The sequence below is a fragment of the Eumetopias jubatus genome, unplaced genomic scaffold, assembly GCF_037043125.1.
Source record: "Eumetopias jubatus isolate StellerSeaLion01/CBP00866 unplaced genomic scaffold, mEumJub1_p1.0 scaffold_7, whole genome shotgun sequence".
Classification (NCBI taxonomy): Eukaryota; Metazoa; Chordata; class Mammalia; order Carnivora; family Otariidae; genus Eumetopias; species Eumetopias jubatus.
In genome coordinates this window covers 146,054,708-146,198,886 of record NW_028274813.1, presented here as the reverse complement: position 1 = coordinate 146,198,886, position 144,179 = coordinate 146,054,708, and the positions used below count along the sequence as shown (strand labels likewise).

Genomic DNA, 144,179 nt, shown 5'->3' with positions numbered 1-144,179 from the left:
GAAACAGGCCGTTGCGGAAGGCACCTCTCGGCTCAGCTCTTGCTACCTGGAGCTGCTAACTCTACACTGCTCCCCGTGGCTCTGGAACTCTCGGTGCTCAACCCTGACTTGGAGGAAAGAAGCCTGGAATCAAGCACAGCTTTAGCTCCCGTCCCCACTCCACAGGGTGCGGCCACATGTTCCACCGTGCTTGTGTGCCCACCTGGTGTTTGTCCCATCAGGATTCCAGGGAGAAAAAAGCAGGGGCCCAAGGCGCCAATCGACTCAACACCTCTTCCTGAAGCTACGTCCTCTGTCCCCTGTGTGCCTTCATGCCTAACTGCCATCCACCTAGCACAAAGGAAGAAAATGCTAGAGGCCGCGTACATCAGCCAAGAACGCCCTTCTTCAGAACAGACTTCAGCTGTGGTGTGTTTGTGTGAAAGCATGATCAATGGGACCTACAGGTTACTCTGCCCGAGACACAGGCCTGTAAGGAAGGCTGCTCTCTCGGCTAATATCTTGTTTGAGGCAGTTAGCACTGTTGTACCCCGTGGGCCTAACTTTAGGCCTTGTTCCCTGGCCACTCTCTCAAAGAATCCAGGCGAATCCTGCCTGAACTTTACCTAAGAGCAGTGGAGAGGAACCGTGATGTAGACAGCATCACGGTTCCGGAGGGTGGAAACACTTTCAGGGTTTCTATGTGGGAGCCTAGGAAACGACTCCCTTAAATCACAGGGCGAGAGAAACAGCTTCGCGCAGAGGCACGTCTCGCACCAGCTCTAGTGTCACGAAGCTGCCTGGACCCCTGAGTTCCAGGCACCATCTTCGAAGGCAGAAATCTGGGCAGATACCGTGCCTTAAGTTCCCTCCGGTCACTGGGTTAGAGGACGCGGTGTACTGTGTACTGTGGCTGAGAGCTCTGGCAACGGCCTCCTTAAAGTCAACGCCAGCGAGAAGAAGGCCGGTGCCGAAGACACATCTCTTGGCTCAGCTCTTCTTTCTGGGCCTAGTCCCGTTGCCCCGTGTGTGAGTGCAGGCCGCAAAACAACCACCTAACTCGCAGGCACCGCACTGTACAGCATCCGTGCTTCAGCCAGGATAGCCGTTGCTGAGAGTGGAAGCATTTCGCTGTGTGCTGCGGGCGTGCGCTGCCAGCGAGCAAAAAACCATTTTCGGAGTGAGAATCAGGCGGCGGCAGAAGGCAGAACATGAGTTCCCACTTGTTTCATGAAGCCAGGCCTGGGCCCCGCTTTGCTATGCAAGTCTCATTGCTAGCGTACGAACGCGAAGCCCTAACAGTGTAGAGAACCCGTCCTTTAGCTACCGCCGACCTCTCTCTGGGAGGAAGCAGTGTACGGTGTCCGGGCGCGAGTGCCTGGGGAACGGCTTCCATATGCCAAAGCGAGGTTAGAAACAGGCCGTTGCGGAAGGCACCTCTTGGCTCAGCTCTTGCTACCTGGAGCTGCTAACCCTACACCGTTCCCCGTGGCTCTGGAACTCTCGGTGCTCAACCCTGACTCGGAGGAAAGAAGCCTGGAAACAAGCACAGCCCTAGCTCTCATCCCCTCTCCGCAGGGTGGGGCCACATGTTCCACTGTGCTTGTGTGCCCACCTGGGGAGGGGGTCCCACCAGAATTCCAAGGGAGAAAGAAGCAGGGGCCCAAGGCGCCTCTCGACTCAACACCTCTTGCCTGAAGCTAGGTCGCCAGGCCCAGTGTGCGTTGAGTCCGAACTGCCATCCGCCTAACGCAAAGTAAGCAAACGCTAGAGGCCCCGAGCCTCAGCCAAGAATGCCCGACTTGAGCGCGCACTTCACCTGTGGGGTGTTTGTGTGAAAGTATGAGCAATGGAACCTAAACGTTACTCTGACCGAGAAACAGGCCTGTAAGGTAGTCCGCTCTCTCGACTCATCTCTTGTTTGAGGCGGTTAGCACTGCTCTACCCTGTGGGCCTGCCTGGAGGCCTACGTCCCTGGCCACTCTCACGAAGAATCCAGGCGAAGCGTGCCCGAACTTTACCTAGGAGCAGTGGAGAGGAACCCTGATATAGACAGAATCACGATTCCGGAGGGTGGCAACACTTTCAGGGTGTCTGTGTGAGAGCCTAGGAAACGATTCCCCTACGCCACAGGGCGAGAGAAACGGCTTCACGCAGTGGCACCTCTCACACCACTTCTAATGTCACGAAGCTAGTACTCCTCCAGCATGGATGCGTGGATCCCTGAGTTCCAGGCACCTCCTTCGAAGGCAGAAATCTGTGCAGATACCGTGCCTTAAGCTCCCGCCGGTCACTGGATTAGAGGACGGGGTATACTGTGTACTGTGGCTGAGAGCTCTGGGAACGGCCGCCCTATAGTCAACCCCAGCGAGAAAAAGGCCGGTGCTGAAGACACACCTCTTGGCTCAGCTCTTCTTTGTGGGCCTATTACCGTTGCCCCGTGTGTGAGTGCAGGCTGCAAAACAACCACCTAACTCGCAGGCACCACACTGAAGAGCATCCGTGCTTCAGCCAGGAGAGCTGCTGCTGAGAGTGGAAGCATTTCGCTGTGTGCCTGCAGGCATGCGCTGCCAGCGAGTAAAAAACCATTTGCCGAGTGACACACAGGCGGCGGCAGAAGGCAGAACACGAGTCCCCACTTGTTTCATGAAGCCAGGCCTGCGGCCCCGCTTTGGTATACAACTCTCACTGCTAGCGTACAAAGGCGAAGCCAAAACAGGGTAGAGAACCCGTGCTTTAGCTACGGCCGACCTCTCTGCGGGAGGAAGCAGTGTACGGTGTCCGGGCGCGAGTGCCTGGAGAACGGCTTCCATACGCCATAGCGAGGTTAGAAACAGGCCGTTGCGGAAGGCACCTCTCGGCTCAGCTCTTGCTACCTGGAGCTGCTAACTCTACACTGCTCCCCGTGGCTCTGGAACTCTCGGTGCTCAACCCTGACTTGGAGGAAAGAAGCCTGGAATCAAGCACAGCTTTAGCTCCCGTCCCCACTCCACAGGGTGCGGCCACATGTTCCACCGTGCTTGTGTGCCCACCTGGTGTTTGTCCCATCAGGATTCCAGGGAGAAAAAAGCAGGGGCCCAAGGCGCCAATCGACTCAACACCTCTTCCTGAAGCTACGTCCTCTGTCCCCTGTGTGCCTTCATGCCTAACTGCCATCCACCTAGCACAAAGGAAGAAAATGCTAGAGGCCGCGTACATCAGCCAAGAACGCCCTTCTTCAGAACAGACTTCAGCTGTGGTGTGTTTGTGTGAAAGCATGATCAATGGGACCTACAGGTTACTCTGCCCGAGACACAGGCCTGTAAGGAAGGCTGCTCTCTCGGCTAATATCTTGTTTGAGGCAGTTAGCACTGTTGTACCCCGTGGGCCTAACTTTAGGCCTTGTTCCCTGGCCACTCTCTCAAAGAATCCAGGCGAATCCTGCCTGAACTTTACCTAAGAGCAGTGGAGAGGAACCGTGATGTAGACAGCATCACGGTTCCGGAGGGTGGAAACACTTTCAGGGTTTCTATGTGGGAGCCTAGGAAACGACTCCCTTAAATCACAGGGCGAGAGAAACAGCTTCGCGCAGAGGCACGTCTCGCACCAGCTCTAGTGTCACGAAGCTGCCTGGACCCCTGAGTTCCAGGCACCATCTTCGAAGGCAGAAATCTGGGCAGATACCGTGCCTTAAGTTCCCTCCGGTCACTGGGTTAGAGGACGCGGTGTACTGTGTACTGTGGCTGAGAGCTCTGGCAACGGCCTCCTTAAAGTCAACGCCAGCGAGAAGAAGGCCGGTGCCGAAGACACATCTCTTGGCTCAGCTCTTCTTTCTGGGCCTAGTCCCGTTGCCCCGTGTGTGAGTGCAGGCCGCAAAACAACCACCTAACTCGCAGGCACCGCACTGTACAGCATCCGTGCTTCAGCCAGGATAGCCGTTGCTGAGAGTGGAAGCATTTCGCTGTGTGCCTGCGGGCGTGCGCTGCCAGCGAGCAAAAAACCATTTTCGGAGTGAGAATCAGGCGGCGGCAGAAGGCAGAACATGAGTTCCCACTTGTTTCATGAAGCCAGGCCTGGGCCCCGCTTTGCTATGCAAGTCTCATTGCTAGCGTACGAACGCGAAGCCCTAACAGTGTAGAGAACCCGTCCTTTAGCTACCGCCGACCTCTCTCTGGGAGGAAGCAGTGTACGGTGTCCGGGCGCGAGTGCCTGGGGAACGGCTTCCATATGCCAAAGCGAGGTTAGAAACAGGCCGTTGCGGAAGGCACCTCTCGGCTCAGCTCTTGCTACCTGGAGCTGCTAACCCTACACCGTTTCCCGTGGCTCTGGAACTCTCGGTGCTCAACCCTGACTCGGAGGAAAGAAGCCTGGAAACAAGCACAGCCCTAGCTCTCATCCCCTCTCCGCAGGGTGGGGCCACATGTTCCACCGTGCTTGTGTGCCCACCTGGGGAGGGGGTCCCACCAGAATTCCAAGGGAGAAAGAAGCAGGGGCCCAAGGCGCCTCTCGACTCAACACCTCTTGCCTGAAGCTAGGTCGCCAGGCCCAGTGTGCGTTGAGTCCGAACTGCCTTCCGCCTAACGCAAAGTAAGCAAACGCTAGAGGCCCCGAGCCTCAGCCAAGAATGCCCGACTTGAGCGCGCACTTCACCTGTGGGGTGTTTGTGTGAAAGTATGAGCAATGGAACCTAAACGTTACTCTGACCGAGAAACAGGCCTGTAAGGTAGTCCGCTCTCTCGACTCATCTCTTGTTTGAGGCGGTTAGCACTGCTCTACCCTGTGGGCCTGCCTGGAGGCCTACGTCCCTGGCCACTCTCACGAAGAATCCAGGCGAAGCGTGCCCGAACTTTACCTAGGAGCAGTGGAGAGGAACCCTGATATAGACAGAATCACGATTCCGGAGGGTGGCAACACTTTCAGGGTGTCTGTGTGAGAGCCTAGGAAACGATTCCCCTACGCCACAGGGCGAGAGAAACGGCTTCACGCAGTGGCACCTCTCACACCACTTCTAATGTCACGAAGCTAGTACTCCTCCAGCATGGATGCGTGGATCCCTGAGTTCCAGGCACCTCCTTCGAAGGCAGAAATCTGTGCAGATACCGTGCCTTAAGCTCCCGCCGGTCACTGGATTAGAGGACGGGGTATACTGTGTACTGTGGCTGAGAGCTCTGGGAACGGCCGCCCTATAGTCAACCCCAGCGAGAAAAAGGCCGGTGCTGAAGACACACCTCTTGGCTCAGCTCTTCTTTGTGGGCCTATTACCGTTGCCCCGTGTGTGAGTGCAGGCTGCAAAACAACCACCTAACTCGCAGGCACCACACTGAAGAGCATCCGTGCTTCAGCCAGGAGAGCTGCTGCTGAGAGTGGAAGCATTTCGCTGTGTGCCTGCAGGCATGCGCTGCCAGCGAGTAAAAAACCATTTGCCGAGTGACACACAGGCGGCGGCAGAAGGCAGAACACGAGTCCCCACTTGTTTCATGAAGCCAGGCCTGCGGCCCCGCTTTGGTATACAACTCTCACTGCTAGCGTACAAAGGCGAAGCCAAAACAGGGTAGAGAACCCGTGCTTTAGCTACGGCCGACCTCTCTGCGGGAGGAAGCAGTGTACGGTGTCCGGGCGCGAGTGCCTGGAGAACGGCTTCCATACGCCATAGCGAGGTTAGAAACAGGCCGTTGCGGAAGGCACCTCTCGGCTCAGCTCTTGCTACCTGGAGCTGCTAACTCTACACTGCTCCCCGTGGCTCTGGAACTCTCGGTGCTCAACCCTGACTTGGAGGAAAGAAGCCTGGAATCAAGCACAGCTTTAGCTCCCGTCCCCACTCCACAGGGTGCGGCCACATGTTCCACCGTGCTTGTGTGCCCACCTGGTGTTTGTCCCATCAGGATTCCAGGGAGAAAAAAGCAGGGGCCCAAGGCGCCAATCGACTCAACACCTCTTCCTGAAGCTACGTCCTCTGTCCCCTGTGTGCCTTCATGCCTAACTGCCATCCACCTAGCACAAAGGAAGAAAATGCTAGAGGCCGCGTACATCAGCCAAGAACGCCCTTCTTCAGAACAGACTTCAGCTGTGGTGTGTTTGTGTGAAAGCATGATCAATGGGACCTACAGGTTACTCTGCCCGAGACACAGGCCTGTAAGGAAGGCTGCTCTCTCGGCTAATATCTTGTTTGAGGCAGTTAGCACTGTTGTACCCCGTGGGCCTAACTTTAGGCCTTGTTCCCTGGCCACTCTCTCAAAGAATCCAGGCGAATCCTGCCTGAACTTTACCTAAGAGCAGTGGAGAGGAACCGTGATGTAGACAGCATCACGGTTCCGGAGGGTGGAAACACTTTCAGGGTTTCTATGTGGGAGCCTAGGAAACGACTCCCTTAAATCACAGGGCGAGAGAAACAGCTTCGCGCAGAGGCACGTCTCGCACCAGCTCTAGTGTCACGAAGCTGCCTGGACCCCTGAGTTCCAGGCACCATCTTCGAAGGCAGAAATCTGGGCAGATACCGTGCCTTAAGTTCCCTCCGGTCACTGGGTTAGAGGACGCGGTGTACTGTGTACTGTGGCTGAGAGCTCTGGCAACGGCCTCCTTAAAGTCAACGCCAGCGAGAAGAAGGCCGGTGCCGAAGACACATCTCTTGGCTCAGCTCTTCTTTCTGGGCCTAGTCCCGTTGCCCCGTGTGTGAGTGCAGGCCGCAAAACAACCACCTAACTCGCAGGCACCGCACTGTACAGCATCCGTGCTTCAGCCAGGATAGCCGTTGCTGAGAGTGGAAGCATTTCGCTGTGTGCCTGCGGGCGTGCGCTGCCAGCGAGCAAAAAACCATTTTCGGAGTGAGAATCAGGTGGCGGCAGAAGGCAGAACATGAGTTCCCACTTGTTTCATGAAGCCAGGCCTGGGCCCCGCTTTGCTATGCAAGTCTCATTGCTAGCGTACGAACGCGAAGCCCTAACAGTGTAGAGAACCCGTCCTTTAGCTACCGCCGACCTCTCTCTGGGAGGAAGCAGTGTACGGTGTCCGGGCGCGAGTGCCTGGGGAACGGCTTCCATATGCCAAAGCGAGGTTAGAAACAGGCCGTTGCGGAAGGCACCTCTCGGCTCAGCTCTTGCTACCTGGAGCTGCTAACCCTACACCGTTCCCCGTGGCTCTGGAACTCTCGGTGCTCAACCCTGACTCGGAGGAAAGAAGCCTGGAAACAAGCACAGCCCTAGCTCTCATCCCCTCTCCGCAGGGTGGGGCCACATGTTCCACCGTGCTTGTGTGCCCACCTGGGGAGGGGGTCCCACCAGAATTCCAAGGGAGAAAGAAGCAGGGGCCCAAGGCGCCTCTCGACTCAACACCTCTTGCCTGAAGCTAGGTCGCCAGGCCCAGTGTGCGTTGAGTCCGAACTGCCATCCGCCTAACGCAAAGTAAGCAAACGCTAGAGGCCCCGAGCCTCAGCCAAGAATGCCCGACTTGAGCGCGCACTTCACCTGTGGGGTGTTTGTGTGAAAGTATGAGCAATGGAACCTAAACGTTACTCTGACCGAGAAACAGGCCTGTAAGGTAGTCCGCTCTCTCGACTCATCTCTTGTTTGAGGCGGTTAGCACTGCTCTACCCTGTGGGCCTGCCTGGAGGCCTACGTCCCTGGCCACTCTCACGAAGAATCCAGGCGAAGCGTGCCCGAACTTTACCTAGGAGCAGTGGAGAGGAACCCTGATATAGACAGAATCACGATTCCGGAGGGTGGCAACACTTTCAGGGTGTCTGTGTGAGAGCCTAGGAAACGATTCCCCTACGCCACAGGGCGAGAGAAACGGCTTCACGCAGTGGCACCTCTCACACCACTTCTAATGTCACGAAGCTAGTACTCCTCCAGCATGGATGCGTGGATCCCTGAGTTCCAGGCACCTCCTTCGAAGGCAGAAATCTGTGCAGATACCGTGCCTTAAGCTCCCGCCGGTCACTGGATTAGAGGACGGGGTATACTGTGTACTGTGGCTGAGAGCTCTGGGAACGGCCGCCCTATAGTCAACCCCAGCGAGAAAAAGGCCGGTGCTGAAGACACACCTCTTGGCTCAGCTCTTCTTTGTGGGCCTATTACCGTTGCCCCGTGTGTGAGTGCAGGCTGCAAAACAACCACCTAACTCGCAGGCACCACACTGAAGAGCATCCGTGCTTCAGCCAGGAGAGCTGCTGCTGAGAGTGGAAGCATTTCGCTGTGTGCCTGCAGGCATGCGCTGCCAGCGAGTAAAAAACCATTTGCCGAGTGACACACAGGCGGCGGCAGAAGGCAGAACACGAGTCCCCACTTGTTTCATGAAGCCAGGCCTGCGGCCCCGCTTTGGTATACAACTCTCACTGCTAGCGTACAAAGGCGAAGCCAAAACAGGGTAGAGAACCCGTGCTTTAGCTACGGCCGACCTCTCTGCGGGAGGAAGCAGTGTACGGTGTCCGGGCGCGAGTGCCTGGAGAACGGCTTCCATACGCCATAGCGAGGTTAGAAACAGGCCGTTGCGGAAGGCACCTCTCGGCTCAGCTCTTGCTACCTGGAGCTGCTAACTCTACACTGCTCCCCGTGGCTCTGGAACTCTCGGTGCTCAACCCTGACTTGGAGGAAAGAAGCCTGGAATCAAGCACAGCTTTAGCTCCCGTCCCCACTCCACAGGGTGCGGCCACATGTTCCACCGTGCTTGTGTGCCCACCTGGTGTTTGTCCCATCAGGATTCCAGGGAGAAAAAAGCAGGGGCCCAAGGCGCCAATCGACTCAACACCTCTTCGTGAAGCTACGTCCTCTGTCCCCTGTGTGCCTTCATGCCTAACTGCCATCCACCTAGCACAAAGGAAGAAAATGCTAGAGGCCGCGTACATCAGCCAAGAACGCCCTTCTTCAGAACAGACTTCAGCTGTGGTGTGTTTGTGTGAAAGCATGATCAATGGGACCTACAGGTTACTCTGCCCGAGACACAGGCCTGTAAGGAAGGCTGCTCTCTCGGCTAATATCTTGTTTGAGGCAGTTAGCACTGTTGTACCCCGTGGGCCTAACTTTAGGCCTTGTTCCCTGGCCACTCTCTCAAAGAATCCAGGCGAATCCTGCCTGAACTTTACCTAAGAGCAGTGGAGAGGAACCGTGATGTAGACAGCATCACGGTTCCGGAGGGTGGAAACACTTTCAGGGTTTCTATGTGGGAGCCTAGGAAACGACTCCCTTAAATCACAGGGCGAGAGAAACAGCTTCGCGCAGAGGCACGTCTCGCACCAGCTCTAGTGTCACGAAGCTGCCTGGACCCCTGAGTTCCAGGCACCATCTTCGAAGGCAGAAATCTGGGCAGATACCGTGCCTTAAGTTCCCTCCGGTCACTGGGTTAGAGGACGCGGTGTACTGTGTACTGTGGCTGAGAGCTCTGGCAACGGCCTCCTTAAAGTCAACGCCAGCGAGAAGAAGGCCGGTGCCGAAGACACATCTCTTGGCTCAGCTCTTCTTTCTGGGCCTAGTCCCGTTGCCCCGTGTGTGAGTGCAGGCCGCAAAACAACCACCTAACTCGCAGGCACCGCACTGTACAGCATCCGTGCTTCAGCCAGGATAGCCGTTGCTGAGAGTGGAAGCATTTCGCTGTGTGCCTGCGGGTGTGCGCTGCCAGCGAGCAAAAAACCATTTTCGGAGTGAGAATCAGGCGGCGGCAGAAGGCAGAACATGAGTTCCCACTTGTTTCATGAAGCCAGGCCTGGGCCCCGCTTTGCTATGCAAGTCTCATTGCTAGCGTACGAACGCGAAGCCCTAACAGTGTAGAGAACCCGTCCTTTAGCTACCGCCGACCTCTCTCTGGGAGGAAGCAGTGTACGGTGTCCGGGCGCGAGTGCCTGGGGAACGGCTTCCATATGCCAAAGCGAGGTTAGAAACAGGCCGTTGCGGAAGGCACCTCTCGGCTCAGCTCTTGCTACCTGGAGCTGCTAACCCTACACCGTTCCCCGTGGCTCTGGAACTCTCGGTGCTCAACCCTGACTCGGAGGAAAGAAGCCTGGAAACAAGCACAGCCCTAGCTCTCATCCCCTCTCCGCAGGGTGGGGCCACATGTTCCACCGTGCTTGTGTGCCCAGCTGGGGAGGGGGTCCCACCAGAATTCCAAGGGAGAAAGAAGCAGGGGCCCAAGGCGCCTCTCGACTCAACACCTCTTGCCTGAAGCTAGGTCGCCAGGCCCAGTGTGCGTTGAGTCCGAACTGCCATCCGCCTAACGCAAAGTAAGCAAACGCTAGAGGCCCCGAGCCTCAGCCAAGAATGCCCGACTTGAGCGCGCACTTCACCTGTGGGGTGTTTGTGTGAAAGTATGAGCAATGGAACCTAAACGTTACTCTGACCGAGAAACAGGCCTGTAAGGTAGTCCGCTCTCTCGACTCATCTCTTGTTTGAGGCGGTTAGCACTGCTCTACCCTGTGGGCCTGCCTGGAGGCCTACGTCCCTGGCCACTCTCACGAAGAATCCAGGCGAAGCGTGCCCGAACTTTACCTAGGAGCAGTGGAGAGGAACCCTGATATAGACAGAATCACGATTCCGGAGGGTGGCAACACTTTCAGGGTGTCTGTGTGAGAGCCTAGGAAACGATTCCCCTACGCCACAGGGCGAGAGAAACGGCTTCACGCAGTGGCACCTCTCACACCACTTCTAATGTCACGAAGCTAGTACTCCTCCAGCATGGATGCGTGGATCCCTGAGTTCCAGGCACCTCCTTCGAAGGCAGAAATCTGTGCAGATACCGTGCCTTAAGCTCCCGCCGGTCACTGGATTAGAGGACGGGGTATACTGTGTACTGTGGCTGAGAGCTCTGGGAACGGCCGCCCTATAGTCAACCCCAGCGAGAAAAAGGCCGGTGCTGAAGACACACCTCTTGGCTCAGCTCTTCTTTGTGGGCCTATTACCGTTGCCCCGTGTGTGCGTGCAGGCGTCAAGCCAGCCACCTCACTCGAAAAGACAGCATGTGCAGAGGAGCCGTTCTTCCGCTTTGACTAGCCTTTCCTGAGAGTGGGGGGCATTCGACCGCGAGCGTGCATGAGAGCGCTCCGAGGGCTTCTGAAACCCTATTCTGAGGGAGACTCAGGATGGGGCGGAAGGCAGAACCCGACTGCCCACTTGTTTCACGAAGCCAGCACTGCGGCCCTACCTTGGCATGCAAGTCGAATTGCTAGCGTCCTAAGGTGGAGAAACAGCAGTGTCGGGGGACCGGGTTGTAGAGAGCATCACTGTTCCGGAGGGCAGAAGCACTCGGAGGGTGTGCGCGTGAGAGCCTGGGACACGGTTCCCCCACATCACTGGGCGAGAGAAACGGCTAGCACTCCTCCGGCAGGTGTGCGTGGAGGCCCGAGTTCCAGGCACCTCCCTCGAAGGCACAGCACTGTGGAGAAACCGTGCTTTAGCTCCCGCCGGTCACTGGGTGGGAGGACGCTCTATACTGCGCGCTGTGGCTGAGAGCCTGGGCAACGGCTGCCCTACATCAACACGAGGCAGAAAAAGTCCACTGCTGAAGACACCTCTCGGCTCAGCTCTCGTTCCTTGGGGGCTAGTACCGTGGCCCCGGGTGTGCGTGCAGGCCGAAAGCCAAACCACCTAACTCGAAGGCACCGCATGGTAGCGAATCCGTGCTTCCGCCGGGAGTCGCCGTTCCTGAGGGTGGAAGCATTTTGCTGTGTGCATGTGTGTGAGCACCGCCAGCGAGTCCAGAACCACTTCCCGAGTGAGACTCAGGCCGCGGCAGAAGGCAGAACACGACTCCCCGCTTGTTTCATGAAGCCAGCCCCGCGGCCCCACTTTGGCAGGCAAGCCGAACTGCTAGCGTCCTGACTCGAAGCAGCAACCGTGTAGAGAAACCGTGCTCTAGCGACCGCCGACCTCTCTGAGGAGGAAGCAGTGTACGGGGTACCGTGGGTGAGAGCCTGGGGAACGGGTTCCATACGTCAAAGCGAGGGAGAAACAGGCCGGTGCGGAAGGCACCTCTCAGCTCACCCCTTGCTGCCTGACGCTACGAACACTCCACTGCTCCAACCTGTGCTTGGAACGCTCTGTGCGCAGCACTGGCTTGGCAGAAACTAGCCCTCCGCCACAAGCCTAGCCTTCAACTCCCGTCGCCTCTCCACAGGGTGGCCATATTTTCAGCTGTGCTTGTGCGCCCACCTGGGGAGTGGGTCCCAGCCGAATTCCAAGGGGGAGAGAAGCATGGGCCCAAGGCGCCTCTTGACACAAAACTCCTCTTTTGTGAAGCTACGGCGTCTGCCCCCTGTGTGCGTTTAGTCCCAAGTGCCATCCACCTAGCGCAGAGGAACAAGACGGTAGAGACCCCGAGCCTCAGCCAAGAACGCCCTTCCTTGAGCGCCAACTTCATCGGCCGTGTGTCTCTGGGCAAGCATGAGAAGTGGGACCTGAACGTGACTGGCACCGAGAAAGAGGCCGGGAAGGAAGGCTGCTCTCGACTCCCCTCTTGTTTCAGGAGGTTAGCACTGTTGTACCCTATGTGCCTGCCTGGAGGCCTAGGTACCCCCCCCACCGCCGGCCACTAGTTTTGGGGAATGTATCTTGAAAGACGTTGCTGTGGGCGATGTCAAAGTGGTTACTGCCTATGTTCTCCTCTAGGATTTGGATGGATTCCTGTCTCATACTGAGGTCTTTCATCCATTTTGAGTTTTTCTTTGTGTATGCTGTAAGAGTTCCAGTTTCCCTCTTCTGCATGTAGCTGTCCAATTTTCCCAGCACCATTTATCAAGAGACTGTGTTTTTTCCACTGGATATTTTTTCCTGTTGTCCAAGATGGGTTGGCCATAGAGTTGAGGGTCCCTTTCTGGGGTCTTTATTCTATTCCATTGATCTATGTGTCTGTTTTTGTGCCAATAGCGTGCTGTCTGGGTGATCACAGCTTTGTAATATAGCATGGAGTCAGGCCACGTGATGTTCCCAGCTTTGTTTTTCTTTTTCAAAAATCCCCTGGTGATTCAGGGTCTTTTCTGGTTCCATACAAATTTTAGGATTGTTTGTTGCAGCTCTTTGAAAAATGTCGATGGTATTTTGATAGGGATTACATTGAAAGTGTAGATCGCTCTGGGCAGCATAGACATTTTCACAATGTTTATTCTTCCAATCCATGAGCCTGGAACGTTTTTCCATCTCTTTGTGTCTTCCTCAATTTCTTTCATAAGTATTGTGTAGTTTCTAGACTACAGATCCTTTACCTCTTTGGTTAGGTTTATTCCTAGGTATGTTGTGGGGTTTGGTGTTGTTGTAATTGGAATAGATTCCTTAATTTCTCTTTCTTCCATAACATTGTTAGTGTATAGAAATGCAACTGATTTCTGTGCATTGATTTTGTATCCTGCCACATTGCTGAATTGCTGTATAAGTTCTAGTAATTTGGGGGTGGAGTCTTTTGGGTTTTCCACATAAAGTATCAGGTCATCTGTGAAGAGAGAGAGTTTGACTTCTTTGCCAGTTTGAATACCTTTTATATTTCTCAATGAACTGCTGATGATGCACCTGACAATGGAAGATTATCTGGAGGTGGGTGAGCCTGGGGACTGAGCAGGGAACCATGACTGAGGCTTGGGAGCAGAGATCCCCTGTGCTGAGCCCTGAGCTGTCAGAACTTGGCAAAGCTCTTCTCCTGAGAACCTCACAGCCACTCCTGTGAGCTGGTAAAACATGCCCATCTTAAAGGTCAGTGAAGGGATACTCTGCATAAGACATTGTTCTGGGTTCCCCAGGCTGGTAAAGCAGCAGACATGCCTGACTGCAAAGTGCACAAGGTTCTGACAGAGCTGGAATCAGCCTTTTACTCATATGATGGCCCTTGGAAGAGAGCGAAGTCTGGCCCCTCCACGTCAGGAAGCACATAAGTGAATGAGCAGTCCCTTCCTGCCTGAGGCCTCAGCCTCCTTGTATTATCATCAGAAAGGGCCGGGCTATAAGTTTCCTGAGCCTCTGTCCCCATGTCCCCCCCTTTTTGGGCCCAGAACCTGGCTAGAGCCTTGTCCTGTTTTCTGTATGTTCCTGGCCCCCTTGTGGGACCCAGCGATAGTGCAACATGAGTGGGCATAGATGGGCTAGTAATGGCTAGTGGGCTCTTTCTGATGGATTTTGATTGTCTGCCTTCCAGGGGGGCAGAGATCAATCTCAGGAAAAGGAGTAAGGTGAGCAGCTGTGGCACTTCCTGCGGGAGAGGTTGGGGAGTGGAAATCAGAGACACCCCCCTCACCCCCACCCCACCCCCCAGATTGCTCCCTGGCTCCATCCCATGTTTTATGTTTATTGAGCGGGTTTGATAGCAGAGAAGTAGAAGATCCAGCCAACTGACGTTTGGGGGTGGGAGTGGGGTTGGGGTTGGGGGTAGAATCAAGGCAAACTTTCTTGAGGACGAGCTATTTCTACCTACCTCTGAGAACAGATATGGCCTGAATGGAACCGAGGGGAGGAGGGTTCCCGTGTATGCAAAGACCCAGGACCTATCCCCTGTCCCACTCCTCATACCGCACGAGGCCTTCCAGCATCCCCCATGAGCCCTTGTCTGTATCCTGTCCTCCTCTCTGGCCCCAGGATTATGAAATAAGGAGGGAGATCCTGCTGCTCCAGGTGGCTGCAAATAATTACAACCTCAACCCCGAGGAGCAATTTGGGGCCTGGTTCCGAGACATGGGGAGGCTCAGTGAGAATGAGAGGTGAGATGAGGCCAGGCAGGAGACGGGGGAGGGCAGTGGTAGACTCTCCCTGGTGGCCAGTCCAGAGAACCTGTGTCCATGGCTCCCTGGACAGCCCGAGACCTTGCTGCACTGTGACCCCTGGTGTACCTGGACTTTAGCTGCTGGTCAGACACTGGGAAGGACAGCTTAACTGGCTCCTGGCCGGCTCATAGGTGTCACTCTGTCCTGTAGCTCCATCCTGTCCTGCCAGCTGGAGCCCTAGTCCTAGTCAGCCAGCAGAACTGGGAAGGCCCAGAAGAGCCAGCCATCATCAGGCTCAGGGGCGAGTGAGTTTGCAGGCTGGCCGTGCCACCTCTTCCTCGGCTGTGGGGACACAGCTGGGATGCGTGGGGGTTCCAGGACCCCACTCTGAGAGGAAGGAGACCACTGGGAGGCTCTTCCTGTGGTCCCCTGAAGGCCAGGGGAAGAGACAATGATCCCACCCATCTCCCTGACTTCTCTTCTGCAAGACCTATATATGTACCTATTTGGAAGGGCGATATTTAGTAAATGCTAGATTTAAATATTATATTAAAGTCCTGTTGCTTTAACAGCCTGAGAGTTGTGATTTGATTCTTTTACTTCCTATGCTAATTAAATGATGAACAGATGCTCACATTCCTTCTTGAATAAAGAAATCTTGCAGTCATTAGCTTACTGTATGTGTGAGAGAGAATATCCATGCCATACTCTTACTAGTGAAGGGGCCCCCAATTCCCCTCCCTCAGAGGATCTGTTCACTTCAGTGTTGCTCACCTGTAAGGAGCAGTGACAGTCCTCCAACCTCCCAGGGTTTAGAGGTTGAGGCTACTCTCACAGATATAGCAACAGTCACTGAAATTGGTAGTCTAACACGTGCCAAGACCACTTCCTGCCCCAGGACAGTGGCTACCTTTTCACACTTTGGAGAAAGAGGAAACATTTGTGGCTTCTTTTGTTGAGGTTTCTTTCAACAAAATATTTAAAACTTGCAGTTCTCTAGCTCAACATCTGGAATTGCATGAGCACTAAGTAGGGAAAACCATGAAAAGAGACCAAAGGGCACACGTGTAAAGGACAAGGCCAGAAGATGATAATTTGTGAAAAGCCTAAGGACAGGCAGGACTTTCCATCCTCAGTCTCCCTCTAGGGGCTCCCTCCTCCCTCTACCTATATTTGAACCCTCCTGGGATATTTGTCCATGACTCCTGAATTCCTTTTCCTACTTGTCTCTTACTTGTCTTATATCTAGGGTAAAGATTATGATGTGTGTTTTAAAGCTATAGCTGGGCCTCCTCCCATAAACATGTATACTATCTTTGAATATGATTTTCAGGATCCCTGCAGTTCTTATATAATTCTTCTTAAGGCAGAAATCGTTGCCACTCCCTCTTGTTTGGGACTTGCTGGATGTGGGGTGGTTTCTTATTTGCCAAAATCAGGTCTATATACGTGCGCAATGAAAATTCCCCAATTCTCCCTTACTGGCCAAGATGACATCTCTGGACAAATTTCATGAGGTCTCATCCAAACCTTGCCAGATCTCCATCCAAATCTTTGAGATATTTTCCAAATCTTGTGAGAACTCAGTCCAAATCTCATGAGATCTCATCCAAATCTCACCAGACCTCAGTCCAAATCTCATGAGATATCATCCAAGTCTCGCCAGCCATCAATCCAATCTAGTGAGATCTCACATATATCTCACGAGATTAAATCTCCTGAGACCTTAGTCCACACTCACCAGATCTCAATCAGAATGTCGTCAGAACTCATCCAAATCTCATGAGATCTCATTGAAATCTCTCTAGACCTCAGGCAATCTCATGAGACCTCACACACATCTCACAAGACTTCCACCCAAATCTTGTGAAATCTTAGTCTAGAGCTCACTAGATCTCAGCCCAAATCTCGTGAGAAATCAGTCCAAATCTCATGAGATCTCACCCAAATCTCATCAGATCTCAATCCAAATCTCATGATATCTCAAGCATATCTTGTGAGATTTCTAGCTAAATCTCGTGAGAACTCAGTCCACATCTTGAGAGATCTCAGTCCAAATATCATGAGATATCCCACATATCTCACGAGATTTCTACCCAAATTTCATGAGATCTTATTCCAAATCTCATGAGATGTCAGTCCAAATATCATGAGACCTCAGTCCAAATCTCGTGATATCTCATTCAGATATTGCCAGATCACAATCCCAATCTCATGATATATCATGCATATCTTGTAAGATTTTTAGCTAAATCTCTTGACATCAGTCCAAACCTCAAGAGATCTCAGTCCAAATCTTGCCGCATTTCAGTACAAGTCTCATGAAATCTCACGCACGTCTCCTGAGAATTACACACATCTATCATGAGATCTCTTCCAAGTGTCGTCAGATCTCATTCCAAATATTGTGAGAACTCGGTCCAAATACTGTATGATCTCATTCAAATCTTGCCAATCTCTGTCCAAATCTCAGGACAACTCATCCAAACCTTGTGAGATGTCATACAAATCTCTCCAGACCTCAGTCAAAAATCTCATAAGAATTCACACACATCTCACAAGATTTCTAGCTAAATCTCGTGAGATCTCTTCCAAATCTCGCCAGATGTCAGTCCAAATCTCGTGTGATCTGACTCAGATTTTGTGAGCTTTCTTGCCAAATCTCATGGGAACTCATTCCAAATCTTGTGAGAACTCAGTCCAAATATTGTGATATCTACTTCCAAATTTCATGAGACCTAATGCAAATCTTGCAAGATTTCTACCCAAATCTCATGAGATCTTAGTCCAAATCTCATGAGATCTCATCAAATCTTGCCACATCTCAGTCCAAATCTCATGAAATCTCATGTACGTCTCACAAGAATTCTACGCATCTCTCTCATGAAATCTCTTCCAAATCTCGTCAGATCTCATTCCAAATCTCGTGAGAAATCAGTCCAAATCTTCTACGATCTCATTCAAATATCGTCAATCTCTGTCCAAACCTCTAAAGAACTCATCCAAATCTCGAGAGATCTCATCCAAAACTCACCAGACCTCAGTCCAAATCTCGTGACATTTCAGCCCAAATCTCATGAGATATCATCCAAATCTCGCCACACCTCAGTCCAAATTTCATGATAGCTCACACACACCTTGCAAGATTTCTAGCTAAATCTCTGATATCAGTCCAAATGTGGTGAGAACTCAATCCAAATCCCAAGAGAATCCAGTTCAAATCTTGTGAGACCTCATGCACATCTCATGACACTTCCGAAACCTCATGAGATCTTAGACCAAATCTCATGAGAAGTCAGTCCGTCCATATCTCTTTAGATCTCATCCAAATCTTGCCAGATCTCAATCCAAATCTCATGATATCTCACCCACATCTCACAAGATTTATAGCTAAATCTCATGAGATCTCAGTCCAAATTCGTTAGAACTCAGTGCAAATCTTGTGAGACCTCGTGCACATCTCAGGAGATTTCTACCCAAATCTCATGAGATCTTAGTCCAAATCTCATGAGATCTCTTCCACATCTCTCCAGATCTCATTCCAAATCTTGTGAGATCTCACAAACATCTCACAAGATTTCGACAAAAATCTCCTGAGATCTCTTCCAAATCTCGCCAGATCTCAGTCCAAATCTTGTGAGATCTACTTCTGAATCTCATGAGACCTCATGCACAACTCAAGAGATTTCTACCCATATCTCGTGGGATCTTAGTCCAAATCTCATGAGCTCTCAGTCCAAAACTCATGAGAACTCAGTCCAAGTCTCAAGAGATCTCATCCAAATCTCGCCACATCTCAGTCCAAAGCTCATGAGATCTAATGAACATCTTACAAGAATTCTAGCCAAATCTGGTGAGATCTCGGTCCATACCTCATGAGACTTCAGTCCAAATCTCATGAGATCTACTTCCAAAATCCACTGAGACCTCACACACAACTCGAGAGTTTTCTACCCATATCTCTTGAGATTTTAGTCCATATCTCTTGAGTTCTCAGTCCAAAACTTGTGAAAACTCAGTCCATGTCTCAAGAGATCTCATCCAAATCTTGCCAGACCTCAACCAATCCTCGTGATATCTCATGCACATCTCACAAAACTTCTACACAAATCTTGTGAGATTTTAGCCCAAACCACATTAGATCTCAATGCAAATCTCCTGGGAACTCACTCTAAATCTCCTGAGATCTCTTCCAAGTCTCCCCAGATCTCAGTCAAAATCTCTTTAGATCTCACCCACATCTTGGGTGATTTCTAGCCAAATCTCATGATATCTCATCCAAATCTTAACAATCGTTGTCTAATTCTCATGAGAACTCAGGTCAAATCTCACAAGATCTCTTCCAAATCTCTGCAGATCTCAGTCTAAATCTCATGAGAACTCATGCATCTCTTGTGAGATTTATAACCAAATCTTGTGAGATCAAAGGCCAAATCTCATTAGAACTCGGTCTAAATCTCAATGGATTTCTTCCAAATCTCTCCAGATCTCTGTCCAAATCTTGGGAGATCTCACGCACATCTCACGAGTTTTCTAGCTGAATCTCATGAGATCTCAGTCCAAATTTCATGAAAACTCAGTCCAAATCTCATGAGATCTCATCCAAATCTTGCTACAAGGTATCTCCCTGAAGTTTCAGCATCCTGGTGAAGAGCAGTTATGATGGGAGCATTGAATTCAGGAAGAATGTGCCATGCATATTCTTAATCACCCTCAACCAGAGGTGATAGAAACAGGAGAGCACCACTGGAATGAAGAAGCAATGTCCCCCTGACCCCCACAGCCCCCTGAGCATGAGAAGTGAGCACACAGGCAGCCTCCCTGAGGTGTTCCCAGGCTTTGAAAATATCAAGGCTGTATGTCTTCACCTCACAACCCCTCAGCAAAAAAGAATAGTTACCTCTTTCCTTCCTGGGCCTCAGGTGATCTTGGGGGAAAATCTTGGGAAATCTCAGTTCAAATTTCATGAGCTCTCCAAATCTCAGGAGATCTCGGGGCCAGACATTGAGGTCTAGGGCCAAAACCTGTTGGATCTGTGGCCAATCTACTGGGCCTTTGGGAGTATCTGGAACTCTTTAGCAGAGCCTAAATTGCGACCCTTATGTCGGTAAGGATGGCTCATGCCATGCTGTGGCAGAACTTGAATAGTTCTGGTACCCTAATAGTTCCGGTACCCTAAGACATGAGCTGCAGGGAAGACACGAGGTGTCTCACCCCAAATCCATGGCGTTTCAGTGTCCTGGGTGAAGAGTATGCACCAAGGGAGCATTGAAGTCAGATGAATGGGTTTGGTGGATTCTTATTCATGATCACCCAGAGGTGATAGAAACAGGGGAGCAGGAGTGGAAGGAAGAAGAAAGCGGACCCCAAGCAGGACAAGTGATTGCAAAGGCATGCTCTCTGGGGCTTTCCCAGGCTCTCAAATTGTTAAGGCTGTCTATATTAGCATCACAACACCCCAGAAATGAAAGAAAATATACCTCTTTCTAGAGCCAGACCTCATGCCATCTTGGGGAAAATCTCGTGAGGTCTGGGTCCAAATCTCAGGAGATCTCATCCAAATCTAATGAGATCTCATGCCCAGCCATTTAAATCTAGAGCTAAACTGTGGCCAAACTTCAAGGCCCTTGGGAGGATCTGGCACTCCCTAGCAGAGCCTGATTGGAGCTCTTTTTGTCAGTAGGGGATGCACGTGCCAGGATTGGGCAGAACTTCCAATTTGACCGGTTTCCCAATGGGTCTCCAACAGGACCTGCAAGAAGACCAGGGGTATCTCACACCTAAATCCCTGGTGTTTCAGCATCGTAGGTGAAGAGCAGTTAAGAAGGCAGCATTGAATTCAGCATGAATTGTCTTTGTGAACACTTGTTCACACTCAACCGGAGGAGATAGAAACGGGGATAAGAGGAGAAGGCAGAAGAAATGTGCCCTGGAGAAGGACGTGTGAACACACAGGCGGGTTCCCTGGGGGCATTCCAAGTCTTTGAACATGTTAAACTCTCTGCTTACCTCACAACACCCCAGGATAAAAAGAAAAGATAACTCTTTCTTTAGCGGGATCTCAGGTCATCTGGGGCCAATCTCAGAATTCTCTGGCTGTCTCTCAGGAATCTTCATCCTAAAACTCAGGAGTACTCTGAAAAATCTGGTGAGATCAATGTCCACTCCATGAAAAGGGGCCAAAATCCCCTGAGACGTTAGGGCATGTCTCTCGAGATCTACAACTAAATCCCATGAAGTCTGGGGAGAAGTCTCTCAGGAACTCAGCAGGGGTGGGAAATGCCTAACCTTGATGCTTGTGCAGCATAAAAGCCAGCCTTTGGACATTACTGTCTGGGGGACCATGGGAACACCTGGCATTCCAAAAAGCCCACAGATGCCATTCAGATGTTGGGGTCCAAACCCAGCACTGAAATAGGGATGAATGGGCTTGAGGTCCATGGGCTTGAGGTCCCTTACTGACATTACTTGAGAAGGGAGAGACATGGGAAGACATTAGTTATAGGAAGAGGCCAGGAGCCTGGGAGCTGGCTCATCTGGACACACAGGAAGGCTCCCTGGGTGCTCTCCCAGGCTATTGACTTTTAAGTACTGTGTGCAGGAACAAGCCAACTCCTGATTTTGCCAGATCTCATGTGCTCTTGGGGCCAATCTTGGGTGATCTCAGTACAAATCTCATGAGATCTCACCCAAATATCATGAGATGTCAGGCCCAGCCAGTGGGATCTAGGGTCAAAATTCATAGGATCTCTGGGCAAAGCTTCCAGGCCCTTGGGAGGAACTGGGAGTCCCCAGCAGAGCTTGCTTTGTGCTCCTTATGTCGTTAGGGGTGGCACATGCCAGGATTGGACACATCTTCCAATATTCCCAGTTTCAGAAGTGCTCCCAGACACCCCTAAATTCCTGGTGTTTCTGTACATTGGGTGAAGTGGGAATATTAAGGGAGTACTGAATTCAGGTTGAATGGGCCCTGCGGACTCTTCACACACAATCAGAAGTGATAGAAACAGGATGGCAGGAGGAGAAGGAAGAAGCACTGTGCCCCAGAGCAGGAAGTGTGAGCACACAGGAAGTCTCCCTGGGGGCTTTCCCAAGCTTTCTACAGGTTAAGGTTGTCTGTGTTTGCCTCACAGCCTCCCAGGAAAAAAAAGAAAGAAAGAAAGAAAGATACATTTTTCCTGAGCTGGATCTCATGTATTCTTGGTGTGAATCTGGCAAATTCTCTGGCTTCTTCTCAGGAGTGCTCAGACTAAACCTTAGGATAACTGTGACAAATCTCATGAGCTCAAAGTCCACTCCATATTGGTCCAAAATCCCCTGAGAGGTTAGGCCAACTCTCTTGAAATCTGTAACCAAATCTCGTGAGACCTGGGGAGAAATCTCAGGGGAACTCGGGAGGTGTGGGAACTCCCTAGTCTTGATGCCTGTGCAGCATAATAGTTAGCACTTGAAACTTCCTTTTTGGGGAAACCTGGGAACACCTGGCATTCTACAAAGCCCACAGATGCAATTGTGATGTTGGGGACACAACGGAGCATGGAAGTAGTGATAATTGGCCTCTGAGCTCCTTACTGATATTACATGAGAGGCGATAGACACAGGAAGGCATTAGGTATGGGAATAGGCAACGAGCCTGGGAATTGGCTCATTTGTACACCCAGGAAGGCTCCCTGGGTGCTTTCCCAGGCTTTCAACTTTTCAGGACAGTTTGTGTGAGAGTCGCCACCTGCAGACAGAAGCCACCTCTTTCTTTTGGTTGAGCTCAGGAAATCATGGGGAAATCCGTGCTGGATCTCAGGCCACAGCTCATGACACCTCGACCCAAATCTTATGAGTTCTCAGGGCTAATCTCACATGATATATGGACAAAAATCACAAAGTTTCAGGAAAACCAGCCCAAAAGCTGGACGTATGAAAACACAGGCAAGCTTCCAGGGGCACTTTTCGAGGCATTCAACAAGTTAAGGCTGTGTGTGTGTGTGTGTGTGTGTGTGTGTGTGTGTGTGTGTGTCAGCAGGATAAGCCACCTCTTGCTTTTGCCAGATCTCATGTAATCTTGGGCTACATCTTATGATTTCATGAAGTTTGATGTGCTTACTGATGTATGTGTGGATGTATAAGGAAAGTGCCATATACTGACTCATTCAAACAGCACTGTGTAGAAAGCATCTTCCAACTAACGTCTCCTTTCATTATGATACAAGTGTTTTCAAATGTATCTGTGGAAGCATAAGGAAGTCTCAGTATACACTGATGAAACAACACTGTATAGAAAGCATCTTTCAGCTAACAGGTTCTATCTGACTATAGAAGCATTGTCAAATGTCTGTGTGGAGCATAAAGAAACTTCCACATGTCTTCTCCCATGTTTAACTCATTGAAACCAAAGAGGGTGTAAGGCACCCTTCATTCACATCGTCTTTCATTAAGATATAAATGTTTTCCAATGTCTGTGTGGATGCATAAGGAAAGTCTCAAATAATTATCTCCTTGAAACAACACTGTGGGGAATGCGTCCTTCAACTAACATCTTCTTTCATGAAATTAGAAGTGTTTTCAAATGTATGAGTGGAAATATAAGGAAACTGCTATATACTTGACTCCTTCAAACAACATTGTGTGGGAAGCATCTTTCAAAGGACATCAGGGTTTGTGCAGATAGAAGTATTTTCACATGTATCTGTGGAAGCCTAAGGAAAGTGCAAAATACTAAACTCAATGAAATGGAACAGTGTCGAAAGTATCTTGCAAATAACATCTTCTTTCGTGAAGATAATAGCGTTTTCAAATATACAGGTTGAGGCATAAGGAAAGTGCCATATACTTGACTCATGGGAACAACACTATATAGAAACCATCTTTCTTTTTTTTTTAAGATTTTATTTATTTATTTGACAGAGAGAGACACAGCGAGAGAGGGAACAGAAGCAGGGGGAGCAGGAGAGGGAGAAGCAGGCTTCCCACGGAGCAGGGAGCCTGACATGGGACTCGATCCTAGCACCGTAGGATCACAACCCGAGCCAAAGGCAAACGCTTAATGACTGAGCCACCCAGGCGCCCCTAGAAAGCATCTTTCAACTAACATCTTCCTTCATGAAGATAAGAGTGTTTTCAAATGTATGTGTGGAAACATAAGGAAAGTGCCATAATACACTTAAGTCAATGAAACAGCACCCTATGTATTATACCTTGGTTAAATGAATAATTAAAAAAAAGAAAAGAAAAAGAAAGAGCACCCTGTAGAAAACATCTTTCAACTAACATCCTCATTCATGAAGATGGAAGCATTTTTCAGTTTATCTGTGGAAACATAATGTGCCATTATTTCCCTCATCCAAACATCACTGTGTAGAAAAGCGTCTTACAACTAACATCTACCATGAAGGTAGTAGCCTTATCAAATGTATGTGTGGTAGCGTAGGGAATGTGCCTTATACCTAACTCATTGAAACAACACTGTGTAGAGAGCATCTTTCAAATAACATCTTTGTGCACAAAGGTTTAAGCCTATTGTGGCTCACAGCAAAAAGGGGTGGCAAAGTTATCTGCAATCTTCCCAGTCTCTATGCTCTGCTCAGTTCACCCTAGATAAATGGCCAGTGGGTGAGCACACAGAACTGTGAGCCTACTGTGGCTCACACTGAAACGTTAAGAGGTTTCCTGCCCTCTGAACACCCCCTCTGACCCTGCTGCTGAGCTCTGTTCAATGACTCCCAGGTTGGCATTTTGTCTTGGGTGACACTTCCAAATGCCCTCCAGGAAGGGCAACAATCTCTCCCTGAGTGACCCAAAGGATCTCCTCACCTCAGCTTATTGTGTGGTCACAACCCGCTGCACTCTTTCCAACTTGCTCCCTCTTCCTGACTGTTCTGGGAACCGAGCTTCCTCCCCATCTGGTCTACATGGCTTCCCAATCCCCCAACTCAGGGCTCTGAACATCTCCTCTGCCTCTAACAGGGCAGATTGTTTCCTTCCCTCCCTCCAACTATGCAGATTGTTTCCTTACTCCTCCAATCCTCTTCCTAATTGTTCAAAAGAGTTGAATGTCGATATAGTTGTATTCGAGGGACACTGCAAGTTCTGGGTCCCCCTACTACTCTGCCGTCTTGGAAACGTAACACACACAAAAACTTGTGTATTAATGAAAAAAAGATGTTACTTTAGGGACATTTTAAACACAATGTAGTTTCAAGGAGTTTCCCTACAATGTAATACACATAACTTTAAAAAACACTGAAAAAGGAGGAAAGATGGTGGAGGAGTAGGGGACCGTATTCCAACTGGTCCCCAGAATTGAGCTGAATATCTACCAGACCACTCTGAGCACCCATGAAATCAGCCTGAGATATAAGAAAAGAGATCTGGATCTCTACAAACAGAATATCACGGGCAATTGGTTTCGAGGTATGAAGTGGGGAGCGGGCAGATATTGGAGGATAAACAGCGGCAGGAGGGAACCTGGCCATGGGGATCCTACACTGCCAGTGAGCGACAGCCTCACGTGCTGGGAATGGGGCACAGACTCGCAGACCTGTAGCGGGGGGGGGGGGGAATGGACTTTAGGGCAGCCCGCCGGGGTGGAAACCAGGAGTGGTGGGGTCGTGCATGTGAACTGGGAGCGGCTGGAGGTTTTAGAAGCACAAAGGGCAGAGATGTGCCCTGGAGGCAGGACTGGGAGTGCTGGGAGGGGTGCACAACCCGGTACGCTGCAGTTTATAGCAGCACAGACAGAAACTGAGATAGTGTGGCCTGGAGAGCTCACTGAAGAACAGACTGCAATCTCTCTGCTCTGAGGCAGAGGGTTGGAAATATCTTTTCTGCTCTGACTCTTGGAAGAGAGGCGGAAAGCCCCCAGGGAAAGCCACCAGAGAAAAAAAAGCCCCCAAAAACAGTTCCCATGGAGCCCATCCCCCACCACAGGGGGGCAGGGCAACTCTGCCCAAACAGAGTTGCCTGAGTAACAGTGCAGCAGGTCCCTCACCCAGAAAACAGGCTGGGGAAACAAGAAGCCAGCAACCCTAAGGTCCCTAGAAAACAGGTGCACCTTGCTTGGGTTCTGGTCAATAATTTCGACTCTAAACATTACCTCAACCGCCTATCAGTAGAATGACTAGGAGGAGGAATCCCCCAAGTAGAAAAGACTCGGATATTATGACTTATGCCACAGATTTACAAATGGATGCAGATATAACCAAGATGTCGGAGATGGAATTCAGGCTAGCAATTGTGAAGACAATAGCTAGAGTGGAGAAATCAATTACTGGCAACATAGAGTCTCTAAGGACAGAAATGAAAGCTGAATTGGCAGAACTTAAAAATGCTATCAACGAGATCCAATCTAATCTAGATACTCTAACAGCTAGGGTAAGTGAGGCAGAAGAACGAATCAGTGACCTGGAAGACAATTTAATAGATAAAAAGGGAAAAGAGGAGGCCAGGGAAAAATAACTCAGAATCCATGAAAATAGAATCAGAGAAATAAGTGACACCATGAAGCATTCCAATGTCAGAATTATTGGAAGCCTAGAGGGAGTGGAGAGATGAGGAGAGAGAGGGGAATGAAACAAACATTCAGGGCGCCTGGGTGGCTCAGTTGGTTAAGCGACTGCCTTTGGCTCAGGTCATGATCCTGGAGTCCGAGGATCAAGTCCCACATCGGGCTCCCTGCTTGGCAGGGAGTCTGCTTCTCCCTCTGACCCTGTACCCTCTGATGTGCTCTCTCTCTCTCGTTCTCTCTCTCAAATAAATAAAATCTTAAAAAAAAAAAGAAAGAAACAAACATTCATGTGCCAGAGGCAGAGAGGACCCCTCCCAAGATCAAGGAAAACAGGCCAACACCCCGGCATGAAATAGTAAAACTCGCAAATCTTAGAACTAAGGAAACCATCTTAAGGGCAGTTAGGGGGAACAGATTCCTTACGTACAGAGGGAGGAACATCAGAATAACATCAGACCTATCCGCAGAGACCTGGCAAGCCAGAAAGGCCTGGCAAGACATATTCAGGGTACTAAACGAGAAGAACATGCAGCCAGGAATACTTTATCCAGCAAGGCTGTCATTTAGAATGGATGGAGAGGTGCAGAGCTTCCAAGACCGGCAGAACCTGAAAGAATATGTGACCACTAAGCCAGCCCTGCAAGAAATATGGGGGGTTCTATAAAAGGAGAAAGACCCCAAGAGTGATATACAACAGAAATCTACAGGGACAATCTATAAAAACAAGGTCTTCACAAGCAACATGATGACAATTAATTCATATCTTTCAATAATCACTCTCAACGTGAACGGCCTAAATGCTCCCAAAAAACAGCCTAGGGTTGCAGATTGGATAAAAAGACAGGACCCATCCATACGCTGTCTACAAGAGACTCATTTTGAACCTAAAGATACATCCAGACTGAAAGTGAAGGGATGGAGATCCGTCTTCCATGCCAGTGGACCTCAAAAGAAAGCTGGGGTAGCAATTCTTATATCAGACAAATTAGATTTTCAACTAAAGTCTGTAGTTAGAGACACAGAAGGACACCATATCATTCTTAAAGGGTCTATCCAACAAGAAGATCTAACAATTGTAAATATCTATGCCCCCAACAGGGAGGCAGCCATCTACCTAAGCTAACTGTTAACCAAAATAAAGAGTCATATTGATAACAATACGTTAATTGAAGGAGACCTCAATACTCCCCTCTCAGCCATAGACAGATCATCTAAGCAGAAAATCAACAAGGAAACAAGAACTTTGAATGACACACTGGACCAGAAGGACCTCATAGATAGATACAGAACATTCCACCCTAAAACAACAGAATACTCATTCTTCTCGAGTGCACATGGAACGTTCTCCAGAATAGACCACATACTGGGTCACAAATCAGGTCTCAACCGGTACCAAAAGATTGATATTATTCCCTGCATCTTCTCAGATCACAATGTTTTTAAAATTGGAACTCCATCACAAGAAGAAATTTGGCAGAAATTCAAACACTTGGAGGCTAAAGACCACTCTGCTCAAGAATGTTTGGGTCAGGGGCGCCTGGGTGGCTCAGTCGTTAAGTAACTGCCTTTGGCTCAGGACATGATCCCAGGGTGCTGGGATCGAGACCCACATTGGGCTCTCTGCTCAGCGGGAAGCCTGCTTCTCCCTCTCCCACTCCCCCTGGTTATGTTCCCTCTCTCGCTGTGTCTCTCTCTGTCAAATAAATAAATAAAATCTTTTTAAAAAAATGCTGCAGAAAAGAATGTTTGGGTCAACCAAGAAATCAAAGAAGAACTTAAACAATTCATGGAAAGCAATGAGAATGAAAACACATCGGTCCAAAACCTATGGGATACTGCAAAGGCGGTCCGAAGGGGGAAATACATAGCCATCCAAGCCTCACTCAAAAAAACAGAAAAATCCCGAATTCACCAACTAACTCTACACCTTAAAGAACTAGAGAAAAAGCAACAAACGATGCCCAGTAGAGAATTAATTAATTCTCTTCTTTTTTAAATTAATAAATAATTAATTGTTAATTAATAAATAATTAATTAAAATGCATTAGAAGAGAAATAATTAAGATTAGAGCAGAGATCAATGAATTAGAAACCAGAAATACAGTAGATCAGATCAAGGAAACTAGAAGTTGGTTCTTTGAAAGAATTAATAAGATTGATAAACCACTGGCCAGACTTATCCAAAAGAAAACAGAAAGGACCCAAATTAATAAAATTATGAATGATGGGGGAGAGATCATGACTAACACCAAGGAAATAGAAACAATTTTTAGAAATTATTATCAACAACTATAGGCCAATAAACTGAGCAATCTGGATGAAATGGAGGCCTTCCTGGAAACCTATAAGCTGCCTAGACGAAACAGGAAGAAATTGACAACCTGAATAGGCCAATAACCAGGAACGAGATTGAAGGAGTGATCAAAAAACCTCCCAAAAAACAAGAGTCCAGGGCCTGATGGATTCCCTGGGGAATTCTACCAAACATTCAAAGAAGAAATAATACCTATTCTACTGACGCTGTTTCAAAAAATAGAAACAGAAGGAAAACTTCTAAACTCATTCTATGAGGTCAGCATTACCTTAATCCCCAAACCAGGCAAAGGCCCCATCGAAAAGGAGAATTGCAGACTGATATCCCTGATGAATATGGATTCCAAAATCCTCAACAAAATCCTAGCTAATAGGATCCAACAATACATTAAAAGTATCATCCACCACGACCAAGTGGGATTTATCCCCGGGATGCAAGGGTGGTTCAACATTCGCCAATCAATCAATGTGATAGAACACATTAATAAGAGGAGAGAGAAGAACCATATGGTCCTCTCAATTGATGCAGAAAAAGCATTTGACAAAATACAACATCCTTTCCTGATTAAAACTCTTCAGAGTATAAGGATAGAGGGAACATTCCTCAAGTTCATAAAATCCATCTCTGAAAAACCCACAGCAAATATCCTCCTCAATGGGAAAAAGCTGAGAGCCTTTCCCTTAGGATGAGGAACACGTCAAGGATGCTCACTCTTGCCACTATTGTTCAACATACTACTAGGAGTCCTGGCAACAGCAATCAGACAACAAAAAGAAATAAAAGGTATGCAAATTGGCAAAAAAATAAGTCAAACTCTCTTTTCGCAGATGACATGATACTTCATGTGGAAAACCTAAAAGAGTCTGCCCCCAAATCACTAGAACTCATACAGCAATTCAGTGATGTGGCAGGATACAAAATCAATGTGCAGAAATCAGTTGCTTTCTTATACACTAACCAACGCAACTGTAGAAAGAGAAATTAGAGAAACAATTCCATTTACAATAGCACCAAAAACCGTAAGATACCTCAGAATAAACCTAACCAAAGAGGTAAAGGATCTATACTCTAGGAACTACTCATGAAAGAAATTGAAGAAGCCACAAAAAGATGGAAAAATATTCCATGCTCATGGATTGGAAGAATAAACATTGTTAAAATGTCTATGCAACCCAGAGCAATCTATACCTTCAATGCCATCCTGATCAAAATTCCAATGACATTTATCCCTCAAAGTGCTGGAACAAACAATCCTAAAATTTGTATGGAATCAGAAAAGACCCTGAAGAGCCAAGGAAATGTTGAAAAAGAAAAACGAAGCTGGGGGCATCACGTTGTCCGATTTCAAGCTATATTACAAAGCTGTGATCACCAAGACAGCATGGTACTGGCACAAAAACGGACATATAGACAAACGGAACAGAAGAGAGAACCCAGATATGGACCCTCAACTCTATGGTCAAATAATCTTTGACAAAGCAGGAAAAAACATGCAATGGGAAAAAGACAGTCTCTTCAATAAAAAGTGCTGGGAGAACAGCCACATGCAGAAGTATGAAACTCGACCATTCTCTAACACCATTCACAAAGATAAACTCAAGGTGGATGAAAGACCTCAATGTGAGATAGGAATCCATCCAAATCCTAGAGGAGAACATAGGCAGTAACCTCTTTGACATCGCCCATAGCGACTTTGTTCAAGATACATCTCCAAAAGTTAGTGAAACAAAAGCAAAATGATCTTTTGGGACTTCATCAAGATAAAAAGCCCCTGGACAGCAAAGGAAACAGTCAACAAAAGAGGCAACCCACAAATTGGGAGAAGATATTTGCAAATGACACTACAGATAAAGGGCTGGTACCCAAGATCTATAAAGAACTTCTCAAACTCAACACCCAAAAAACAAATAATCAAGTCAAAAAATGGGTAGAAGTCACTTCTCTGAAGACATACAAATGGCTAACAGACACATGAAAAAATGTTCATCATCATTAGCCATCAGGGAAATTCAAATCAAAACCACATTGAGATACCACTGTACATCAGTTAGAATGGCAAAAAATTGACAAGGCAAGAAATGACAAATGTTGGAGAGATTGTGGAGAAAGGGAAACCCTTCTACACTGTTGGTGGAATGCAAGCTGGTGCAGCCACTCTGGAAAACAGTATGGAGGTTCCTCAAAAAGTTGAAAATAGAGCTACCATATGACCCAGCAATTGCACTACTGGGTATCTACCCCAAAGATACAAATGTAGTGATCCAAAGGGGTACATGCACCCCGATGTTTATAGCAGCAATGTCCACAATAGCCAAACTATGGAATAGCTAAGACGTCCATCGACAGATGAATGGATAAAGAAGATGTGGTATATATATATTATGGAATATTATGCAGCCATCAAAATGAATGAAATCTTGTCATTTGCAACGCTGTGGATGGAACTGGGAGGTATTATGCTGACAGAAATAAGTCAGTCTGAGAAAGACATGTATCATATGACCTCACTGATATGAGGAATTCTTACTCTCAGGAAACAAACTGAGGGTTGCTGGAGTAGAGTGGGGTGGGAGGGATGGGGTGGCTGGATGATAGACATTGGGGAGGGTGTGTGTTATGGTGAGTGCTGGGAACTGTGTAAGACTGGTGAATCACAGACCTGTACCTCTGAAACAAATAATACATTATATGTTAAAAAGAAGAAGAAGAAGAAGATAGTAGGGAGGGAAAAATGAAGGGGGGGAATCGGAGGGGAAGATGAACCGTGAGAGACTATGGACTCTGAGAAACAAACTGAGGATTCTAGAGGGATGGGGGGGGTGGGATGGGTTAGCCTGGTGATGGGTATTAAAGAGGGCATGTATTGAATGGAGCACTGGGTGTTATACGCAAACAATGAATCATGGGACACTATCTCAAAAAAATAAATTAATTAATTTAAAAAAACTTTTCCGTAAGTTTCTCTTCCCCAAGTTGGAGATGCCTTGTCTTTGAGTTATTTCAAATCACAAATTCAGAGACTTGTAAACATGGTGCTTCAAGGGAAAGGATATTCTGTTATTTATGGTTCAAAAAAAGTTGTAATATTGTGGCTAGAACACAGAGAACCGATTATTAACTTCTTGCTACTATTATAAGTAATAATAGTTCTATCCAGGTTACTGAGACCTCTGACAGATCAAGGAAGCCAGTTATTTTCTCCTCTTGTGATTATAGCACATTGACAGACAACTTTTTGCCTTTTAATAAATGTCCTGGTACTTTGAGCTCCCTTTCAACTCATTTAATTTCAACAATCTGTCAAAAAAGAGCCAATATACAAATATTGAGTTACATTTTGTTGGGTTTTTTTAAACTCTCAAACTGCAGACTATAAAAACACCTTGTGACAAATGTAATGATCCAACAGGGCACATGCACCCCAATGTTTATAGCAGCAATGTCCACAATAGCCAAACTATGGAAAGAGCTGAGATGTCCATCGACAGATGAATGGATAAAGATGTGGTATATATATATACAATGGAATATTACTCAGCCATCAGAAAGGATGAATATTTGCCATTTACATCAACATGGATGGAACTCGATGATATTATGCTGAGTGAAGTAAGTCAATCAGAGAGAGACAATTATATATTTTCACTTATATGTGGAATATAAGAAACAGCACAGAGGATCAGAGGGTAAGGGAGGGAAAACTGAATGGGAAGTCATCAGAGAGGGAGACAAACCATGAGAGACTCTTAACTACAGGAAACAAATTAAGGATTGCTGGAGGGGCGGTGGGAGGGGGCTGAGGTAATTGGATTATGGGCATTAAGGAGGGCATGTGATGTGATGAGCACTGGGTGTTATATGCAACTGATGAATTATTGAACTCTACATCTGAAACTAATGGTGTTAATAATACGTTGGCTAACTGAGTTTAAATTTAAAAAAATAATTAAAAAATAAAAACAGCTTGTGTGTCTCTCACCCTGAGCACCGTGCTACTTTTCCATATACCACAGGCCACAAATAATTACAAATCCAAGGGGGCAAAGCTGACATGGCCCATTTGGAGCCAGTAGACAGGGGGGCAATGAGCCCTGATGAAACAGTTATGGACAAAATATAGTCCACTGTGGGGTTGAAGTTTGTCAATATAAAGAAGGAAGCAACAATGACCAAGACCAGGAATAGGATGTTGTTATAAAGGATGGAAAATGTCGTAGCTTTGTAACTGACAACTTTGTTCTTCTTCCACAAGATTCTTTCATCTTTTTTCTTTTGAGACATCTTTCTTTTACCAGCTTCAGAAAGTTTTTGAGTCACTTCTTTGGAAACAGCATCCTCCCTCTTCTGTGCTACTTTGTGTTTGAGAACAAATTTCACAATTTTGTATGCAAAGGCTACCAAATAAGTGCTTACTAGGATCATCACACTATAGAGAACAGCAGACTGAATAAGATCCATATGCCATATTTGCCAAGATAACTGGCTGGGGATGATGGACATGATGAAGGTATTCCCAAAGAACACGAAGGACTTGGCCAAATCCTGCAGGAGCAGGTCCTCCTTGGACTGCTGCTTGGAATCGCCTTTGGAAACCATGGTGGAGTTGAGCCACAAGTCTGGAAGCTCTTATGATTTTAATAACATTTTCTTTTCTTTACTTATTGTAGAATACAGTATATAATACATATAACATACAAAATATGTTAATCTACTATTTATGTTATTTCATAAGGCTACTGATCAATAGCTATTAGTAGTTGTTAGGGAATCAAAATTTATATTGGGATTTTCAACTGTGTGGGAGCCAGGAACCCTGAGCCAAGTTGTTCAAGGGTCAACTGTATATGCTATTGGCATAATTTTATAGTATAGTTTTGCTGGGCAATACATATATGTTGAATAGCATTAGAGAAAATGGAACCCACTGGATGTGCAAGGAGTCAAGTTTAATGGTACATGTTGGGCATGCAAGGAGTGGCCCCTGAATGATACAGAGTGTTTCTGCATAGAGTGGTTGAATCACAAACAAGTTTGAGGGGCATGGTGTTTAGCTGGGAAATTGCTGATGAACAGGAATTGGAAGTCAATGGCACAGCCTGGCTGAATATAAGTTGAATAGCACAGAGGTGGGCATCAAAGGGAAATTGCAGTGAGTACAATGGGTGCACAAGGAAAAGAAGGTTGAATGGCACCAACATGGGTGTGCATGAAGTGTATGTTGGATGGTGCAGATGAATGAACAAGAAGTGACTATTGAATCACACACAGTGGGAATGCAAGACTATCTGAATGGCAGCAGGTGTGCAAGATGCAGACATTGATTGCACAATTGATATTCAGACAGTGGTTTTGAATCAACATAGCACAGGTGCTGAAAGTGAAAGTTGATGTCCAAGAAGCGGAAGTGGATCTTCAAACAGCTAAAAGACAGCGTACAATGGCTGGAAATGTGATGGTTCACAATGGGTGTGAGGCATATAAACTGGATAACACAACTGGTGTGCAAATTATTAGGTGCATGGAACATCTAGATGTGAAAGGAGTCAAGTTAGGATAATGTAGAATTTGTGAACAAGGAGTTGTTATTTCTCTATAAATTATAATTGAAAGGCACATTGTGTATGCAAAGTATGGAAATGGAGAAAACAGCCTGGTTGTGCTACAGGTGTAAGATGAGTTCTACAGAGGGGGCTCCAGCAGGTGGGTTTTGGGGTGGTGGGGTTGGGGAGCCATCCTAGGGACATAGCCTTATGCTGTGAAAAGCCATGCTAGAGTTTGGTCAAGTCTCTTAGTGCAGGGGTTTAGAGGGAATTGTTTTGTACTAAGAGTTCTGCAGTCCTCACCCCAGGGCCTCCCAGGATACTCTGTTTCTACCAACACAGGAGTGGGTGGGCCCCATGCAGGGGTGTGAGTGGGCTTGGACAAATTCCATGGTCACTCCTCTCTAGCCAGATCATTCCAGCCCTCTAGGAAATGTTTTTTGAGATGCTGCCAACCCTGGAAGTGGGAAGCCAGTCCCAGGCACGCCTTCCAGGCCTCCCTGTCTGGTCCAGAAATGGACCTGGAAACATTTTCTAGAGGGGCATGTGATGATAGGAGTCCATGCAGGACTAGGGCCAGACTACTGACTCTCCACAGATGTCTCTGGCTGGCCACTCCAGAGATCTGAAAAATATTTAAAAGGCACATTGGACCACTTAACCACACCAGGACTGTGGCCAAGACCATGGTATGACTGGGCCTCCTTGTCCATCCCAGGCTTATCTCTACTTCCAAATGGGACTAAGAAAAAATTTCAAGAGGCCTATCTGGTAGCCAGACACCTCATAGGACTGTGTTTGAGTCCCGGCACCATCCCATGGCATCCCTTTCCAGTGCCACAGACAGGACTCAGAAACGTTTTCCACAGGCACATCAGATGATGAGTACCCACACTTGACCATGGTCAGGACACTTCCACAAGGCTCTCTACCCACCCAAGCCAGGCTCTGTCACCAAAGAGAGCTTAAGAAATTTGTTGGGGGGTACTTCCAATGACTGGCCCTACACAAGATCTCAATGAGCCTGGAGTGCAATTTCAAAGTGTATCTGACCTGCCTGTAGTGCTCCCTTCTCTGGTGAGGGACATGAAAATATGTGGGGGGCTGCATGTGGTAAGCAGCCCTACATGGGAAACTATCAGGCCTAGGCATCCCCTTTTTGGTTCTTACTGGCTCCCCATTTTGGAGTGGGACTTAGGAATGTTTGGGGAGTGCCTCATATGACTGGGTCCCATGCAGGGCCACAGCTGGGTCATAGGCACCCACTTAAGTCCTCTCTGGCCAGCTTGGATCAATCCCTGTTTGCAAGGGGCACCTGGCAACCATGGCCAGGACCAAGATGCCCTGATGTGGCCCCCATGTCAGTCACAGGCTGAAGTCCACCTCCAGAGAGGGACATAGAAAAAATTTCTGGGGGCACAACCTAAACCTCATGAGGCACCCTCTCTGGGCAGCCCTTACTGGCCCAGCCAGTGCCCACATCCTCCAGAGAGGGATATCCAGAGGCCATCCAATGATCACATAGGACTAGGGCGTGAACCTTAGTGCCCTCTCAGGCCTCCCTGGCAGGCTGTTTCCATCTCAGCCACTGGAAGTGGGTTGAGAAACATTCTTGGGAGGCACCTCTTTACTTTACAGGTATCGGCTCAAGCAGCTTTACAGGTTAACAGGGAGGCCCAAGAGGTCACTCTAGTTCTAGTGTGATCCCACTTGGGAGACTAGAAGCTGAATGCACATTCTGAAAATGTTTATGCCTCCCTCCAAAGGGGGCAATCACCAGGGCAGGCCTGGGGGTCTTAGAAGGGTACCATGGGCCTGGCTGTGGCCCTGCGTGGGAACTGTTCTTTGGAGTTACCCCAAAAACATTTCTAAGTTTCTCTCTGGCATGGAAAAGCCTGGGAAGGCCACCAAGTCCTTGAGAAGGAGCTTTGATGGGTCCTGGTACTAGGAGCTCTACCCAAAAAGTTTCTAATTCCCCCTTCAAAGACCAGGACCAGCCTGCTTAGTACAGGCAGGCCTGGGGAGTACACTCTGCTGGCCACAAGTCCAATATGAGTCCTGACCATTGACTCTGTCTCCCCAAAACATTTCCAATTTCTTTTCCAGAGTTAGGCACTGAGTCAGGCTGGCCATGGATGAAGAGAAGGGCATTGCATCTCCTCCAAATTTTTAAGTCCCCTTCAGAAGCCAGTACAGACTTGGGTAGGCATGCAGGTCTGTGATAAGAATTCCCAGACTGGCATAGTCCCATGTGTGGCACATTTGACAGAAACACACTTTAAATATTTCTAAGACCCTCCAAGCAAGCATGTGGGGGGAGTACTGGGACAGGGTGGACAAGTAGAGTGAGGATGGTGTTTTTGGCCAGACTGCAGTCATGCATGGAGCCCAGCCTTTGCATGCACTTCCAGAAAATTTATCTAAGTGCCATTCTGGAGGACAGCTCTGATCCAGGTCAGCAAGGGACAAGTGGCAGTGTGCCTGGCTTGTTTGCTGTCTTATCTTCATATGTACTTCCCAAAAATGTTTCCATGTCCACTACATTAGGGGTGACCAGCAAGAGCCAGCCTTAGAGGTCTACAGAAGATATCTAGAGCCCTGTGGTATTTTGAATGGGGCTCAGTCATCCAGGGCACCTCTGAAAATTTTTTCCAACTCCCTTTCCAGAAAGGAGACATTGGCCCAGGACAACCAGAAAAGCCTAGGAGAGGGGCTCGGTCTTTAAGAGGTCCAAGTCACTGGGAGCAACCTGTGTAAAGTTTTCTAAGCCTCCCTCCAAGAGCCAAGGCCAACTGTCTGGACAAGGAAATGGAGGTACATGCATGTGTGTGTGCATATTTTGATTTTTAGAGATGTATGGTAAGCAACTGGATTACAGATTTGGGATGCTAAGAAAAATGCAAAGTTCTTACACAGATGTGAGAGTTATAAATATAGAAATGGAGTAGAAAAGATTCCCCAGGAAGAGTAAAAATCCCCTTCCATTGAACCATTTATAATACTAAGATTCTCTCCTTGTGAGATTTGTGCGGTCATCGCAGTTTATGTTTCAGGTAGTTGCTATGGTGTCTGAATGGTCCCTCCCAAATTTATATGTTGAAATCTTAATGACCAATGTATTAGCAGGTTGGGTCTTTGGGAGGTGATCAGGTCATAAGGATGGAGCCCTCACGAATGGGATTAGTGCCCTTATAAAAGAGGCCCCAGTGAGCTCCCTTGCCCCTTTCACCACGTTGAGGACACAACCATAAGTCAGCTCCAAGAAGAGGGCCCTCACCAACCCCATGCTGGCACACTCATCTTGAATTCCAGCCTTCAGAACTGTGAGAAATAAATTTCTGTTGTTTATAAGCCACCCTAGTTTGTGGTATTTTGTTTCAATAGCCTAAATGGACTGTCAGTGGTGTATCAGCTATCTACTACTACAGTAATGCAATGTAATAAACGACATGAAAACCCAGCAGATCACTAAAAGAAAAAAATAGAGGTGTATGTAACAGGTTTCTGGAATGGTTATACACAATATTGAACAGAAAGTCAGTTCAAAGGTACAGTTTTAATTAAGAACGACAAAGACAATACTCCATCTTTGATCAACAGGGATTATAAAATCGCCTTTGGCTGCTCCCAATCACAGTGAAGCAGCGCTCAGCCTGCCTCTTGCCAGACAAGCCTCTTTGCTGACACCTGCTGTAATGTGGACCATGTAGTGTGACCTGAGTAGACAAAGTGAAACTGAGAGATCATTAGAGATCACCCTAGAAGAAGAAACTAAAGCTGGGATAAGAATGGACAACTAACTGGTCATGGTACCTGAAAAGGCAGGTGCAAATAGGTACACTGAATGAAAACTAACTGGCTGCTCTCAAAATATCATGTTAAACCACCAACCAAGGTAAGCCAGAGATTATTATTATTAATTATATTATTTTTTTAAAGATTTTTATTTTTTTTAAAGATTCCATTTATTTATTTGAGAGAGAGAGAAAATGAGAGATAGCACGAGAGGGAAGAGGGTCAGAGGGAGAAGCAGACTCCCTGCTGAGCAGGGAGCCCGATGTGGGACTCGATCCCGGGACTCCAAGATCATGACCTGAGCCGAAGGCAGTCGCTTAACCAACTGAGCCACCGGGGCGCCCTATTAATTATATTATTATTGTTGTTGTTGTTGTTAATAATCTAACGCCTAATTCTTTGAAGACGGTCCTAAACGTATGGAGCTGACAATGGAAAAACGCAGCCCGGAACCGCCAGCAAAGACCAGCACGGACACTCAACGCAGCAGGAGCGCGAACTCTCGCGACAGCGTCCTGAGCCTCTCGGAGGCGCAAAGCGTCGGGAGCGTGAACTCTCGCGAGAGTGGGCACAACTTCGCGCAGGCGCGTTGCCTTTGGAGTGTCCGCAAAATGTCTCGGCCGGCGCTTCCTTGGGGCCTCTTGGACCCGCAGCAGGAGCGTGACGTTCGCGAGCTCGTTCGCCATGTGGCGGGCCTTCAGGACGAGGCGGACCCCAACTTCCAGCTCGCCCTGCACTTTGCTTGGTCCAACTTCAGGTGTGGGGCGCGGCTCCCTGGCCGAGGCTAGGGACGGGAAGGGGTCAAGCGGTATCCGGGGCGCGCGGCCGGGTTTCCCCACCCCCAGCAAAGATCTCGCGCGCACTGCTGCTCCTGCACCAGCTTGGTGACCTAATGCCCCCTGGATCCCTGTCGCGTGTAACAAACGCATACTGAAATAGTGGGTTGTGGGTTGTTGAGGGTCGGCCTTATTCTTAGAAGCGCGCTTCTAGAGAACGGGTCTGTGTCTGTTGTGTTCCTTGTCCCACCCACTGCGCTTAACACGGTACGCTGCAGATCATTTTTTGAATGGATAGGTAAGTGAAATTTTAGAGCAGAATAATGGTCACACTCAACACTGTATTCTTACTGATTCCCTATCTCTTCTCGGGCCACTCCAGATTTCTCTTAGCTTGGTCTTTTTTTTCTTTTTCCAAAACACACAGCATAATAAATTGGATAACTTACATGTTGTTTACTGTTTGTCTCCTCCACCCCTATCTCCAGCTAGAATCTAAGTTCCACGAGGTTAGGGTTCTTGGTCTCTTTTGTTCGTTTCTTATCCCAACACCTAGAACAGTTCCTGGCACATAGTCCTCAGCCACCCAATAATACAACTTCTAATACAGTTTCTCATGTAATTTTTCAAGATTTATCTGGTTTAGATACTTAGGTGAAGTAAGAGCTTTTATTTTTATTTATGGAAGATGTAAATTAGTACTGTTATGATCATTATCTGTAATGGAATTATCACTAAGAGAATGGTCATCAGTGTTAATATTCTCCCTATTTGATTTCAGTAGAAATCCTTTTTAATAAAGATTTTATTTATTTATTTGTCAGAGAGAGAGCACAAGCAGGGAGAGTGGCAGGCAGAGGGAGAAGCAGGCTTCCCCCTGAGCATGGAGCACAATGACGGACTTCATCCCAGAACCCTGGGATCATGACCTGAGCCAAAGGCAGATGCTTAATGACTGAGCCACCCAAGCGTCACTTCAGTAGAAATCTTGAATAGTAAACAGTTTCTCAGTATCTGTAATCTTGAATATCAGCCTTAACAATCATACATATAGCGACTACTTGGTTTATAATGAGAACAGTGAGTCTAAAAGCTCACCAAGTTTCTGAAATAATAAACTCAATTCTTAAGTGTAACTTAAATATAACTGTCTGAATAGGTCATATAAGATGGAAATTTAAGTGCTGTATCCCAAATAATTTCTCAATGGCATTAAGTAGATGGACATCATTTCAGACTTGGGAGAAACATTAGAATTTACTATCTCCTTTTACACATTAAGAAACTAAAGGATAAAGAGAAACTAAATGATAGGTTAAAGTAGTAGTCTCCTCAGCCATTTACTGGATAGAATTAGATATATTATTTAGTAGTGTAAATTCTTTTAAATACAGGTTGTTGTCTCTGACACTAAAAAAAAAAAGGAAAACGAGTTGGTTGAGCTATACTACAATTTTATAATTCTTTAATCCATCAGAAAAATGAACTATTCATGTTTGCTTTTTTAAAAATTGTGGCCATGTTTTAGGCCCTAGAAATTCAGATAAGTGAGATATAGCTACTATCCTAAAGGGAGACAGAGACAAAAGTTAATTACATGTGATGTAGAATAGGAGTTTTTAACCTGAGAGCCTGAAGATAGAATTCAGGTGTTATGAATTTGGACAAGAAAAAAATTACACTAACCTCTAACTAAAAAGTAGCATTTTCTTAAATTATGAACAAAAGCAACAAGCAATAGTGGTTTACCCATGACTGTGTCAAAGGTAGAAATCACATAGTTCACATCATAAAGCTGTGGCAGATATTTCTAAATATTTTTTACTGTTACTTTAATGATAGTTATGGATCCACTGCTAGAACTTGTTTTTTAATGCTTTAAAATAAATATGTCTCTTACTATATCAGCAAACTTTAAAAAATATTTCACAACTATATTTCAGTATACTTGGTTTTCTTTGTATCTCATTTTATGATTTAAAAACATTATTTTGAGAAGGGATCCCTGAACTTCACTGGGCTTCACTATGGCATAAAAAGATTAGAAACCCCTGCTATAGAATGTGCTATGCTGGACTTAGTTGCAGGGCATTATGGGAAGATGAAGAAATCAGAGGTCAAAGGCTGAGGATGACCTGTGCTTTAGCAGTCTCCAAAACCGCTGAGTGGCTGTTTGCCTGGATGGTAGAGGTGATATGAGGAGAGAAGTGCACTCCTGGGAATATTATTGCTGAATATAGGGTATCTGTAGGGATATGGAGGGCTCTGTGAATAGTCCATTTAGCTATATGACAAGATTCATAAGAGAATTGCATTTTATCTTTTAGATTTCATCGTTTCTTGGATGTTAACAGCCACAAAGTAGAAAAGACAATAGAAGGGTAAGTTAGTTTTATATATATGTATGTGTGTATATGTTCAGAAATATATGTATTTACTTGTAAATCTTTTTATTAATGTAAGTTTATAACTATCAGTTTGTTTTTAAATATGTTTTAGAATTTATGAAAAATTCATCATTCATTCTGATCTCAGCAAAGCTGCTAGTTGGAAGAGATTAACTGAGGAATTTCTAAATGCATCACTTCTGAGCATAAAGGAAATAAAGGTATGCATTATATTGTGACGACTGTGTATTTTACTGTTTCCAATCTATTATCATCAACCTTTTTGTTACTATTTAAACATTCATTCTATTTTATAATTATCTGCTAATTGGAGCAGAACCTTCTGGAAATTGACTTAAACATTGTCATCAAACCCAGTGTGCCTCAGGCTTGTGATCAATGAAAAAGCATGTTCTTGTTTAATTGTCTTCTTAGCCGAACCTACTGTGGAAATTGAGATCAGAGATTGGCACAAATACTAGCACTGTCTGGCTATCTTAAAACTTTTTAATGGCTTTTCAGCACTTGGTAATAACTACTTAAGTAATGCTAACCAATGCCCTATACTATCCTCAACACATTCATACTCAGTTGTGGGTCTCCAAGATTACCCCTAGACTTGAAGATTCACTAGAAGGATTCACAGAACTTTACAACACTGCTATCCTCACTTTTAGGTTTATTATAGTAAAAGGATACAGATTTAAAATGAACAAAGGGAAAAGATACATAGGATAAAGTTCAGGAGAAGCCAGGTATAAGCTTCCAGGTGTGCCTTCCCAGTGGAGTTGTATGAGGATGCACTTAATTCTCCCAGTGATAATGTATGACAACATGTGCAAAGTGTTGCAAACCAAGGAAGTTCACCTGAGGCTTGGTGTCTAGCATTTTGGTTGGGGGTCAGTCACATGGATGTGCAGTGTCATGTGGCTGACCATAGCTCTTCAGTCTCCAACCCCTCAGAAGTCAAACCAAGGACCTCAGGCATAAGCAAATGCATTCATTGTAAGTCATATTGTTAGCATAAGCTAACTAGTCAAACTGATATGCATGACCCAAAGCCTCTAGCATACAGAAACTCTTCTCAGCAGGATATTTCAAGGGCTCAGAGGTTACCTCAGGAGCTAGTCAAGGGCCAATCCTAAAGACCTTTGAGATGTTCAGAGTTTGGGCAGTTCAGGCTTCCTGAGTAAACCCTTTATTGTGCACATATGTTAACTCATCCTCACAATAAACACTGTGAGGTATTGTGTAATTGTTAGGCTTTCCCTTTGTCTACACTGTGGGAAGTGGTAAGGAAGAGCGCTTACTATCAGTAAATTGTCAATTTAAGGAAAGGCTATAAAAATATTTCTGCAAGAGAGCTGCGTAGAGCTCTGAATCCATGCCCTAATGATTAGTAACACATTTCTGTGTATTATTCCTGTAAGGACCATTTTGAAAGAGAAGGAGGTAAATCTTTTTTAGATCTTTTCTTGATTTATTTTATATAGCTTCTTGGATAGACTTTAGACTTTAGAATTTAATAATTTAGACCCTATGACACCATAATATTAATTTTTAAAAACTGGCAGGGCACCTGGGTGACTCAGTCGATTAAGCATCCAACTCTTGATCTCAGCTCAGGTTTTGATCTCAGGGTCCCCTGAGGGTCTCAAGCCCCAGTTGGGCTCCACACTAGCATGGATTTTTTTAAGATTTTATTTATTTGAGAGAGAGAGACAGAGCACAAGTAGGGTTAGGGGAAGGGGGAGGGGGACAGGCAGACTGGGATCATGACCCGAGCTGAAGTTAAATGCTTAACTGACAGCCACCCAGACACCTCTGGGCTTGGAGCCTTCCTTAAAAAACAAACAAACAAACAAAACTCATGCAGCTACTCTGGAAAACAGTGTGGAGGTTCCTAAAAAAAGTTAAAAATAGAACTACCCTATGACCCAGCAATTGCACAACTATGTGTTTATCCAGAGGATACAAACATAGTGATTTGAAGGGGCACATGCACCCCAATGTTTATAGCAGCGATGTCCACAATACCCAAACTATGGAAAGACCCCAGATGTTCATTGCTAGATGGATAAAGAAAATATGGTATATATACGCAATGGAATATTAGTCATCAAAAAAAATGAAATCTTGCCATTTGTAACAACATGGTTGGAACTAGAGGGTGCTATGCCAAATGAAATGTCAGTAAAAGACAAATACCATATGAGTTCACTCATGTGGAATTTAAGAAACAAAACAGATGAACGTAGGGGAAGAGAAGGAAAAATAAAGTAAGATAAAAACAGAGGGAGACAAATCATAAGAAACTCTTAATTATAGGGAACAAACTGAGGGTTGCTGGAGGGGAGCTGGGTGGGGGGATGGGGTAATTGGGTGATGGCCATGAAGGAGGGGCACTTGATGTAAGGAGCACTGGGTGTTATATGCAACTGATGATTCACTAAATTCTACCCCTGAAACTAATAGTACACTGTATGTTAACTGAATTTAAATAAAAAACTTAAATACATAAAAATAAATAAATAATAATGGCAAGCATTTATTTTATTTTATTTTACTTTTTTTTTATTTTATTATGTTACGTTAGTCACCATACCATACATCATTAGTTTTTGATGTGGTGATCCACGATCCGTTGTTTTCGTATTAACACCCAGTGCTCCATGCAGTACGTGCCCTTCTTAATACCCATCACTGGGGTAACCAGCCCCCCTCCCCCCTGCCCTATAAAACCCTGTTTGTTTCTCAGAGTCCATAGTCTCTCATGGTTCATCTCTTCCTCCAGTTTCCCCCCCTTCATTTTTCCCTTTCTTCTCCTAATGTCCTCTATGCTATTCCTTATGTTCCAAAAATAAGTGAAAACATAGGATAATTGACTTTCTCTGCTTGACTTATTTCACTTAGCATAATCTCCAGTCCCATCCATGTTGATGTGAAAGTTGGGTATTCATCCTTTCTGATGGCTGAGTAATACTCCATTGTAGATATAGACCACATCTTCTTTATCCATTCATCTGTTGAAGGGTATCTCGGCTCTTTCCACAGTTTGGCTATTGTGGACATTGCTGCTATGAACATTGGGGTGCATATGGCCCTTCTTTTCACTACATCTGTGTCTTTGGGGTAAATACCCAGGAGTGCAATTGCTGGGTCATACGGTAACTCTATTTTTAAATTTTTTTTTTAAAGATTTTATTTATTTATCTGACAGAGAGATATAGCGAGAGAGGGAACACAAGCAGGGGGAGTGGGAGAGGGAGAAGCAGACTTCCCGCGGAGCAGGGAGCCCGATGTGGGGCTCAATTCCAGGACCCTGCGATCATGACCTGAGCCGAAGGCAGACGCTTAACAGCTGAGCCAGCCAGGCGCCCCATCTATTTTTAAATTTTTGAGGAACCTCCACACTGTTTTCCAAAGTGGCTATACCAACTTGGATTCCCACCAATAGTGTAAGAGGGTTCCCCTTTCTCCACAATCTCTCCAACATTTGTTGTTTCTTGCCCTGTCCATTTTTGCCATTCTAACTGGTGTAAGGTGGTATCTCAATGTGGTTTTGATTTGAATTTCCCTGTGACTAATGAAGATGAACATTTTTTCATGTGTCTGTTAGCAATTTGTATGTCTTCTTCAGAGAAGTGTCTTTTCATTATATCTTCTGAAATGGCAAGCATTTTTAGAGCACTTGATGCATGTAAGGCTCTTTTAGTCCCATAAAGACTATATTCAGTAGGTATTATTACTATACTTGTTTTGGCAAGGCGTGCCTTAATCTCAGTGTCATTTGTACCAATGAAAATACTTGTATTATACAGAATAATTAAATGAAAGAAACCGTGAGTATCACTTCTGATTCCTACTTTGACCTTTTCATTACCATCCCTGGTCATTTTTCTGTACATTCCCTGAACACGGGAACCACATTCCCTTGCTTTGCTGTGGCACATCTTATATCCTATACTTGGACTGCTCTTCCCCTTCTCTCCTGCCTGAGAAATCTCATCTTTTAATATTAAATTTGAGTGTTGTCTATATAGATACTGTGTATTTCAGTTGTTTATTATGTTTGTTATTGTTTATTTCCTGATGATGAACATTTTTTCATGTGTCTGTTAGCCATTTGTATGTCTTCTTCAGAGAAGTGCCTGTTCATGCCTTCTGCCCATTTTTTGACTTACTTGTTTTTTGGGTGTTGAGTTTGAGAAGTTCTCTATAGATTTTGCATACCAGCCCTTTATCTGTAGTGTCATTTGCAAATATCTTCTCCCATTCTGTGGGTTGCCTCTTTGTTTTGTTGACTGTTTCCTTTGCTGTCCAGAAGCTTATCTTGATGACGTCCCAAAAGTTCATTTTTGCTTTTGTTTCACTAGCTTTTGGAGATGTATCTTGAAAGATGTTGCTGTGGGCGATGTCAAAGTGGTTCCTGCCTATGTTCTCCTCTAGGATTTGGATGGATTCCTATCTCACATTGAGGTCTTTCATCCATTTTGAGTTTATCTTTGTATATGCTGTTAGAGAATGGTCAAGTTTCATTCTTTTGCATGTGGCTGTCCAGTTTTCCAAGCACCATTTATTGAAGAGACTGTCTTTTTTCCATTGCATGTTTTTTCCTGCTTTGTCAAAGATTATTTGACCATAGAGTTGAGAGTCCATATCTTGGTTCTCTCTTCTGTTCCTTTGGTCTATATGTCCGTTTTTGAGCCAGTACCATGCTGTCTTGGTGATCACAGCTTTGTAATATAGCTTGAAATCGGGCAACGTGATACCCCCAGCTTCGTTTTTCTTTTTCAACATTTCCTTGGCTCTTCAGGGTCTTTTCTGATTCCATACAAAATTTAGGATTGTTTGTTCCAGCATTTTGAGGGATAAATGTCATTGGAATTTTGATCAGGATGGCATTGAAGGTATAGATTACTCTGGGTCGCATAGACATTTTAACAATGTTTATTCTTCCAATCCATGAGCATGGAATATTTTTCCATCTTTTTGTGTCTTCTTCAATTTCTTTCATGAGTGTTCTGTAGTTCCTAGAGTATAGATCCTTTACCTCTTTGGTTAGGTTTATTCGGAGGTATCTATGGTTTTTGGTGCTATTGTAAATGGAATCGTTTCTCTAATTTCTCTTTCTACAGTTGCGTTGTTAGTGTATAAGAAAGCAACTGATTTCTGCGCATTGATTTTGTATCCTGCCACATTACTGAATTGCTGTATGAGTTCTAGTGATTTGGAGGTGGAGCCTTGGGTTTCCCACATAAAGTATCATGTCATCTGTGAAAAGAGAGTTTGACTCTTCTTTGACAATTTGAATACCTTTTATTTCTTTTTGTTGTCTGATTGCTGTTGCTAGGTCTTCTAGTACTATGTTGAACAATAGTGGTGAGAGTGGGCATCCTTGATGTGTTCCTGATCCTAAGGGAAAGGTTCTCAGCTTTTTCCCATTGAGGAGGATATTCGCTGTGGGCTTTTCAGAGAAGGATTTTATGAACTTGAGGAATGTTCCCTCTATCCTTATACTCTGAAGAGTTTTAATCAGGAAACGATGCTGTATTTTGTCAAATGCTTTTTCTGCATCAACTGAGAGGACCATATGGTTCTTCTCCTTCCTCTTATTAATGTGTTCTATCACATTGATTGATTGGCGAATGTTGAACCACCCTCCTTGCATCCTGGGTATAAATCCTACTTGGTTGTGGTGGATGATCCTTTTAATGTATTGTTGGATCCTATTAGCTAGGATTTTGTTGAGGATTTTGAAATCTGTATTCATCAGGGATATCGGTCTGAAATTCTCCTTTTGATGGGGTCTTTGCCTGGTTTGGGGATTAAGGTAATGCTGGCCTCATAGAATGAGTTTGGAAGTTTTCCTTCTGTTTCTATTTTTTGAAACAGCTTCAAGAGAATAGGTATTATTTCTTTGAATGTTTGGTAGAATTCCCCAGGGAATCCGTCAGGCCCTGGACTCTTGTTTTTTGGGAGGTTTTTGATCACTGCTTCAATCTCGTTCCTGGTTATTGGCCTATTCAGGTTGTCAATTTCTTCCTGTTTCAGTCTTGGCAGCTTACAGGTTTCTAGGAAGGCATCCATTTCATCCAGCTTATTGGCCTGTAGTTGTTGATAATAATTTCTAGTATTTGTTTCTATTTCCTTGGTGTTAGTCATGATCTCTCCCCTTTCATTCATAATTTTATTAATTTGGGTCCTTTCTCTTTTGGATAACCTGGCCAGTGGTTTATCGATCTTATTAATTCTTTGAAAGAACCAGCTTCTAGTTTTCCTTGATCTGATCTACTGTTGTCTGGTTTCTAATTCATTGATCTCTGCTCTAATCTTAATTATTTATCTTCTAATACGTGGCTTAGGCATCATTTGTTGCTTTTTCTCTAGTTCTTTAAGGTGAAGAGTTGGTGAATTTGGGATTTTTCTGTTTTTTTGAGTGAGGCTTGGATGGCTATGTATTTCCCCCTTCAGCCTGCCTTTGCAGTATCCCATAGGTTTTGGACCGATGTGTTTTCGTTCTCATTGGTTTCCATGAATTGTTTAAGTTCTTCTTTGATTTCCTGTTGACCCAAACATTCTTGAGCAGAGTGGTCTTTAGCTTCCAAGTGTTTGAATTTCTGCCAAATTTCTTCTTGTGATGGAGTTCCAGTTTTAAAGCATTGTGGTCTGAGAAGATGCAGGGAATAATCTCAGTCTTTTGGTACCGGTTGAGACCTGATTTGTGACCCAGTATGTGGTCTATTCTGGAGAACGTTCCATGTGCACTCGAGAAGAATGAGTATTCTGTTGTTTTAGGGTGGAATGTTCTGTATCTATCTATGAGGTCCTTCTGGTCCAGTGTGTCATTCAAAGTTCTTGTTTCCTTGTTGATTTTCTGCTTAGATGATCTGTCTATGGCTGAGAGGGGAGTATTGAGGTCTCCTTCAATTAACGTATTGTTATCAATATGACTCTTTATTTTGGTTAACAGTTAGCTTAGGTAGATGGCTGCCTCCCTGTTGGGGGCATAGATATTTACAATTGTTAGATCTTCTTGTTGGATAGACCCTTTAAGAATGATATGGTGTCCTTCTGTGTCTCTAACTACAGACTTTAGTTGAAAATCTAATTTGTCTGATATAAGAATTGCTACCCCAGCTTTCTTTTGAGGTCCACTGGCATGGAAGACGGATCTCCATCCCTTCACTTTCAGTCTGGATGTATCTTTAGGTTCAAAATGAGTCTCTTGTAGACAGCGTATGGATGGGTCCTGTCTTTTTATCCAATCTGCAACCCTAGGCTGTTTTTTGGGAGCATTTAGGCCGTTCACGTTGAGAGTGATTATTGAAAGATATGAATTAATTGTCATCATGTTGCTTGTGAAGACCTTGTTTTTATAGATTGTCCCTGTAGATTTCTGTTGTATATCACTCTTGGGGTCTTTCTCCTTTTATAGAACCCCCCATATTTCTTGCAGGGCTGGCTTAGTGGTCACATATTCTTTCAGGTTCTGCCGGTCTTGGAAGCTCTGCACCTCTCCATCCATTCTAAATGACAGCCTTGCTGGATAAAGTATTCCTGGCTGCATGTTCTTCTCGTTTAGTACCCTGAATATGTCTTGCCAGGCCTTTCTGGCTTGCCAGGTCTCTGCGGATAGGTCTGATGTTATTCTGATGTTCCTCCCTCTGTACGTAAGGAATCTGTTCCCCCTAACTGCCCTTAAGATGGTTTCCTTAGTTCTAAGATTTGCGAGTTTTACTATTTCATGCCGGGGTGTTGGCCTGTTTTCCTTGATCTTGGGAGGGGTCCTCTCTGCCTCTGGCACATGAATGTTTGTTTCTTTCTTTTTTTTTTTAAGATTTTATTTATTTGAGAGAGAGAACGAGAGAGAGAGAGCACATCAGAGGGTACAGGGTCAGAGGGAGAAGCAGACTCCCTGCCAAGCAGGGAGCCCGATGTGGGACTTGATCCTCGGACTCCAGGATCATGACCTGAGCCAAAGGCAGTCGCTTAACCAACTGAGCCACCCAGGCGCCCTGAATGTTTGTTTCATTCCCCTCTCTCTCCTCATCTCTCCACTCCCTCTAGGCTTCCAATAATTCTGACATTGGAATGCTTCATGGTGTCACTTATTTCTCTGATTCTATTTTCATGGATTCTGAGTTATTTTTCCCTGGCCTCCTCTTTTCCCTTTTTATCTATTAAATTGTCTTCCAGGTCACTGATTCGTTCTTCTGCCTCACTTACCCTAGCTGTTAGAGTATCTAGATTAGATTGGATCTCGTTGATAGCATTTTTAAGTTCTGCCAATTCAGCTTTCATTTCTGTCCTTAGAGACTCTATGTTGCCAGTAATTGATTTCTCCACTCTAGCTATTGTCTTCACAATTGCTAGCCTGAATTCCATCTCCGACATCTTGGTTATATCTGCATCCATTTGTAAATCTGTGGCATAAGTCATAATATCCGAGTCTTTTCTACTTGGGGGATTCCTCCTCCTAGTCATTCTACTGATAGGCGGTTGAGGTAATGTTTAGAGTCGAAATTATTGACCAGAACCCAAGCAAGGTGCACCTGTTTTCTAGGGACCTTAGGGTTGCTGGCTTCTTGTTTCCCCAGCCTGTTTTCTGGGTGAGGGACCTGCTGCACTGTTACTCAGGCAACCCTGTTTGGGCAGAGTTGCCCTGTCCCCCTGTGGTGGGGGATGGACTCAATGGGAACCGGTTTTGGGGGCTTTTTTTCTCTGGCAGCTTTCTCTGGCGGCTTTCCGCCTCTCTTCAAGAGTCAGAGCAGAAGAGACGTTTCCAACCCTCTGCCTCAGAGCAGAGAGATTGCAGTCTGTTCTTCAGTGAGCTCTCCAGGCCACACTATCTCAGTTTCTGTCTGTGTTGCTATAAACTGCAGCATCCTGGGTTGTGCGCCCCTTGCAGCGCTCCCAGTCCTGCTACCAGGTGGGGGCACGTCTCTGCCCTTTGTGCTTTTTAAACCCCCAGCCGCTCCCAGTTCGCATGCGCGACCCCACCGCTCCGGGTTTCTGTCCCGCAGGCTGCCCTAAAGTCCATTCCCTGCCACTACAGGTCTGTGAGTCTGTGCTCCATTCCCAGCATGCAAGGCTGTCGCTCACCGGCAGTGTAGGATCCCCATGGCCAGGATCCCTCCCCCTGCTGTTTATCCTCCGATATCTGCCTGCCAGCGGAATCACGGCTCCCCACTTTGTACCTCAAAACCAATCGCCCATGGTACTCTGTTTGTAGAGAGCCAGATCTGTCTTCTTACATCTTAGGCTGATTTCGTGGGTGCTCAGAATGGTCTGGTATATACCCAGCTCAATTCCGGGGACCAGTTGAAATAGGGTCCCCTACTCCTCCGCCATCTTTTCCGAAATCAACTTGCTATTAACATTCTTGTAGAAACTTTGTGTGAACCTAAGTGTTCACTCTTTTTTGGACAGATTTCTAGGAGTGTAATTGCTGGTTTATATGGTAAGCATAGGTTCAACCTTTTGAAAAACTGCCAAATTATTTCCCAAAGTGACTATATCATTTTATATTCCCCCAAGCAATATATAAGGGTTCCAGTTTCTCTACATCCTGCCAACACTTGTTTTTAATCTATCTTTTATATTATAGACATCTTAGAGAATATGTGGTAATCATTTTGGTTTTGATTTACATTTCCCTAATGACTAAAGATGTTGAGCATTTTTTCATGTGCTTTTTAGCCATTTATATGTCTTCAGTAATGTCTTTTAAAGTCTTTTCCCATTTTGAAATTGGACTGCTTGTCTTCTTACTGAGTCATTAGAGTTGTTTGTTCCTCATACAAGTACTTCATCAGAAGAATGATTTACAAATATTTTCTTCCAGTCTCTAGCTTGTCTTTTCATTTCCTTAGTGGTGTTTTTTTGAAGTTCAAAAGTTTTTCATTTTAATGAAGTTCATTTATCTATTTCTTTCTTTTATGACTTGTGCTTTTGGGGTCATATCTTAAGAACTCTTTGCCTAATCCAAAGCTAAAAGACTTTTCTCCTGTCTTTTCTTCTAGCAGTTTTAGCACTTGCATTTCTATCTATGTTTTATTATGAGTTAATTGTTGTAAATGTTGTGAGGAAAGGATCTAAATTAAATTTTTTTTTACCTTCAGCTATTCAATTGTCCCATCACCATTTGTTGAAAAAACTATTCTTTACCTATTGAATTGTCTTGGCATCTTTGTCAAAAACAAATTGGACAGAAATATAAGGATTTATTTCTGGACTCTGAATTGTGTCACTAATTTATATGCCTATTCTTTACACAAATACCACACTGCATTTATTAATGTAGCTTTGCAGTGAGTTTTAGAATCAGGTGATATAAGTACTACAACTTTTTTCAAAACCATTTTGTGTATTCTAGACCCTCTGAATTTCCTTGCACATTAGGATTAGCTAAATTTCTACAAAAAGCCTTTTGTCAGGGATTGCATTGAATCAGTAGATCATTTGGGAAGTACTGCTCTGATTGGTTGAATTGTATCCCCAGAAAATTTATCTTCTCAAGTCCTATCCCCTGATATCTGTGACTATGACTTTATTATAGGGTCTTTGTCAATGTAAGGAAGTTGAAATGAAGTCAAACTGGCTAATCCAGTGATTGGTATCCTTATAAGACAGTAGAAATTTGAACACAGATACACAGGGCGAACATGCTATAATGGAGGCAGAGATTGCAGCCATGCAGCTGCAAATCAAGGAACCCTAAGGATTTGTGGCAACCACAGAAGCTGGAAGAGGCAAGGAAGGATTCTTCCCTCAAGCTTTCAGATTGAGCGTGGCCCTGCTGACGGCTTGATCGCAGACTTCTAGCCCCAAGAACTGAAAAAGATTAAATTCCTTTTGTTTTAAGCCACGCAGTTTGTAGAATTTTGTTATGGCAGCCCAAGGAAACTGCTACACAGTCTTAACAATATTAAATCTAAATATTAAATAATTAAATCCGTGAGTGGGAACTCTCCATTTATTTAGATATCTTTATTTTTCTCAGCAATTTCATTTTTCCAGGTACAGATCTTTCATTTCTGTTTACTCCTAAATATTTTATTCTATTTGGTGCTATTATGAATGGAATTGTCTTCTTAATTTCATTTGCAGTTTGCTTTTTGCTAACATTTTCTTCTGGATTCCTTAGTATTTTCTACACTGAGGGTCATGTTATCTCCAAAAATAGTTTGACCTCTTCCTTTCCAGTGTGAAGTGTTTTGGGACTTTTTGCACTGGCCAGAAGCTTCAATACAGTGCTGAACAGGAGAGTGGACATTTTTTCCTTGTTCCTAGTCTTAGAGGAAAAGCTTCAGTTTTACTCTTAATTATGATATTAATTATAGATTTTTCATAGATGCCCTTTATCAGTTTGAAGATGTTCTCTTTTATTCCTAGTCTATTGAGAGTTTTTATCATGATTAAGTGTTGTGTATTGTCAAATCTCTTTCTGTACCTTTGAGATAATCATAGGTTTTTTTGTTTTGTATTCTCTGAGGTCTTAGCTTGAGCTGCCATTACAAAATACCACAGACTGGGTGGCTTAAAAATACAAATTTATTTTCTCATGGTAGTGGAGTCTGGGAGGACTAAGATTAAGGTGCTGGCTGATTCAGTTGCTGGTTATGACTGTCTGGCTCATAGATGGCCACCTTCTCTGTTTTCACATGGCAGAGCTCTCTGGTATCTCTTCTTATCCCATTGGACCAGGGCTTCACCCTTATGAATTAATAACCTCCTGAAAGCCCCATCTGCAAATACCGTCACACTGGGGGTTAGAGTTTCAACACAGGAATTTGAGAGGAACACAAACACTTAGTTCATAACATATGATGTATTATATTAAGTGAGCTTTGGGTGTTAATCTAATTTGTGTGTGGACTGAGAAGTACATTCATACTTAAGGCCATTTTCAAGACTGTCCTGGCTTATATTTTGTGTTGGTTGCATGAACTCATGTTCCATCAGTCAAGCATGTATGGCTGGTTTGGTCCACTCCAGTTTCTACTGTGTACATCACAGCCTAGTCAACCCAAGACATATGGAGAGCTGAAGCAAGCCCTGTGTGGCTGTTGTGCCTCCAGGAATTCCCTGATAAACCCTCAACTATTCTGCTGTCCTGCTGCTCAACACACACAGGACCGCAACCACTGACTCCCCACTTCACTTGCCACTGCGTTTGCTACTTTAACTGACAGCTCTTTGAGTCAAGTGAGACTCTTCCATCAACAGAAGCAAAGCGGCTAGTTTTCATTCCCTGTCTAGTCTGGTTGAACTACAACTGTGATAAAGCTAGAAGGAGGAGGAAAATAGCTCTGGGCAAATATGCCACAAACTCACACAGTTCCACCCTGAGATCATTTTCGTGAATAAATGCTTCTCTCCATTTGTATGCCCTTGCTCCATTGAGAGCACTGAAATGGTTGTCTGGCAATTTTGTCCAGCTTTTAGTTACTTTTAGGGGAGAGGCTTTGAAGACCACTTCCTTCCATCATGCCAGAAGTGTATCTCTAACCGCACTATCTATTATAAATAGTTAGGGATTTATATTATCCATGGGAGTTACTCAGTAAATGACAGTTCACTATTTCCAGGCTCTGAATGATATTTGGCAAAAAAGATTTGGGGTGGTTTGTTATTCTTGGAAAAATAAGCAAAGACTGACATATTTATAAAACCCCACTGAAACTATGAATTCTAGTTCTTTGTAGCTTTGAGTTTCAAAGAATTTGAGAGTGGAGTATAAGTTATCCTTAAATATCCTTTGAGTCTCAAGACCACCTCTGATATAATATACAGCACATGGGATTGCTACTTTCATCATATATATACATGTGTGTGTTCATTGACTTTCTACAGAGTAGCAGGGACCATGCAGGGCCTCAGAAGACAGAGACTAGGGGCATGTGGCTGATGTGTAGCCAGAGTTCAACTCTTTACCTTTATCTCTTACGTAAAGAGATGGCATAAAAAACAAGTTAACTTGTATTTTTTTTTTACAAGTTAACTTGTATTTTTAAAGTTAAGTATAATAGTTCATATCTTCTATATGTAAGTGCCAGAGTCCTAACTCTAAGCAGTTTTCTTTTTCTTCACTACAATTAGTAATTTTGGTCAAAGCATGATATATAGCTGGTTGATAGGCTGTGTTTTGACCATTAGTGCTAATTTGTAGTTCAGTGATAACCCAATTAATGAGTTCTCTCAGGGTCAAGCTCCTTTATAGATGTTACTCAAAAATAAACAATGTATAGGAGTACGGAAATGGCATCATTTAGGTCCTCCTCCCATGACCAAGAGTTGCTTTTGTGCATCCCTACACTGCTACAGGGCAATAGTTCTAATACTTGGCAAAGTAGGGAGGTTTGCAAGGGTGCAATATGTGCCCTTTCACTGTACACACTTCCTTCCTCTGTCATTGGTAATTTTCACCTTACTCAGGTGCACAAAATAAAAAAAAAAAATTGATGCTAGCAATTCTTACTAAATAATAGATTTCTATAGTGGGAGGTGTTTAAGTACTTATATTTTAGACTTTTTATTCCACTTTTCTCTGTGGAATAAAAATTCTTTTCTTTGTTAAAGGAATTTCAGGCGTTTCTAAGCAGGTGAGAAATTATCAGAGAAAGGCCAGCTCCTTGAAGTCTTATTAGTGATATATTTTCTTCTTTTTTAATTTTTTTGTTGTTACATTAATCACCATACGTTACATTATTAGTTTTTGATGTAGTGTTCCATGATTCATTGTTTGTGCATAACACCCCGTGCTCCATGCAGAATGTGCCCTCTTTAATACCCATCACCAGGCTAACCCATCCTCCCCCTCCCCTCTAGAACCCTCAGTTTGCTTTTCAGAGTCCATTGTCTCTCATGGTTCATCTCCCCCTCTGATTTCCCCCCCTTTATTCTTCCCCTCCTGCTATCTTTTTTTTTTTTTTAACATATATTGCATTATTTGTTTCAGAGGTACAGATCTGTGATTCAACAGTCTTGGCACAATTCACAGTGCTCACCATAGCACATACCCTCCCCAATGTCTATCACCCAGCCACCCCATCCCTCCCACCCCACCCCCACTCCAGCAACCCTCAGTTTGTTTCCTGAGATTAAGAATTCCTCATATCAGTGAGGTCATATGGTACATGTCTTTCTCTGATTGACTTATTTAGTGATATATTTTCTAAACATTCCTAGGAAAGTTTAGCAAGTATTTTCTGTGTCCCTGGCATTTTACTAGGTGGTAGGAATACAGAATAAACAATACATGATCATCACTGCCCAGATTTTTAATAGTATTTAATTATGATAAACATTGTGAAGACATATATAAGGTACTACAGATGGTCCCTGACTTACAGTGGTACAAAAGCAATTCATATTCAGTGGAAATTCAGATTTTGAACTTTGATCTTTTCTCAGGTTAGTGATATGCAGTATGATACTCTCTGGATGATGCTGGCAGCAAGCCACAGCTCCCAGTCAGCCAGGTGTTCATGAGGGTGAACAACCAGTACACTTAACAGCCATTTTGTACCCATACAACCATTCTGTTTTTCACCTGCAATACAGTATTCAGTAAATTGCATGAGATATTCAGCACTTTATTATTAAATAGGCTTTGCCTTAGATGATTTTGCCCAACTATAGGCTAATATGGGTGTTCTGAGCATGTTTAACATAGGGTAGGCCAGGGGTGCCTGACTGGCTCGGTCGCTAGAGCATGAGACTCTGGATCTTGGGGTCCTGAGTCCTTATGTTGGGTGTAGAGATTACTTTAAAAAAAAAAAAAGGGTAAGCCAAGCTATGATGTTCAGTAGGTTAGGTGCATTAAATGCATTTTTGAGTTATATTTTCAACTTACAATGGCTTTCTTGGCATGTAACCCCATTGTAAGTTGTGGAAGACTTGTATAGAACATACAGTAGGAAGAACTCACCTGGTTTTTAGGCATTAGAGAGTTACCTTCCTTGAATTTAACCCATCTCTTCTTTCCAGTATAGTTTATGACTTTAGCCCATTTGGGGTATTTTTATTTTTTGGTAACTTTTAAACATGTTTTTTTTTTTTTTTAAGATTTTATTTTTATTTATTTATTTTAGAGATAGTGCAAGTAGGGGGAGGAGCAGAGCAAGAGGGACAAGCAGACTCTGCAGCGAGTGCGGAGCCGGACGCCGGTCCCGATCCAACGATACTGAGATCATGACCTGAGCCGAAATCAAGAGTCGAATGCTTAACCAACTAAGCCACCCAGGCACCCCAAATATGGTTTTTTAAATATAATTTTTTTGCATGTTTTTTTTTTAACTTAAAGAAAAGTTGAAGAATAGTAAATGAACTCCAGTGTATCCTTTGCTCAGGTTCACTAATCAGTGTTTTTTAATCTGGAATAGTTCCTCAGGCTTTCTTTTTCTTGACCTTGACATTTTTTTTTTTTAAAGATTTTTATATTTATCTGACAGAGACACAGAGAGAGAGGGAACACAAGCAGGGGGAGTGGAAGAGGGAGAAAGCAGGCTTCCCACTGAGCAGAGAGTCCGATGCTGGGCTCGATCCCAGGACCCTGGGATCATTACCTGAGCCAAAGGCAGATGCTTATGATTGAGCCACCCAGACACCCCTTAACCTTGACATTTTTTAAGAGCACAGGCCAGTTATTTGGTAGCTTGTCCTCAGTTTTGGTATTTCTGACGATTCCTCCTTATGATTCAGGTAATGCATTTTTGACATGTTCCTTACATGTATGCATTTGAACTCTAAAAAAGGTTTAGAGATTAGGATTTACTTAGGTATGATTCATGTTTTCTCAAACTAGAAAAAATATTGGGGACATAACTGACATGGGGTTATCTTTTCTTAAACTAGTTTTGAAAGCTTTCACCAACCTCAGTGATTCATATCTTCATTTTTTGTTTTAAAGACAGATGCACATTATTCCATACTGTCACTTCTTCTGTGTCTATCTGATTCTCCTTCAAACAGCAATTATGTGGAAACACCAAGAGATGAAGTGGGTACGTTGCCAAATGTTTAATATATAACAAAAGTGAAATTGGTTTTATTGCTTAATATCAGACATTTTATAAAAAGTTGTAAAAATCTATGAAACTAAAATATTTCTGTTGCTTTGGATACTATTGCAATTACAAATCATTTAAAATTTAAGTTCTGACTTTAAGTTAAACTACTTTCAATTATATAAAGAGAAAAAATTACTTTTGAAGCTAAGTTAAATTTTAAAATGTATTAGAATATCAGTTTATTGAGTTTCAGTATTTTTGAACTTTGTCATCCCCTGAGTGCGTTTTATTTTGAGTTTTGTTAGACTTTTTTCCTATAGTTTTGGGTTTTTTTTTCCCCCACATATTTTTGATAAAGCTGATGAAATTCTTCTGTTATATTTCAGAAAAGAAAGATGATTTTGACTGGGGAAAATACTTGATGGAAGGTGAAGAAATTGACCTTGGTCCAAATGTAAACACACCAGTAAGTGGCAATAGTTTTGCTATTGAAAATATAAATATATGCCAAGTGATACATTATTTTTGTGGTTCCTTTCACCCTAGAGCAACTTAACTAAAACAAGAATACTTTTCACTAAATTACAGTAGTTTGTCATTAAAGATTTATTAAGATTTTGCACTGAATCAGTAGTACTAGGGAGTTGAATGAAAATAAGTATCCTTTAAGGAGTATCCTTTCATCTTGGGGGTTTTGCCACCAAAAATAATTCCAGGTTATCATAGTAACTTTCAAGACATTTAGAAAAAAGTGTCATTAGGTATAGTTTTTGCTTTTTTTTTTGAAATATTCTTAATCTTTTCATCTAAATAGCTCCAGTCACCATACACTCTTAAGGATAAGATGTATTTCCCTTTTTAATCAGAATTGGTCTGAAGACAGTGAAGATGAAGATGATCAACAGCCCTTAAGTAGAGAAGACTCTGGGATTCAGGTGGACAGGACACCATTAGAAGAACAAGATCCAAACAGAAAACTGGGGCCTCGTGTCAGCTGGAAAGGTACTGTGTATTCTCAGATGCATCATTTTCTTGTAGTAGGACAGGCATGCTTTGGGAATCAGTTCTATATGATTTAAGATACTGGTAAGTTCTGCCATCTTTGTAAATCTTTTTAAACCATTAGTAGATCTATAGTGTCTAAGAAGTGGCACTACAAAATTAATGTTGAAAAGAGATTTATAGTGAAATTCTGTGTTTTGTTTTGTTTTTATAGTTCTGAGAACTTTACTAGTCCTAAATATTTCAATTTGTTTTTTATTGGAGAAGGGTTGACTTTGCCTAAGTTAGTAACGAAATAAAAGGAAAAAAGATCTGTACAATTTAATTTTAAATTGGAATGTTTGAATTTTAGTGAAGAACTGTGAATGGGTAGACTCTAGAAAGAACTGGAAGCAACCTCAGAGATTAGATTATCTAGTCCTACTCCTCATTTTGTAGATAAGGAAACAAAGTCCTGGTTACATTGGCTTTTCTATGGTCATGTAGCTGTGAAACTAACCCCCAGAAGATGGGATATGTAACCAGACCCTATTCACTGTACTTGAACCTTGCTAAATGGACAAAGTATTTAAAGCTGATTTAGCATCCTAATGATTTTCTAGCTTATTTTTTCTTTCCTTTTCTTTTTAATTTTTGTGTCAGACCTTTAGGGCAGAGTGTGGTCATTACTAGTCCATGCAGGAACGTTTAATTTGATTTATATCATCTGTTCTGCTATTTCTGATTCTCACTCCCCATTCTTTTTCTCTGCCAGCCCAGTTCTAGGCACCTGTTGTAATGTATTTGATACCTGTGTTCTCACACAGATCAAGTTCTTATAAAGTACATTCTATTGGTTGGTGTATTCTGTTTTAAAAATTATGTACTGGTATTATTCCATGTGCAGACTTTGTTCTATTCCTCTTTCATCTATCTCTGTTTTAAATCTGTCTCTGTCAACTCTGTGTACATCTCTTCTGTTACCCCTAACTGCTGTGTAGGTTTCTGCAGCTTGCAGTACCACATTTAAATTATCACTTTCCTGTGGACAGTCCCTGAGCTGCTTTTGCTCCCTCTACCTAGTGCCATGCCCGTTATGGACCTGGCCCACAGTCTCCTCTCTACTTGATAAAATCCACCCCTCTGATTTGGGCTGCTTTTGTTTTAATTTGCATTTGTCTGGCTGTTCAGGATAAGTGCTTGTGACTCCTCAGGTCCTTTAGCCTTGCCCCTTCTGTGAAGTACCCATTGATAACCTCTGCTTGTTTTCTTTTGGGTTTCATGATTTCCTTCGAGTTCCTTGTATGTCTAGATATTAATTCCTAGGTTTTAGACATGAAGTTATCTTGTAGTCACCTTACTATTAACATTTTTCATGAGATAATTTCAAACAGAATCTGTGATTTTTTTTCCACTATTTTGTTGTACTCAGACCTATAAATTTTTTCATGATATGGTTAGCATTTGGGTCTTGATATTTTTCTCTACAAAAACATTCCCTTGTATTTTCCTTCTGTTTGCTTTTTTAAAGCTTACGTTTAGGTCTTTAGTGACCACCAGGTCCACTTTTATATATGAACTGAGGTTAAAGGATCTAACTTACCTTTCTCCAATGTCATGAGCCAGTTTTCCCAGAAGCATCTACTAAATAACCCATTCTATCCACATCGTTCTGTGATTCTAGCATTATTATATATCAAGTTTTCATATATACATATATGTATTTCTGAACATTGTGTTCTCTCCCTTCAGTGTGAGTTGCTGAGGAACAGAATTTTTGTTTATATGGCTTTATAATATATCTCAACACACAGAAGGCAAGTTTCCCCATCACCTCCTTTATACCTTTTCAGAATTGGCTTAGCAGCATTATCAACAATAGCCAAACTGTGGAGAGAGCCCAAATGTCCAATAAAGAAGATGTGGTAAGCGAGAGATGTGTAAGATGGCAGAGGAGTAGGAGATCCTAGTTTCCCTCGGGATCTTGGTCCCTTAAAATCAGCTAGATGGTTATCAGATCATTCTGAAAACCTGCAAAATCAGAGATCTGAGAAAAGAATTGCTACAATTCTACAAATAGAAAAGTGATCACTTTTTGCGAGATAGGAGGTATGGAGATATGAATCTGAGGCAATATATCCCAAGATAAACCATGGGGGCAGAGAGCCTCCATAAGTGGGGAAATGGAAGTCTTATAAGTAGCGGAGCACAAAATTGGAACTTTTAGAGATTTGCCTGAAAGGCGCTCAGAGATGAAGCAGGGTAGAATCCCATGTGAGACAGCATGGTCTCAGGATCCCCAGGGTCACAAAAAGAACAGGGGTGCCTGAGTGCGCCAGAGTTCCCAGGCATTAGAGCAAGGACGCTGGTTACAAACAGTGAGTCCAGGCACTGGCTTTCTCCTCGGTGTTGGCATAAACCACAAATTGCTGTGCAGTTGTGCAACCATTCTCTGAGCAGGGGCCCCAGCAAGAGGCAGAACCCCAGGGAGACCTTCCTCCCTCCCCCTACCAGGAGGAGTGGTATGGGTGCATGCCACAAGAGTCCCTATGTTTGGAAACTCGAATCAGGGTCATGTGCCTGAGATAAAAATGTTGATCACAGGCTGGGTGAACACAGAGTTGAGACGGAAGCCAAGGAGACGAGTGATTGACTGCTTTTCCTTCACATCTGAATGAAGAGTGGGAGGCACGAACTTTCAGCTCTGGGTCTAGAGATTGGGGCACTACCATTTTCATCCCCCACATCAGTGCAGAATGCCTTTAAGGAGCAAAACAGCACTACATAATGCAGTCTGTATCTGTATACAGTGAGCCCAGCCCCCTGGCAAGGGTGGTGCAATTCCACCCAGACAAAGACACCAGGGAATCTACAACAGGCCCCTCTCCCAGAAGACCAGTAGGAATTTCTGGTGAATACCAAGTTTACTGATATTATAGAACTATAAAACTCCAGTTTATATAGCATTCGTGGTTTATTCTTATTATTCCTTAGTCTTTCAGTTTTATATTTTATTTTCCTTTTCAACTATTTTATTTTATCAATTCTTAAGTCGTTTTTATTTTTATTTTTACACTTATGATTTATATATGTATTTTTCATTTTTGGCTTCCTTTCATTGTATTCAACTGAATTTTTGTGTATGTATATATATGTAAGTTTTTCTCACCTATTTTGGGATCTAGTTTCTTCTAACAAACAGACCAGAATACACCCAGGATCTAGTTTAATATTCTGTTCAACCTCTTGTCTGATTTTATTCCCATTTTTTTTCCTTTTCTTTTTGGTTTCTCTTCTGATTAGTGTATATTTTTCTGGCATCATTCCTTAGTCCATTTCTTTTCTTGTGTCTTTTTTAATTTTTATTTTTACACTTATGGTTTATAAATATTTTTTTCATTTTTGTCTTTCATTATATTCAACTACATTTTTGTATATATATGTTTTTCTTTCCCATTTTGGGATCTAGGTTCTTCTAACAGACCAAAATACACCCAGGATCTAGTTTAATATTCTGTTCAACTTCTTGTCTGATTTTATTCCCATTTTTTCCCTTTTCTTTTCTTTTTGGTTTCTGTTCTGTACTGATTTGTATAGTGTGTATTTTTCTGGTATCATTGTTGCTGTTTTTGTATTTTCCCTCTCTTTTTTCTTCTCTGGACATAATGACAAAATGGAAGAAATTCCAAAAAAAGAGGACAAGAGGCAGTTACTCCAGTTATTTAATCAATATGGATATAAGTAAGATGTCAGAACTAGAATTCAAAACAACGAATATAAAAATACCACCTGGGTTTGAAAGCATAGAAGACGGTAGAGAATACCTTACTGGAGAAATGAAAGAACTAAAATCTAATAAGGTTGAAATCAAAAAGGCTATTACTGAGATGCAATAAAAAAATGGAGGCTTTAACTGCTAGGATAAATGAAGCAGAAGAGGGAGTCAGTGATATAGAAGACAAAATGATGGAGAATAAGGAAGCTGAGAAAGAGATAACTACTGGATCACGAGGGGAGGATTCAAGAGATCAGCGATACCATAAAGCAAAACAATATTAGAATAATTAGGATCTCAGAGGAAGAGGAGGTGGGGAGGCAGGTTTATTTGAACAAATAGCTGAGAAATTCCTTAATCTGGTGAAGGAAATAAGCGTTCAAGTCCAGGAAGCACAGAGAACCACCTTCAAAATCAATGACCTCGACATAATAGTGAAGTTTACAAATTTCAGAAATAAAGAGAAAATCCTGAAAGCAACTCAGGACAAGAGGTTCTTAATCTACAAGGGTAGAAACATAGGTTGGCAGCAGACCTGGCCACAGAGACCTGACTGGCCAGAAATATATATATATATATATATTTGCATGATATATTCAGCATGCTCTGCAAAAAATATGCAGCCAAGAATACTTGATCCAGCAAAGCTGTCATTCAGAATAGGAGAGAGTAAACACTTCCAGAACAAACAGAAACAAAAAGAATTTGTGATCACTAAACCAGCCCCACAAGAAATACTTAAAGGGATCCTATAAGCATAAAGAGAGCCCAAAAGTAACAAAAGACCAGAAAAGAAAGACACTGTACAGAAACATTGACATTACACGTAATACAATGGCACTAAATTCATATCTTTCAACAATTACTCTGAATGTAAATGGACTAAATGCTCCAGGCAAAAGACTCAGGGTAATAGAGTGGATTAAAAAAAAAAAAAAGACCCATCAATATGCTATCTACAAGAGACTCATTTTAGACCCAATGACACGTCCAGATTGAAATTGTGGGGGTGGAAAACCATTTACCATGCTAATGGACATCAAAGGAAAGCTGGAGTAGCAATCCTTATATCAGACAAATTAGATTTTAAACCAAAGATTGTATAAGAGATGAAGAGGGACAGTGTATCATAATTAAAGGGTCTATCCAATAAGAAGATCTAACAATTGTAAATGCTTATGCCCCTAATATGGGAGCAGCCAATTATATAAACCAATTAATAACAAAACTAAAGAAATTAATTGAAAATAGTACAGTAATAGTAGGGGACTTTAACACTCTGCTCACAGCAAAGGACAGATCATCTAAGCAGAGATCAACAAGGAAACAAGGGCTTTGAACGACACACTGGACCAGATGGACTTCACAGATCTATTCAGAGTATTTCATCCTAAAGCAACAGAATACACATTCTTCTTGAGTGCATATAGGACTTTCTCCTGTAACAGGATCACAAATTAGGTCTCAGCTGGTACCAAAATATTGGAATTATTCCCTGTATATTTTCTTTTTTTTAAAGATTTTATTTATTTATTTGAGAGAGAGTGACAGAGAGCATGAGAGGGAAGAGGGTCAGGGAGAAGCATATCCCCCACTGAGCAGGGAGCCCGATGTGGGCCTTGATCCCGGGACTCCAGGATCATGACCTGAGCTGAAGGCAGTCGCTTAACCAACTGAGCCACCTAGGCGCCCTCCCTCCATATTTTCAAGCCACTATGCTTTAAAGCTTGAATCACAAGGGAAAATTTGGAAGGAACACAAATACATGGAGGTTAAAGAGCATCCTACTAAGGAATGAATGGGTCAACCAGGAAATTAAAGAAGAATTTAAAAATTCATGGACACAAATGAAAATGAAAACACGACAGTTCAGAACCTTTGGGATGCAGCAAAAATGGTCCTAAGAGGGAAGTATATAGCAATGCAAACCTTTCTCAAGAAATAAGAGAAGTCTCAAATACAGAACCTAATGTTTTACCTAGAGTAACTGGAGAAAGAGCAGCAAATAAAGCCTAAATTCAGCAGGAGAAGTAATAAAGATTAGAACAGAAATCAATAATATAGAAACAAAAAAAACCCAATAGAATAGATTGACAAAACTAGGAACTGGTTCTTTGAAGGAATTAATATGATTGATAAGACCCTAGCCAGACTTATCAAAAAGAAAAAGGACCCAAATAAATCGTAAGTGAAAAAGGAGAAATCAAAATCAACACTAAAAATACAAACTGAAAAAAAAAAAGAATTATAAGAGAATATTATGAGCAACTATATGGTTACAAATTAGGCAATCTGGAAGAAATGGTTGCATTCCTAGAAACATATAAACTACCAAAACTGAAACAGGAAGAAATAGAAAACCTGGACAGACGCATAACCAGCAAAGAACTTGAAGCAGTAATCAAAAATCTCCCAACAAGCAAGAGTCCAGGTCCAGGGGGCCTCCCAACAATATTGTACCAATCATTTAAAGAAAGATTAATACCTATTCTTCTGGAGCAGCTTGAAAAAATAGAGATGGAAGGAAAACTTCCACACTCACTCTATGAGGCCAGCATTACCTTTTCTTTTTTAAGATTTTATTTATTTGAGAGAGAGAGTGCGTGAGAGAGAGCGCGCATGAGCAGGGTTAGGAGCAGAGGGAGAGGGAGAAGCAGACTCCCCACTGAGCAGGGAGCCCGATGCGGGGCTCCATCTCGGGACTTTGGGATCATGCCCTGAGCCGAAGGCAGATGCTTAACCAACTGAGCCACCCAGGTGCCTCAGCATTACTTTGATCCCAAAACCAAAGACCCCACCAAAAAGAATTACAGACCAAATCTCTGATGAAGATGGATGCAGAAATTCTCACCAAGATACTAGCTAATAGGATCCAACAATACATTAAAAGAATTATTCACCAGCACCAAGTGGAATTTATTCCTGGGCTGCAAGGGTGGTTCAACATCTGCAAATCAAGCAGTGTGGTACATCACGTTAATAAAAGAAAGGACAAGAACCATATGATCCTCTCAGTTGATGCAGAAAAAGCATTTGACAAAATACAGCATCTGTTCTTGGTAAAAACTCTGTTCAGTGTAGGGATAGAGGGAACACACCTCAATATCATAAAAGCCATCTACAAAAGGCCCCCAGTGGATATCATCCTGAAGGGGGAAAAACAGAACTTTTCCCCTAAGATCAGGAACATGACAGGGATGTCCACTCTCACCACTGTTGTTCAACATAGTACTAGAAGTCCTAGCCTCAGCAGTCAGACAACAAAAAGAAATAAAAGGCTTCCAAATCAGCAAAAAAGATGTCAGTCTCACACTTCACAAATGACATGACACTCTGTGTTCAAAACCCAAGACTCCACCCAAAAATTGCTAGCTCTCATACAGGATTTCAGCCATGTGGCAGGATATAAAATCAATACACAGAAATCAGTTGCATTTCTGTACACCAACAATGAAGCTGCAGAAAAAGAAATCAAGGAATCCATCCCATTTACAGTTGCACCGAAAACCATAAAATATGTAAGAATAAACCTGACAAAAGAGGTAAAGTATCTGTACTCTGAAAACTATAGAACATTTATGTAAGAAATTGAGGAAGGCACAAAGAAATGGAAAAACTTTCCATGCTCATGGACTGGAAGAACAAACATTGTTGAAATGTCTATGCTACCCAGAGCAATCTACACATTCAGTGCAATCCCTATAGAAATACCATCAAGGGGCACCTGGGTGGCTCAGTTGTTAAGCGTCTGCCTTCGGCTCGGGACATGGTCATCAACAGTTTTCACAGAACTGGAACAGACAACCCTAAAATTTGTATGGACCCAGAAAAGACCCCGAATAGCCAGGGGAAAGTTGTAAAAGCAAACCAAAGCTGGTGGCATCACAATTCCGGACCTCAGGCTATATTACAAAGATGTAATCATCAAGATGGTGTAGTACTGGCACCAAAACAGACACATAGATCAGTGGAACAGAATAGAGAACCCAGAAATGGACCTTCAACTCTACGGTCAACTAATCTTCCACAAGTCAGGAAAGAATATCCAGTGGAAAACGGACAGTCTCTTCAACAAATGGTACTGGGAAAACTGGAGAGCCACATGTAGAAGAATAAAACTGGACCACTGTGTTACACCATACACAAAAATAAACTCAAAATGGATGAAAGACCTAAATGTGAGTCAGGAATCCACCAGAATCCTAGAGAACACAGGCAGCTCTTGACCTTGGCCACAGGAACGTTTTGCTAGACACGTCTTCAAGGGCAAGAGAAACAACAACAACAAAAAGGAACTATTGGTAGTTCATCAAGAGAAAAAGCTTTGCACAGTAAAAGAAACAGTAGACCAAACCAAAGACAGCCTACAAAATGGAAGAAGATATTTGCAAATGTTTTATCAGATAACAGGCTGGTATCCAATATCTATAAAGAACTTCTCAAACTCATCGCCCAAAAAACAACTAATCCAGTCAAGAAATGGGAAGAAGACATGAACAGACATTCTCCAAGGAGGACATACAAATGGCCAACAGACACATGAAAAAATGCTCCACATCACTTGGCATCAGGGAAATACAAATCAAAACCACAATGAGATACCATCTCACATAGTCAGAACGGCTAAAATGAACAAGTCAGGAAACAGCAAATGTTGATGAGGATGCAGAGAAAGGGGAACCCTCTTCCACTGCCTGTGCGAATGCAAGCTGATATAGCCACTCTGGAAAACATTATGGAGGTTTCTGAAAAAGTTAAAAATAGAGCTACCCTAGGACCCAGCAATTGCATTACTGGGTATTTACCCAAAGGATACAAACGCAGTGATCTGAAGGGGCACCTGCACCCCATTGTTCTGGCAGCAATGTACACAATAGCCAAATGGAAAGAGTCCAGATGTCCATCAACAAATGAATGGGTAAAGAAGATGTGCTATATATACACACACACAATGGAATACTATTTGGCTATCAAAAAAAATGAAATCTTACCATTTGCAATGATGTGGATGGAACTAGAGGGTGTTATGCTAAGGGAAATAAGACCATCAGAGAAAGACAATTACATGATTTCACTCATATGTAGAATTTAAGATACAGAACAGGATTATAGGGAAAGGGAGGAAAAAATAAAATAAGATGAAATCATAGAGGGAAACAAACCATAAGAGACTTTTAACTAGAAGAAGCAAATTCGGGGTTGCTGGAGGCAAAGTGGGTAGAAGGATGTGGTAACTGGGTGATGAACATTAAGGAGAGCATGTGATGTAATGAACCTGGGTGTTACATGCAGTTGATGAATCACTAAATTCTACCTCTGAAACTAATAATGTACTCTATGTTAATTAATTGAATTTTAAAAAGATGTGGCATGTATACACATACACGCACACACACACATACACAATGGAATATTATTTAACCATCAAAAATGAAATCTTAACCATTTGCAATAACATGGTTGGAGCTAGAGTGTATTATGCTAAGTGAAATAAATCAGAGAAAGGCAAATACCATATGCTCTCATTCATATGTGGAACTTAAAGAAAAGTTGGACATATGGGAAGGGGGAAAAGAAAAAGGAGAGAGGGAAGCAAGCCATTAGAGACTTTTTTTTTATGTTCAGTCAGCCAACATATCATTACTTTTTGATGTAATGTCCAACAATTCATTAGTTGTATATAACACCCATAAGAGATTCTTAACGACAGAGAACAATGTGAAGTTTGATGGAGGGAGGTGGGTAGGGGATGAGCTAGATGGGTGATGGGTTTAAGGAGGGCACTTCTTATGATGAGCACTGGGTGTTTCTTTTAGGTGATGATTCGCTGAATTCTAATCTAGAAACCAATATTGCACTGTATGTTAACTATCAAAGTTTAAAAGAAAGGAAAAAATTTGTATACCATTAAATATGCTAATCTACACCTATATTTAAATAATTTCAACATATTGAAACCAAAAAATTAGCTATTTGTGAACTCTTATTCTTCCATAGACCTTATAGAAGCAGTCTAAGTTCTTTTTAAAAATCCAGCTGGAATTTATTGGGATTGCATTGAATTTATATATTTAGCTTGGGGAGATTTGACATTTTTACTATGAAAATATCTACATTCTAATTTTTCATTTTAATAGATTTTGAAATTCTTTTTATAAAGATCATAAGTATTTGTTAATTTTGATATATGTTTATAATTTTTACTGTGAATGATACCTTTTTTGTTTTATTGCTGGTGTACAGGAACACTGTTGGTTTTTTTTTTTTATTTTTTATTATGTTAATCACCATACATTACATCATTAGTTTTTGATGTAGTGTTCCATGATTCATTATTTGTACATAACACCCAGTGCTCCATGCAGAATGTGCCCTCTTTAATACCCATCACCAGGCTAAGCCATCCCCCCACCCCGCTCCCCTCTAAAACCCTGAGTTTGTTTTTCAGAGTCCATCGTCTCTCATGGTTCGTCTCCCCCTCCGACTTACTCCCCTTCATTCTTCCCCTCCTGCTATCTTCTTCTTTTTTTTTCTTAACATATTTTGCATTATTTGTTTCAGAAGTACAGATCTGTGATTCAACAGTCTTGTACAATTCACAGCACTCACCATAGCACATAACCCTGCCCAATGTCTATCACCCAGCCACCCAATCCCTCCCACCCCCCACCACTCCAGCAACCCTCAGTTTGTTTCCTGAGATTAAGAATTCCTCATATCAGTGAGGTCATATGATACATGTCTTTCTCTGATTGACTTATTTCACTCAGCATAACACCCTCCAGTTCCATCCACGTCGTTGCAAATGGCAAGTTCTCATTCCTTTTGATGGCTGCATAATATTCCATTGTGAATATATACCACCTCTTCTTTATCCATTCATCTGTCGATGGACATCTTGGCTCTTTCCACAGTTTGGCTATTGTGGACATTGCTGCTGTAAACATTGGGGTGCACGTACCCCTTCGGATCCCTACATTTGTATCTTTGTGGTAAATACCCAGTGGAACACTTGGTTTTTGTAAATTGCTCTTATATCCAGCATTCTTGCTAAATTTACATATTAATTATAATAGTTTGTTGATTCCGTGGGGGCTTTTCTTTTTTTTCTCTTTTTTGAGACTGAAGAATTTAGGAAAGCTGAAGTTTTAAAGGTGTATTTAGAGTTTTAAAAAATTCTATTTTCTTCACTCCCCCCCCCCCAGATTTTAACTGATTATTGGACAGATTAACATGATGCTAATTTTATACTATTTGGGATTGGAAATAAATAAGTTTTTTTCATCCTGGGGACAAGTGAAAGTCACATGCTGTTTTTTGAACTGTGATGTTTCATGTATTCATCTATTCATTTAACCAAATTCATTGAGCTCTTGCTGTTCATTAGATGTTGTTGGGCTAAAGATATAAAAACAACATTATTACTTTCTATGAAGAACTCACAGTCTAGTGTGGGAAACTATATTGTTAACAGATAAATTGTGATTCAGTGTGGTAAAGTGTAATGCTTTAGAGAACCTAAAGGATCGAACAACTTTATCTGAGAGAGGCAGGAAAGGTTGACTAGAATCAGAACAACTTAGAAGAATTTATATTTGTGGTCTTGAAAGTAATTATTTCTAAAATTTTATTATGCATGAGAAGCCATCTGGAGAAACTGTTTAAAAATACTGATTATAGGGCACCTAACTCAGGGAGTCTGACTTTTAGTAGGTTCAGTTATAAGGCATCTGTATGTTAAATTAGCCTTCCAGGTGATTCTGAAATGAGTCATAGATCACACTTTGGAAAATATTGAGATAGATGTTTATGAACACGAATCCTACTTGAGATCTCAGAACTATGAGATCATTTAACTAAATGATTTTAGATATATTTGAAAGAGGTGTGGTTCTCAAAAGAGTATTTTGATATGTTAATAGCTTTTTACTATTTTTGGCTGAACTCTGTTCTTAAAACTGATTCACAATTACTGCCTGTATATTAAATTTTGTACTCATTTAAAATTTATTTGTAGAAGTATCTTAAAAGTTACTGGTTTTTCAGATGACTATAGGGGAAGGGAATGAAAAATAAAATAAGACAAAATCATAGAGGGAGACAAACCATCATTATGAGACTCTAACTATAGGAAACAAACAGGATTGCTGGAGGGGAGGTTGGTGAGGGGATGGTGTAACTGGATGATGGGCATTAAGAAAGGCACTTGATGTAATCGTGAGCATTGGGTGTTGTATGCAACTGATGAATCATAAATTCTACCTCTGAAACTAAGAGTACACTATATGTTATTTAATTCATTTTAAATTAGAAAAAGTCACTGTTTTTTGGTAATATTTAAATATATTTTGTACCAAAATTCAGTTTCACAGAAAGCCAACAAAATGCAAAGTGATATTTTAAAGAATGAGTTTGGATAGATAATTATTTGCCTCATAGGAGCTGACGAAAATCATTAAGGGTTTTTAAACATGTTTACCAACATGCGAAAATGTCAGTAAGCAAATAAATGTAAACAAAAATGTAGTTTTGAATTGCCAAGATTTTTGAAGCAGGCAAACCACAAATTAGATGTTGCCTTGTTCTTCATTTAGTCTCTTTTATTTTCTTTTGATTTTTTTTTTTTTTTTTAGTTGAAGTATAGTTGACACAATATATTGGTTTCAGGTGTACAGCTAGTGACTTGACATTGTATACATTACAAAATGCTCACCACCAGTAAGTATAGTTACCATCTGTCACCATACAAAGTTATTACAATATTATTGACTATATTCTCTATGCTGTAGTCTTCATCCCTGTAACTTATATTATCACTGGAAGTTTGTACCTCTAAATCCCTTCCACCTGTTTTACTTATCACCCATCCTTCTCCCCTCGGTAACCACCAGTTCTCTGTATTTATGAGTCTGTTTCTGTTTTTTGCTTGTTTTGTTTTTTAGATTTCACATATAAAATCATATGATATGTCTTTCTCTATTGACTTATTTCATTTAGCATAAGACTCTTTAGGTCCATCATTGTTGTCATGAATAGTAAGACTTCATTATCTTTTATTGCAGAATAATAGTTCATTATATATACCATGTCTTTTTTATCCATTTATCTGTTGACGATCACTTAGGTTGCTTCCATATCTTGGCTGTTGTAAATAATGCTGCAAATAGAGGTGTGTATATTTTCTCAATCAGTGTTTTCATTTGGAGGGGGGGCGGTAAATACCCAGAACTGTAATTACTGTGTCGTCTTTAATTTTCTGAGGAAATTCCATACTGTTTTCTACCCTACAATTTACGTTCCTACCAGCTGTGCAAAGGGGTTCCCTTTTCCATATCCTCATCAAAACCTCTTGTTACTTGTTGTTAACTTGTTACTTCTTGTTTTTTTTTGATACTAGGGATTCTGCACAGTTACTTCTTGTCTTTTTGATACTAGCCATTCTGCATAGTAAGATTATATCTCATTGTGGTATTGATTTACATTTGTGTGATTTGATTTACATTTCCTTGATAGTAATGCTCGGCATCTTTTCATGCGTCTCCCATCTGTACTTCTTCTTTGGAGAAATGTCTATTCAGGACCTCTGCCCATTTTTTAATTTGTTAACCCCCATTATTTGGGCATTTTTTGCTGTTGGGTTGTATAAGCTCTTTATATATTTTGGATATTAACCCCTTGTTGATTGAATATATCATTTGCATGGATCTTCTATTCTGTAGGTTCCCCTTTTATTTTGTTGATGGTTTCCCTCTCTGCAAAAGCTTTTATTTTGATTTAGTCCCAATAGTTTATTTTTGATTTTGTTTCCTTTGACTTAGGAGACATATCTAAAAAATATTACTAAGGCTGATGTCTAAGAGATCACTGCCTATGTTTTGTTTTTGTTTTGTTTTTAGGAGTTTTGTAGTTTCAAGTCTTCCATTAGATCTTTAGTCCATTTTTGGTTTATCTTTATGATAGTGTTCCAGTTTCATTATTTTGCATGTAGCTGCCCAGGCTTTCCAACTTCATGTCTTTTCCCCATTGTATATTCTTCCCTCCTTTGTCATGGATTAATTGAGCACATAAGCCTGGATTTATTCCTGGTCTCTCAATTCTATTCCATTGATCTATGTGTCTGTTTTTGTGTCGGTACCATACTATTTTTGAATATTGTTAACTTTGTAGTATAGTTTGAAATCTGAGATTGTGATACCTCCAGTTGTGTTCTTCTTTCTCAAGGTTACTTTGGCTATTGGGGAATTCTGTGGTTCTATACAAACTTTAGGATTGTTCTAGTTCTATGAAAAATACTCTTGGTATTTTGATGGGGATTGCATTGACTCAGTAGACTGCTTTGGGTGGTATGGACATTTTAACAGTATTTTTCCAGGGATGCCTGCTGGCTCAGTCAGTTAAGCCTCTGCCTTCGGCTCAGGTCATGATCCCAGTGTCCTGGGATCAAGTCCCACAACGGGCTCCTTGCTCAGCAGTGAGTCCGCTTCTCCCTCTGCCTGCCACTCCCCCTGCTTGTGTGCTCTCTCTCTGACAAATAAATAAAATTAAAAAAAACCAAAAAACCACAATATTCTTCCAATCCATGAGCAGGGTATATGTTTCTGTTTGTTTCATCTTCAGTTTCTTTCATCATTATTTTACAGTTTTCAGACTGCAGGTCTTTCACCTCATTGGTTAGTTTTATTTCCTAAGTATTTTATTATTTTGGGTGCAGTTATAAATAGGATTGTTTTCTTAATTTTTTTCTCTATAAAACACAACAGTTTTCCTTATATTATTTCTGTAATCTGTAATGTTACTGAATTTATTAGCTCTTTTTTTAATCTTTTTTTAATTTAAATTCAAATAGTCAAGGTATAGGCATCATTGGCTTTTCATATACTGTTCAGTGACTCATCAGTTCAGTATAACACCTAGTGCTCCTCACATCACCTGCCCTCCATAGTGCCCATCACCAAGTTTACCAGAACCCACAACCAACCTTCCTTTCTGCAACCCTCAGTTTGTTTCCTGAAGTCAAAAGTCTCAAATGGTTTGTCTCCCTCTCTGATTTCTTCCCAGTTTCCTCCCCACTCCAGTTGTCCTCTGCATTAGTCCTTCTGTTCCCCATACGAGTGAAATTATATGATAATTTTGTTTCTCTGATTGACTTATTTCATTTAGCATACTATCCTCCGGTTCCATACATTTCAGCGTAAATGGTAGGTGTTCATCCTTTTTGATGGCTGAGTAATATTCCATTGGATATATGAACCACATCTTCTTTATTGATTCATCCGTTGAAGAACATCTTGGCTCCTTCCACACTTTTGCTGTTGTGGACATTGCTGCTATGAACATTGGGGTGCATGTGCTCCTTCTTTTCACTACATCTGTGTCTTTGGGGGTAAATACCTAGTAGTGCAATTGCTGGGTTGTAGGGTAGCTCTGTTTTTAACATCCTGAGGAACTTCCATACTGTTTTCTAGAGTGGCTGTACCAGCTTGCATTCCCACCAACAGTGTAAGAGGGTTCCCCTTTCTCCACACCTCTCCAACATTTGTTGTTTCTTGTTAATTTTTGCCATTCTGACTGGTGTAAGGTGGTATCTCATTGTGGTTTTGGTTTGTATTTCCCCGATGCCAAATGATGTGGAACATTTTTTCATGTGTCTGTTGGCTCTTTGGAGAAGTGTCTGTTCATATCTTCTGCCCATTTCTTGACTGGATTATTTGTTTTGGGAGTGCTGAGTTTGAGAAGTTCTTTATAGTTCTTGGATACAAGCCCTTTATCTGTAATGTCATTTGTAAATATCTTCTCCCATTCTGTGGGTTGCCTTTTAGTTTTGTTGATTTTTTCCTTTGCTGTACAGAAGCTTTTTATCTTGATGAAGTCCCAATAGTTCATTTTTGCCCTTGCTTCCCTTGCCTTTAGAGACGTGTCTTGCAAAAAGTTGCTTTGTCCAGCGTCAAAAAGGTTGCTCCCTGTGTTCTCCTCTAGGATTTTGATGAATTCCTGTCTCACATTTAGATCTTTCATCCATTTTGTTTGTCTCTGTGTATGTTGTAAGAGAATGGTCCAGTTTCATTCTTCTACATGTGGCTGTCCAATTTTCCCAGCACCATTTATTGAGGAGACTGTCTTTTTTCCCATTGGCTATTCTTTCCTGATTTGTCGAAGGTTAGTTGACCATAGAGTTGAGGGTCTATTTCTGGGCTCTTTATTCTGTTCCATTGATCTGTGCTTCTGTTTTGTACCAGTACCATGCTGTCTTGAGGATCACAGTTTTGTAATCTAGCTTGAGGTCAGGCATTGTGATTCCCCCAGGTTTGGTTTCTTTTTCAACATTCCCCTGGCAATTAGGGGTCTTTTCTGGTTCCATACAAATTTTAGGATTATTTGTTCCAGCTCTGTGAAAAATGTCAGTGGTATTTTGATGGGATTTGCATTGAAAGTGTAAATTTCTCTAGGCAGCATAGACATTTTCACAATGTTTATTGTTCCAATCCATGAGCATGGAATGTTTTTCCATCTCTGTGTCTTCTTGATTTCTCTCATAAGTGTTCTGTAGTTTCTAGAGTACAAATCCTTTACCTCTTTGGTTAGGTTTATTCCCATGTATCTTAATGGGTTTTGGTGCAATTGTAAATGGGATAGATTCCTTAATTTCTCTTTCTTCAGTCACATTGTTAGTGTATAAAAATGCAACTGATTTCTGTGCATTGATTTGGTATCCTGCCATGTTGCTGAATTGCTGTATGAGTTCTAGCAGTTTTGGGGTGGAGTCTTTAGGGGTTTCCCCATGTCATCTGCAAAGAGAGAGAGTTTGATTTCTTCTTTGCTTATTTGAATGCCTTTGATTTATTTTTGTTGTCTGATTGCTGTTGCTAGGACTTCTAGTACTATGTTGAACAACACTGGTGAGACTGGGCATCCCTGTCATGTTCCTGACCTTAAAGGAAAAAATCTCAGTTTTTCCCCATTGAGAATGATATTCACCGTGGGCTTTTTGTAGATGGCTTTTATGATATTGAGATATTTTGCTTCTATCCCTACACTGTGGAGAGTTTTATTCAAGAAAGTATGCTGTATTTTGTTGAATGCTTTCTCTGATCAATTGAGAGGATCATATGGTTCTTGTCCTTTCTTTTATTAATGTGATGTTTCGTGCTGATTGATTTCCAAATGTTGAACCACCCTTACAGCCCAGGAATAAATTCCACTTGGTTGTGGTGGATGATCCTTTTAATGTACTGTTGGATCCTGTTGGCTAGTATCTTGGTGAGAATTTTGGCATCCATATTCATCAGGGATATTGGTCTGTAATTCTCCTTTTTGATGGGGTCTTTGTCTGGTTTTGGGATCAAAGTAATGCTGGCCTCATAGAGCAAGTTTGGAAGTTTTCCTTCCATTTCTGTTTTTTGAAACAGCTTCAGAAGAATAGGTATTATTTCTTCTTTAAAAGTTCGGTAGAATTCCCCTGGGAAGCCATCTGGCCCTGGACTCTTGTTTTTTGAGGTTTTTGATTACTGCTTCAATTTCCTTGCTGGTTATTAGTCTGTTCAGATTGTCTGTTTCTTCCTGTTTCAGTCTTGGGGGTTTATAAGTTTCCAGGAATGCATCCATTTCTTCCAGATTGCTTAATTTGTTGGCATATACTTACTGATAAAAAGTTTCTAACAATTGTTTCTATTTCCTTGGTGTTAGTCGTGATCTCTCCCCTTTCATTCATGATTTTATTAATTTGGGTCCTTTCTCTTTTCTTTTGTATAAGTCTGACTAGAGGTTTATCGATCTTATTAATTCTTTCAAAGACCCAGCTTCTAGTTTCTTTGATTTGGTCTGTTTCATTGATTTCTGCTCTAATCATTATTTCTCTTCTCTTACTTGGTTTAGGCTTTATTTATTGTTCTTTCTCCAGGTCCTTTAGGTGTAAGGTGAACTTGTGCATTTGGGATTTTTCTAATTTTATGAGAGAGGCTTGGATGGCTATGTACTTCGCTCTTAGGACTGCTTTTGCAGTATCCCATAGGTTTTGAACTGATGAGTTTTCATTCTCATTGATTTCAGTGAATTGTTTAAGTTCTTCTTTAATTTCTGGTTGACACATTGATTCTTTAGCAGGATGCTCTTTAGCCTCCAGGTGTTTGAATTCCTTCTAAATTTCTTCATGTGATTGAATTCCAGTTTCAAAGCATTGTGGTTTGAAAATATGCATGGGATAATCTTAGTCTTTTCGTATGGGTTGAGACCTGATTTTTTACTCAGTATGTGGTCTTTTCTGTAGAAAATTCCATGTGCACTTTAGGAAAATGTGTATTCTGTTGTTTTAGGATGGAATGTTCTGTATACATGCGTGAAGTCCTATCTGGTCAAATATGTCATTCAGAGCTCTTGTTTCTTTGTTGATTTTCTGCTTAGATGATCTGTCCATTGCTGTGAGTGGGGTGTTGAAGTCCCCTAGTATTAACGTATTATTATTGATATGTTTCTTTACTTTGGTTATTAATTGGTTTATATAATTGGCTGCTCCCATGTTGGGGACATAGATATTTACAATTGTTAGGTCTTCTTGTTGGATAGACCCTTTAAGTACAATATGGTGTCCCTCTACATCTCTTACTAAAGTCTTTGGTTTGAAAATTTGTCTGATATGAGGATTACTACCCTAAGGTCCATTGGTGAGGTAAATGGTTCTCCAACCCCTCACTTTCCATCTGAAGGTGTCTTTGGGTTCAAAATGTGTCTTTTGTAGATATATATGGATGGGTCCTGCTTTGTATCCAATCTGATACTCTCTGTCTTTTTCTTGGAGCATTCAGTCCATTTAAATTTAGACTAACTATTGAATGATATGTATTTAGTGCCATTGTATTGCCTGTAAGGTCCCTGTTTCTGTAGATTGTCTTTGATACTTTCTGGTCTGTTACTCTTGGGGTCTCTCTTTGCTTAAGGTATCCCCCTTAATATTTCTTGCAGGGCCGGCCTGGTGGTCACATATTCTTTCAGTTTCTGTCTGTCCTGGGAACTTTTTATCTCTCCTTCTATTATGAATGGTAGTCTTGTTGGATAAAGTATTCTTGGCTGCTATTTCTTCTCATTTAGTACCCTGAATATATCTTGCCAGCCCTTCCTGCCTTGCCAGGTCTCTGTGGACAGGTCTGATGTTATTCTGATGTTCCTCCCTCCATATGTAAGAAATCTCTTCCCCCTAGCTGCTCTCAGGATAGTTTTCCTGGCTCTAAGATTTGCAAGCTTCACTAATACATGTCAATGTTGATCTATTTTTATTGATTTTGGGAGGAGTCCTTTCTGCCTCTTAGATGTGAATGCTTGTTTCCTTCCCCATATTAGGGAAGTTCTCAGCCATGATTTGCTCAAATATACCTTCTAGGCCTCTCTCTCCACCCCCTCTTGGATCCCGATGATCTTGATATTGGTTATTTTCAGTGTATCATTAAATTCTCTAAGTCTCTCTTCATGTGCTATGAGTTTTCACTCTTTTCTTCAGTTTCCTTCCTTTCCATCAGCCTGTCTTCTAGATCACTTATTCTCTCTCCTGCCTCACTTACCCTATCTGTTAGAGCATCCAATTTAGACTGCATCTCATTGATAGCATTTTAAAATTTGGCCTGATTAGATCTCATTTCTGCCCTTAGAGAGTATGTATTGTCATGTGTGCTTTTTTTCAAGTCTAGCTATTAGCTTTATAATTGCTATCCTGAATTCTGTCTCTGACATCTTGCTTATATCCATATTCATTAGTTCTGTGGCAGAGGATATTGTCTCTGGTTCTTTTCTTTGTTGAGAGTTCCTCCTCCTAATCATTCTGTTGAGGGATGGTTAAGTGAATGAACAGAGTCCAAAATATCAACCACAACCCAAAATGCACCCTAGAAAAAAATTCGAAGTGGTCAGAAGCTACCACAGATACGCAAAGCCAAGATGATCCAAAACAATAAAAAAAGGTTGGGGAGAGACTATAATCTCTCAGGGTGGACAAAGCAGGGTGATCTACTTGTTCTTGATTGATTTTTGGTCTGTGTGTTAAAAGACACTACATTCCAAGATTGCAGAGAAATCAGAATTTATATATATATCAAGATAAAATTGAATAGAGTGAAAAATGGACCAGCGTGGGGCATAAATCTATAAAACATAGATGTGGGGGAAAAAGTTAAAAAGCATCTTAAAAAACATAGGTTGGGAAGTAAGAATCTCTTTGAAACGGGAGGAGGGTAAAAAAAGGAAAAAGAAAGAAGGAAAAGAAAAACTAAAAAGAAATGTAAAATTTTAGCCTCAAGTATAAATGAGTTGTGAGGGAACACTTGGAGCTCAATATATTATTTTCTCCTGGTGCTGGAGTTTTACAGTCCTTTGGGAAATAAGCTTGCCATTCACCTGTTCCTTCAGTCTGTCTTCTGGGGGAGGGGCCTGTTGCTTGGCTTCTCCGAGTCTTTGCCTGGGTGGAGTTGCCCCACCCCTTGTCAAAGGGATGGGCTTAATGTGAGCTACTTGTCTGTGTGGTTTTTGTTCCCTGGTGGCTTTCTGCACCTCTTTCTAGAGTCAGAGCACATATGGCCGTGCAGGAATCTCTGGCCCAGAGCTGCAAGGTCGCGGTCCCCTTTCTTCAGTAAACCCTCCAGGTCAAACCGTGTCCACTTCTGTGTGTACCAAACTCCACAGACTAGAGCTATTCGCACCCAGTACAACTCTCCCAGGGGAGTTCTAGGGAACCATGAGTGTCTGTGTGCTTTGTGCCTTTGCAATTGCGAGCAGCCTTGGGTTTGTGCATGCACTCTCTTTAGCAGCTCCCAGGTCACAGCTGAATGCCACCCCAGTGTCCTTTCAGGGGCCACACCACCCTTAGAGCTGTTGCCCTATTGTGGGCGCAAGCCATTTCATATCTCTCTTGGGCTGTTAAACAGCCCACACCTTCTAGTCCTTTTCAGGGTCCTCAGGCAGAAAGCAGTCTCCCTACTGGCCCAGCTCGCAGTTTATGGTGACAGATGCTGGGAGTCCCTTCTGGGCTCACTGACCATAACCAGTCTCCCTGCTCCACTGCTTGGGCACTGTATTGGTTCAGGCTCCCCCATTCTCAGTCTCCTGGGATCCTGAGACCATAAAGATCCACCTAGAATTCTGCCCTATTCATCCCCTGTGCCCTTTTCAGTAAGGGATGTCACTGGAGCAGATTTCCAAGGGTCCCCATTTTGTGCTCTGGTGTTAAATCACTTTCTGGTGGCCAGCTTATGGAGGCTCCCTCCCCTCTCCGTTTATCTTCTGATATTTTCCCCATAAGATTCAAGGTTCCGCACCTCCTACCTTGCAAAAAGTGGTTTTTCTGCTTGTAGAGATCCAGGTAAGTTTTCTTACATTGCAGGTTGAATTCATATGTGTTCAGAATGGTTTGATAGATATTCAGCTAAATTTGAGGGACCAGATGAAACAAGGTCGGTCCCTTACTCTGCCGCCATCTTGCCCGTCCACTTATGAGTTCTAATAGTTTTTTTTTGAGTGGAGCTTTTAGGGTTTTCCATATATAGTATCATATCATCTGCAAATAGTGACAGTTTTACTTCTTCCTCACCAATATGGATGCCTTTTAGTTCTTTCTCTTCTGGTTGCTATGGCTAGGACCTCCAGTATTATGTTGAATAAAAGTGGTAAGACTTGTTCGTATCTTAGAGGAAAAGCTTTCAGCTTTTCACCTTTGAGTGGGATGTTATTTGTGTGTTTTTTATATCCAGGCTTTATTATGTTGAGGTATGTTCCGTCTACATCCACTTTATTGAGAATTTTTATCATGAATGGATGTTGAATTTTGTAAAGTGCTTTTTCTGCTTCTACTGAGATGATCATATGATTTTTATCCTTCATTTTGTTAATGTGGTGTATCATGTTGATTGATTTGCAAATATGTATCCGTCCTTGCACTTATGGGAAAAAATCTACTTGATCATGGTGGATGATCCTCATAATGTGTGTTGAATTTAGCTTGCTGATATTTTGTTGAGGATTTTTGCATCTGTGTTCATCAGAGGATGTTGGCCTGTAATTTTTCTTTGTATTATCTTTATCTGGTTTTGGTATCAGGGTAATACTGGCCTCATGGAATGAATTTGGAATCATTTTTTTTTTTCCTATTTTGAAATAGTTTGAGAAGACTATTCACTCTTCTTCACATGTTTGGTAAAATTTACCTGGGAAGTTGTCTGGTACTAGACCTCTGTTTATTGGGAGTTTCTGTATTACTGATTCAATTTTGTTTCTACTAATTAGTCCATTCATATTTTCTATTTCTTCCTTATTCACTGTTGGAGAACTGTATGTTTCTAGGAATTTATCCATTTCTTCTAGGTTGTCCACTTGGTTGGCATGTAGTTTTTCATAATAGTCTCATAATCCTTTGTATTTCTGTGATTTTGGTTGTAACTTCTCTTTCATTTCTGATTTTATTAATTTGAATCCTCCCCCGCCCCACCTTTTTTTTTTTTTTGATGGTGATTCTGGCTGAGGGTTTATCAGTTTTTTTATCTTTGCAAAAACCAGCTCCTAATTTCATTGATCTTTTCTGTTGTTTTTTTAGTCTCTATTTCACTTATTTCTGTTATAATTATTATTCTACTAACTTTGGGTTTTATTCGTTTTTGTTTTTGTTTTTTTAGTTTTTTTAAGTATAAGGTTAGATTGCTTATTTGAGATTTCTCTTTTTTTCTTTAGGAAAGCCTGTACCATTATAAACTTCCCTCATAGAACTACTTTTATGACATCCCAAAGATTTTGAACTCTTATGTTTCCATTTTTTTTGCATGTATTTTTTAATTTTCTCCTTGATCTCTTCATTGACACATTGGTTGTTTAATTGTATGTTGTTTAGCCTGCACATGTTTGCAGGTTTTTTCCAGTTGTTTTATTATCATTAATTTCTGGTTTCATACCATTGTGCTCAGAAAAGATACTTGATGTGATTTCCATCTTAAATTTATTGAGACTTGTTTTGTGTCCTAACACGTGATCTGTCCTGGAGAATGTTCCATGTACCCTCAAGAAGAAAGTATATTCTACTGATTTGGGATGAAATGTTCTGTATGCATCTATTAAGTTCATCTGATCTGTTGTGTGGTTCAAAGCCACTGTTTCCATATTGATTTTCTGTCTGATCTATCCATTGATGTAAATGTGGTGTTAAAGTCCCCTACTATTATTGTATTATTCTCAGTTTCTCCCTTTATGTCTGTTAATATTTGCTTTATATATTTAGGTGCATAAATATGTGTAATTATTAAGTCCTCTTGTTGGATTGATCCCTTTATCATTACGTCATGCTCTTTGTCTCTTATTACAGAATTTGTTTAAAAAGTCTGTTTTCTCTCATGTATGTATTGCTGCCCCAGATTTTTTTTTTTTTGTCTTACATTTGCGTGGAGTATCTTTTTCATCCTCTCATTTTCAGTAGTCTGTATGTGTCTTAGGATCTGAAGTGAATCTCTTGTAGGCAGCATGTAGATGGGTCTTGTTTTTTTATCCACTCAGTCAGTCATCCTGTGTTCTTTGATTGGAGTATTGACTCCATTTACATTTGAAGTAATTTTTGACATGTATATACAAAATAATATTGCCATTTTGTTAATTGTTTTGTTTGTTCTTGTGGTTCTTTCCTATTCCTTTCCTCTCTTGCTGTCTTCCCTCATGATTGATGACTTTCTTTAGTTTTATGAAACTTGGATTCTTTTCTCTTTTTTGTGTGTGTATATCTTTTGAATTTTTTCGTTTTTAGTTACCATGAGGTTCATATATAACATCCTAGGTATTTAAGTTGGTGGTCGCTTAAGTTTGAACATATTTGAAAGGCATATTTTTACTCCCCAGTGTTTTATGTATATTATGTCATATTTTACATCTTTTTATTTTATGAGCCCTTAACTAATTTTTTAGATATAGTTTACTACTTTTGTCTTTTCAACTTTCAAACTAGCTTTATAAGTGATTGATCTACCAGCTTTTTTTTGATCTACCAGCTTTATTATGTGTTTACCAGTGAAATTGTTTACCTTTCATAATTTTCTTTCTTCTACTCATAGCCTTTTCTGCTTAAAGAAGTCCATTTAACATTTCATAATATACGGGTGCCTGGGTGGCTCAGTCATTAAGCGTCTGCCTTTGGCTCAGGTCATGATCCCAGGGTCCTGGGATCGAGCCCCGCATCGGGCTCCTTGCTCCGCAGGAAGCCTGCTTCTCCCTCTCCCACTACCCCTGCTTGTGTTCCCTTTCTTGCAGTGTCTCTCTCTGTCAAATAAGTAAATAAAATCTTAAAAAAAAAAAAACTTCATAACATAGGCCAGTTCAGTGATGATGAACTACTTTAACTTTTGTTTTGGAAAATACCTCTCCATCAATTCAGAATGATAATCTTACTGGGTATAGTAGTTTTGGTTGTAGGTTTTTTTCTTTAAGCACTTGGAACATATATATCATGCCACTCTTTTCTTACCTGCAAAGTTTCTGCTGAAGAGCCAGCCGATAGTCTTGTGGGGTTTCCTTGTACAAAACTAGTTGTTTTTCTCTTGTTGCTTTTAAGAGCCTCTCTTTATCTTTAATTTTTGACGTTTTACTTGTTATATGGGTGGGCGTGGACCTCCTTGGGTTCTTGTTTTTGGGTTCTCTGTGCTTCCTGGACGTGGATGTCCATTTCCTTCGCCAGGTTAGGAAAGTTTTCAACTATTATTTTTTCAAGTTTTTTTGCCCCTTTCCCTCTCTCTTCTTCTGGGATTACTATAGTGTAAATGTTAGTATGCTTATTGTCTCAGAGGTACTTTAACCTAATCTTGGTGGGCTTTTTCTTAATTCTTTTTTTTTTTCTCTTTTTGCTGTTCAGCTTGGATACTTTGCAGTATTCTGTATTCTAGATAGCCACTCCATTCTTACACATCCTCTAATCTGCTGCTGAGTCCTTCTAGTATGTATTTCATTTCAGTTATTGTATTTTTCAACTCTGATTGGCTCTTTTTTATATTTTCTGTCTCTTTGTTGAAGTTCTCAGTTCCTCCACTCTTCTCTCAAGTCCGGTGAAGATCTTTATGATTATTACTTTCAACTCTTTATCAGCTAGATTGTATATCTCTGTTTCACTTAGTTCTTTAGTCTTGTTCTCTCATTTATTTTTTTAAAGATTTATTTATTTTAGAGAGTGTGAGAAAATGGGGAAGGGGCAGAGGGAGAGGGAGAGAAGTAGACTCCCCACTGAGCACAGAGCCTGATGCAGGACTTGAATCTCATGACCTGAGCCAAAATCAAGAGTTGGACGCTTAACTGACTGGGCCACCCATGGGGCCCTTGTTCTTTCATTTAGAGCATATTTCTCTGTCTCCTCATTCTGTTTTACTTTCTGTGTTTCTATGAATTAGATGGAATAGCTGAATCTCCCAGTCTTGAAGGTATGACCATGTGTAGGAATGTCCCCTGCATAGACTGTGTATGCCTGGCAACTTAGGCTGGCTGACTGGAGCTGTAGCAGGTACAGGCTGGGGGCGTGGGGGCAGTCTGCATCAGGGGCACCCTGATGTACAGGCCAAACAGCCACAAACCGGACTGCTCCATGTAGTGGGTGCCCTGTCAGAAAAGGTGGTGCTGGAGCAGGCAGAGGCCAGGGTGTCCCCGGGGTGCTCCACATCAGGGCCATTTTGGCAAGAGGGCTAGAGCTGTAGTCAATGCAGGCTAGACTTGTTCCATTACTTACCACACTGGGATAGCATTATTAGGAGACTTAGAGCTGGGATGTGTACGGGCAGAGGTACCACCTTGGGTATGCAGCTGGAGTTGGTGTGGGCTAGATGCCCAGGATTCACCAAGGCAACAGGCCACCTGCTCCCCTCTGTATATCAAGATGGAGAAGGAACATAAACAATGATGTTCACCAGCACCTCTGATCTGGAGAGAGTTCTAGCTATTATGTTTGGTGGATACTCTAGGGTAGTAAAAGGGTTTCCACCACTTCTAGTCTAGTAGCCCTTTAATCTGCAGCTTTTGTCTGTGACCTAGGGTGGGCATATCTTCTACTGCTCCCTCAGTACTATCTCTCCCCACTGCATTTCATAGCATCAGGGGTCAGATTCCTCTCATTACTATGTTTCTGTCCCTCCTACCCCCCTCTCTATGGTGCTGCTATCTTTTATTGTGCAGAAGCTGTTCAATCAGCCCTGTTCTTTAGAAGGAATTACTCCATATATAGGTATACATTTGGTGTGTTTGTGGGAGGAGAGGAGTTCAGAGTCTTCTTACACCGCCATCTTGGACTCCTCTCCCATTGGTTTTTTTATATAGATGATCATTATCGTCTACAAACAGTTTTGTCTCCTGTCAATTCTTTTATCTTGTATTTTCTTTGTGACACTTTATGGTGTCTGTTCTAGCCAGGCCTCTAGTCTGTAGAGGAAGCATCAGTGTGAAAGCAGTTTTCCTAGAGTGGGTCTCAGTCTAAGAGGGTTGCACCTGAAATTCCTCCATTGAGTGTGATGGGTTTGGTATAGGTTCTGGGTATGTGGCCTTTATCAAATTAGGACAGTTTCCTTCTATTCCTGTTTTTCTAAGAGTCTTTAATCATAAATATTGAACTGTATCAAATGTTCTTATCTGTGAGATAATCCTATATATAATTTTTCACTTTTGTTCTATTCCTACATAGATAGATTTTGTGACAGTGAATCATCCTTGAATTCCTGAGCTAAATTCCCATAATGATTCTTTTATTTTTTACATTTTTTAAAATAAGCTCTATGTCCAGTGTGGGGCTCAGTCGAACTCAAGACCCTGAGATCAAGAGTCACATGATCCACCAGCTGAGCCCCAGGTGCCCCTGGGTTAGCTATTTTTTAATTTAGGAATTTTCATTTTTATTCTTTGATGAACTTTTTATATGTCTTCATCTGTTTTTAGAAGCAAGATTATATTAGCCTTATTATCTGAATAATAGATTCTAATTCTTTAAAGCTTAGTACCAGTCCTGAGGGTTTGGGGTTTCTTGAGAACATGTTTGGTTACCATTTCAATTTCTTTCATGATTATTGAACTATTTGAATATACTGTTTGTGTCTTCTTAATCATGGGGTCATTTAAAATGGAGTAATTTTTTTCTTTATACCCAATGATACTTAATTAAATTTTGTATGTACATTTCTATATATGTATTCTAAAGAGCCTTTTTCTTTTTTTTTTTTATTTAAATTTCGTTAGTTAACATACAGTGCAATATTGTTTTCTGGAGTAGAATTCAGTGATACATCAGCCAGTGTTCATCGCAAGTGCCCTCTTTAATACCCATCCCCCACCTAGCCCATCCCCCACCCACCTCACTCCATCAACCTTATTTGTCTCTGTCATTAAGAGTCTCTTATGACTTGAATAAATAAATAAAATCTTAAAAAAAAGGAGGGGGGCACCTGGGTGGCTCAGTCGTTAAGCATCTGCCTTCAGCTCAGGTCATGATCCCAGAGTCCTGGGACCGAGCCCCGCATCAGGCTCCCTGCTCCACGGGAAGCCTGCTTCTCCCTCTCCCACTCCCCCTGCTTGTGTTTCCTCTCTCACTGTGTCTCTCTCTGTCAAATAAATAAATAAAATCTTAAAAAAAAAAAAAGTCTCTTATGACTTGTTTCCCTCTCTCCTTTTTTTTCTCCCTTCCCATATGTTCATCTGTGCTCTTTCTTAAATTCCACATATGAGTAAGATCATATGGTATTTGTCTTTCTCTGACTTATTTAACTAACCATAATACACACAAGCTCCATCCACCTGTTCCTAATGGAAAGATTTCGTTCTTTTTTATTTTATTATGTTATGTTAATCACCATACATTACATCATTAGTTTTTGATGTAGTATTACATGATTCAGTGTTTGCATATAACACCCAGTGCTCTATTCAGTACGTGCCCTCTTTAATAGCCATCACCAGGCTAACAAGATTTCATTCTTTTTGATGGCTGAATAATATTCCGTTGTGTGTATATATACCATATCTTCTTTATCCGTCAGTTAATCAACATTTGGGTTCTAACCATAGTTTGCCTATTGTTGATAATGCGTTGTATGCCCCTTTGAATCTGTATTTTTCTGTGCTTTGGGTAAATACCTAGTAGTGCAATTGCTAGATCATGGGGTAGTTCTATTTTTACCTTTTTTTCCTTTTTCTTCTTTTTTTTCCTATTCATTGCACTTTATTTTTTTTATTAGATTACGTTAATCACCATACATTACATCATTAGTTTTTGATGTAGTGTTCCGTGAATCATTGTTTCCGTATAACACCCAGTGCTCCATGCTGTACGTGCCCTCTTTAATACCCATCACCAGGCTAACCCTGGCTAACCCATCCCCTCACCCCCGTCCCCTCTAGAACCCTCAGTTTGTTTCTCAGAGTCCATAGTCTCTCATGGTTCGTCTCCCCCTCCAATTTCCCCTCCTGCTATCTTCTTTTTCTTTTTTTTTTTTTTAACATATAATGTATTATTTGTTTCAGAGGTGCAGGTCTGTGATTCAACAGTCTTACACAATTCACAGTGCTCACCAAACCACGTACCCTCCCCAGTGTTTATCACCCAGCCACCCCATCCCTCCCACCCCTACCACTCCAGCAACCCTCAGTTTGTTTCCTGAGATTAAGAATTCCTCATATCAGTGAGGTATATGATACATGTCTTCCTCTGATTGACTTATTTTGCTCAGCATAATACCCTTCAATTCCATCCATGTCGTTGCAAATGGCAAGATTTCATTCCTTTTGATGGCTGCATAATATTCTGTTATACACACACACACACCACATTTTCTCTATCCATTCATCTGTCGATGGACATCTTGGCTCTTTCCACAGTTTGGCTGTTATGGACATTGCTGCTATAAACATCGGGGTGTACATACCCCTTTGGATCCCTACATTTGTATCTTTTAGGTAAATGCCCAGTAGTGCAATTGCTGGGTCATAGGGCAGCTCTATTTTCAAGTTTTTGAGGAACCTCCATACTGTTTTCCAGAACGGCTGCACCAGCTTGCATTCCCACCAACAGTGTAAGAGGGTTCCCCTTTCTCCGCATCCCCGCCAACATCTGTCGTTTCCTGCCTTGTTAATTTTAGCCATTCTGACGGGTGTGAGGTGGTATCTCATTGAGGTTTTGATTTGGATCTCCCTGATGCCGAGCGATGTTGAGCACTTTTTGATGTGTCTGTTGGCCATTTGGATGTCTTCTTTGGAAAAATGTCTGTTGATGTATTCTGCCCATTTCTGGATTACGTCATTTGTTCTTTGGGTGTTGAGTTTAAGAAGTTCTTTATACATTTTGGATACTAGCCCTTTATCTGATATGTCATTTGCAAATACCTTCTCCCATTCTGTCGGTTGTCTTTTGGTTTTGTTGACTGTTTCCTTTGCTGTGCAAAAGCTTTTTATCTTAATGAAGTCCCAATAGTTCCCATTTTTGCCCTTGCTTCCCTTGCCTTTGGCGATGTGTCTAGGAAGAAGTTGCTGCAGCTTAGGACGAAGAGGTTGCTGTCTGTGTTCTCCTTTAGGATTTTGATGGACTCTTGTCTCACATTTAGGACTTTCAACTATTTTGAGTCTATTTTTGTGTGTGGTGTAAGGAAATGGTCCAGTTTCATTCTTCTGCATGTGGCTGTCCAATTTTCCCAACACCGTTTGTTGAAGAGACCGTCTTTTTTCCATTGGACATTCTTTCCTGCTTTGTCAAATATGAGTTGACCATGGAGTTGAAGTTCCATTTCTTGGCTCTCTATTCTGTTCCATTGATCTATGTGTCTGTTTTTGTGCCAGTACCATACAGTCTTGATGATTACAGCTTTGTAATAGAGCTTAAAGTCCAGAATTGTGATACGGCCAGCTTTGCCTTTTCTTTTTCAACATTCCTCTGGCTATTCAGGGACTTTTCTAGTTCCATACAAATTTTAGGATTATTTGCTCCATTTCTTTGAAAAAAGTTGTTGGTATTTTGATAGGGATTGCATTAAATGTGTAGATTGCTCTAGGTAGCATTGCCATCTTCACAATATTTGTTCCTCCAATCCATGAGCATGGACCGTTTTTCCACTTCTTTGTGTCTTCCTCAGTTTCTTTCATGAGTATTTTATAGTTTTCTGAGTACAGATTCTTTGCCTCTTTGATTAGATTTATTCCTGGGTATCTTATGGTTTTCAGTGCGATTGTAAATGGTATCAACTCCTTAATTTCTCTTTCTTCTGTCTTGTTGTTTGTGTATATAAGTGACACTGATTTCTGTGCATTGATCCTGCCACTTTATTGAATTCCTGTATGAGTTCTAGCAGAGCTGGGGTGGAGTCTTCTGGGTTTTCTACATGCAGTATCATATCATCTGCGAAGAGTGAGAGTTTAACTTCTTTGCCGAATTGGATGCCTTTTATTTCTTTCTGTTGTCTGATTGCTGTGGCTAGGATTTCTAATACTATGTTGAAGAGCAGTGGTGATAGTGGACATCCCTGCTGTGTTCCTAACCTGAGGGGAAAAGCTCTCAGTTTTTCCCCATTGAGATGATATTCGCTGTGGGTTTTTCATAGATGGCTTTTATGATATTGAGGTATGTACCCTCTATCCCTATACTCTGAAGAGTTTTGATCAAGAAAGGATGCTGTACTTTGTCAAATGCTTTTTCTGCATCTGCTGAGAGGATCATATGATTCTTGTTCTTTCTTTTATTAATGTATTGTATCACATTGATTGATTGGCGGATGTTGAACCAACTTTGCAGCCCAGGGATAAATCCCACTTGGTCGTGGTGAATAATCCTTTTAATGTACTGTTGGATCCTATTGGCTAGTATTTTGGTGACAATTTTTGCATCCATGTTCATCAAGGATATTGGTCTGTAATTTTCCTTTTTGATGGGGTCTTTCTCTAGTTTGGGGAACAAGGTAATGGTGGCCTCATAAAACGAGTTTGGAAGTTTTCCTTCCATTTCTATTTTTTGGAACAGTTTCAGAAAAATATGTATTAATTCTCCTTTAAATGTTTGGTAGTGTTCTCCTGGGAAGCCGTCTAGCCCTGGGCTTTTGTTTGTTGGGAGATTTTTGATAACTGCTTCAATTTCCTTGCTGGTTATAGGTTTGTTCAGGTTTTCTATTTTCTCCTGATTCAGTTTTGGTAGTTGATACATTTCTAGGAATGCATCCATTTCTTCCAGATTATCTAATTTGCTGGCATATGGTTGCTCATAATATGTTTTTATAATTGTATTTTTTTGGTGTTGGTTATCTCTCCTCTTTCTTTCATGATTTTATTTATTTGGGTCCTTTCTCTTTTCTTTTTGATAAGTCTGACCACGGGTTTATCAATCTTGTTAATTCTTTCAAATAACCAGCTCCTAGCTTCGTTGATCTATTCTACTGTTCTTTTGGTTTCCATTTCATTGATTTCTGCTCTGATCTTTATTATTTCTCTTCTCCTGCTGGGTTTAAGCTTTATTTGCTGTTCTTTCTCCAGCTCCTTTGGGTGTAGGGTTAGGCTGTGTATTTGAGTCCTTTCTTGTTTCTTGAGAAAGGCTTGTGTTGCTATATACTTTCCTCTTAGGACCACCTTTGCTGCAGCCCAAGGATTTTGAACAGTTGTATTTTCATTGTCATTGCTTTCCATGAATTTTTTAAAATTCTTTAATTTCATGGTTGACCCGTTCATTCCTTAGTAGGATGCTCTTTGCTTCCATGTATTTGAGTTCTTTCCGACTTTCCTCTTGTGATTGAGTTTTAGTTTCAAAGCATTGCGGTCTGAGAATACGCAGGAAATAATCCCAGACTTTTGGTACTGGTTGAGACCTGTTTTGTGACCTAGGATGTGATCTATTCTGGAGAATGTTCCATGGGCACTAGAGAAGAATCTGTATTCTGTTGCTTTGGGATGGAATGTTCTGAATATATCTGTGAAGTCCATTTGGTCCAGTGTGTCATTTAACGTCCTTATTTCCTTGTTGATCTTTTTCTTAGATGACCTGTCCATTTCAGTTAGGGGGGGTGTTAAAGTCCCCCACTATTACTGTATTGTTGTCGATGTGTTTCTTCTCTTTTGTTATTAATTGCCTTATCTAATTGGCTGCTCCCATGTTAGGGGCATAGATATTTACAATTGTTAGATCTTCTGGCTGGATAGACCCTTTAAGTAGGATGGAGTGTCCTTCCTCATCTCTCATTACAGTCTTTGGTTTAAAATCTAATTTGTCTGATATAAGGATTGCCACCCCAGCTTTCTTTTGGTGACCATTAGCATGGTAAATGGTTTTCCACCCCCTCACTTTCAATCTGGAGGTGTCTTTGGGTCTAAAATGAATCTCTTGCAGACAGCATATTGATGGTTCTTGTTTTTTAATCCAATTTGATAGCCTGTGTCTTTTGATTGGGGCATTTAGCCCATTTACATTCAGGGTAACTCAAAAGATACGAATTTAGTGCCATTGTATTGCCTGTAAGGTGACTATTACTGGATATTGTCTGTGTTCCTTTCTGGTCTGTGTTACTTTTAGGCTCTGTCTTTGCTTAGAGGACCCCTTTCAATATTTCTTGTAGGGCTGGTTTCGTGTTTGCAAATTCCTTTAGTTTTTATTTGTCCTGGAAGCTTTTTATCTCTCCTTCTGTTGTCAGTGACAGCCTAGCTGTATATAGTATTTTTGACTGCATATTTTTCTCATTAATGCTCTGAATATATCATGCCAGTACTTTCTGGCCTGTCATGTCTCTGTGGATAGGTCTGTTGCCAGTCTAGTGTTTCTACCACTGAAGGTTACAGATCTCTTCTCCCGAGTTGCTTTCAGGATTTCCTCTTTGTCTCTGAGACTCGTAAGTTTTACTATTGGATGTCAGGGTGTTGACCTAGTTTTATTGATTTTGAGAGGGGTTCTCTGTGCCTCCTGGATTTTAATGCCTGTTTCCTTCCCCAAATTCGGGAAGTTCTCTGCTCTAATTTGCTCCAATATACCTTCTGCCCCTCTCTCTTTCTTCTTCTGGGATCCCAATTATTCTAATGTTGTTTCATCCTGTGGTATCGCTTATCTCTCGAATTCCACCCTCGTGATCCAGTAGCTGTTTATCTCTGTTTTTCTCAGCTTCCTTATTTTCCATCATTTGGTTTTCTATATCACTAATTCTCTCTTCTGCCTCATTTATCCTAGCTGTTACAGCCTCCATTTTTTATTGCACCTCATTAATAGGCTTTTGATTTCGACTTGGTTAGATTTTAGTTCTTTTATTTCTCCAGAAATGGTTTCTCTAATAACTTTCATGCTTTTTTCAAGCCCAGCTAGTATCTTTAAAATCATCATTCTGAACTCTAGTTCTGACATCGTACTAATGTCCGTATTGAGTAGGTCCCTGGCAGTTGGTAGTGCCCTTTGTTCTTTTTGTTGAGGTGATTTTTTCCGTCTTGTTATTTTGTCTAGAGGAGAATAGATGAATGAGAGAACAAAATGCTAACAGGGCAACAACGTCCTCAGAAAATATACTCTAAACAAATCAGAAAAGACCTGAAACCAGGGGAAAAGAAAGGTCTTTCTGTGACCCAGAGGGTCCTCAGTCCACACTGTCCCAGTGGGGGTTCCACCCCCCTTAGCCACTGGAGCGACGTCCCTCAGCAGAGTCGACTTCTAAAAGTTCCAATTTTGTGCTCTGCCGCTCTATCACTTGCCAGAAGTGGCTGACGGAGGCCCCCTCCCCCACTATCTATCCTCCTAAATATCACCTCGGATTCACTTCTCCGCACATCCTACCTTCCAGAAAGTGGTCACTTTTCTGTTCAGAGAGTTATTGCTATTCTTTTCTTCAATCTCCTATTGAGTTTGTACGTAAGTTCAGAATGGTTTGATCCCTATCCAGCTGAATTCTTGGGACCAGATGAAATCCAGGTCTCCTACTTCTCCACCATCTTGCTCCGGTACCCCCTATTTTTAACTTTTTGAGGAACCTCCAAACTGTTCAGAGTGGCTGCACCAGTTTGCATTTCCACCCACAGTGCAAGAGGGTTCCCCTTTCTCTGTATGCTTTCCAATACCTGTTTCTTCTTGTGTTGTTAATTTTACCCCTGTCTGACAGGTGTAAGGTGGTATCTCATTGTGGTTTTGGTTTGTACTTCCCTGATGATGATGATGTTTGGTATCTTTTCCTGTGTCTGTTAGCCATCTGGGTGTCTTGTTAGAAACATGTCTATTCATGTCTTCTGCCCATTTCTTAACTGTATTACTGGTTTTATGGGTGTTGAGTTTGGTATGTTAAAGAGCCTTTTTCAATTGACTATTTGAATGGAGTCATAAATCCAGAATTGTGGCATAGTTGCCCAAGTGGTTTTTTTTTTTGTTAACTCTCATAATTTAAACTTTTTAAATATCATTCCAGTAGATGAGACAGATGGCCGAAGCTGGCTGGAACAGCATGTGGTTCATCAGTACTGGACAACCAGATCCTCAAGGTTTCCTCATAGTTTACATTTGCACTCCAATTTAGCTGCTTTCTGGTAAGAAGCTAAGTTTTTCTTTTAATGTGTTAATAGAAGAAACTTTGATACCTTAATATTTGCTTTTGATTTATGACTTAAGTCAAATACTTTCCTGAAATTTAGATTTTTTTTAACAATTCTAATTTAATACATTTTTCAGTTACTTAATTATTTTAAAAATGAGATTATTATTTAATTATAGTGTGTTTTTTGATTTGTTACTTTCAAAGCTGATGGATTGGTATGAATCAGGCCATGTATTTGATTTCTGTTTTAATGCACCTACTATAAAAATACAATTATTATTTTTCTAAAATAATACATAGTTTTAAACACTTGGCTAAATCAGCAATGAATATAGTAATTGGAATTGTTCTGGGGTGCCTGGGTGACTTAACCACTTGGTTAAGTGTCTGCTTTCAGCTCAGGTCATGGCTCCAGGGTCCTGGGATTCAGCCCCGCATAGGGCTCCCTGCTCAGTGGGAAGCCTCCTTCTCCCTCTCCCCTCACCTCACCAACCCCCTGCTCGTGTTTTCTCTCCCTGTCTCTCTCTCTCAAATAAGTAAAGTCTTTTTTAAAATATTGGAATTGTTCTGAAAGTACTTCTCTGAGAGTATTACAGTTGACGTGTGGAAATGAGTATGGGAGGGCATTTAAAACATTTTACTATATTTGCTTATTGATTACTTGTTAATTACCACTAAATACATTTTTTAATGCATGTAATTTTACTTCATGAGAAACCTTTTGACATTTGATTTTTGCTGTCTAATAGGGACCAACACTTGTATAGCAGTGACCCATTATATGTTCCAGATGACAGAGTTTTTGTTACTGAGACACAGGTTATTCGGGAAACCTTATGGTAAGTCCTATTAAGCTAATTAATAGTGTAGAAGACTTTGTTACTGAGAAGCAGAATTTTGGTTTTTAATGGAAAAATATTCATGATTTCTTCACATGCATACTAGAAAATAGGCCATTAGGTTTAACCCAAAACCGTTTCTAATGGGCACCTAAACATAAATTGGGGGACTCAGAAAACCCAAACTTCAAAGTCGATTGTGAAGGTTGTGAGAATTTGGTATGTTTACTTCTTTTCCATTTTAAGTCATGTAGTATGCTATTTAATTAGATTACATCATTATTTTTTAATTACTGCATTCAGAGAAAGGCTTCTAGTATGCTAGGCAGAGTATGTCCTATACCAGAGTATGTCCAGGTCCTATATCTGGAAACCAGGAATCTACAAATTTAGGTTGTTAAAAAAAAAAAAGAGAATTTAGATTGTGTTCATATAAAAATGGAAATGAGAAATGCAACATGTAGTGCTGGTACTACTAAAATTTCCAGGTTCTGGGCCTCTCTGCCACAAAGGATAATATTGACATTCTTTTTTTTTTTCTTTGAAACTTCCACAACTTTTTTTTTTAATTCAATTAGCCAACATATAGTACATACTTAGTTTCAGATGTAGTGTTCAACAATTCACCAGCTGCTATTCTTTCTCCACCTTCTTTAGATTTAAGGTTAGCTTGTATATTTGAGATTTTTCTAATTTTTTGAGAAAGGTTTTTGTATTACAGTGTCCTCTTAGAACCACCTTTCCTATATCCCAAAAGTTTTGAACTTTTGTTTTCATTTTCATTTGTTTTTATGAATTTTTTACATTGTTCTTTAATTTCCTGGTTGACCCATTCATTCCTTAGTAGGATGCTCTTTAACCTTCACGTGTTTGTGTTCCTTCCAGATTTCTGCGTGTAATTGAGTTCAGGGTTAAGGCATTTTGGTCTGAAAATACTCAGGGAATAATCCCAAACTTTTGGAATTGGTTGAGACCTGATTTGTGATCCTGTATGTGATCTATTCTGGAGAATATTTCATGTGCACTTGAGAAGAATGCATTTTCTGTTGCTTTAGGATGGAATGAAGTCCATCATTCAAAGCCCTTGTTTCCTTGTTGATCTCTGCTTAGATGATCTGTCCAGTGCTGTGAGTGGGCTGTTAAAGTCCCCTGCTATTATTGTATTATTATCAATGTGTTTCTTTAATTTGGTTATTAATTGGTTTATATTATTGGCTGCTCCCAAGTTAGCATAAATATTTATAATTGTTAGATCTTCTTGTTGAAAAGACCCTTTAAGTATGATATAGTATCCCTCTTTATCCCATACTACACTTTGGTTTAAAGTCTAATTCATCTGCTACAAGGATTGCTACCCCAGCTTTCTTTTGATGCCCATTAACATGGTAAATGGTTCCCTGCCCCCTCACTCTCAATCTGAAGGTCTCTTTAGATCCAAAATGAGTCTGTTGTTGACAGCATATGGATGGGCCTTGTTTTTTTTTTATCCAATCTGATACCCTGGGTCTTTTGATTGGAGCGTTTAGCCCATTTACATTCAGAGTAATTGTTGAAAGATGGGAATTTAGTGCCATTGTATTACCTGTAAATTCCCTGTTTCTTTAGATTGTCTGTTTCTTTCTGGTCTTTGTTACTTTTGGGCTCTCTCTTTGCTTACAGGATCACCCTTAATATTTCTTGCACAGCTGGTTTAGTGGTTTCATAATCTTTCAGTTTCTGTCTGTCCTGGAAGCTCTTTATTATCTCCTTCCATTCTGAATGACAGCCTTCCTGGATAAAGTATTCTTGGCTATATATTTTTCTCATTTAGCACACTGAATATATCATGCCATTCCTTTTGACCTATCTCTGTGGATAGGTCTTTTGCCAGCCTAATGTTTATACCATTGTACATTACGAACCTCTTGTCTTGAGCTGCTTTCAGGATTTGCTCTTTATCTCTGAAATTTGCAAGCTTCCCTATTACATGTTGGGGTGTTAATCTGTTTTTATTGATTTTTGGGAGGGGTCCTCTCTCTCTCTCGGATTTGAAATGCCTGTTTCCGTCCCAGAGTAGGAAAGTTCTCACCTATGATTTCTTCAAATATACCTTCTGTCCCTCTCTTTCTTTCTTTTCCTGCAGGGACTCCATTAATTCTTTTTTGTTGTTTTTTGTTTTTTTTCCCCTAAAATATCATTTATTGAGTACAAACTGCTGACATACTATTAACTAAGGGTTTTACATGCTTTATAAATGTCTTGAAAACAAACAAGGTAATGTAAAACATTTATTTTTTTTATGTTATGTTAGTCACCATACAGTACTTCATTAGTTTCTGATGAGTGTTCCATGATTCATGGAACATGTAACACCCAGTGCTCATTGCAACACGTGCCCTCCTTAATACCCATCACCAGGCTCACCCATCCCCCCATCCCCTCCCCTCTAAAACCCTCAGATTGTTTCCCTGAGTCCATAGTCTCTCATGGTTTGTTTTCCCCTCTGATCTCCCCCACTTCAGTTTTCCCTTCCTTCCTCTAATGTCCTCCATGCTATTTCATATGTTCCACATTTGGGGGCTCCAATAATTCTAATATCATTTCATTTTATAGCGTTGCTGGTTTCTCGATGCCTCCCATCATGGTCCACTATTTGTTTTTCCTCTTTTCCTTGGCTTCCTTCCTTTCTGTCAGCTTGTCTTTTATGTCACTTACCCCTTCTTCTGCCTCATTTACCCTAGCTGTTAGAGCATCCAATTTAGATTGCATTGCAGTTAGAGCATTTTTCAGTTCGGACTGATTAGATTTCATTTCTGCACTGAGATTCGCTAGTGTCTTTTATGCTATTTTCAAACCTCGTTAGTAACTTTATAATTGTTATCCTGAATTCCAGCTCTGATATCTTACATCCATATCAATTAGATCTGTAGCAGAGTATTACTTCTGGATCTTTCTTTTGTTGTGAATTCCTCCTTCTAGTCATTTTGCCCAGAGAAGAATGGATGAATGAATGAGCAAAATAAAAAATACCAACCTTGACCCAATCTAAATACACACTAGACAAATCCCAGGAGGTAAGAAACCAAAACAGAGTAGAAAAAGAAGGAAAGAGAAAAAAAGGGGCAGGGGAAGAAAGAATATAATCTCCCAGGGTGGACAAGACAGGGTGATCCACTTGGTCCTGAATGTATTTTGGTCTGTGTGTTAGAAGACACTAGATTCCCAAAATTGTAAAGAGAATTATAAAGTTCTGTCTTACAGAGAAAACTTATATACATACAAAAATAGAAATGAATACAGTGAGTAGAAGCCAAAATTGAAGAATATATCTAAAAAATGTAAAAAATGAAAGTTTAAAAAAGGCTTAAAAACAAGTTGAATTAAAATAAGAAACTAGTTGAAGAGGGGAAAAAAGAAAAAAAATGAAATGGAAAATTTTAAACTGAAAGATAAACAAATCATGAGAAAATACCTCAAATTCTATATACTATTTTCCCCTACCACTGGAGTTTTACAGTCCTGTTTCATCCATAAACTTGCTTTTCACCTGTTCTTCCAGCTAGTCCTCTGGAGGAGGGGCCTGCTGTGCTGATTGTCAGGTATCTTTGCCTGGGCAGAGTTGCATTGTTCCCTTGCCAGGGTGCAGGGCTCAGTGTAAGCTGTTTCTTTGTGTGGCTTTTGTTCCCAGCAGGCTTTCCATTCCTCTTTAGAGGGTGCAAATAAAAATGGCCACACCCCCATCTCCAGCCCCAGAGTTGAAAGATCTCACTGTTTGCCAAACTCTGCAGACTCCTGCTGTGCGTACCCACACTGATCCTCCCGGGGAAAGGCAGAGGGTTGCCAGGTCACTGTCCTTTGCAAGGCCCCCACATGGAGAGCAGTCATGAGATCAGGCAGTGGTTCACGGTTTATGGCAAACTGAGCTGAGAACTCCCTCCTGGGCTTGCTGACCGTAACCGGTTTCCCAGCTCCAATGCTTGGGAACTCTGCCAGCTCAGGTACCCCCATTCTTTCTGGCACCCTGGGGATATTAAGCCCATAGTGTCCCACCTACGATTCTGCCCTGCTTCACCACAGCACCTTTCAGGCAGGGACATCTCTCACTGTAGCAGATTTCTAAAAGTTCTGCTTTTTTGCCCTCGGGGGCTATATCACTTTCCATTAGCCAGCTTTCGGAGGCTCCCTTCCCTGCCATTTATCTCCCGATAAATCCCCTCAGTTTCACTTCTCCATAATCCTACCTTGCAAAAAGTGGTCGCTTTTTTATTTGTAGAATTCCAGCAATTCTTTTCTTACATCTCAGGTTGAATTCATAGGTGTTTAGAATGATTCAGTAGTTATCTAGCTTAATTCAGGGGACCAGATGAAATGAGGTCCCCTACTCTTCCATCATCTTGCCTCTCCTAGTATTGACATTTTTAAAAATGGAAAGATCTGTTTGGGCCATCACACAGGTGAAGAAATGCTTTGACAACACTATTTTGACTTCTCTCTAAGATGATATTGACAACACTATTTTGACTTCTCTCTAAGATGATTCAAATATCTTGAATCTTAAGGTAATCGGATAAAAAGATTGATGCCTTCTATTTTCTAATTATCTGACATCTTTGCCCCAACCCCCAATTCTGAATCTTTCATTAAAATTTCTTAAGCATTGTTTGCAATTTTTAAAAGGATGGAGCTAAGAGTGTATTATGCTAAGTAAGTCAGTCAGAGAAAGACAAATACCATATAATTTCATTCATATGTGGAATTTGGGAAACAACAGATGAATGTGTGGGAAGGGAGAAAAAAGAGAAGGGGGGAAGGCAAACCATAAGTGACTCATAACAATAGAGAAAAAAACAGGGTTGATGGAGGGAGATGGGTGGGGTATAGGCTAATAAGAAAGGCAGTTCTTATGATGAGCGCTGGGTTTTATATGTAAGTAATGAATCACTAAATTCTCCTGAAACCAGTATTACACTATATGTTAACTATCTAGATTTTAAATAAAAATGTATAAGAAAAGAAATTCTTAGACATTACTGTAATGAATATTTTTGTAGACTTAAAGTACATTCATCTTTTTTATTTCATTTTAGGTTACTTTCGGGGGTAAAAAAACTCTTTATATTTCAGTTGATAGATGGGAAGGTAACTGTGAGAAACAGTATTATGGTAACTCATTTGACACATGTAAGTTATTTGTATTTATTATAGTTAATATTAAATAATAGGACTTATGTAAACTGTGGTTCTGTAACTTTAAAACATTTTGCAATATTAAAATTAATTATTAAATATACTTAAGATCCAAAAGGCAAAATTAAATTTTGTATCTTTGCAGTGCTAGAGAATTCTTTAATATTTTTGTTATATTTACATTTAGTTTCAGTTTGTATTTTCTGCTTTTCAATTCTGTCAATTCTGTATTAGGAAGCTGTGTACTATAAATTTTTTGCTTGTAGTACATTTATTTACCTTATATGTGGTTTTAAAAAGTATAAGCCATGATTCTATATTCATTCTGTAGAAATTAATGCTTACATTATTTACTTTGAGTATAAAACTTTGCTTTATTTTTCTTATATTAAGCATACTATTTAAAACAGTCATAAAATAAATATTTTAGTGAAGGAATATGTATTTGAATGTTCCTAGAACACTTCAAATTTTGCGGTTTGCTTCTTTTATAGAGCTGTTTACGATCAGTGCTAGAACAAATAGCAGCATATGGCCAGGTTGTGTTTCGACTCCAGGAGTTCATCGATGAAGTAATGGGGCACAGCTCCGAAGGCGTGTTACCTGGAAATGGTTCTCTTCCTAAGAAGTTGACTGAAGCTCCCTTTAGGACATACCAGGCTTTCATGTGGGCCCTATACAAATACTTCATTAGTTTCAAAAAGGAACTTACTGACATTGAGAAGTACATCATCAATAATGGTATTTAAATCTCCTTCCCTTTTACTCATAACACACATAAGTCATATTTTGAATGTCATCTATGTTATTAATTGATACACTGTTTATAAATAACATGAAAAATAAGTAATATACATGATCATTTTAAATCATTTTAAATTTGTATTTTAAACCATTCATTCTCTAAAAATCCAAATTGTACGGAAAGTTTACAGTGAAAATTTTTCTTCCTGTGCTAGTTCTCCAGCCAAGTACTCAGTTCCTCTCCCCAGAAGCAACCAAGTCATAAGTTTCTTTTGCATCCTTCCAGAAATAACTTAAACATATGCAAGTAATGCATATTCATATATACATACCTAGAAGTCTGTTTACTTCTCCAAATTATTTTATAATTTAAATTTTGAGGATTATACCATACAAAAATGTAAAGAGCCTCCTCCTTTTTTACAAGTATTTAATTCTGTGAATATATCATAGACCAATCCTCTTTGGATGAACATTTAAGTTGTTTCTGATCTTCAATTGCCAACAGTGATATAGTGTACACAGCAAGTTATAGCATAAATTCTTTTTCTGTCAATATATTTTATTTTTTTATTTTTTTTATTTTTTTATTATGTTATGTTAGTCACCATACAGCACTTCATTAATTTTTGGTGTAGTGTTCCATGATTCATTATTTATGTATAACACCCATTGCTCCATGCAGTACATGCCCTCCTTAATACCCATCACCGGGCTAACCCCTCCCCCTGCCCCCCCCATCTCTAAAACCCTCAGATTGTTTCCCGGAGTCCATAGTCTCTCATGGATCGTCTCCCCTGCCAATTCCCCCGCTTCAATTTTCCCTTCCTTCTTCTAATGTCCTCCATGCTATTCCTTATATTGCACATACAGGTGAAACCATACGATAATTGACTTTCTCTGCTTGATTTATTTTGCTTAGCATAATCCCCTCCGATTCCATCCATGTCGATGCACATGATGGGTATTTATCCGTTCTGATGACTGAGTAATATTCCATTCTATATATGTACCACATCTTCTTTATCCATTCATCTGTGGAAGGGCATCTCGGCTCTTTCCACAGTTCGGCTATTGCGGACATTGCTGCTGTGAACATTGGGGTGCATGTGCCCCTTCTTTTCACAATATCTGTATCTTTGGGGTAAATACCCAGTAGTGCAATTGTTGAGCCATAGGGTAGCCCTCTTTTTAAATTTTTGAGGAACTTCCATACTGTTTTCCAAAGTGCTTATACAAGCTGGGATTCCCACCAACAGTGTAAGAGAGTTCCCCTTTCTCCACACCCTCTCCAACATTTCTTGTTTCCTGCCTTGTTAATTTTGTCATTCTAACTGGTGTAAGGTGGTATCTCAATGTGGTTTTGATTTCAATTTCCCTGATGCCTAATGATGTTGAACATTTTTCATGTGTCTGTTAGACATTTGTATGTCTTTGGAGAAGTTCATGCCTTCTGCCCATTTTTTGATATGATTATTTTTTTGGGTGTTGAGTTTGAGAAGTTCTTTATAGATCTTGGATACCAGCTTTTTATCTATAGTGTCATTTGCAAATATCTTCTCCCATTACATGGGTTACCTCTTAGTGTTCTTGACTGTTTCCTTTGCTGTGTAGAAGTTTTTTATCTTGATGAAGTCCCAAAAGTTCATTTTCAATTTTGTTTCCCTTGCCTTTGGAGACGTATCTTGAAAGAAGTTGCTGTGCCCAGTGTCAAAAAGGATACTGCTATGTTCTCCTCTAGGATTTTGATGGATTCGTGTCTCACACTGAGGTCTTTCATCCATTTAGAGTTTATCTTTGTGTATGCTCTAAGAGAATGGTCGAGTTTCATTCTTTTGTATGTAATGGTCCCATTTGCCCAGCACCATTTACTGAAGAGACTGTCTTTTTTCCATTGGGTATTTTCTCCTGCTTTATTGAAGATTAGTTAACCATGACTATAGAGTTGAGGGTCCATATCTGGAGTCTCTATTCCGTTCCGTTGATCTATGTGTCTTTTTTTTGCCAGTACCATGCTGACTTGGTGATCACAGCTTTGTAATATACCTTGAAATCAAGCAACTTGATGCCCCCAGCTTTGGTTTTCTTTTTCAACATTTCCTTGGCAACTCGGGGTCTTTTCTGGTTCCATGCAAATGTTAGAATTGTTTGTTCCAGCCACTGGTATTTTCATTACAGTGCCATTGAAGGTATACATTGCTCTAGACAGAATACACATTTTTTTTTTAATTTATTCATTCGAGACACAGAGATACAGAGAGAGAAAGAGCCCCAACAGGGGGAGAAGCAGAGGGAGGGGGAGAAGCAGACTCCCCGCTGAGCTGGGAGCCCAATGCAGGGCTGGATCCCAGGACCCTAGGATCATGACCTGACTCTGTCAGACGCTTAACCATCTGAGCCACCCAGGCACCCCCAGAATACACATTTTAACAATGTTTATTCTTCTGATCCATGAACATGGAGTGTTTTTCCATCTTTTTGTGTTTTCTTCAGTTTCTTTCATAAGTGTTCTGTAGTTTCTAGAGTATAGATCCTTTACCTCTTTGGTTAGGTTTATTCCAAGGAATCTTACGGTTTTTGGTGCTATTGTAAATGGAATCGATTCCCTAATATCTCTTTCTACAGTTACATTGTTCGTGTAGAGGAAAGCAACTGATTTCTGTGCATTGATTTTGTATCCTGCCACATTACTGAATTCCTGTATGAATTCTAGTATTTGCAGGTGGAGTCTTTTGGATTTTCCACATTAAGTATCATGTCATCTGTGAAGAGAGAGAGTTTGACTTCTACTTTGCCAATTTGAATACCTTTTATTTCTTTCTATGGTCTGATTGCTGTTGCTAGGACTTCTAGTACTATGTTGAACAATAGTGGCCATAGGGATCCTTGTCATGTTCCTGATCTTAAGGGAAAGGCTCTCAGTTTTTCCCCATTGAGGATGATATTTGCTGTGGGCTTTTCATAGATGGATTTTATGAACTTGAGGAATGTTCCCTCTATCCCTATACTCTGAAGAGTTTTAATCAGGAAAGGATGCTGTATTTTGTCAAATGCTTTTTCTGCATCAATTGAGAGGACCATGTGGTTCTTGTCTCTTTTATTAATGTGTTCTATCACGTTGATTGATTTGTGAGTGTTGAACCACCCTTGCATCCCAGGGATAAATCCCACCTGGTCATGATGGATAATCCTTTTAATGTACTGTTGGATCCTATTAGCAGGATCATCTTGAGAATTTTGGCATCCATATTCATCAGGGATATTGGCCTGTAATTCTCCTTTTAGATGAGGTCTTTGCCTGGTTTGGGGATCAAGGTAATGCTGGCCTCATAGAATGAGTTTGGAAGTTTTCCTTCTGTTTCTGTTTTTTGAAACAGCATCAGTAGAATAGGTATTATTTCTTCTTTGAATGTTTGGTAGAATTCCCCAGGGAATCCATCAGGCCCTGGACTCTTGTTTTTTGGGAGGTTTTTGAACACTGCTTCAATTTTGTCACTGGTTATTGCTCGTCTATTCAGGTTGTCTATTTCTTCCCCTTTCAGTCTTGGCAGTTTATAGGTTTCCAGGAAGGCATCCATTTCTTCCAGGTTGCTTAATTTATTGGCATACAGTTGTTGATAATAATTTCTAATAATTGTTTCTATTTCCTTGGTGTTAGTCATGATCTCTCCCCCTTCATTCATAATTTTATTAATTTGGGTCCTTTCCCTTTCCCTTTGGATAAGTCTGGCCAGTGATTTATCGACTCATTAATTCTTTCATAGAACCAGCTTCTAGTTTCATTGATCTGATCTACTGTATTTCTAGTTTCTAATTCATTGATTTCTGCTCTAATCTTAATTATTTCTCTTCTCCTGCTTGGCTTAGGCTTTATTTATTGTTCTTTCTCCAGTTCTTTAAGGTGTAAAGTTAATTTGTGAATTTGGGATTTTTCTATTTTTTTGAGTGAGGCTTGGATGGCTATGTATTTCCCCCTTAGGACCGCCTCTGCAGTATGCCATAGCGTTTGGACTGATGTGTTTTCGTTCTCATTGGTTTCCATGAATTCTTTGAGTTCTTCAGTTTCCTGGTTGATCCAATCATTCTTAAGCTGCATGGTCTTTAGCTTCATGTTTGAATTTCTTCCAAATTTTTTCTTGTGATTGAGTTCCAGTTTCAAAGCATTTGTGGTCTGAGAATATGCAGGGGGTAATCTCAGTCTTTTGGTATCAGTTGAGACCTGATTTATGACCCAGTATGTGGTCTATTCTGGAGAAAGTTCCATGTGCACTCGTGAAGAATGAGTATTCTGTTGTTTTAGGGTGGAATGTTCTATATATATCTATGAGGTCCATCTAGCCCAGTGTGTCATTCAAAGGTCTTTCTTCTTTGTTGATCTTCTGCTTAGATGATCTGTCTATAGCTGAGAGTGGAGTGTTGAGGTCTCCTACTATTAAAGTACTATCAATAGGATTCTTTATTTTGGTTAACAATTGGCTTATATAGTTGGCTGCTACCATGTTGGGGGGGTAGATATTTACAATTAGTAGATCTTCTTGTTGGATAGACCCTTTAAGAATGATATAGTGTCCTTCTGTATCTCTTACTGCAGTTTTTAGCTTAAAATCTAATTTGTTTGATACGAGAATTATTACCCCAGCTTTCTTTTGAGGTCTGTTGGCATGAAAAATGGTTCTCCGTCCCCTCACTTTCAGTCCAGATGTATCTTTAGGTTCAAAGTGGGTCTCTTGTAGACAGCATATGGATGGGCATATCTTTTTATCCAATCTGCAACCCTGTGCCATTTCACGGGAGCATTTAGGGCATTCATGTTGAGAGTGATTATTGAAAGATACGATTTTGTCATCATGTCGCCTGTGAAGACCTTGTTTCTATAGATTGTCTCTGTAAATTTCTGGTCTATATTAGTCTTGGTGTCTTTCTTCTTTTATAGAACCCTCCTTAATATTTCTTGCAGGGCCCGCTTGGTGGTCACATATTCTTTCAGTTTCTGCCGGTCTTGGAAGCTCCTTGTCTCTCCAGCCATTCTGAATGACAGCCTTGCTGGATAAAGTATCCTTGGCTGCATGTTCTTCTCATTTAGTACCCTGAATATGCCTTGCCAGCCCTTTCTGGCTTGCCAGGTCTCTGTGGACAGGTCTGACATTACTCTGACGTTACACTGATGTTCCTCCCTCTGTACATAAGAAATCTCTTTCCCCTAGCCGCTTTCAAGATTGTTTCCTTGGATCTAAGATTTGCAAATTGTACAATTATATGTTGGGCAGTCGGTCTGTTCTCATTCATCTTGGGAGGGGTCCTCTCTGCCTCTTGGACACGAATGCTTGTTTCCTTCCCCAGATTAGGGAAATTCTCATCTATGATTTGCTCAAATATTTTTTCTAGACCTCTGTCTCTGCACCCCCTCAGGGATCCCAATAATTCTGACATGGAGCGTTTCATAGTGTCATTAATCTCTCTCAGTCTGATCTCTTGGGCTTAAACTGTTTTTCCCATGCCTCCTCGGTTTCCTTTTTTATCATCTTATCCTGTAGCCCACTAATTTGTTCTTCTGCCTTAGGTTACCCTGGCAGTCAGAGTATCCAGTTTAGACTGCATTTCATTTGTAGCATTTTTAAGTTCGGCCTGATTAGATCTCATTTCTGCACTTAGAGATTCTATATTGTTGCTAATATTTTTCTCAAGCCTAGATATTGACTTCGTAATTGTTACTCTGAAGTCAATTTCTGACATCTTGTTTATATCCATATCCATTAGTTCTGTGGCAGAGGCCTGTAGTCTCTGATCCTTTTCTTCATTGGGGGTTCCTCCTCTTAGTCATTCTGGTGGGGACTGGTTGAGGGAATGTATAGAGTCCAAAGTATTAACCACGACCCAAGCAAGATGCACCTGTTTTATAGGGACCTTAGGATTGTCGTCCTCTTGTTCTTCCAGGATGTCTTCTGGGGGAGGGTTTTGCCACACTGTTACTCAGACTCTGCTTAGGCAGAGTTGCCCTGCCCTCTGTTGGGGGATAGAAGGGGCCTCAGTGAAAACTGGTTTTGGGGGGATGTTGTTCTCTGGTGGCCTTCCCTGGAGGCTTTCCACGTCTCTTCCGAGAGTCAGAGCAGAAGTGACCGCATCCAAACCTCTCTGTCTCAGAACAGAGAAAAATCGCAGTCTGACCTTCACTGAGCTCTGCAGTCCACACTGTCTCCGTTTCTGTCTGCACTGCTAAAAACCACAGCCTCTCCAGTTGTGCACCCCACAGCAACACTCCCAGCAGTGGAACCCAGGTCCGGCCTGTTTCTGCCCTTTTTGCTTATAAAGCTTTGGGCCACCGGGGTGCCTGGGTGGCTCAGTTGTTAAGCGTCTGCCTTCAGCTCAGGTCATGATCTCAGGGTCCTGGGATCGAGCCCCATATTGGGCAACCTGCTCAGCGGGAAGCCTGCTTCTCCTTCTCCCACTTCCCCTGCTTGTGTTCCTGCTCTCACTGTGTCTCTCTCTGGCAAATAAATAAATAAAATCTTTAAATAAATAAATAAATAAAACTTCGGGCCACCCCCAGTCCATGTCCGCACACCTGCAGCTCCTAGATCCTGTCTGGGGGCTGCACTAAGGTCCTTTCCCTGCCTCTATCAGTCTCCAAGTCTGTGCCTTGTCCCCAGTGCAGGACGCTTTTGTGCTCCAGTGTTATATCATGTTCCCGGCGCCAGCTTATGGCGGCTCCCTCCCCCTTCTGTTTATCTTCCTATATCTGCACACAGAATCACAGCTCCCGGTTTCTTACCTCTAGACTGTGGGAGATATTTCTGTTTGTAGAGATCTAGATTTATATTCTTACATCTCAGGCTGATTTCGTGGGTGTTCAGAATGGTTTGGTAGATATCCAGCTAAATTCAGGGGATCGGTTGAAATAGGGTCCCCTACCTCTCGCCATCTTTTCCCATCCCTATAGCGTAAATTCTTAATGGAATTCCTAGGTTAAAGAGTATGTAATGGCATGTGTGACTTTGATACATATTACTACATGGTTCTCCATAGAGAATAGTTGCCAGCAATGTATATGAATACCTGTTTCCTCACACTCTTGCCAACAGTGTGTTATCAACAGTGTGTTATCAAACAGGTATAAAATGGTAACCAGTGTCAGCTTCTGCCTGCCCTCTACTTTCATTTTCAACTACTACAAAAAACAGTACCCAGAAGTCCCGGGTTCCCATCACCCAACTTCCCCCAATAATTCCCGCCTTAACATAATTATATTATGTTATCCAAACTAGGAAATTGACATTGGCACAATACATTAATTGATCTGCAGACCTGACATGAGTTTCACCAGTTTTGCAGGTACTTGCTATTTTGTGGGGAGGGGAGTAATATCTTCATGTATAGTTATACTTTATCACAGGTATATATTTGTATATTCGTGTATTCACTTCCATCTTCAGGATACAGAGTTCTGCCATCCCCATGAAAAAACTTGTTCTTTGTAGTAACCACCCCCTCACTAATAGAGTAGCCCCCTGAAGTCTGTTTTTTATTTGCCGGGTATAGTTTTAATTTTTCTTTTATAATTGAGGTCAAGTATCTCTATATGTTTAAGAATCACTTTTATTTTCTTTCCCCTTAACTGTCAGTTCTTTTATACATTATTTGTCTTCTGAGCTGTTTTTTTCTTTCTTTAGGGAAATTAGCTCCTTATGATGTGAGATTAAAACCCACCACCCTCCAGTTTGCCATGCCTTTCCATAAGTGACTTAGCATTTATATCACATTCTCAGTACAGATAATCTTCCTTGCTAATGACTTTGATTTCTTAATATTTTGCAGACACTACGATAACTCTTGCCATAGTCGTGGACAAGTTGTCACCTCGACTGGCTCAGCTCAAAGTTCTGCATAAAGTATTTAGTACTGGAGTAGCAGAAGTTCCACCTGACACTCGAAATGTTGTTCGGGCATCTCACCTACTCAACACACTGTACAAGGCCATTCTTGAATATGACAATGTTGGAGAAGCCTCTGAGCAAACGGTATGTAAGACCTTTGTCCTAAGTTGTATGATTCCATTCTGTTCAGCCAAAGGAGTGGTAGATAGCCTGTTATAGCTCTTTGTAAAAATAGTGCTTAAATCACACTGTGTCAGACAGCTGTTCAGAGTTTTTAAATTAGCTTCTAAATTCAAGGCTACAGGAAACTGGCTTGGCTTTAATCACAGAGATCATGGGGAGGATGCAGCAAGGACAAAACAAAACATAAAAGCAAGATGTGAAAAATACCTAGCTGGCTTCTATAGATATTTGCAATAACTCTTTTTTCAATAAAAATACAAATCTATTATATAAGGTATCTAGAGTAGTCAAATTCATAGAAACAGAAAGTAGAATGATGCTGCCACAGACTGGGAAGAGGAGAAAGGGGAAGATGTTTAATAGGTATAGTTTCAGTTTTGCAGCATAATGCCAGAGATCTGTTTTCACAATAATATAAATATACTTAACACTACTGAATTGTACACTTAAAAATGCTTAATATAGTATATTTTTGTGTTACTTTTTTTTGCCACAATTTAAAAAAATAACAAGAGACTGGAATCTAGAAACTAGAATCTAGAAAGCTGCATATTTGTTTGGATACACATTATGGGTGTGTTTCCTAGTTTGTTCATGCAATTTTGTTTTCCCACCATTTTGGTACTGCATTTCAGTATAAAACAGGTTGATTTCTTTCAGCTATGCAGTTTTTTTCCTACCGGGACCTATAGAATGAAATCATTTCCTCATTCTTAATGGACATTTTGTTAATAGCATGCTTTAGATAGGATAGCTGTATCTCAGTTTCTACTATCCAGCTTAGAACTGTTGTCCCTCTTTAACTTTCACTCTCAAGAGAGTCCTTGTATGGACTACAGACAATGTGGTCATTTCATATTTAGGTGAGTTTTCATAAGGATTTTATAGAGTATGTTTTGGATTTTTAATTTCTTTGTGTCAAAAAACAGAAATCCGATCACCTTTTAAAAGGTGTTTCAGAGGGGCGCCTGGGTGGCTCAGTTGGTTAAACATCTCACTTGATTTTGGCTCATGTCATAACCTCAGGGTTGTGAGATCAAGCCCCCTGCTTAATATTCTCTCTCCCTCTCTGCACCCCCTGCCTCGTGCACATGCTCTCTTTCTCTCCCTCTCTTAAAAAAAAACAACAAAGAACGTGTATCAGAAATGTTTAAACCTCATTTATCCATAGACAAGGGAGTTCCAAGAATTGACTATGCACACTCTGTCCTCAGGTCTCACTGCTGTTCTCTCTCTGGGTGGAAACAGTGCGACCCTACCTGCAGATTGTGGATGAGTGGATCGTGCATGGGCACCTCTGTGACTGCGCTAGGGAGTTCATCATTCAGAGGTCGGGTCCCACACACAGATTGGGAAATATGGGGCGCTGCTTGTACCTCTCTTCTCTCACAGGAAAATCACGTACTTTTGTTAGTTCAGGTCTGAGGGAGACCAGTGTGAGTGACAAAGCTGTGTTTTTACCATAAACAAGTTATTTTGCATTTTTATAGGAAATGTCAGGTACCAAAAAAATATGTTTCCAAGTTTTATTATGTCAGTTTACAGCTTTTCCTAGCAAATTCTGTTTTTTAAATGGTAGTGTGTTTATGGTTGGCTGGTAGTATAAAAGGCATATTGCTTCCCATAAAATGAATTTAGGTGATATCAAATGGCTTCAACTAATTCCTATTATAAGTTATCGATAGGATAAAAATATGAAAATATTATAAAATATTCCTCTAATATATTTATTCAAATTAGCTAGATTTTTTTATTAACCTTTTTAGTATAGTATTTAATAAAACAATTAGGGAAAATCATAATTCACTTACTATGATTTCCCCTTCAGTTAACTGATTTTTCTGAACAGAATCATACAAACTGCAACACAGAACTCTCTTAACTCGGTTTTCAGTTATGCACTCTGTTTAGATGTATGGTTTTTATGGATAGTTATCCATTTAACTCATCAGGAAGGAGAACATTAAGTCCTTACAGTTCTGAAAGGATAACCTTGTTTACACAGTGCTCATATAAATTAGCAGGCCTTCTCTAACTTAATCATGTCTGTCGTTAACATTGTTTTTCATTGATCTTGCATGATAATTTTTGTGAAAATGGGATTCTGGTTGTTCTTAAAGGGTGATGAGTGAGGGGCGCCTGGGTGGCTCAGTCATTAAGCGTCTGCCTTCGGCTCAGGTCATTATCCCAGGGTCGTGGGATCGAGCCCCGCATCAGGCTCCCTGCTCAGCGGGAAGCCTGCTTCTCCCTCTCCCACTCCCCCTGCTTGTGTTCCCTCTCTCGCTATGTCTCTCTCTGTCAAATAAATCAATAAAATCTTTAAAAAAAAAAAGTGATGAGTGACCATTGTTTCACTGTTAAAAGCAGTCCAGTTAAGAATCTATGTGGAGGGACGCCTGGGTGGCTCAGTTGGTTAAGCATCTGCCTTTGGCTCAGGTCATGATCCCAGGGTCCTGGGATCGAGTCCCGAGTCTGGCTCTCTGCTCAGCGGGAGTCTACTTCTCCCTCTGCCTGCTGCTCCCCCTGCTTGTGCTCGCTTGCTCTCTGACAAATAAATAAAATCTTAAAAAAAAAAATCTATGTTGAGGGCCACCTGGGTGTCTCAGTCTGTCAAGTGTCCAACCAACTCTTGATTTCAGCTCAGGTCTTGATCTCAGGATCTTGAGTTCAAGCCCCATGTTGGGCTGGACATACTGGGTGTGGAGCCTACATTAAAAAAAAAAATTATATAGAAAAGAAGATGCAGAAGTCTGGAGATTACTTTTATAGGAAATGGCAAATAGGTAAATTTTTATTCTACCTCTAAAGAGAACCAAAGTGATCATATTTTGTTTAATTCCAATTCAAAAACGTCCTACTTAAATTTTACCTGTGCCATTCAGAGTATTTAACTACTTTTCTGTGTTAAACTGAAGTCAAATAAAAAGTCTGCCCCATTTTGCCTGAAGATTGCTTCATTTTACTAGTAATTGATATTACTGTGTTTTGGAATGTCTGTACAATATACCTAAGCTAGAACAGATATATTGTTTTTACTGCAGAATTGAATTTTAAAATTCTTTTGAATCTCTATAGAAACAAAAATGTTCCAGTAAATCACAGAGACTTTTGGTATGCAACTTATACACTATACAGTGTATCGGAAAAGACAGAAAATGAAGAAAAAATGAGTGATAATGCTAGTGCAAGTTCTGGCAGTGACCAGGGGCCCTCCAGCAGGCAGCATACCATGGTGTCCTTCCTCAAACCTGTCCTTAAGCAGATAATTATGGCTGGCAAGTCAATGCAGCTGCTGAAGAACCTGCAGTGTGTGGAGAGCACCACATCCCAGGACACAGCCAGAGGTAGCAGGTTCCTTCTTCATGTATCCTTCAGCATTCAGGCAACTGTTCTCTTTACTCTTGTCATCCTGAGATAGATAGTAATTATTTTGTAGTTTGAAAATTATCAAAGCCTTTTATTTTTGTGGAAATTATCACCTTGATCAAATTACTGCTCCTGATTGAAAAGATTGTCCTCCCTGGAAACTTTTAGCACTGTGTTTCAAAGGCAGTGATAGCAGTGATAATAAGTTCCACATGCTTTTTCCTTTGTCTTGATTCCTTAAAACTAGTCCTTTAAAAAATAATTTTCTGGCATTTCTTAATGTAGTGTGGCATTTAGCTGTTGAGGACCATAAATATAAACCCTGGTAGATAGGAATTTGTTGGTTTAGCAATTCAGACTTGATCATAGATTTTGAGAAAATCTTGATATGATTTATGGCCTTTTTTGATATAATTTAAGTAATATACTTCAAGTTTTATCAACTGACTAAAAAGACTTGAAAGGTATATATGTGACCTTAATTATTTGTTTGTAAATCACCTTAATGTTACATTACTTTGTGTTATTGTATTTAAATAATACTTTCACTTTGCAGAATATTTACTTTTTGACTGAATAATAAAATGTAACAAGCTTCCAGGGCCACTGTCAGAAGTGTTTTCCCCAGTGAAATGTGCTATCCACTATGGTGATAACTTTTAAGCATCCTGCTTACGGTATTACTCTGTTCAGAAAAAATTAGCTTATACTTTGAATGTTTATGAACTTGACAGTTGTCTAACAAGATATAAAATTATTTAGTTGTAGTGTACTATAGAAGTAAAGAAAGGGGATAGACTCTCATAGGCCAAAGGAAAAATACCAGGCTATATTAAGATAAAACTACTTAATATTTCTTGATGTTACTATTATTTACCAGAACATAATTCACTGTACATATTTCTTTATGTTTCAGATGCAGAAAGAAAAAGCTTGTATACCCTGTTTCTGGAATCTGTGCAGTCGCGTCTTCGACATGGAGATTCCACTGCACAGGTCTTCACTGAGCAGCAGGTGACCAAAGAGAACCTAATTAAGATGCAGTCCATTGCTGAAAGGCATCTTGAACTGGATGATGTTCATGATCCACTCCTGGCAATTAACTTTGCAAGGTGATACATACCTGCAAGATTTTGGATGATTGAAATAGCAGAATCTGTGCAGTTACTATTTAGTAACCGTTTATTTTTGCCAGGTAGGGCTTTCCACCCTTAAAAATAAAAACCTTTGTAGTTTATCCTTTCTAATGAATTGCAAGAAGACATTGCATTCGATTTGGCCTCCTTGTTTATTAAAGCCCACAGGCTTTCATGTGCTCTATATCCATTCGGAGTTGCCGTTACTCATACAGAAGATATTTCTGAAAGTCTGGGTCATGTGCAGGCATAGATACACATAAACATGCGCATGCGTGCATGCACACACACTCACCCTGCTTAAAATGCATCTTGGCTCTTAGGCACTATGAAGTAAGTCATTAATACCCACACAGCCACCCTATTGTCTAATGGCCACTATTCACTGCCTGAGGCCCACTGGCTAAAAAGACCTACTCAGTACTTGACCCCTAAGGCAAAAGTGGCTGAAAAACTTTCACTGAAGGATATTTTGGGGGGAAGAGTTTCTTTCTGTAATAGGTGGTAATTTTAAGACTAAATGTAAAAATAGGACTCTGAAGTTTTGATTAAGGGAATTCTGTTGACAGCAGCTCATAAAAAAGATACATTTTTATCTTAAAGGTTGTATTTGGAACAGAGTGACTTTCATGAGAAGTTTGCTGGTGGAGATATATGTGTGGATAGATCATCAGAATCTGTGACCTGCCAGACTTTTGAGTTAACACTGAGATCTTGCCTCTATCTTCATATTGATAAGCAATATCTAGAGTGCTGTGGAAACCTCATGCGAACTCTAAAAAAAGATTACAGGTATAAGGGAGTAGTTTAGTTTTGGAAGTAGTCAGTAGTTTATTGTACTTTAAGAACAGTTGAAATTATCTTAAACCTGTATTTCAAGTTAATTATTAATTTTAACAGAGTAGGAAATGGGTATTTGGTAAACAGTTTTCTTTTGAGAGAATGAACTATCAGTGTTTCACATTATTATATTGCAAAATTTAATCCTTTGTATCTAAGACTCTGTCCTGAAAGAAATACATAAAAAGCATGTTGCACAAAAATACCCATCAGAAAGTTTGCTGTCAGAGGGAAGAACATGAAATTACTTAGTAATGAATGATTGGTTCTTTAAGTAACGGCATATCCATGTCATGTATGAATTTTATAAAGTTCATACAAATTATGTTTATCCAGAATTTTAAATAATGTGAAATGTTCTTAAAGCTTAAAAAGCAGGATATATAATATGCAAACTATATTTTTTTGATGCATAGAATAAAAGATGGGAAAGAAATACCCCAAATATTAACAGTAGAAATTCACTATGAATAGCAGGATTTGGACTAACTAGTTTGTTACACTTTGACTTTTCCCATCTTTCTACAATGTTATATAAAGGCAACCATATACTATTTTTGTTATTTTAAAAGTCTTTAAAATGTGTTAATGTTCCTGTTTTTTAGTAAATGTAGAATGTAAACCTGTTTCAAAATTAGTAGTGTACAAAAACTGGTACTGATCCAGAATTCTGTCTCATGAGTTTAAGATATTTCTGTCTCTTATTTTCTCTCCATTTAGGTTGGTTGAGTATTTGCAGGCCATGAGAAATTTTTTCTTAATGGAAGGTGGAGATACCATGTACGACTTCTATACATCAATTTTTGATAAAATAAGAGAAAAGGAAACCTGGCAGAATGTGTCTTTTCTTAATGTCCAGCTTCAAGAAGCAGTAGGACAACGTTATCCTGAAGATAGTTCACGGTAAAATATAGGAGGCACCTTTTTATTTTAAAATAATATAAAATAATCCATGTGTAACAACTCTTCTATGAATTTTTACATATATTATTTAATCCTCACACTAACCCTATGAGTTATAATAATATCATTTTTCATATTAGAAAACTGAGGCAGAAGATAACTGACTTGCCCACTAAGCAAGAGGAGATGTTGAGATGGGGCCATATAGGCTGTCGGGGTTCATGGCTTCCTTCACAGGACGGGAGTCAGTGCTAGCCACTGGGTGTGGCATCCTCTGCTCCACTGGCCTTGCCCTCCAGCTGGCCTCCTTACGTAGGAGTCTTAGGCGATGTTCTGAGACAGAGCAGAACCCTCAGGGCCTGCTGAGGCCTGAGCTCCAGGCTTCACAGACCTTCACTTCCACCACGTGCTGTCACAGGTCAGCCCAGGTTCAGGGGTGGGAAATAGATTCCAGCACTTAATGGACAGAGTTGCATCTTTTCAAACTGTTATGTCATCCCTGGTGGTCTACTGGTTAGGATTTGGCTCTCTCAAGCTGTTATGTCAACTTATCCCCAACTGTGGAGCTAATCAACCATGTCTCCCTGTCAGTCTGCCTGCTGAACATTCAACTCACCCAGGTCTGTGGGTTGGTACTACCAAATCTTTGTGAAGCAGAGACTCATCTTCTACACGGCTTGGCAATCCTTTTATCCTGTTCTGTGTCCCTGCTTGGCTCTCTTACTTGGCTCCCTTTCTCTGCTCCCTCAGTGGTCCTTCAAAAATGGTAGTCATAATGAGGGATAAAAGATGGCAGAGGAGTAGGGGACCCAATTTTAACCAGTCCCCTGAATTGAGCTGGATATCTACCAGAGCATTCTGAACACCCATGAAATCAGCCTGAGATTTAAGAAGATATATCTGGATCTCTACAAACAGAATTATCTCTGGCAGTTGGTCTTGAGGTATGAAGTGGGGAGCCATGATTCTGCAGGCAGATATCAGAAGATAAATGGAAGGGGGAGGGAGCTGCCATAGCACTGGAGCAGGGAATGTTTAATAACACAGCGCAAAAGCCTCCTGTGCTGGGGAGACTGGTAGCAGTGGGGAAGGGACTTTAGGGCAGACCCACAGACTGAAACCTGGAGCTTCCAGGGCATGTGTGCGAACCGGGAGAGGCTGGTGATTTTAGAAGCGCGAAGGGCAGAGATGTGCCTAGACCTGGAAGCAAGGACCGGGAGTGCCTGCAGTGGGGCTCACAACCCAGAATGATGCGGTTTTTTAGCAGCACAGACAGAAGCAGAGACAATATGGCCTGGAGAGATCAGTGAAGGTCAGACTGTGATCTCCCTGTTCCAAGACAGAGGTCTATATGCGGTCACTTCTGCTCTGACTCTCGGGGGGAGACGTAGAAAGCTGCCAGAGAACAAAAGCCCAAAAATCCTGGTTTTCACTGACCACATTCCCCTGCCCCCAGAGGGGGCAGGGCAACTCTGCCCAAACAGGGTTGCCTGAAGAACAGTGCAGCAAGCCCCTCTCCCAGAAGACAGGCTGGAAAAACAAGAGGACAACAACCCTAAGGTCCCTATAAAACAGGTGCATCTTCCTTGGGGTGTGGTAAATAATGTGGATTCTGTAAATTCCCTCAACTACGCCCCAACAAAATGACTAAGAGGAGGAACCCCCAATGAAGAAAAGGATCAGAGACTAGACCTCTGCCACAGAACTAGATGTCAGAAATTGACTTCAGAGCAACAATTATCAAAGCAATATCTAGGCTTGAGAAAAAAATTAACAACAATATAAAATCTCTAAGTGCAAAAATGAGATCTAATCAGACTGAACTTGAAAATGCTACGAATGAAATGCAGTCTAAACTGGATACTCTTGAAAGCCGGGGTAAATGAGGCAGAAGAACAAATTAGTGGGCTAGAGGATAAGATGATAAAAAAGAAGGAAACCGAGGAGGCATGGGAAAAACAGTTTAAGCCCAAGAGATCAGACTGAGAGAGATTAATGACACTATGAAACGCTCCATGTCAGAATTATTGGGATCCCTGAGGGGGTGCAGAGAGACAGAGGTCTAGAAAAAATATTTGAGCAAATCATAGATGAGAATTTCCCTAATCGGGAAGGAAACAAGCATTCGTGTCCAAGAGGCAGAGAGGACCCCTCCCAAGATGAATGAGAACAGACCGACTGCCCAACATATAATTGTACAATTTGCAAATCTTAGATCCAAGGAAACAATCTTGAAAGCGGCTAGGGGAAAGAGATTTCTTATGTACAGAGGGAGGAACATCAGTGTAACGTCAGAGTAATGTCAGACCTGTCCACAGAGACCTGGCAAGCCAGAAAGGGCTGGCAAGGCATATTCAGGGTACTAAATGAGAAGAACATGCAGCCAAGGATACTTTATCCAGCAAGGCTGTCATTCAGAATGGCTGGAGAGACGAGCTTCCAAGACCGGCAGAAACTGAAAGAATATGTGACCACCAAGCGGGCCCTGCAAGAAATATTAAGGAGGGTTCTATAAAAGAAGAAAGACACCAAGACTAATATAGACCAGAAATTTACAGAGACAATCTATAGAAACAAGGTCTTCACAGGCGACATGATGACAAAATCGTATCTTTCAACAATCACTCTCAACATGAATGCCCTAAATGCTCCCGTGAAATGGCACAGGGTTGCAGATTGGATAAAAAGATATGCCCATCCATATGCTGTCTACAAGAGACCCATTTTGAACCTAAACATATATCCGGACTGAAAGTGAGGGGACGGAGAACCATTTTTCATGCCAACAGACCTCAAAAGAAAGCTGGGGTAATAATTCTCGTATCAAACAAATTAGATTTTAAGCTAAAAACTGCAGTAAGAGATACAGAAGGACACTATATCATTCTTAAAGGGTCTATCCAACAAGAAGATCTACTAATTGTAAATATCTACCCCCCCAACATGGTAGCAGCCAACTATATAAGCCAATTGTTAACCAAAATAAAGAATCCTATTGATAGTACTTTAATAGTAGGAGACCTCAACACTCCACTCTCAGCTATAGACAGATCATCTAAGCAGAAGATCAACAAAGAAGAAAGACCTTTGAATGACACACTGAGCCAGATGGACCTCATAAATATATACAGAACATTCCACCCTAAAACAACAGAATACTCATTCTTCTCGAGTGCACATGGAACTTTCTCCAGAATAGACCACATACTGGGTCACAAATCAGGTCTCAACTGATACCAAAAGACTGAGATTACCCCCTGCATATTCTCAGACCACAATGCTTTGAAACTGGAACTCAATCACAAGAAAAAATTTGGAAGAAATTCAAACACTTGGAAACTAAAGACCATGCAGCTTAAGAATGATTGGATCAACCAGGAAATTGAAGAAGAACTCAATTCATGGAAACCAATGAGAACGAAAACACATCGGTCCAAATGCTATGGCATACGGCAGAGGCGATCCTAAGGGGGAAATACATAGCCATCCAAGCCTTCCTCAAAAAAATAGAAAAATCCCAAATACACAACTTTACACCTTGAAGAACTGGAGAAAGAACAATAAGTAAAGCCTAAGCCAAGCAGGAGAAGAGAAATAATTAAGATTAGAGCAGAAATCAATGAATTAGAAACCAGAAAAACAGTAGAAGAGATCAACAAAACTAGAAGTTTGTTCTTTAAAAGAATTAATGCGTCGATTAACCTCTGGCCAGATTTATCCAAAGGAAAAGAGAAAGGACACAAATTAATAAAATCATGAGTGAAAGGGGAGAGATCATGACTAACACCAAGGAAATAGAAATAATTATTAGAAATTATTAGCAACAGCTGCATGCCAATAAATTAAGCAACCTGGAAGAAATGGATGCCTTCCTGGAAACCTATAAACTGCCAAGACTGAAACAGGAAGAAATTGACAACCTGAATAGACCAATAACCAGTAACAAAATTGAAGCAGTGATCAAAAACCTCCCAAAAAACAAGAGTCCAGGGCCTGATGGATTCCCTGGGGAGTTCTACCAAACATTCAGAGAAGAAAAAATACCTCTTCTCAGAACTGAAGCTGTTTCAAAAAATAGAAGGAAAACTTCCAAACTCATTCTATGAGGCCAGCATTACCGTGATCCCAAAACCAGGCAAAGACCCCACCAAAAAGGAGAATTACAGGCCAGTATCCCTGATGAATATGGATGCCAAAATTCTCAAGAAGATCCTAGCTAATAGGATCCAACAGTACATTAAAAGGATTATATCCATCACAACCAGGTGGGATTTATCCCTGGGATGCAAGGATGGTTCAACACAAATCAATCAAGGTGATAGAACACATTATTAGAAGAGACAAGACAACATGGTCCTCTCAATTGATGCAGAGAAAGCATGTGACAAAATACAGCATCCTTTCCTGATTAAAACTCTTCAGAGTATAGGGATAGAGGGAACATTCCTCAAGTTCATCAAATCCATCTGCAAAAAGCCCACAGTGAATATCATCCTCAATGGGGAAAAGCTGAGAGCCTTTCCCTGAAGATCAGGAACACGAGAAGGATGCCTATGGCCACTGTTGTTCAACATAGTACTAGAAGTCCTAGCAACAGCAATCAGACCACAAAAAGAAAAGATATTCAAATTGGCAAAGAAGAAGTCAAACTCTCTCTCTTCACAGATGACATGAAACTTTACGTGGAAAACCAAAAGACTCCACCCCCAAATTACTAGAACTCACAGAACAATTCAGTACAGGATACGAAATCAATGCACAGAAATCAGTTGCTTTCTGATTTCTTAATGTAACTGTAGAAAGAGAAATTAGGGAATTGATCCCATTTACAGTAACACCAAAAACGATAAGATATCTTAGAGTAAACCTAACCAAATAGGTAAAAGATCTATACTCTAGAAACTACAGAACACTCATGAAAGAAATTAAAGGAGACAAAAAAAGATGGAAAAGCATTCCATGCTCATGGATCAGAAAAATAAACATTGTTAAAATGTGTATTCTGTTGAGAGCAATCTATACTTTCAACACCATTGCGATCAAAATACCAATGGCATTTTTCAAAGTGCTAGAACAAACAATCCTAAAATTTGTATGGAACCAGAGAAGACCCCAAATCGCCAAGGAAATGTTGAAAAAGAAAAAGCTGGGGGCATCACGTTGCCTGACTTCAAGCTATATTACAAAGCTGTGATCACCACGACAGCGTGGTACTGATGCAAAAACAGACACATAGACCAACGGAACAGAATAGAGACTCCAGATATGGATCATCAACTCTATGGTCAACTAATCTTCAACAAAGCAGGAAAAAATATGCAATGGAAAAAAGACAGTCTCTTCAATAAATGGTGCTGGGAAAATTAGCTATATACAGAAGAATGAAACTAGACCATTCTCTTACACCATACACAAAGATAAACTCAAAATGGATGAAAGACCTCAATGTGAGACAGGAATCCATCAAAATCCTAGAGGAGAACATAGGTAGTAACCTTTTCGACATCAGCCACAGCAACTTCTTTCAAGACACATCTCCAAAGGCAAGGGAAACAAAAGCAAACATAAACTTTTGGGACTTCAAGGTAAAAAGCTTCTGCACTGTAGGGGAAACAGCCAACAAAAGTAAGAGGCAACCCACGGAATCAAAGAAGATATTTGCAAATGACACTACAGATAAAGGGCTGGTATCCAAGATTTATAAAGACCTTCTTGAACTCAACACCCAAAAAACAAGTCAGTAAATGGACAGAAAACATGAACAGACACTTCTCCAAAGAAGACATACAAATGGCTAAAAGACACATGAAAAAAAATGTTCAACATTATTAGCCATCAGGGAAATTCATATCAAAACCACATTGAGATACCACCTTACACCAGTTAGAATGGCAAAAATTGACAAGGCAAGAAACAACAAATGTTGGAGAGGTTGTAAAGAAAAGGGAACCCTCTTACACTGTTAGTGGGAATGCAAGTTGGTACACCCACTTTGGAAAACAGTGTGGAGGTTCCTCAAAAAGTTAAAGATAGAGCTACTCTATGACCCAGCAATTGCACTACTTGGTATTTACCTCAAGGACACAGATGTAGTCAAAAGAAGGGCCATACGCACCCCAGTGTCCATAGCAGCAATGTCCACAATATCCAAACTGGAAGGAGCCAAGATGCCCTTCTACAGACGAATGGATAAAGAAGAGGTGGTCCATATATACAATGGAATATTACTCAGCCATCAGAAAGGATGAATACCCAACATTTGCATCAACATAGATGGGACCAGAGGAGATTATGCTAAGTGAAATAAGTCAAACAGAGAAAGTCAATTATCCTATGGTTTCACTTATTTGTGGATCATAAGGAATAGCATGGAGGACATTAGGAGAAGGAAGGGGAAAATGAAGGGGGGGAAATCGGAGTGGGAGACAAACCATGAGAGACTATGGACTCCGAGAAACAAACTGAGGGTTTTAGGGGGGGAAGGGGGTGGGGGGATGAGTTAGCCCAGTGATGGGTATTAAGGAGGGCACATACTGCAATGAGCACTGGGTGTTATTTGAAAACAGTGAATCATGGAACACTACATCAACAACTAATGATGTACTGTATGGTGACTGACATAACATAACTAACAAATAAATAAATCTTTAAAAAAAATAGTAGTCATAATAATGAACATGATATGCCAGACAAAGCATTCCTTTCCTCACAGCCATGCCAGGTTACCTAATCTACTTAGTAGATTATTTTAATTTCTTTGATTTTTATGTCATTCTTTTTTATTACCTTTAATTCCTCCATAAAAACAGAATTTTTATCAATTATGTGGTTAGTAAAAGCAGAGTAACAGCTGGGTTCTTTCCATAAGAAGAAATTGGTGCCTAGCAACCCCAGGAGGGAGCCAGGGAAAGTGGTTTTTCACCACCAGCAGAAATTCATGAATTTGGTATATTTAATGTCACGGTCTATTACGATTTTTCTTTTTTTTATTGCTCAGACTCGCATTTTTACCCAGAGGGTACCCCTTCATATGACCCTAGTAATCTCAGAGTGTGTCCTTACTTTCAGGACTAGTCAGATGTACAGCCTTGTCCTGTGCACCTCCTGCTTTAGGCTTGTGCACCTTTCCCAGGAGCACTGGTCCCATCTATTTGGTGACTTAAAAATCCCTTTATCTGCATGCCAGAGTATTCATCAGTATTGGATTGTCAGTACTTCTGGGCTTTCTCAGTGGACAGAGAATTGAAATGTGTAGGAAGAATAATCATAATTTCATATTGATATTTCCAATTTATATTAAAGATTAGTTTTCACTTCTTTGATTTTCCTTTGTATTTCTTCTCTTGAGTGCTTATTAACACACTGACATGACTAATGATTTTTTTATTCTATAATAAATAGTAGTTCCAAAGTGACAGTAATAGCAACAAGTCCACTGAGAGTTTAAATTACTGTTTGTGATTGTTTTCTCTTCCTATACTATCAAATCATCAGAATAGTCTAGTTCAAAGTCACTTGGAATAATTCTCCATGTGATTATGCCACCAACTTAATATAGGGTCAAGTTCATTTGTTTTAGTTTTCTACTTTTAGGAACTGCTTTTTTTTTCCTTGATTCAATTTTGTTTCTTAATTATATAAACAGCTGTATATTTCTTAAGTTAAAATCATTGGTACAGTGGTACTTCTAGGGAGATCTGTCTTCTATTCCTGTTCCTGCTCCCTTTCCTTTAGGCAACCATTGCATGTTGTACAAAAGGTACCATGCATTGCCTACTCTGACATTTGGTTTATTTTTCTTATGTTACTAATGTATCTCACACCCACTCCATTTATAAGCTAGAGAGCTTATCCTTACTCCTTTACAGTTGACTGGCTTTCCACTGTATTATTTTCAGTCAGTTGTCCTGTTGGTGGGCTTTGGGTTTCTGTTCTTCTCCTGTGCATATCTGCAATGACTAACTAGTTTCGTACCTCTCACTTCATATTTTTGCCAGTGTAATTTTGGAATATATTCCTATAATGGGATTGCTAGGTAAAAAGGTAAATTTATGTGTAATTCTGCTAGCTGTTCCCAAATTTCTTTTCATATGGCCTGTATTCTTTCTGATTCCCACCAGCAATGTGTAGAGTGGCTTTCTCCACAGCCTCACCAACAGAATATGTTGTCAGACTTTTGGAATTTTGCCAGTCTGATGAGAAACAGTATCTCAGTATAGTTTTCATTTACATTTTTCTGATTATGAGTGAGCTTTATCATCTTTCCATGTTTATTTTTGAAATTTTTTATTGTGAACTATCCATATATTTTGCCACCATTTCTGTTAGTATCAGGTTATTGGTCTCTTATTCTCCATTTTTAGAAGCTATTTATATTATATACATTTCCCAATTCGACATTTGTCTTTTCATTCTGCTTATGGTATAGTAATTTTTTGTTGTTTGGTCATGTAGATTTTTTTAGTTTTATAATTTATCAATCTTTTGTCTTACTACTTCTAGATTTTGAGTTAAGAAAGTTTTACTTCTTTGCAGGTTACAAAGAAATTCACCCATCTTTTATCCTAATACTTGAATAGGTATTTTTACATTTAGGTATTGATCTATTTGGAACTTATCCAGCTAAAAAAGAAATAGATCTAGTTTTATCTTTTTCCAAATGACTAATTGGTTTCCATCACTTCTTTAAAAAGACAATCCATCTTTCCTGCATTTATTTGACATGCCCCTTTATCATTAAGTTTTCATATGTACTTGAGTATCTTTCTAGATTTTCCATTCTGTTTCCCTGTTCTGTTTATTCATGTGCTAATAACATCCTGTTTTAATAATAGGGCTTTCCTGGCTATTCTTGTTTATTTGTCCAAATGTACTTTATTGTCAACTTGTCTAGCCTCACCAAAACAAAAACTTAGATGGTATTTTTATTGAGATTGCATTCTATTCATAGATTTCAGGAGAAATGAGCCACCCCCGGGGACCCCTTCTGCTGTGGCTTCCATATGTTCTAAGCAGCTGTCTGCCTCCTCAGGCTTTCTGAGTCTGGCCCTCGAGTCTCCCTCTCAATTCCAGCATCAGTGCCAGTGCTGCTCCCCTGCCCTGACCAGTATCCGTGCCTTAACAACCCTCCCATATCCCTGCTACTCTTTCTGTAATCTCTTTGTGGGCCTCTTGCTTCCCACCTGCCTTTGGCACAGCTTCTCGCTCTACTGCCTCAGTCAGCACTCCTGCCTCCGACAGTTCCAGTCCCAGTTAATGGCTTCAGTGACCTGCAGATCAGTACCTTTAGCCTAGGTGCCTACACAGCCAGCAGCTTGTGACTACACTCAAATGTCATGTATCCAAAACTGAGGTCATTGTCTCATCCCAAACAATCTTTTGTCTCTTCTAGTAGAGCACCATTGTTCATCCCAGTGTCCAAAGGCAGTGTGGCTCATCCTGGATTCCTTCCTCTGTCCTAGCTCCTACACCTCCCTGGTTGTTCAGTTCTGCCTCCTAGATAACGTTTCCCCTTACCTCTCAGTGCTCACTCAAGAGCTCCTCTCTGACACCTCCTGACTGTCTCTGTGTCTCAACTTCACTCCCTTCCATTGGACCCCGACAGGGCCACCAGAGTGACTACAGTGGTACCAGCAACTCCCTCCACCAGTTGTGTTCAGATTCCTCGTTGGCTCCTCATAACAGATGGGCTGAGCTCCATCTCATGAGAGGGCAAGTTTTACTATCTGGTTCATTTCCCAGCCTCAATTCTAGTACGTGTACACATACAGACACATCATGTTCTCTCTTCTACCACACTTTCCATTTCAGGAATTTGGAATATTTCTTGTTTGCTGAAGAGCTGTACTCTCCCTGCTTCATAGCTTCCTCCAGTTAGGTGCTCTTCCATTTGCATGGCCTGGCAGTGGTCTGCTCTCCTACAAAGTCCTGCTTGGCCTGAATTGGTGCAGCACCTTGTGTCTGCTCTGGGATATTCTCTGGGCTATGAGCCCCTAGACGGGGAGAAGGGATTGACTTTCTTTCACCTGCTTGGCATGATGACTGACAAATAAGGTATTCAGTAAGTGCCTACTAAGTACTCAGTGGATGCACATAATTTACAAGCTAAAAAAAATTCTGACTAATGCCTGTGACATGGAATGAATTGGCTAATTTATAAGTCACACACTGCTTTCCATCTCTGGTTGTAAGGCTGCCTCCCCACCTCTGTGTTACACTTAAACCTTACATGGTCTGCATCCTGGTTTCATCATATGATGCTGTGGGAGAGTTACATCATTTCCCAGTCCACTGACAGGACTACTCTGAGGATTAAATGAGTAAGGGCAGTTAAGTGTCCATGTGGTGCCTGGTGCAAGAACATTTCCATGCACATTTGTTGCTTCTTTCTATTGAGAGTCACATTCAAACCAGTGTTAGGAAAGAGTGGGTGAAGCAGTGTGTATACACCTTTGCTTTAGAAGCAGACCCCATTGCTATTGATGGACTTGCACACACACTCTCCAGGGCAAAGAGAGCAGTCTCCCTCCACTGCCCTCAGCAGAGGGTCTATCTTCTGAGCCTGTTGCCTGAATTTTATCAGAATTAAGCACCCAGCCTATTACCATTATATCTTCTTCCCTGACTTCTACTTTTTTCCTAACTTACTACATATAAGTGTCTCTTTTCTTTCATAGCTAAACCCATTATTTAAAAACTTTACCCTCTTCTAAAACCAAATTCCTATTCTGGAATATATGCTAGAAAACCTTTATCGAAATATAAAGAGTATTTTTATTTGAGCATAGTACTTTCACAAACTAAAACTGAAATTTCTTTATCTAGTCTGTCTATATCTTATGAAAATGTTGACACAACCAAGAAGAAACTCCCTGTTCATATCTTAGATGGTCTGACCCTGAGCTATAAGGTATGTGCTGATATGTTTTTTAAGAACATTGTTTTCTATTAAAATTACAACATGCAAGTAATAGGTTACTTTCTACTCTAATTTTCTATTTTTGTTTTCATAGATCCCATGGCCTGTGGATATTGTTATAAGTTTGGAATGTCAAAAAATTTATAATCAGGTGTTCCTTCTCTTATTGCAAATAAAGTGGGCAAAATATAGTCTGGATGTTCTACTATTTGGTGGTAAGATTTGTTTTCAACAGATAAATTATAATTGAATTTTAGCCCTGAAATAAAGAAGTGGGTGATCTTTGGTCATTATTTATGTATACACAAGTGCCCAAATAACAAGTATTTATAGCAAAGGTTTTACAGTTGTCAAAATTAACTTCCCTGAATGAAATACCAGGGAATTGTACTGCAGTCAGTCTGAAATATAACAGCTTGATGAGGAATTTAGCCAGAATAAATATTCTTAAATCATGCAAAAAAAATTTTCATGACAAAGTATTTGGACTTGGCATTTATGTTTTAATGATGGTGATAAGGGGAACTTCACTGCTTTACCTTCCAGAGACACTGAAGGCAGGGTCCCTAATGTGCCTCCTGTAGAGTGCCCTTTGCAGGTTGATGACCACATCAGAAGTCCCACCCCTGTACAGTGGCATGGGTGGAATTTGAGTAGATGTTCTTCCCACTGACTCTGCTCTTTCAATCTTGTACAGAACTAGCTAATACTGCTGGAAAACCACAACTCAGAGAAGGACTTTTATGTGAACAAGCCACAACTGCTCAGTTTGGACCACAAAAGGAACCAATAAGACAGCAGATTCATCGTATGTTCCTCTTGAGAGTAAAGCTCATGCACTTTGTGAACAGCTTACACAACTACATCATGACCAGGGTTTGTGTCTGGATTACTTCTGATATATTTATAAGAGCCCACAAAATACTTGTAGACTATAAGTATGAAAATAACACACATAAAATATTTGATCATAAATATTGGCAGTGGGGGGAAGTGTTTTTTTAAACATGCCAGAGCACGTGTATCCAGAGAGTCCCTCCTGTCCAGCAGCCTCTTGGGATGGGCGTACCCAGAGCTCCTCTTCTGGAATTGCCTTCAGAACTTGCAGTATAGACTTTTAAACTATCAGTGGTGACAGATCTGTCCCTGGAAAATGGCTTCAAATTTTAGTAACAGCCAAAAATCTGTCAGGCTAGTGTGTGTAAGGAGGAAGATGCAGCCGGATTATATATTTTTTCTTAGAAACAAGAAGCAACCCATTATGAAGTAAATGAAACTGCTTTTCTTATACATCTTAAAACCAGATCTAGAGGAAGTCTGGAAGAGGAGTTCAGATATTTGAACAATAGCAGTATTCTTGGAAGACAGTACTCATTTGGGATTTAAAATGGTTGCTTTAAAAAAAACTCATTTGTATACAAGTTCTAAAACTCATTTTATTTGGAAGAAGTGAGCCTTTAAAGCCTGTGTTTTAGACATGATGCATGTGGCAGAGGTGCTTTCTGCTTACCATGCATTGGCTTTCAGAGGCAGTCTTAAACTCTTAATTATTGAGAGCAAATGGTAGGAAGTTAAGTTTTTGCTTGTTTCTTGTTTTCTAGTTAAAGTATGTCTATGCTCCTTTTAAAGAAAGATCATTATAAAAACATTGGAACTTATAAAAACATGTAAGTTCAATTTACCTGATAATTAAACAAACAAAACAAAACCAATGCATTTTGTATGTGATTTGATGTATTTGCCCCTCCCCACCAGGAATAGTCTGTTGGTCCAAAGTAAGGCATTCATTTACTGTGCAAATGGATTTCCTAAAGAACTGGCCCCACCATTATTCTAGGATAAGAATGTCAGCCTTTAAAGCATGTACTTTGTAAATTTTACAGTTGTAATTACTGAAGAAAGAATTTGAGAGGAGTAGAAGAGGTTGGTAAAAAGTTTTGTGTCTAGCATTCAAGTCCTCAAAGAAGTCTGCTAATTAAACTTTTCATCTTTCTCTTCAAGATTCTTCACAGTACAGGGCTGGAGTTTCAACATCAAGTTGAAGAAGCCAAGGATTTAGATCAGTTGATTAAGATTCATTATAGATACTTGTCAACCATCCATGATCGATGTTTGCTGAGAGAAAAGGTATGTGAGATGTCATCTGCAGATTTGGCCACCTAGATTTTATACTTACTAAGCAAAATATTCTATAAGGAATGACCAAATCAAATAAAGTTACAAATTTGTGCCATATTACTAGAAATTATATCTAAGAGAAATAGATGAGAACTGTATTATGATCATCTGCACCCTTTACTGCACTTGGATTCAATTGGAAAATTGTGTCTGCAGTTGTGGAATAATAGTGCTTTAGTCAGGAAGTGCATCCAGCTTAGTGAGAATGTATGGGATTAAGTCAATTTACAGCCATTGGACTACTTCCTCCCTTTTGTTGGTGAATTCAAATAACCATCCTAGGAAATGGTGACTTGCTCTGTTGGTCAGACTTTGCTGCTAATACTCCCTATGTCACAGTGCATTAGATGGGTGGCCTAATTCCAAGTGCACTTATTCACAGCCTAGCACCTTTCCATATTATATTGAAGGCTGTCATTGCATTGATGAACTTTTTTTGTGACTCATGTAGATTAAATAAAAGTGTTGGTGTCAGTGTCCAAACATAGTTACAGAGCCTGTATTCTGTCTGTGGCTTTAATCTCCAGGTCAGTTTTGTGAAAGAAGCCATCATGAAGGTATTGAATTTGGCTCTCATGTTTGCAGATGGTTGGCAAGCAGGTCTGGGGGCATGGCAGTAAGTATGTAGCTTGTGGAACCTCTGCATTGTGACCATTTCAGCTTTCCTTTTAAAACTGGCTTTTAATGTAAAAGAATGACTGCTTTTCTGTGAGGGCTCACTGAAGAGTGGGGGGCACAAACTTTCAGCTCTGGGCTAGAGAGTGGGGCGCCACCATTTTCATCCTCCCCCCCATTGGTACTGAAAGCCATCAGGGAGCAAAACAGCACCACGAAGTGGAATCCGGAGCCACTAACACTGAGCTTGGCCCCCCGACAAGGAAGGTGCAATTTCCCACCACAAGGGCACCGGAGAATCAGCACAACAGGCCCCTCCCCCAGAAGACCAGCAGGAACAACCAACGAGCACCAAATTTACCTATCATACAGAACTGCAAAACTTCAGCTCTTGGGGAAAACAATATATAGCATTTGCAGTTGTTTTATTATTCTTTAGTCTTTCAGTTTTATTTTTTCTCTGTTTTCTTATTTTTTCAATTCTTTATTTTTATATATACATTATATATATATTTGCTTTCTATTCATTGTATATTTTATATACTTTATTATATATATATATGTGTTTTCCTTTCTTTCCTATTTTGAAATCTAGTTTCTTTTAACAAGCAGAGCAAAATAAATCCAGAATCTAGTATTTTGTTTCGTTCAGTTCATTGTGGTTTGATTTTTTATTTTGTCTTGATTTTGTTTTCTTCTGGTTTGTTTTGTTATTTTTTTCTGTTGTTCTTGTTGGTATTGTTGTCTTTTCTCTTTCTTCTATTCTTTTCGGGACATAATGACCAGATGGAGAAATTCACCATGAAAGAAAGAACAGGGGGTAGCACTCAATGCCAGGGATTTAAATATGGATACAACTAAGATGTCTGAACTAGAATTTAAAGTGATTATAAAGATACTGTCTGGGCTTGAAAAAACCATAGGAGACACTACAAAATCCCTTACTGGAGAAATAAAAACTAAAATCTAATCAGGACAAAATAAAAAATGATATTACTGAGATGCAGTAAAAAATGGAGGCTCTAATGAGGATGAATGAGGCAGGGGAGAGAGTCAGTGTTATAGGAGACAAAATGATGGAAAATAAAGAAGCGAAAAGAAAGACAACTACTGGATCACAAAGGGAGACTGTAAGAAGTTAGCGATTCCATAAAGCAAAATAATATCCGGATAATAGGGGTCACAGAAAATGGAGAGAGGGGCAGAAGGTTTATTTGAACAAACTATAGCTGAGAACTTCCCTAATCTGGGGAAGGAAACAAACGTTCAAATCCAGAAAGAACAGAGAGCCCCACCCTCAAAATCAATAAAAATAGGTCAACCCCTCAACATATAATAGTGAAGCCTGCAAATTTCAGAAATAGAGAATCCTGAAAGCCACTTGGGACAAGAGGTCTTGAACCTGCACGGGTAGAAACATAAGGCTGGCAGCAAACCTGGCCACAGAGACCTGGCAGTCCAGAAAGGACTGGCATGATATATTCAAGGTGCTAAATGGGAAAAATATGCTGCCAATAATACTTTATCCAGCAAGGCTGTCATTCAGAATAGAGGAGAAATAAAGAGTTTCCAGGAAAACAAAAACCAAAGGAATTTGTGAACACTAAACCAGCCCTGCAAGAAATATTAAAGGGAATCCTTTGAGCAAAGAGAGAGCCCAAAAGTAACGAAGACCGAAAAGTAACAGAGGCAATCTACAGGAACAGTGTGACTTTACAAGTAATACGATGACACTAAATTCGTATCTTTCAATAATTAACTCTGAATGTAAATGGGCTAAATGCTCCAATCAAAAGACATAGGGTAGCACTGGGTGTTATGCACAAACAATGAATCATGGAACACTACATCAAGAACTAATGATGTAATGTATGGTGATTAACATAATAAAAAATTTAAAAAAAAGACAGGGTATCAGAATGTATTAAGAAAAAAAAAAGACCTATCAATATGCTGCTTAAAAGACACTCATTTTAGATCCAGCAACACCTACAGATTGAAAGTGAGGGGGTGGAGAACCATTTATCATGCTAATGGGCATAAAAAAAAAAGAGTAGTCATCCCTAGACAAACTAGATTTTAAATCCAAGACTGTAATAAGAGATAAAGAAGGACACTATATCATAATTAAATGGTCTATCCAACAGGAAGATGGAACAGTTGTAAATATTTATGCTCCTAACATGGGAGCAGCCAAACATATAAACCAACTAATAACAAAATTAAAGAAACACATTGATAATAATATAATAGTAGGGGACTTTAACACCCCACTTACAGCAATGGGCAGATCATCTAAGCAGAAGATCAACAAGGAAACAAGGGCTTTGAAAGACATAATGGACCAATGGACTTCACAGATATATTCAGAGCATTTCATCCTAAAGCAACAGAATACACATTCATCTCAAGTACACATGGAACATTCTCCAGAATAGATCACATACTGGGTCACAAATCAGGTGTCAGCTGGTACCAAAAAATAGATTATGCCCTGCCTATTTCAGATCATAATGCTTTAAAACTTCAATCACAAAAGAAAATTTGGAAGGAACACAAACACTTGGAGGTTAAAAGCATCCTACTAAGGAATGAATGGGTCAACCAGGAAATTAAAGAATTTAAAAACACGTGGAAGGAAATGAAAATGAAAATATGACAGTTCAAAACCCTTGGGATACAGTAAAGCTGATCGTAAAAGGGAAGTATATAGCAATACAAGCCTTCCTCGGGAAGCAAGGAAAGTCTCAAATACAGAACCTAACCTTAAACCTAAAGGAGCTGGGAAAAGAACAGCAAATAAAGCCTAAATCCAGCAATAAAGATTAGAGCAGAAATCATAGAAATAAAAACAAACAATAGAACAGATAATGAAACTAGTAGCTGGTTCTTTGGAAGAATTAATAAGATCAATAAACCCCTAGCCAGATTATCAAAAAGAAAAGAGAAAGGACCCAAATCAATAAAATCATGAATGAAAGAGAAGAAATCAGAACCAACACCAAAAAATACAAACAATTAGAATATTATGAGCAACTATATGGCAACAAATTGGGCCATCTGGAAGAAATTAGTTCATTCCCAGAAACTTAAAACTACCAAAACTAAAACAGGAAAAATAGAAAACCTGAACAGACCCATAACCAGCAAAGAAATTGAAGCAGTAATCAAAAATCTCCCAACAGACAAGAGTCCAGGGCCAGATGGCCTCCCAGCAGAATTCTACCAAACATTTAAAGAATTAATACCTATTCTTCTGAAGCTGTTTGAAAAAAATAGAAATAGAAGGAAAACTTCCAGACTTACTCTATGAAGCCAGCATTACCTTGATCCCAAAACCAAAGACCCCACTAAAAAGGAAATTACAGACCAAATCTCTGATGAGGATGGATGCAAAAATTCTCACCAAGATCCTAGCTAATAGGATCCAACAATACATTAAAAAGATTATTCACTGGGACCAAGTGGGATTTATTCCTGGGCTGCAGGGGTTGTTCAACATCCGCAAATCAATCAAGGTGATAGACCACATTAATAAAAGAAAGGACAAGAACCATATGATCCTCTCAATTGATACAGAAAAAGCATTGACAAAGTACAACATTCTTTCTTGATAAAAACCCTCAAAAAGTAGGGATAGAGGAGATAGAGGGAACATTTCTCAACATACAAAGAACCCACATCAAATATCATCCTCAAGGGGGAAAAACTGAGAGCTTTTCCTGTAGGGTCAGGAACATGACAGGGATGTCCATTCTCACCACTGTCCAACATAATACTAGAAATCCTAGCAACAGCAATCAGACAACAAAAAGAAATAAAAAGCATCCACTCAGCAAAGAAGTCAAACTTTCATTCATTACAGATGACATGATAATCTATGTTGAAAACCTGAAAGACTCCACCCAAAAACTGCTAGGACTCATACAGGAATTCAGCAAAGTGGCAGTATATAAAATCAATGTACCGAAGTCAGTTGCATTTCTGTACACCAACAATGAGACAGAAGAAATAGAAATCAAGGACTCCATCCCATTTACAATAGCACCAAAACCATCAGATACCTAGGCATAAACCTAACCAAAGACGTAAAGGATCTGTACTCTGAAAACTATAGAACACTTATGAAAGAAATGGAAAAAGATTCCATGCTCATGGGTCGGAAGGACAAATTTTGTTAAAATTTCTGTGCTACCCAGAGCAATCTACACATTCAGTGCAATCCCTACCAAAATACCACCAGCATTTTTCACAGAGCTGGAACAAACAATCCTAAAATTCGTATGGAACATAGGAAAGACCCTGAGTAGCTAAAGAAATGTTGAAAAAGAAAGCCAAAGCTGGAGGCATCACAATTCCGGACTCCACACTGTATTACAGACTATAATCATCAAGACAGTATGGTACTGGCATAAAAACAGACACAGATCAATGGAACAGAACAGAGAACCCAGAAATGTACCCTCAACTGTATGGTCAACTAATCAACAAAGCAGGAAAGACTATCCAATGGGAAAAAGACAGTCTCTTCAACAAATGGTGTTGGGACTGTTGGACAGCTACATGCAGAAGAATGAAACTGGACCACTTGCTTACACCATACACAAAAATAAACTCAAAATGGATGAAAGACCTAAATGTGAGACAGGAATCCATTAAAATCCTAGAGGAGAACACAGGCAGCAACCTCTTTGCCCTCAGCCACAGCAACTTCTTGCTAGACATATCTCCAAAGGCAAGGAAAACAAAAGTAAAAATGAACTATTGGGACTTCATCAAAATACAAAGCTTCTGCACAGCAAAGGAAACAGTCGACAAAACTAAAGGCAGCCTATGGAATGGGAGAAGCTATTCACAAATGACATCTGATAAAGAGCTAGTATCCAAATATAAAGAACTTATCAGGATGCCTGGGTGGCTTAGTCAGTTAAGCATCTGCCTTCAGCTCAGATCATGATCCCAGGGTCCCGGGATGGAGTCCCACATCAGGCTCCTTGCTCAGCGGGGAGCCTGCTTCTCCCTCTGCCTGCTCCCACTGCTTGTGCTCTCTCTCTCTCTCTCTCCTGACAAATAAATAAAATCTTATAAAAAAAAAAACTTACCAACTCAACACCCAAAAAACAATCCAGTCAAGAAATGGGCAGAAGACATGAACAGCCTTTCTCCAAAGAAGACATACAAATCACCAACAGACACAGGAAAAAATGCTCAACATCACTCAGCATCAGGGAACTACAAATCAAAACCACAATGAGATACCACCTCACACCAGGCAGAATGGCTAAAATTAACAACTCAGGAAAGAACAGGTACTGGCAAGAATGTGGAGAAAGGGGAACCCTCTTACATTGGTGGGAGTGCAAACCAGTGCAGACACTCTGGAAAACAGTATGGAGGTTCCTCAGAAAGTTAAAATAGAGCTACCCTATGACCCAGCAATCGCACCACTATGTATTTATCCATAGGGTACAAACATAGTGATTCGAAGGGGCACATGCACCCCAATGTTTATGGCCCCAATGTCCACAATAGCCAAAATATGGAAAGAGCCCAAATGACCAGTGACATGAATGAGTAAAGAAGATGTGTATGTATGTATGGGTACACACACACACACACACACACACACACACACACACACACACACACACACACACACACACACAGTGGTATATTACTCAGCCATCAAAAAGAATGAAATCTTGCCATTTGCAATGACGTGGATGGAACTAGAGGGGATTATGCTAAGTGAAATAAGTCAGAGAAAGACAAATACCATATGATTTCACTCACATGTGGAATTTAAGAAACAAAACATGAACATTGCATTAAGGAAAGCACTTGAAGGAGAGCAGTGAGTGATATATATGCAATTGAAGAATCACCAGTTCTACCACAGAAACTAATAATACAGGGTATGTTAATTAAATTCAATTTAAATTTTAAAAAAATTTTAAACTGACTTTATTCTCGAAACCCTTTTTTATAAAGTATATTCTGGGAGCCTTTTTACATCTTGGCAATATATTACATATCACTTACATTAAGGGAAGAGTTGAAGTTTTTCACTTTAATAGGCAGCATTAAAAGTGTGCCATTCTTTTATGAGTTGTAAAACAAGAAGAAATACCTGAAAATTTTAATTGGAACAAGTAAATATTCTTAGATTGCATTCATGTTTACTTGTATAGGTTTTGTTAATTATGAACACTTTCAAACATACAAGTAGAGAGAACTGCATAACAAACTCTTGGTGCCCACCCCTATCCATAACTTGCTAAATTATTTTAAGGCAAATTCTGGATGTCTCGGTAGACTATTGTCCAGAATCATGTAGAAAGACAGATGCTGTGAAGTCAGAGGACAGTTTTTGAGCCAGGAGCTTGCTCTTCATATCTAGAATACCATCCTGTACTGTAAACCTGAATGTACAGTTCAGTAGTTTGATCCTGTCTTCTTCATAAAATTAATGTAATGATAATGCCTCTGTTACTTCCCTAAAATAAAAATGCAAGTCTCATTGACCAGACTTTTGGAATAATAGCTTGTACTTGTCAGTAAGGAGGTGAGAATTCATGATAGTGCTAATCAAAATTAAAATCTTAATCTATGGCTGCATCAGAACACTCTGAATGAAGATACTAAGTGTAGTTTAGAATTCTTAATGGCAGTATGAAAATAAAAGTCTTACTTGCTTTGTTAGGGCTGTCGCAAAGTATGTAAAGCACATTTTTCTTTCCATACCACTGTGAGGTGGAGGAGAAAATAACACTGCTGCATATGCTTGGCTAAAATTGAATTGTTTCAGTTTCTTCAAGTAAATTGTGAGAAAAATAACAGGGAGTGAGGAGGACTTCAGAAGAATTATCAGCCATTATAATTTATGGAAATTAATTGACCCTGATTCACTTACAGCAGAAGAGTGAAAATTTTCAAAAGCAACATGAATTTTGAACACTGCTTATTTGATGATATTAAAAAATCATTGTTAAATATTTTCAAGTAAATAGTGTTGTGGCTCTGTTTTAAAAGGAGTCTTTATCTTTAATGTATACACACTGAAATATTTATGACAGAAGGGCTATGATGTCTCAAATTTGCCTAAATGTGGGGCTGGGCTGTGCACAGGGCCTCTTGGCAGTAGATGACTGCTGAAGCTGGATGTGGGTGTGTGAGTGTCCTCTGTGCTCTCTCCTATGTATGTTCCATATTGCCCATAATAAAGTTTTTGTTTTTTTAAGATTTTATTTTTATATAACATTTTATTAATTCAATTAGGTAACATATGGTGTATCATTAGTTCTAGATGTAGAGTTCTATAATTGATCAGTTGCGTACAACACCCAGTGCTCATTACATAAGTGCCGTCTTAATGCCCATCCCCCAGTTACCGCATCCCCCCACCCACCTCCCCTCCAGCAACCCTCAGTTTGTTCCCTATAGTTAAGAGTCTCTTACGATTTGTCTCCCTCTGATTTCTTATTTGATTTTTCCCTCTCATTTTTTAATAATTTTAAAATGTAGGCTTTTATATCTTTAATGTATTTGTTTCAAAAAGAAGATATACAAATGAAAAATACAGAAATGTGTAATGGAAAAGGGAACATCCCCAGCCATCCCAGCTTCGGAACCCAGTATCATCCAAAAAGAGCACAGTTTTATGTCCTAATGACTTTTTCCTTCAAATATTTGGAAAGCTTGTATTTTAAAGTAGGGCAGGAAATTTTATATTTCATTATCTTAAGACTTAGGACATTAAACTGAAGTATATTTGAAATTACTCCAAATATATTTTGTAGCCTACCCATTAACCCTTTATATACTTATTAATTGAAATTTACTTTCTTTCCTAGAATGGAATCTATAGAGAAAATGGAGTCGGATTTTAAAAACTGCCATATGTTTCTTGTAACCATTTTAAACAAAGCTGTCTGCAGAGGATCCTTTCCCCATTGTGAGTATACCATGTTAAATTATTACTGCTTTTATGTTTTCTTGTAGCTAAGTCTACTGTTACTGTTTTGGTACTAATCTCATAAAGAATTAGAATTTTTCACCTTTTTAAACCTGGAAAATCCTTCAGCAGTTGTGCCATACTTTGACTTGCTTTTTCAGAATTACAATGTGGTGAATTAATATCAGATGTAAAACACTGAGACTAAAGATACTGCTTTTTAGTATATGATTTGTTACACCAGTGGATTTCTAGAACTATTATTAAATAAAGCTGATGGCAGAGTAGATCTCAGTCATACTTTACTATTATGTGTAGCTTTTGTAATTATTCCTTTTCAAAAGGTAAGCATTGTTTTGGGGTGGGTTTTTGGGTTTTTTTTTTTGGCAGTTTCAAAAACTCCTGTACCCCCTGTAACATGTGTAACAGTTCAAAATACCATGTGAGGCAGACAAGTCTGTGGATTGAGTCACAGGGAGAAGATTTTTTAAGTGTGCAGGGTTAATCTCTTCCCTTTTTCTGCGTATTCTAATTGTGATGTACTAATTAAGAATAGCTGAACATTTTAAAAAACACTATGTTAGAAATGTGTTAGAGGAAACATTGACTTATTTGTCCATTTTTGCTTTGGGTGATTGTTATGCAAATAGGATCCATTCATAGGTTAGAACATAGCATTTTGTTATGAATTGACTCCAGATTCTAAGACATAGGGGACAACTGTGATTTGTTCAGTGAAATGCCAGATGTTTTGTTTTCAACATTAATCTGAAATACAAAATAAATCCTGCTTTTCCAATTTGTATTTAATAAACCAATTATCTTTATTTACATTTAAAATAATCAATTAAAAATTGGAAAGTCATTAAATACTTTCGGTTCTGAAATTATTGAAGCCTTATTTTCAAATATTTAAACCTATTTTTTAACCTTATTTTTATTCTTCCAACAGTGGAATCTCTCGCACTGTCACTCATGGCTGGCATGGAACAAAGTTAAATATCTTTAATGTGGTAAATACACAAGAGTTGATCTTTATACATAAATAATTCCACCACATGCAGCTGAGAAACCAGAATCTCTATTTTGGTTCATTTTAAAAACTGTTGTCTACTGTCTAGACAAGTACATTTGTAGGTGTTTTCTTTGGATATTATTGGATAGTATATAAGGTTATGTGTGTAAAATTATATCAATAAAGCAAAATGTATATAATCTGTTTATACTTATATTTCCTACTGTAAGATACATTTATAGTATTGATACCTTTAAATGTGAATTATGTCATTTTTGGAAACGCAGTTAGTAGTATTAAAAAGAAAGCATTTTAAATTCTAGTCTCCTTTTGCTTGGTCATAGAAACTTTTATATAGTTTTTCTTTGTTTCTGTTTTTATTTTTTTAGGTCTTATTTAAATTCAAGTAGGTTAACATACACTGTATTATTAATATCAGGAGTAGAACTTAGTGATTCATCACTTGCACATAACACCCACTGCTCTACTTCAAGTGCTTTCCTTAATGCCCATCACCCAGTTACCCCATCCCTAAACCCACCTCCCCTCCAGCAACCCTCAGTTTGTTCCCTGTAGTTAAGAGTCTCTTATGGTTTGCCTCCCTCTCTGTTTTCCTATTTTGTTTTTCCTTCCCTTCCCCTGTGTTCATCTGTTTTGATTCTTAAATTCCACATATGAGTGAAATCATATGGTATTTGTCTTTCTCTGACTGACTTATTTCACTTAGAATAATCCCCCCCTAGTTCCATCTACATGTCATTGCAAATGGCAAGATTTCATTCTTTTTTTTAAATTTTTTATTGTTATGTTAATCACCATACATTACATCATTAGTTTTTGATGTAGCGTTCCATGATTCATTGTTTGTGCATAACACCCAGTGCTCCACGCAGAATGTGCCCTCTTTAATACCCATCACCAGGCTAACCCATCCCCCACCCCCCGCCCCTCTAGCACCCTCAGTTTGTTTTTCAGAGTCCGTAGTCTCTCATGGTTCGTCTCCCCCTCCGGCTTATTCCCGACTTACTGCCCTTCATTCTTCCCCTCCTGCTATCTTCTTCTTCATTTTTTTTTCTTAACATATATTGCATTATTTGTTTCAGAAGTACAGATCTGTGACTCAAGATTTCATTCTTTTTGATGGCTGAGTAATATACACTGTGTGTGTGTGTGTGTGTGTGTGTACACACCACATCTTCTTTACTCAGTCATCTGTTGAGGGACATCTGGGCTTTTTCCATATTTTGGCTATTGTGGACATTACTGCTATAAACATTGGGGTGCATGTGCCCCTTTGAATCACTATGTTTGTACCCTTTGGATAAATACACAGTGGTGCAATTGCTGGGTCATAGGGTAGCTCTATTTTAACTTTCTGAGGAACCTCCATACTGTTTTCCAGAGTGTCTACACCGATTTGCACTTCCCCTTTCTCCACATCCTTGCCAACATCTCTTCTTTCCTCAGTTGTGATTTTAGCCATTCTAACCAGCTCTTAGTTTCATTGATCTGTTCTACTGTTTTTTGTTGTATATATATATTTTAAAGACTTTATTGGGCGTCTGGGTGGCTCAGTCGTTAAGCATCTGCCTTCAGCTCAGGTCATGATCCCAGGGTCCTGGGATCGAGTCCCACATCGGGCTTCCCGCTCAGCGGGAAGCCTGCTTCTCCCTCTCCCACTCCCCCTGCTTGTGTTCCCTCTCTCTCTCTCTCTCTCTCTGTTGAAAAATAAATAAAATCTTTAAAAAAAAAAAAAGAAAAGACTTACTTATTTGACAGACCAAGGGAACACAAACGGGGGAGTAGGAGAGGGAGAAGCAGGCTTCCTGTGGAGCAGGGAGCCCAATGCAGGGCTCGATCCCAGGACCCTGAGATCATGACCTGAGCCAAAGGCAGATGCTTAACGACTGAGCCACCCAGGCGCCCCCCTTTTTTTTTAAGATTTTATTTTTTTTTAACATTCATTTATATATTTATTTGAGAGAGAAAGCACAGTGGGGAGGGGCAGAGAGAGAGTCTTAAGCAGACTCCTCACTGAGCACAAAGCCCAATGCAGGGCTCAACCTCAAGATCCTGAGATCACGACCTTAGCCTAAACCAAGAGTCAGACGCTTAACTGTGCCACCCAGGTGCACTTATATATAATTTATTTCTGCTCTATATTATTTTCCTTCTGGCTTTAGGCTTTATTTGCTGTTCCTTTTCTAGCTCCTGAAGGTGTAAGGTTAGGTAGTGTTTGAGACTGTTCTTGTTTCTTGAGGTGGGCATGTATTACAATATACTTACCTCTTAGGGCCACCTTTGCTGCATCCCAGAAGTTTTGGACTGTCGTGTTTTCATTCTCATTTGCTTCCATGTATTTTTTTATTTCTTCTTTAATTTCCTGGTTTACCCATTCATTCATTATTATATGTTCTTTAATCTTCATACATTTGTGGTCTTTCCAAATTTTTTCTTGTGGTTGACTTGAAGTTTCATAATGTTGTGAACTGAAAATATGCATGATATAATCTTGATCTTTTTATACTCATGGAGTCCTGATTTGTGACCCAGTGTGTGATCTATTCTGGAGAATATTCCATGTGCACTTGAAAAGAATGTGTTTTCCTCTGCTTTAGGATGAAATGTTCTGAATATATCTATTAAGTCCATCTGGTCCAGTGTGTCACTCAAAGCCATTGTTTCCTTGTTGGTTTTCTAGATGATCTGTCTATTGCTATGAGTGGTGTTAAAATCCTCTACTATTTCTGTATTATTATTATCAATGAGTTTATGTTTGTTATTAATTGATTTATATATTTGGGAGCACCGAAGTTGGAGCATAAATATTTATAATTAGATCTTCTTGATGGATAAACCCCTTAATTTTAGTGCCCTTCTTCATCTCTTTTTACAGTCTTTGGTTTAAAATGTAGTCTGTCTGTTATAAGTATGGCTACTCTGGCTTTCTTTTGATGGCCATTAGCATGATAAATAGTTCTCCAGCCCCTCAGTTTCAATCTGCAGGTGTCTTTAGGTCTAAAATGAATCTCTTATAGGCAGCATATAGATAGGTCTTGTTGTTTATTCATTCTGATACCCTATATCTTTTGTTTGGAGCATTTAGTCCATTTCACACTCAGAGTGATTATTGAAAGATACGAATTCAGTGCTGATGGGCAGGGGTGGGAGGGGTGCAGTGGGGGGAATGGTGTTGCCCCACTCTCTTGACCCCTGAGCAGTGAGTTCGCACCTGCCACTCTTCAGGAAGCTCTCACAAAAGATCAAACAATCACCTCTCTTGTGTCCCCAGCTTCTGTCAGGTCCCTGCCTGCATCCAAGCTGTCTGCCTGCTAGGTGGTACAGTACTCCTGTGTTTTATCTCAGGCGTGGGGCTGGGTTTCAAAACTCCAAATTTTAGACATCCCTGAGGGGCAGACCCATGCTGATCCTCTGGGGGAGGGTCTCCCCACGCTTTTGCCATTTGCTGGTTTGTCCCAGAAATCAGTTGTATGATAGCACAGCAGTTTGGAGTTTATGGTAGAGATCAGCAAAAAGAGCACCATGGCTTGCTGTCCTTCGCTGGTGTCTTTGTTCCTCTGCAAGGGAACAGGGCAGCTCAGTGGTGCCCATGAGGTCTTTTGTCCCTGGAGCGGTTGTGCCCCCTCTCCCAAATGTGCTCCAAGCAGGGGAATGGTTTCTCCCCATGTAACCAAGGGGATCCTGAGACCACACTGCCTGCTCCTATGCTTCCACCCTCCTTTCCCACCAGAGCACCGCCAAGCCCACCAGGCACAACCCTGGTGATGGCACGGACCTCCAAAACTTCAGACTTTGTCCTCCACTGCTTATCAATGCTTGCGGTAAGCAGCCCCTTTCCTTTTCCCAGGCAGTGGTTTTGGGGAAGAGTTTTTCTTGTGCAATATCTGCAGGCTGATTCACTGTGTGTGTGTGTGTGTGTGTCTGTCTGTCTGTCTTTCTCCACTCTCCATGATCAGGGCTCCCTCCCCATTACAGCAGCCTCAGTTCTTTTCTCCCCCAAATCAACTCTCCATAACTCCTACCTTCCATGATGGGGTCAATTTTGCTTCTTCCTGTGCAGTTTTGCTCTCTCAGTCCTCAGATCAATTTCTTAGGTGTTCAAAATGATTTGATACTTATCTAGTTGTGTTCAAGGGATGAGGCAAGCTTAGGGGCCACCCCACTCCTCTACCATCTTAACTCATCCCTGCAAAGGGGTTTTTAAATTGACTTTTCTTTTAATTTGACATCTGGCTAAAATAAACAAAGGAAATATATAAAGGATAGGGCTTCAGATAATCAAATTGCCATTTAGGATGTATTATAATGAGCATGGACATTCCTATCTCTGATCGTGAAAATGACAAGGTATAATTAATTTATTCAAGATAAATATGCCCGTCTTGTTTATGATGTATTTGTTTCTTTTTTTTTTTTTAATTTATTTATTAGACAGAGAGGGAGAGACTACAAGCATGGGGAACATCAGAGGGAGAGAGAGAGAGGCAGGCTCACCCGCTGAGCAGGGAGCACCATGCGGGGCTCGATCCTGGCACCCTGGGATCAAGACCTGAGCCGAAGGCAGATGCTTAACGACTGAGCCACCCAGGCGCCCCTGATGTATTTGTTTCTTATTTGTCCTCTTCACTGCACTATGAGATCCTTGGGAACAGGCCTGTATCTGACCATGTTATGGTCAGCATCTGTCATGGATCAAGGTGTACAGGAAGTGCGCAGTGTGTTGAATGAGTGAATACCTAGCACAATGAAAAATGGGTTATCTGTGTCATGAACCTGTACATCCTCATATAAACCAGAATCAGAACTACATGTTGTATTCTAGCATATGAGAAGAAATGCAATTATGCTCTTATTTTTGTTTGTTTGCTTTTACAAATCAGGTCAGATTCTTTGCATTCAATTAGGACACTGTATTGAACTTCAGTTTGAATTAAGTTTTCCATTTACTAGATTGTAAATTGACTTTCTCTTTTTATTTTTTAATTTTTTAAACTTTTATTTTTAAGTAATCTTTACACCCAACATGGGACTCAAACTTAACAACCCCAAGATCAAGAGTCCCATGCTCTACCAACTGAGCCAGACAGGTATCTCTACTTTATATTTTTAAAGTCAAGTTTATTGAGGTAATGCTTGGAGTAAAAGTTAATCTTTTTAGATATGCAGTTCTATGAATCCTGATGCACCCACTACTCCAGTCAAAATAGAGAACAGTTTTATCATCTCCAGAAGTGTCACATGACCCTTTGTGTCAGTCTCCTCCCTTGAGCCCCAGCCGCTGGCAACAACTTAATCTGTTCTATGTCCTATGATGTTGTCTTTTCCAGAATATCATATAAAAGAAGTCATATATTATGTAACCATTTGAGGATTATTAACCTAACACTGTTTTTGAGATTCACCCACGTTGTTAACAAGTTTATGTCTTCTCATTACTGAATTGTAGTTTGTTGTATGAACTGACACCATTTATTCATAGACCAAGTGATGGACATGTGGATGGTCTCTTGCTTTTGATCCTTATGAATAGAGCTGCTATAAACATTTATGTACAGGTTTTTGTGTGAACATAATTTTATTCCTCTTGGGTAAATGCCTGGGGCTGGGATTGCTAGGACATGATAAGTATATGTTTAATATTATAGAAAAACTTTTGCCAAAGTGGTTATACCATTCTGTATGCCCACCAGCAACGTATGAAAATTCCAGTTGTTCTACATCCATGTCAGTTCTTGATATAATCAGTTTCTTGTTTTGCCACTTTAATAGGTGTGTAAATGGTATGCAATTGGGCCGAATTTTTTAAATCTATTTTTTAGTAATCTTTACACCCAGTGTGGAGCTTGAATTCACAACCCTGAGATTAAGAGTTGCGGGGAGGGTGGCATGGCAGAGGAGTAGGGGAACTCTATTCCAACCGGTCCCCGGAATTGAGCTGGATATCTACCAGACCACTCTGAACCTGACAAAATCAGCTTGAGATGTAAGAAGATAGATCTGGATCTCTACAGACTATCGCAGGGGGTTGGTTTCAAGGTAGGAAGCAGGGAGCCATGATTCCATGGGCAGATATCAGACGATAAATGGAAGGGGGAGGGAGCCTGGACATTGGAATCTGACACCGCCGGACAGAAACCCTGAGCAGCGGACCTCGGGTGTGAACTTGGAGCAGCTGACGGTTTTAGAAGCACAAAGTGCAGAGATGTGCCCCGACCTAGAGGCGAGGACTGGGAGCGCTGCTGAGGGGCACACAACCCACGACACTGCAGTTTATAACAGCACAGACAGAAACGGAGATAGTGTGTCCTGGAGAGCTCGCTGAAGAACAGACTGCAATCTCTCTGCTCTAAGAGGGTTAGAAACGGTCTCTTCTCTGACTCTCAGATGAGACCAAGCTCAAGTTCAAACAAGCTTTGAACAGAAAGCCACCAGGGAAAGATGCCAGAAAACAAAAGCCCCCCAAAACCGGTTTCCACTGAGCCCACCCCCCCCCCACGGGGGACAGGACAACTCTACCGAAACAGGATTGCCTGAGTAACAGTGTAGCACGCTCCTCCCCCAGAAGACAGGCTGGGAAAACAAGAGGCCAGCAACTCTAAGGTCTCTATAAAACAGGTGCATCTTCCTTGGGTTGTGGTCAATAATTTGGACTCTATACATTCCCTTAACCACCCCTCAATAGAATGACTATGAGGAGGAACCTCCAAAATAGGAAAGACTAAGAGACTATGACTTATGCTACAGATTTACAAATAGATTCAGATATAACCAAGATGTCAGAGATGGAATTCAGGCTAGCAATTGTGAAGAAAATAGCTAGAATGGAGAGATCAATTAATGGCAACATAGAGTCTCTAAGGGCAGAAATGAAAGCTGAATTGGCAGAATTTAAAAATACTATCAGTGAGATGCAATCTAATCTAGATAATCTAACAGCTAGGGTAAGTGAGGCAGAAAAATGAATTAGTGACCTTGAAGACCAATTAATAGACAAAAAGGGAAAAGAGACCAGGGGAAAACAACTCAGAATCCATGAAAACAGTATCAGAGAAATAACTGACGCCATGAAACGGTCCAATGTCAGAATTATTGGAATCCCTTGGGGTGGAGACAAAGAAGTAGAAGATATATTTGAGCAAATTGTAGCTGAGAACTTCCCTAATCTAGGGAATGAAACAAACATTCGTCTCCTAGAGACAGAGAGGACCGCTCCCAAGATAAGGAAAACAGGCCAACACCCTGGTATGTAATAGTAAAACTCACAAATCTTAGAACCATGGAAACCATCTTAAGGGCAGTTAGGGGGAAGAGATTCCTTACATACAGAGGGAGGAACATCAGAATAACATCAGACCTGTCCACAGAGACCTGGCAAGCCAGAAAGAGCTGCCAAGACATATTCAGGGTACTAAACGAGAAGAACATGCAGCCAGGAATACCTTATCCAACAAGGCTATCATTTAGAATGGCTGGAGAGATGCAGAGCTTCCAAGACTGGCAGAAACTGAAAGAATATGTGACCACTAAGCTGACTCTACAAGAAATATTAACGGGGGGTGTTCTATAAAAGGAGAAAGACCCAAGAGTGATATAGAAACGGACAATCTATAAAAACAAGGTCTTCACAGGCAACATGATGGACAATTAATTCATTTCTTTCAATAATCACTCTAATGTGAACGGCCTAAATTCTCCCATAAAATGGCACAGGGTTGCAGATTGGATAAAAACACAAGACCCATCCATATGCTGTCAACAAGAGACTCATTTTGAACCTAGAGATACATCCAGACTAAAAGTGAAGTGATGGAGATCCATCTTCCATGCCAACAGACCTCAAAAGAAAGCTGGGGTAGCAATTCTTGTATCAGAAAACTAGATTTTAAACAAAAGACTGTAGTTAGAGACACAGAAGGACACTATATCATTCTTAAAGGGACTACCCAACAGAAGATTTAACAATTGTAAATATCTACGTCCCCAACATGGGAGCGGCCATCTACATAAGCCAACTGTTAACCAAAATAAAAAGTCATATTGGTAACAATACGTTAATTGTAGGAGACCTCAATACTCCACGCTCAGCAGTAGACAGATCATCTAAGCAGAAAATCAACAAAGAAACAAGTTTTGAATGACACACTGGACCAAATGGACCTCATAGATACATACAGAACATTCCACCCTAAACAACAGAATACTCATTCTTCTTGAGCACGCACGGAACCTTCCCCA

General features: G+C 41.1%; 1 protein-coding gene and 1 pseudogene across 3 annotated transcripts; one reads left to right on the top strand and one right to left on the bottom strand.

Annotated features, from left to right (window-relative positions):
- Positions 1-32,406: 32,406 nt before the first annotated feature.
- On the bottom strand, positions 32,407-33,027 carry LOC114196523 (translocon-associated protein subunit gamma pseudogene; annotated as a pseudogene).
- Positions 33,028-38,365: 5,338 nt separating this feature from the next.
- On the top strand, positions 38,366-141,512 carry TUBGCP5 (tubulin gamma complex component 5). Of its 3 annotated transcripts, XM_028087279.2 has the most exons (24): positions 38,366-38,523; positions 40,870-40,923; positions 41,042-41,150; positions 56,846-56,939; positions 57,332-57,411; positions 57,812-57,947; positions 92,070-92,187; positions 92,945-93,034; positions 98,101-98,194; positions 98,695-98,941; positions 106,757-106,959; positions 108,213-108,328; positions 110,074-110,342; positions 111,281-111,476; positions 112,104-112,292; positions 113,061-113,243; positions 124,068-124,152; positions 124,256-124,376; positions 124,859-125,037; positions 126,163-126,288; positions 126,867-126,955; positions 134,808-134,908; positions 135,861-135,921; positions 140,376-141,512. In XM_028087279.2, exons 1-23 carry the CDS (start codon positions 38,378-38,380, stop codon positions 135,905-135,907), a joined length of 3,072 nt encoding a protein of 1,023 aa, XP_027943080.1. In that variant the 5' UTR covers positions 38,366-38,377; the 3' UTR covers positions 135,908-135,921; positions 140,376-141,512. The 3 variants fall into 3 exon arrangements, with proteins under 3 accessions (XP_027943080.1, XP_027943081.1, XP_027943078.1); XM_028087280.2 differs by lacking the exon at positions 140,376-141,512 and having other exon boundaries at positions 92,073-92,187; positions 135,861-136,132; XM_028087277.2 differs by lacking the exon at positions 140,376-141,512 and having other exon boundaries at positions 135,861-136,132.
- Positions 141,513-144,179: the final 2,667 nt, after the last annotated feature.

Excerpts from the sequence above, each read along its gene's own strand:
- TUBGCP5 (XM_028087279.2), top strand. The coding sequence starts at position 38,378 with ATGTCTCGGCCGGCGCTTCCTTGGGGCCTCTTGGACCCGCAGCAGGAG. Across the intron at positions 93,035-98,100 it reads GTTATTCGGGAAACCTTATG|GTTACTTTCGGGGGTAAAAA; the intron begins GTAAGTCCTATT and ends ATTTCATTTTAG. Across the intron at positions 98,195-98,694 it reads TGGTAACTCATTTGACACAT|AGCTGTTTACGATCAGTGCT; the intron begins GTAAGTTATTTG and ends CTTCTTTTATAG.